Raw genomic sequence first — 125,127 nt, 5'->3', positions numbered from 1 at the left:
GGGATAAGTCCTGTTACCGCAGTGCCATTTTGGATGCTTCTAGGCTCTTCAGGAGGGATAGGCAGGGCAGAAGAGGCAGAGGGATGGCTCTGTATGGAACAGAAGGGTTAGACTATATGGAGCTCACAGTTGGTGATGGTACAGTAGAGAGCCTCTGGATTACAATCAAGTGGCAAACAAATAATGTGGGAGTCAGCTATAGACCTACAGCCAGGATGATGATGCCTTTGAGGAACTAAGGGACTAAGGAACACCTCCAAGCCAACTGCCCCTGTCCTTATTGGGGACTTCAATTTGCCAGAAATTAACTGGAAGCATCACAGCTGGTACAATAGAGGCCAGAAGATTCCTAAAAAACCTGGATGTGCTTTAAAATCCCATGGCGTTGCCTTGTGTGTGAGTTGCTCCTTTGAGTTCAGTCTATTACCAATGTCATCAAGTAGCACCTGCAAATTTGGGAACTAAATGCATCATTAAAAACCCCTTGAAACTAAAGAAACCATAAATTTTAACCTCTCTGGCACAGAGACTATTATTTCAGAAAATGTAATGACTAACAGGTCTCTTAATTTTTACTTGAGGTTATAACAGTAGTTCAGTGTATAGAATCCTTACATCATTCTGCATGCAACAGGAGACCAGTACAAATATTCCAGTGAGGTGGTAAAACCCTATTGAGTTTTTCCAGCCACCCTGACATCCTGAAGGCAGAACTCAAAGGTAACTGTGACCTGAGCTCTCTATTCAGCCTTTTATTGACTTAATGGCTCACAGGAAAAATTACAATGCTGCTGAAACTGGGTTGGTTCAAAGGAAGAGTATGGGAAAGCCCTGCAGTGATCTGCACTGTTTATGCAATGAGTTTTTATATATGTCATTCCTGGAAAATGTGAAAAATTCTCAGAGTATAAATAGCTTTTCCCCCAAAAGGGTTTTGAAATGCCATGTCATGCTTTAGATTAACAATGAGGTAAATTACTTTGTTAAAATGACTGAGTTTATTTTCTTAGGGATGAGATGGAATGTTATCAGTAATGTAATTCAAGTAAGGACAAGAAACATAGTCATAGGTCTCCACACCAGTCAAATTAATTTCCTCTGCCTTTTGTTCCGGTTCATACAAACATTCAAATCCACCATCAAAGCAGCAAGTTCATTTCTAAAACAACCTATTGGCTCAGCAGCTAATTCTAAGTGGTAGCTAAATTCAGTGCAAACCTGTAGGAGTGCTTAATTTCCCTGAGTATTTACCTGCAGGTCTTAAAAAAGACCCTGGCCTGTACAGTTTATAAAAATTCGCTGTCCTGCAATGTGAATTTTAATATTGAAAGCTGGATTAAAAAAATCATCAGGATGTCCCTTATTTTCTGAAGTGTAAAAGGAAAGCACTTGTTTCTGCAATAAGATTATCAGAATTAAATACTATGATGTCAGACTAAGTAGCATTACTTTAGCTCCTGTATGGTTGAGTGATTTTACTATAATAGTTTCTCATAATAATGCTTTTTATCTGTAATACATAGGGGATAGAGAGACTGACAAAGCTATAATCTTTCTTTCAGAAGCATGGAGTTAAATGAAGAGGGTTCAAGTGAAAATATAATTTGGAAAGGAAGATAAAGACAGCCCTATATAAGACTGTGTCATAATTTCAAGTGGAAGATGTTAACTCTTAAAATAATGCCATGTATTACGAAGATAAGTCAACTTCAAATCTGTACTTCAGGGTCTGGAATTTGTTTGTTTGTGGCAAAAGGCTGTGTATGCTTATGTGTACACAGCTACTCTTGCCACTGCTGTTTGCTGTTTATGTAGGGCTGTGTGTGCTGAGCATTCAGTGCATTTATGAAGACCAGGGCTCTGCCGCAAAAAACCCTTTCCATCTACTAGAATGAACAAATGTGTTCTCCTGGTTTCACAGCTGTCTGCACGTAAAATCAAAGCTCCTCTATGTGTATTGAGGCAAACTAAGCCTGGAACAGCTTCAGTGTGGATGGCAGCTTCTACTGGCCTTCTTCCATTGCTCTCCCAAAACTCCTGAGGCTGTCTTTCCATGATCTTTTAAGAGTGTATGGTCATTGGTGAATAGAAGGCAAATATGCTGGTGCTCCTGAACTATCCTCTGGCCCACCATCACAACCACTTAATGCCTTCACAATTTTAATGCTGCAAAAGAGATTTTAGACTGCCCTAAGCAATCACCAGGTGTGCTCACACCTACGATTTTTGCATTACACCACCCAAAGTTAAAGCATTTCATTGCATCCAGAGAAGGACAGTGGAGCTGGTGGAGGGTCTGGAGCGCAGGTCTGATGAGGAGCAGCTGAGGGAGCTGGGGATGTTCAGCCTGGAGAAAAGGAGGCTTGGGGTGACCTTATTGATCCCTGCTACAGGGAAGGAGGCTGTAGCCAGGTGGGGGTTGGCTTCTTCTCCTAGGAAAATGACAGGATAAGAGGACACAGTCTTAAGCTGCACCAGGGGAGCTTTAGGTTGGACATTAGGATGAGTTTCTTCACAGAAACGGTGATTAGATATTGGAATGGGCTGCCCAGCGAGATGGTGGAGTCACATCCCTGGAGGTGTTTAAGGAAAGAATGGACATGGCACTCAGTGCCATGGTCTAATTGACATGGTAGTGTTTGGTCATAGGTTGGACTCGATCTCGGAGGTCTTTTCCAACCTAATGGATTCCATGATCCCATGAAGTTATCACCAGTTTTAATGTGCTCACTTGTAGGATTTTTGCATCACGCCATTCAGATGCGTCAAAGTGCAGAGCTACAGCATTCCACCTTTGCTGGGTTTGCATGTGACTGTGCACTGTGAGGAACAACATGGAATCGTTCGGGTTCTTAAAGACCTGAGAGTCCAACCATTAACCCAGCTCTGCCAAGCCCACCACTAGACCATGTGGCAAGCTACTAAACCATTGTGAAGCACCACATCTGCACATTTATTGAACACTTGCAGGGATGGTGACTCAGGCAGTGGCCTCCGGCTCCTCAGGGCACAGCAGTGCCCTCGGCCCCAGTGTGCGTGGTGTAACCTCCATTTTCAGCCTGCCTTGTGCGGGATTTGAGGACGGTGGTGCCTGGGTTGCTCTGAGGGATGGTTGCACAGAGAGAGTATGACAAAACAGCCCGACACTCAAGGGCAGTGTTATGGCGGCACGGCAGGTGGGCTGCGGCCCCTAACGCAGAGATTTGCCTAAAACATCCCCTCACGCCTCATCCCCGAGCGCTGCGGCCCCTTTAAGGAGTCACACGGCTCTGGGGCGGCGCTGTAGTCCCTTGACCGGGGTGGCAACGCTGGCCGGCGCGGCTAACGGCAGACCGGGGGACTACAACTCCCAGCAGCCATCGCGGGGACGGATGAGCTCATCCGCCGCGCCCAGGCGGGCGTCGCGATGCACGCTGGGAACTATAGTCCAATGCCTGTACAGTTGGTAGGCTACGGCGAGGCGCGGAACTACACCTCCCAGCGTGCCAAGCGCGGCCGGTTCCCGTCAGCGCCGAGGGGGAGCCCCCCAACGTAAAGGGGGATCACTTTCCCCTTGTGTCCGCCATATTGGACGGTAACTCTGCCCAGCGGCGCCGGGGCCGAGCGAGTCCCCGTGGCCGTGACAGCCCCACTTCGCCCGCGCCGCCCGGGAAGCTCCGGCCCCGCCCGGCCTCGCCAGCCCCGGGCGCTTGGCGCGACCCCGCGCCCCTTCCCCCCATCTCCTCCTCCTCCCCGGCGCTCCCTCCTCCCGTGCCCGGGTGTCAGCACCATGAGTCCAGCCGACGCCAAGCGCGGAGCGAAGCGCCGGAAGAACAAGCGGGGCGGCGGCCTCGGCAGCACCGGCGGGCCGGGACCCAGCGGCGGCACCGGCGGGCTGGGCAAGGCCGGGGGTGCGGCGGCAGCGGCCCCCGCCCCGCCGGGCGCGGTGGGCGCCCTGCTGACAGCTCCGGGCGGCGGCAGCGGAGCCCCGGGCGGCGCCGGGGCCGCGGCGGGACACGGCGAGGTGAGCGGGGCCGGGGCGGGCGCGGTGACATCGCACACCCGCGCTGGCAGCCCGGGGGCTGCGCCGCGGCATCCCCCCGTGCCCCCGGCCCGCTCGGGCCCCGGCGGGGGTCTCGGGGCTGGGCCCCGGGGCTGCGGGGAGGGGGCGGTGGGGCTGGGCAGCGTCCTCAGCTCCCCACCCTTTGTGGGGGAAGGGCCGCGCCGGCTGCGCGGGGCCGTGTCGTCCTGGGGCTTGTCCTGAAATCAGCTTCAGCGTCCCCATCCGCGGGGTCTCACCTTAATGGAGGAGCTGCAAGAAAGAGGCGGGCAGGCCTTGAGAAAGCAAAGAGACACCTCCATTACGCCCTTTTTGCAGTAGCCAACTTCGTTATTAAGCATAGGAGGTTCATTGTAGCTTGGACTGTGGTTGGCACGCTGGTGCCTTGGAATAATCCAGATATGTTACATTATTTCATATTATGGTGAAATTTATTGGGAGCAGATTATGTAGTTTAACTGATTTTTTTTTTTTTCCAAGAAAAAATACTCAAGGATTAAGCCCTTATAAAGATGTCCTTTTGGTTCAAGTAGCAAAAGAGCAAAGACGTTCATTTCTCTTCCTTTCTCTTGTGAAGGTTACCTCAAGTTTTCTGTTATCAACACAGAGCTTGTGTTCAGGTATCATATTTACAGCAGCATTTCCTGCTGACAGCATCTTCAGACTTCCATGTGCATGTCATACCACCTGCTCGGTTTCCTCTTGCTCTCATAAACTTGTTGAGCACATGGAAAGGAAATGAAAGAATTGGCTTTTGTGATGTAGCAAGTCTGAAATACCACGCTATTATAAATGGATTTATTTTGTTCTCCATGTAGTTTTGTGCCCATGTATTTTGCTGGGTCAACAATCAATCTGGTGATTGTAGGTTGACTTTTTTGCCCCCTCTCTTTAAAGCTTGGGTTCATGCGCTTTCATACTTGGCTCCCGTACTTTACATTAACTGTTTCTGTATGTCTGTCCTGATCTGACACTTAACTTCATGCATCATTTCCTTTTGGGACAGTAGCCTATATGTGACTTAGATATCCAGAAGAATGATGGGCCTAATGGCAAAGAAGTGTGCAGGTTTTTATTTCCAACTTTGCAAGTCATCACTCAACACTAACTAAACCTGTACCAAGAAGATGCATCTTGTTTTGTTTTATATCTTAGATCGCAAGCCTTTACAGGCACAGGTTCGTAGATATTGTTAAACATCATCATGCCAAGGGAATTAAAAGCAGCAGCGAAGTGATGCTCAGAATGGGATAGTGATGTGGCTCCACTGCCCCCAGTATTTTGATATTTGTGGCTTGTGTTTATGTGTAGTCTAAAACTTTGGTTCTCATCAGACTGTATGGGATCTTTCTGAAATTTATCTTAAAAGCCAAAATCATTGCTAATCTACCTACTTCATGTTCCTTATTTCTTTCAGACCAGGTAGTTCCAAATAACATTTCTCAGTGTCTCTGAAAGTATATCATGTCTAGAAAATTAAGTACTGTGTTTCAGCACTAAATTTTTGGGAGAATACATCTGTCTATTATATTTGCTTACACGTTATTCATACTTCTGTAAGTGTACACAGCATGTAACTTAATGCATTTGTGACTTTGTCTTAATTGGTCTTTTTCTGCCTTGGTCTTTTTCTGCCTCTAACACCTGCACGCGAGATGTCAAATGTTTCCATTTCCCTTTGTAGTGTGATACAAGTGGTTCTGAAGACTGATAGGCAAGTGGGGAGTTAAGTCAGTTAAACAAACAGATTAGTTAGTTAAACTAGAATACACCTGAACAGAGACCTTGATCAATCAAACAGTAAGCATATTAGAATGAATTTTTGAGGATAGGTAAATCCCTGTGCTCAATTTCTTGGAAGGTAAATCCTTATACTCCATTATGCTTCTTTAAAGTTGGTGTTGCTTACTCCATACTGGTTTCAATGACTTCTTTCTTGACGCTTTCAATAGCTTTCCAATGGTTGTGACATGAAAATTGCCAGTACTTAAAAATTTGCTGATAATCTTGTTGCAAAGCTGAAATCTTAAAGCATCGTTGCAAGACTCTTGCTGATGTGAAAATAGAATCACCATAATGGTATGTAAAAATCTGATAGTTTGAGGTACATGGTCAAAACAAGACTTGGTCTTTTGAGTGAAAGAATAGCAGATGTTTTTTCATTATGAATTTGAGAAAGAAAACTGTATTTTACAGGACAGATCACTTCTAAATTAGGTGAAATGTTTGTTTTGGCTGGATGGAGAGTAAGCAACACACTAATAGTTGTAAAGTAGTAACCAGACTTGCTTTACTTTCATCTTACCCAGAATAATGTGAAGTTCCCTTTGGTGGGTAAGAGAAATCATCAATCCATTCTCTGCTGAACAAACTTAAATATTTAATCTTTGAAAAGATGTGAAGTATAATCACCAGCCCCCTACGAATTTAGTGTTTGCTGCACAACATAGTGTGTTCTACTTGTTCTCATGCTCTCATTGCTCTCATGTAGTTTCCAGCTTTTGTCACTTACTGGGTTTTAGGGCAGCTATTCTGGGTGGGGTGGGCACATCCTTCTAATTGTGTTCTGTTAGGTGATTCTTCCAAAACTTGTCTAAAAGACAGAATGAAACAGGATGTTAAATGAATAATCCTGTCTGTGGTCCACATTTGTGTGTGTCAATAATTATTCAGAATAATGTATGCTTTGAACCTGCTTTATAAAACAGGTTGACTGTAGTTTAAAAATGAATGTATTTATGGTTCAGACTAAAAGCTCATGTGCCAGTATTGAAATTCTAGCTAACCCTGTTAGAGCTAACAAATAAATTTGAATTGAGGTTTTTATACATCTTATCATGAGGTTTTTTTAAGACTGTAGGCTAAATTCTGCATTAGAGTACATGCTAAGTCTTGTTCTGGGATGCAAGTGGGCAACTCCTAACGGGATCTTCCTGGAAGGTATGTTATTCCATGCACATGCTTTATAGTGTCTGAATTTGTCCTCTGAAGCACTGTCAGATGTTTTGGAGTGCTAGTGAAGTTAAGGGTGCTTTGGCAGTGTATCAGTGCAAGGGAGTCTGAGTTTTGAAAACCTCTGTGTCAACTTTAGTTGGAACTGGAAACCAAGACATTTAGTTGTCCAGTGCTGCTGCAGGACTTCTCTAGGATTTTTTCTTTTCAACATGTGTATTTATAGAAATAGATCTTGCTCTCTGTTCTGTTTTGGTTTTGTTTTAATTCAGTAATGCATTGTATCAGGCTTTCTTAATTTATTCCTATAAATTTTTGACGGACACTTGGATTATTGATGTTGTGAGAGGCATTTGATTATCTCTAGCAACCACTGCATAATTCATACATATATATAGCAAAATTGGCTATTCATTAGTATGTTCAGGTATTTTGGAGTGAAGAGTGCTATGTCAGTAGCTGGTCAACTACAGAAATACTTTTTGTTACAGGCCTGACCAATCTTGTGTTATTAAAAGGAATAATTTAGTAGCCATTTTACAATTCTCTCACTTGAATTTTTCAAAGTATTTTATGTCAAATGTAGTAATGTATTGAATCTTACATTTGAGAGCTGTTTTAGAATTTCATAAAATACTTCAGCAGACTATTTTTTTTATTGTGGTGTACTGCTTTTTAAACAGAGATTCTATACATGGCAGAATGTACGTTGCCAATTTCTTCAGCAGCTTTGTAGCTCATTGTGTTTTAGTGATATCTGTGTTTGATTTGTGATTTCAGATTTTCCCTGTTCTCTCTTCCCCTTCTATGATTCAAACACTCAGAAGAGGAGCTTTGTCAGGAGCTCAGAAGTTCAGCAAATAGCTAGCTTTTGTGCTTGTATGTAGGGCCTCCTCCTCTCCAAAAGCAAACTTCTTTTGGCCAATTTTTGTCAAAGCTCAGGTAAACTAGATAAACTCCAATTAATAAAACAGTATTATAACCTGTGCTCCTCAGGCTGAGGCAGCCAGTGCTTATAAATACTGACTTGAAGAAAAACAAGCCTTTGTGACAGTCAGGTAGTAAATTTCTTCTCTGATTAAAGATAGATCACTGTTTTTTTTGGTTGGTTTTTTTTTGGTAATAGACATGCAGTGCCTGCCCTGAAGAGCTTATGCTCTGCTTCTTATAATAAAATGAGACAGAATGGGATAAAACTATTAGGATTTGCTTTAGATGGTATGGTTGAGTTAACTGGCTAATTTAGAAAGCAGAATCTAAGCAGAACATTTCAAACTTTAAAACAAGCTTAGTGGTTGCATAACATTCACATTATTAGCTCTTTCATAGCGTCTTCCCATGCTCAGTTCAGGCATTTTTCAGCTAACAGACCTGAAAGCAGAGGCACACGTACCAGTGATTGGGTCAGATCTCATAATGCTGCTCCTGGGAAGTGTGTGCCTGTGTGTACTCATGACCTTGATATATATCCAGTCCCTGAGCATTCCATTTCTCCCTCACCTCCTGCACCTGCAAAACCATGGTCAAGTGATAATGACAATAATTGGTTGTGAATTGTTAAATGAAACATACCAAAAGTGTGTCTGAAAAAATGGCATCTGGTTCAGCAGTGTCTAATCCGTATCAGCTAAGGATCCTCCTTTGGCTTTGTTGGGAGATATTTGATTCCAGGTGAGAAGGCAGAGGATTTTTTTTCCCTTGCTGTATTGGTTGCAAAATGTGAGAGATTGAGAGAGAGAGAGAATTTTTTTACTCTAAACAGTGACTCCCTTCCTTTCCTCCCTTTTGTTTCCTGACTCTGGAAGCAAGACCTTGTTGATTTAATTTGGAACTAGATTAGTTTGAAAAGTTAATTCTGAAATAGGTGTATATTGATGAGAATATTCAGGGTTCTTGTCCTGCAAGTTTTTTGACCCTGAAGAGTACCTGAAGTTTTATGTAAGCATTTAATATTACATTATTTTCTTGGTTATGGCATTTATCCTGTTGTAGCGGTATCTCATCTTGGGGGGAGTCTTTGGATCCTTGCTCCTTTACAGTGAGAGATCCAGTCAGCCTCTCTTCTGAGCCTCTCTTCTGCCTGGCAAGGAGAGCTGAGTGGATGTGGAAATTCAGTTTGGTGGTGCTTGGTGCCTATGAGAGTAATGTTCAGACCTTGATATGTGTATTAGCAAGGGTGGTCCTGAACAAATCCAGACCTACTGAAGACATATTGTGGAGAAGTGATTGGGAGAAATTACTGGGAAATAAACTTGCTTTCCTTAGGATGTACAGGACTTCATGGATGTGCTAGGCAGTGTTCTGGGTTTGTATGGATCTGAGTAATCAAAGAAGGTTTAATATTTATTGGGGTTTCTTCATTGATGGGAAAGAAGGTCATATATCCCCTTTTATTAAGGTAATGGAAACAGTCCCTACATTTTCCTTTTTTGTGTTTTTTTTTTTTTTTAATTTAATAGTGACTAAGGTAGCTTGGACTGGTCTGTTTTGAGAAAGAATATTCCATATGTGGAATTTTCCTAGGATAATTAAACATAATGAAATATTTGAGTTAAATGTCTTGAATACTGCAGTTCAGTTCCTTCTTTGCTGCAAATGAAGAGTTCGACAGGGAAATGACATTTATTATGTTAATCTTAATGGTATTACGGGAACTGCCCAAATGGAGGCTTTTCTGAGAATGCAGTAGAATAAATATGACGGGGTTTTTTTTGACCCAACAATTACTTCATTTTGTGTTGTAAAAATTCAAGGCAGCCTATGACATTACTGACCTTCACCTCCTCACCTGTGAGGAGACACACCAGAAATACTATCAAAGATATGTCTGAGGTAAATATTTTTTACTAAACATTCTCTTGTTATTTGCTTTTTATAATAGAAGATGTATGGCTCTTTAGTGATGCAGAAGTTAGTCCAGGCACTGTTGTGCAAAGTGGATTTTAGGGGGAATATTAGTGGAGCTGCCTGTGAGCCTCTTCCAAGCTGTTGAACTGAAGTTGTTCATGTTGGACAGGTGAAAAACTTCCTTGGGGTGAGAACTTGAACCATGTTCTTAAATAACCAACTCCCCTTCTTTTGCAAAAGCCACAAAGGTAGTTCTCTCCATCTCAAAATTCCTAGTAATGATAGAACCTGCTCAGGCACCTGAGAGGCGGGTTCCTGTTCTGCATCACTCTGTAAAGGGGCTGTCTCTCTCCACTCTTTATTAAAGGGAGCCTGGAGACATTTTGGTACAAGCTGAGTGCTGAAGTTGGATAAGGTGAAAAACCTATGTAGGAGGCCATGCTTAGCCTCTACCTGCCTACTCAGTTATGGTTTCTTCCTCTGAAAAAAACAAAAAAAGTTGGAGCTCAAATAGGTTATCATACATAACCCCTTGGGTCATATCTTAAAGAGTAACTTTGCTCATTTATAAGGAGGAAATAAAAGATTTACTTTATTGTACAATTTTCAGAAGAAAATCTGTGTGCTTCCATGAAACATTCCTATATATAGTCTCTCCTCAGGCCTAGAGGAACAAGCCACAATAGGTTGTAGGTGCCTCTGTATTGTAACTTACTGTGGAAGGTCACAAAGTCCTCATGCACAGCAGTCCTTTACATTAGTCCTTCTTTCACACACTAATCTGTTGAACTGGCTTGTAGTAGCTTTGACAGGTATTTACTTGTGAAGGATGCTCAAAAACATGAGACCACAATCATCCAGGTAAATAATTAAGTTTTTACAAGGTCACAAATGTAATTATTTTGAAGTCCAGCACTGTGGACTGCCTGGATCTTGAACAAACTTGTCACTTACAGCATCTGGACTTCAGGGCTTCTCTTATGGGCTCATCTCCTCCTCTTAGAATGTGCCTGTGGGAGGTAAATTGCTTGTGGTCCAGGAGGAGCCACAATAGGCAGTGAGGACTAATTTCTGGGAGGGTTCATGGATGACAGTTGCTCGTAGGAAAAAGCTGCTGGCTTTTTTTTTTTTTTTTTTTTTTCCTTTAACTGCTTTGGCAGCAGTTCAGTGGCCTGTGTTGAGCTGCAGACAGATGGAGGATGTGATCAGCTGTTGGGGCAGTGTTTGCTGCTCTAAATAGCTGTTTCTTCTCTTCTCCAGGGAAAGGTAGCAGGCTGGGTAGAAGTGTCTGGCTTGCAGCACAGGGAGCTTCACTGCTCTAGATGTAAATTTTCAGATGCCCACCTTTATTCTTCTAGGTATTAATTATGTCTATAATATCAAAAGTGATTGTTTAGTCATGGCTTGCATTGCAATATTAGCTTTGCTCACTTTGATTCCTTGTCAGTTGTTGCTCTTTTTGGAAATAGTAGCTTCTCTACTTAAAGCAAGACCAAACTGTCTAGAGAACTGGGCAATGTTTGGTTTATGTCACAAACCTGTACATGTGCTGTAGACATGAGCTATTAACATATGCATGCATCACTAGAATATAAAACTCTAGTGATTGATACCTGCTTATTAAATAATATATGATTGATAAGTTAGCTGTAGTAATTAAATCCAGTAGTTGTAATTTAAAAATGTAAAGGGCTCCATGGACTCATAACTATTTATAATTTTATTAATTAGGAATAAAAACATTGGCAACTGAAGCCCACTCAAAGGGTTTTACTACTTAGACTTGCGTGGACAACAGTGAATTAATTGAGATATAGTTTTGTGTAGTTACCTTTTTATTTCCTCCTGAGCCTGCTTTTATCAAAAATTGGCTATCTAAGCTAATAGATGATCTGGATTTAGGGTAGTAACCTGTCCCTCAGGTGGGCTTGGCACAGCTGTGTGCTGGCAGGGCTGGCTGCTGCCAGAGCTAGTGCAGGATAGCTCAGTGTTAGTGTCACCAGCAATCATATAGGAGCTCTAAACATGGATATTTCCCAACTAGACTGGCATCTGAACAAGACCCTGAAGCAGCACCTTTTTTGTAGATAAACACTGCTTTCTCAGGGACTGGTCTTTTTTGCTCTGCTTTTATTCTCCTCATGTGTCAGAAGAAACAGGTGGCAATTACAGGTTTGGTAAGTTAACAGAAGTCTGTGGGTAGTGAATGAGGGTGGGGTCTTTGGAAGCATAGATTAAGACTAAAATGTGTGGTTTTTTTCCTCTTGGGTGAAGTAGGAGATGAATTAATGTGAATGAGGGGAGAAAACTGTAAAAGAGCAAGCATTGTTGATGGTACATGAAATATGCTTGGCCTTCTGAAATGAACAAGTGAGTTCAAGAAAGACTGTTGAATGCACTAACTAAGCATGGCGTGATGTAGACTTGTGTTTTGAATTTGACTGAGAAGTTTTGGTCATGTGCCTCAGGTTTTGAATGTCTGTCATGATACCAGGATTGTAAAGTGAGGGAAGGAAAAGAACGCTGTCAACTGAATCATTTTCCTGAAAGCAGTCTGTTAATTAATGCAAGCCATTACTCTAAAGTCTGTGTATTAGGGGATATCTTATCATGTGTAGTGTTGAAATACGTTGGAAACCATATTAAATGTAGTGTACATGTAGTGTTGTGAAGTGCTGTAAGACTCTACTTTGACTCCTGTTCTGCTTTCAGCTTTGTGCTGTCAAACTGCATCAATGATGGCTCCTTAGAAGCAAAAGATGTGGCTTTAGGCAGGGGTGCTAGACTTGAATACACTCTGCCACCCACTTCTTTCTTTGAGGCTTTTTTTTCAAAGAGAGAGACCTAGTACAAACAGCTGTATGTTGATGCGGTTGAAGTCAGTGCACTAACTGTGGGCACTGCAAACTTCATGATTTCTTCTGTATTGTGGGGCTAAAATAATTAAGGTTTTAAACTAGGATTTTTTTTTTAAATGCCAAAGCTTATTTTCTGGTTTTTGGGTGGGGTGTTTTTGAGTTTGTTTGTTTCTTTCCCTGTGTGCAGAAATAGAAACTTTAGCTCTCAGAGCAGAAGAAAGGAAAGTGATGATACCATTGAATTGTACACAGAATTGTTGCTGTTGGATGGGACCTCTGGTGGGGTCATCTGGTCCAACCTGCCTGCTTGAGTAGGGTCTTCCTGGAGCACCTTTCACCAGATGGTTTCCAGACAGTTCTTGAATATCTTCAGTCAGGAAGAATCCACAGCTTCTCTGTGCAGCCTGTTCCAGGGCTCAGTCACCTGCATAGTGAGCAAGTTCTTTTCCATGTTCAGGTGGAACTTCCTGTGCATCAGTTTTCACCTCTTGCCTCTCGTGCTATTGCCTGGCACCACTGAGTAGAACCTGGTTCCATGTGCTTGACACCCTCCTCTCAGATGCTTAGAGACATTGATAAGATGTACTCTTTGTCTTCTTTTCTTCTCGAGGCTGAGCAGGTAGTTCAGCTATTTCTACTGTTAGGTGATTTTTTCCATTGAGATTGGTAGTTTAATTTAAAAATGCCTTGAGTGAAACATGTTGTCGTAGGCAGACTTTTGTTAGTTTATAAATATTAATGGAAGTTAAGGAACCTCTTTCTATAACTATATTAAATTCAACAGTTGACTGTTTCAAATGTGTTGTAGGGAATATTTCACTGAGATAGATATGACACTCTGAATTTGGATCACACTAATGGTGATGCAAGTCCAGAGACACTTTCTTGGACAGATGCATGAGTGAGAATGTGTGTGTGCATGTACTGAGGCTTTTTGAAACATGGTGGTCTTGAATATGGGTTAAAGAGGTTGCTATGTAAGTGTAGGAATGAAGTAAAGACTTTGTATGTGTGCGTGGAAATAATTTTTGAGCAGGAGAACACACATATATGTGGGCTACCAATGGACAAAGACTTACCTGAGTAAATGTTTAAAGGTTCTTTGCCACACTATGTCTCATAGTGAAACCAATCATTGGGAACAGAAGAGTTCACCTTAAAAAGCAGTTCTGAGCCACAGTACGGTTCTACCAGCCTGTTTAATTGGTGTGGAGTTAATGACCAAAAGATTTCTTAATTGCCATAATGCTTCCAGGCTGCTTATCTTCAATAAACTGCTGCCACAACAGATGGTGGTTTAGCTGAGGTTCACTAGAAGTTTTTCACAATTTTGTTTTAATGGCCTTAACTTATCTATGTGGCTGTAACTAATGTGTAGTTGAAACCCAGATCTTCACTGGAATAGGCTTCAGATGAATTATGGTTTTAGTTTGTCATCCAGCAAGAGATAGAACTCTACTGTCAAAGAAACTTTGCAGTTTTATCTGTGTGATCATCTTTATTTTATCTTCATATTTTTTCCTGGCTACTCCCAAGATTTGTCTCCACTATACTGTCATTCTCCACTCCTTTTCAGGGAGTCTGCAGGGAATTGTACTGGTGTCTGCTGTGATTTGAGACAGCTTGCAACAGCAGCCTGAAGCTGACTAGGCTGGAATATTTAGCATCATAATAGTCTGAACCACAAGAATAAAAGTGGACAAAGTTAAAGTTCCATAATTTTTAGATTAAAAGAAAGCTTTTAAAAAATATTCTTATGCATTCAAAGGAAAAAAAAAAATACAATTACTTTTCTGTCTGGAAAACAGGCTGCCAAGCTTCTACAGTATACACTAGTTAAGAGATTTGAAACCTTATGTAGGAGGGTATGGAACTTTGTACTGAGAAACATTGCATAGTAACTAAGTTAAATATTAATTATTATTTCATGTTTTCAGAAGTGCTATCATTGGTGACCTAGCTTACTGCTTTTCAGAATTATGCGGAAATTATGACAATCATTCATTGAATATTATTTAGACTGCTTGTTGTATGTTTTTTGTAAACTTCATGGCTGCATCTTAAAAAATGAAGAGGAACTTTCTTCTGTCAATATTCAAATTAGTTCTGAGCTTATGTTTTCATTTTTATTCTGGTGAAAAATCTAGTGATTGTGTAAGGTTTCAGGGATTGTTTTGATCCCTAAAAATTTGTTAAAACCTTGCTAGAAATGGCCTGCGGTAATTTATTCTTTAAGTAGAACCTTGCCTTTGTGGCTTTTAACTAAGGTCACAGAAATGAGGCTTTGTCTAAGTGTGAAGCCAGTTTTGAAAGAAGCTCTGAAGTCAGTGGGTTGCACTTGATAGTGTTACCTGTTGGTGAGATTGGCTCATCCTCTCAGTCAGGTGTTACTGATGATTTGACAGCTGCAAAAGTCCAGGGTAGTCTGTGTGTTCTCTGCTAAAGCCTAGAGGATCCTAACTGGTATTAGACCTCCCTTGCACTGAAAACACTAAAAAAAAAAAAAAAAAATCAAAGAAATTTACTCCCAACCCTGTTTGTATTTGTGATAATCCTGAGAAAGTCAACATGGAAAAAGCTGATGATCAGGATGACATCTTAACTTGGTGAAATAGCATATAAATAGTGTACAATGTTACAAAACAGAGGATACAGAATCACATTGCCAATTAAGTTGGGAAAGACCTCTGAGATCCTGGAGTCCAGCCTTGTCTGATCACCACCATGTCAACTAAACCATAGCAGTGAGGGCCATGTCCAGTCATTTCTTGAATGCCTTCAGGGATGGTGACTCCACCACTTCCACGGGTAGTCCATTCCAGTGTTTAACAACTGTTTTCACAAAGAAATTCCTTCTAATGTCCAACCTAAACCTCCTCTGGCACAGCTTGAGGCCATTTCCACTTGTCCTGTTGCTGGTTGCCTGGGAGAAGAGACTCAGCTGGCTACAGCCTCTTGTCAGGGAATTACAGAAAACAGTAACGTCACCCCTGAGCCTCCTTTTCTCCAGGCTAAACACCCCCAGCACCCTCAGCCACTCTTCATGGGACTTACCCTCTAGACCCCTCACCAGCTCCACATCCCTCTTCTGGACCTCAGTGACTTACTTCCTTGCAGTGAACTGCTGAGAACTGAGCATCAGGACTCAAGGTGAGGCCTCCTCAACAGTGCTGAGGGTGACAGTCACTGTCCTGGTCCTGCTGGCCACACCACTGCTGAGCCAGGCCAGGTGCCATTGGCCTTCTTGGCCACCTGGGCACACCTGGCTCATGTTCAGCCACTGTCAACCAGCACCCCCAGGTCCTTTTCCACGGGGCCCTTCCCAGCCACTCTGCCCCAGCCTGTGGCACTGCAGGGGTTGTTGTGACCCAGGGGCAGGACCTGGCACTTGGCCCTGTTGAACCTCAGACCCTTGGCCCCACTGATCCAGCCTGTCCAGATTCCTCTATGGAGCCTTCCTGCCCTCCAGCAGATCAACGCTCCCACTCCAACCCTCAGTATATGAGGTATTGCTCTAATATTAAAAAATAATTCCCAAATAATTGTATTTTTACATTTAAATTGTTTTTCCAAGTTAGGGATGAATTTGTCTGATGGAAAACTTTTTTTCTATGGTTTCTTTGTTACTCATATATTTCTTTCTTTTTTATAACAGGAAGTTAGTCTTCACTGTTTTATTTTGCTTGCATTGTCTTGTCTCTGACACTTCTGCCACAAATATATTATTTGTATAGTGTGCTTGAGTAGTTTAACTTTTTGAAGTTATAGGCTAAGTTTTATTAGTGTTGATATTAACTCATGATCAGTAAAAAATAGCTGATGCAATGTACTGCCTTTATTAATGCTTTGAAGACTTTATTTATGACTAGAAATTGCCCTTGTTTTAATTTTTTCAGGACAATGGATATTGTGTAGGATGGTGTTTGTGACATGAGAGAGTTTGCATAGCTATGGCAGTAATCTATTAATGAATGTTGCTACATGATCAGAAAAGTGGTGGGTCCGATGATTATTTCTTTTATAGGTGTCTCTGCTTAGTGGACTTTACTGGAGTTTAGTGGAGCACAAATCCCTGTTGTTAAAGCATGAGAGGATCACTGGAAGATGTCTTTCTGGCACCTGTTGTGCCTGCCCTTCCAATATGCTGTTGGGATTCTTTTCCTCTTAAGCAAAATTTGACTGACGCTATTGAACAGGAAGGATCTTGGTAGCTCCTCTTTATGGAAAACCAGTCCTTGTGGTCAGACCTCCTGAGCTAGTTGGCCTGGATAGTTGGAAATTATACTGGGTAGGCTTACAGCTCCACTGTACTGCCATAAATAGGGGTGGGAGAGGCAGAAAGGATGTCTGTGTCCCACTGCTACTATGTGGATTTATCCTTCTAATTATGCTTTTTTTTTTTTTTTTTTCCATTTTCCTAATCATTCTTTCATTTGAGCATTTGTGAGAGAGAGCATGTGTGTGGGTAACGGGTGAGCAGGCAGGTAGTCTGACCAACAGAGTGTATCAGGAGCTGTGTAGCTTCCAGGGGAGTTGAACTTTTTGGTCCTATTTTTTCCCTCTGTGAATCATATCAGGTAGACTCCACTAATTCTTGAGCTTTTAATCTTCTTTTAAAATATTAAAAAATATTAGTCTTTGTAATTATATACCTTAATACATATTAAAAGGTGGATTATTTGTCTGAAGAATACAATTAATTTTTTTAAGATTGTTTTATGTTGTGGTTTTTAATTTCTTTTTTGTCATTGTTGTTTTGGGGTTTTTAATTGCACTCTAGGAAGTAGACAAAAATCCAAGCAGCCGTCTTTGTAAACCAGCTCCTTAAATCTGACACCAAAGCTGATTGTAATATTCCAGAATCTCTTATCAGTGCTCTAAAGTCTTAACTTCAAGGTTTTTTCTATGCTTATTTTTATCTCATTCATCTGTCTTCTGGCCAGTGGAGACAGTACTGATTCTGCTTTTGTTACTTGTTTGTTTAACCTGCTCTTAAAATGACCTATTTGATGGAGACTCCACAACCTCACCAAGCAGCCTATTTTTACTCTTAACTACTTTGCTGTTAATTTTCTATTGCATAGAATCCTCCCTTGCTGCAATTCAAACATTTTGTTGCTTATTCTGTTTGCTGTGGGTAGAGAGACCTGACTCTTCCTCTCTCCTCAGTATTCTGATGTGTAAGGTTGGTGTCCCCAGTTCTCTCAGCCTTTTCTGGCAGGTAATATTGTCTGTGTCTGGTGGTACTTCTGTTGTGGCTTTTCTCCAGCTGTTCCTGTCTGGCTCCATGACCTGTGTTCACGATGAGTTGCAGTTGTTCGTCTGAGACTTATTGGAGCAGTATTAGGTGAAAGGATTATGTCCTGTGTCACATAACCTATGCATCCCAAGGTAGCATTGTTCTTTCCATCAGTCTGACCTTGTTGACTCCTCTTTTGCATATAGTCACTTAGAACTATTTGGAAATTCATGGTAATTGTCAAGATCTTGCTATTTAATTTGGTCATGAGAAAGTTTCAATACTTAAGGCTGTCAAAGACATTAATCAAGTAAATCATGACATTTATTCTTCCTCCCCTGTGTAAATCTTTCATTGAAGAAAATTTTACTGGTTGACCAAAGTGGCTGTTCCTTCTCTTCATATCATCTAAGTGCTTAAAAAGATTGTTTGGGCATATTTAACTTTTCTGGGAACTGAAGACAGTCCCAGCTGTTTCTACCTTCCTCAGCTGTTTCTACCTTCACTATCCTTTTTTTTCCTCCCTCAGTTTTTGGTGTTTTTAAAATTTTTTTTTGGGTGGAGGGTTGGGGTTTCTTTAAGAGGAGTGAGGTAGTTTCTTTCTTTTAAAGAAAGGGTTTAAATAGTTCACCTTTTTCTAAGCTTCTGATTATCTAAGACATCCTCCATGAGTTTTCAAATATAGGAGTATTGATTTTTGAGGTGGCTCAAAGGATTTCCTGAGGAAGTTTCTTGAATGTTAGCAGATCTAGCCTACTTGGAAAAAATTCTAAGTATGACTCTTTCTAATAGTCAGTTGATTCTGGGTGGATATTTTTACTCAGTTACTTGTGCTAATTGTACTGGTCACCTGTTTGTAGTTGATCTCTTTGGTGATAATTGTTCTTCATCAGTCTCTTTTCTCTCCTCATTCACTAATGGAGAAATTCTAGTAGTAGTAGTAGTAGTAGTAGTATACTGATAGAATGATTTCTTAGTAGCCTCAAGCTGTTTAGTAAGAATTCTTTCATTTTGTGCCGTTAGCCTTACATATTTGTCTCTCTTATTCTCTTGCCATTCTTATGCTTGTTACTCCCTTCATGTGTGCTTTTTCTGAGTCATTATTCTCTTGCTATGTTTTCTATTCTCTTGCTGTGCTTGGTTTTCTTGAATTTGTTTGTTTCTATTGTGTCATTGGAGAATTAAGTCTTCCTTCCCATAGACTTGTCATCTGTGAGCTCTTAGTGATGTAAAATCTGTCTCTTGCTATTCTTCCTTCCTTTCCCTCTTCAGTAACCATTGAATTGATGGTTCACTTCCAGTGAAACTTATTGTTTACTGTCAGCTACTTTTTTCTTGCTGCTACAGCTAAAGGAAGTGTCTCCAGTTGCTTTGTGTTTTAAAAATTTACATTCCTTGAGCCATTCCCAGTAGATGCCTAGATTCTTATTATCTCCTTGTAACAAAAAGTCTTAGGGGTTTTTTTTCCCCCTTTCAGAAAGGATAACATCTGTTTGTTGGCCTTTTCTGATGGTCTCTGGTAAGCTTGCAGCTTGATAACACTCATTTGCTTTCCTCTTTTTATTATTTGCAGACTTGCAGGATACCTCTCTCTGCATTTGTGATGCTTGTGTCCTTTGGGTATAAGGCATAACACTCCTCGGCATTTGTTTGGTTTGGGTTTTTGTTTGCATGTTTAGGTTTTTGTTGTGTTTTTTTGTGAACTGACTGGATCCTTTTTCTGTTAGTATTCCAGAGGGAAAGGGACTCTTATGGAGTAGATCACTGTGTTAGTCGCATTCAGAGAATTCTAATTCTTATGCTTTACACATTAGTGACTGATTGGTTACTTGGATTTATGAACTTCTATGAGTAATTGCTTGTACTTACTTCTAGGCTTTTGCCTTGGTATATCATCTTTGAGCTCTTGATGTTTTGCTCATCATCCTAGTGAAAAATAGTCTTCCCTCAAGCTGACAACCAGGAAAGGCTTTTTTTGCATGTGAATTCCTTGTAATGTACATTCTCACCTACTGGCAGGCAGACCCTCATCACATGGTCAGAGAAGCCAGAGCTGTCCTTAGATAGCATTCTCAAATTCATGGGGTTGTCTGCAAGGAGAATTTGTTCCTGACAGTGTTGGGATGTGGAGAGCTGATTGGGAGCTTCTTGTTTGTTCTCAATTGTTGTTAGTAGTATCCATGAAGAGTAGTCAGTGTGGTGAATGACCATTGAACAGCTTTTATTTTCTTGGGTCTGAAAGAGGTAAAGAACATCTGGAGCAATATGCATCCAAGTATACAGCTTGTTCTTTATGGAGTTTTTTCTGATACAGCTGTTTACTTGGCTTTGTCTTTTGCAGTCTCCTCTTGAACTGCCTTAAAGACTTTGCAGTCACAGATGTCTTGGCTGGGCTGCCTCCTGCTTCTCCTTAATGCCTCACTCCCCCCAAAACAAACCCCACAATCCAAATCTCAAAACCTCTTTCTAAGAATCTGTCATGTAGAAAGAACTATGCGCACTGTATGTTTTCCTTGTAATCTTCCTCAGTGTAGGAAATACAGGCAAATGTTCCTAGAAATCCAGTCCAAGACATAAATTTGTCTCACTGTCCCATCATAATCTTTTCATCCTTGGGTCAGGGAACATTCCAGATGAAAGTTTTGGAGATGCCACTTTCTTTTTTTGTTCCTTGTATGCATGTTGGAATCATTGTTATCTTCCTGCCATTTACACCTCTGCATTTTGGTGAGGGGTAGCTGAATAGACTCCTTGGACACTGATCTCTGATTCTTGAGTTGTAGCAGTAAATTTGGGTCAAAAAACTTCAAGTTTTACACATTTCCTCATTTGATTCAGTGTCTGCTCCCTCCCATGGTGGTGCTTGAAGCAAACCATGTGTTGTGTTTCAGCAGGGTATTTCATGTGGCCATAAGAAACTAGTAAGTGGTGTGAGGTGATATGTGTGTGTATGGTGAGCATTGAGAGCTCAGTGGTTTGAGGATAATGAAGTGCAAGGACTGAGGTAATCTTGTGTGGCTATTAGCTTAACTTGGGGTTTCATTAACTTTGTAATGATTTGTTAGAAACACAGCCTTTGAATGCAGGTCTGTTGTTAAAGCTCATTGGCTGCATCTCCTGTAATTTTGCTGATTGTTCTTAACTATTAAAACCAGACTCTGCTTCTTACTGATGCTGATTTTTGCAGAATTGAAATGACTTAGAAATAGATAACTATTTCTCTGGCTTGTACTGTCAGTGTCATCGTAGTACAGCATATGTAATTTGTCTCACATTTCTTTTTTTCTGTTGAGGGAAAAACATGGCTAGTTCTAGAATCATTCTGAAAATGGCCTCTCCCATGTCCAGAATGTGGCTTTACTTAATGCTTTATGAGATTTTTCTCTCAGGAGGATGTATGTTAAACAGTTAACAAGTGAGATAATTTTCTTGTAACATAATTCCTGGAGTGGGGCATCTGCAGTTGTAGCATTGAAGTTACATAGTCAGGTAGTTAATTCCTAGATGTTGTCTTACACATCTCTTAACTTGCCTTTGGATGAGTGCTTTCTACTGTTCATAAGGCACATCTTGGGGTTGGGTTGGTTTTGTGTAATCCTATTAATTTTATGTATTTCTGTTCAGTATTGAGGTTGAAACAACAGATTAAAGCTCTAGCAACTCTGACTAGGAAAATAATTTATATGCATGGGTGTTACCTGTCAGGGCTAGTTGAGAGAATTTTGGGGTGTTTTAACTACCTGCTCAGAACACTTTGCTCATTGTACTTGGGAAAATGAATGCTTGAATCATGTTCATTATTAGCTGTTGGTACCATTTTTTACCACGTGGCTGCAAAATCACTGGGAAAATGTTGAACATATTCCTAGAACAGAAAAGGCAGAATCCTGGTAGGAGGTGGATTGGCTGTGTTCTGCTGTGTCATATTTAGCTATGAATAAGGGAAGTATTGCATGTGGGAAGGGGTATGTGCTTCTAAAGAATTTGTGATGTGTGTAATTAAAACAAAATTTCCCTCCCTTCCTTCTTCCACTGGAAAGCCTGGGTTCTTGGTAGCTGCACACACAAGTATTACAGATACAAATGTGTTTTCACTCAAGTCGAAGCTTGTCTGCACTTAAGTTAATTCTGTTATTTTGTATACTTGCTGCCATTTCACTTTCAGCTACGGGATGGCATTTAATGCTGTGCTGAAACTTATGAAGTACAATTAATTCCTGCACATCCACCAGTGAAAGACCTGATTTCGTTCCCCTATGATTTTATTTTGGTTTCAGGTTTTTAAGTTTGCTTTACCTTGCAAATTGTCCATACCTTTACACAAAATACTAATTTTTTTTTTTGCTTTTTATTTTTAATGCAGTTTTAAAAGATATGTAAGAGCTTTGTAAAAACTCTTGTAGACAAATATCCCTTCCTGTCCTCTGCTGAAAAATACACCCAGAAGACAAAGGCAGCTCTTGTATTACAATTGAGTTGCAGATGTATTTGGGAAGCTGCAAAGCTTTTTCATGTGAATGGTGATAAAAATGTGAAGGGATTGGGGCAGCTGTTTCGATTCTGTCTATCTGTAGAAATATGTAAAATGCCTTTCACTAGCTGATTCAACTTCATTTGAAATAGATCTTCACTGTCCATATCTTCAGTTCTGCTTCATAGCCTTTGTGCTGTGACTGATAGTCCTGTCCTTCAGTTGGAGTATATTCCAGGACACTTGACTCTGCTTCCCTGTCCTTGGTTTAATTGTTGTTTTCTGCCCATCCCCAGTACCCTTGCAGAGCGCTGAATTGCTTTGCTAAGCTAAACGAGGCAGGCCTCTTGCTGACGACCCAGTTTGGCTGTCACCATGTCTGTTCCAGTTAGGCATTTCTTGAGGGTGGTTGACCAAATGAGGTCTCCTCCAGAGGGCTGTGAAGCAGCACTAACACTTCCTTCCTCTTGAAAACAGTGTGATGCATCTTGGAATCATGTTTCCTTTTCACAGTGGTAGTGATGAGCATCAGCCATTGGTATAACAAAATCCCCTTTTACTTCCCAATCCTGATAGAGAGTTAATCTGAGAAAGGCTCTTACAGAACGAGACACTTTTCAGTGTCAGTGCACCCTTAAGACGTGCAATTTTTTGATTTGGAGATGGGAATTGAAAAATTGTGGCAGTTGGAAATATAAACTATGAATAATGAGTTGAATATAATGAAAGACAAGAAATTACAGAATCATCAGTACGAATAACTAAATATGCATGCGCACAATTATACTTCTTAAAAAAGAACCAATTTCTAGCAATGTATTCTTAATTTACATGCAGTAACTCAGATCAGTGCAAAGCAAAATACAAGGAAGATAAGGATATTAATTCTACTGGCTTTCATCTGAATAAATGGTCTTATTTGGCCAAGTAATTGGTTGCACAAGTATAGATGTGCTGTATTGTCTTGGTTTCACACAGTTTAAGAACTGATAGCCTCATGTGTATTGTAGTTGGTTGAATTTTGTTCTGTTTAAAAACATTTTCTTTGAGAAAAATGAAGACATAAAGAAGATGAACACAAGGTTATGTTATGGTTTGCAGCTTTCTGACTGGTATTTAAATTTTACTTCAAAATGTGGGGCTTTGTGATTCTTACTATCTTCATCATTTCTTTGCTGAAGTGTCATTATTTACTACACTAAATAGGTTGTAATATTTCTCTACTAAGTTATGTTTTAATTTACTCCCTTAAGCTTAAATGTAGATTTTTTAAAAATTACTTTAACGACCAAAATAATTTTAATTTACTGTGAAACTGACTTTTTCCTCTCTTTACGATGCTATGAGGAAATGGCTCATCAGCTGCAGCTGCCATTTGTACAAATAGTGATGCTGCAGTTTGCAAAGTAAAGCTTGACAGTTGGGCAAAAGTGTAAGTTTAGGTTTCTCTTCCCCCTCCTGCTCCCCAAGGACAAAATCCTTAATTTCTTGCAGTACAATATGTATTTCTGTATGGTAGATGTTATATATTTTTCAAGTATATGTTTGTAAATGTAAGCATGGTAGAAATTGTGATTCTAATACTTCTCAAATTTTTGTAAGATAAGACAGATGGTTTTAGGTTCAGAGGAAGATAAAATGACAAGCTGGGATTTGCAAGCGTAGGTACTTTTCATGGCATCAGGGATCTGTTGCTCCCTGCTATAGTGATCCTTCTCTGCTGGAAGCAATTAACCATTAACCACCAGAGACTGCAGTCAGATGTGGTGTTATTAACCCTTGCTTGGACACATATGTCTTCTTGAGAAGGGACGTGGACAGGGCCATGGCAAGAACTGGGCACTTCTGTCTTCAGGGTGGGACAGCACTGCACCTACTGTTCACTGCTTTTTTTGAAAAAGTAAGGGAGACTTCAGCTTGTTAGATTTCAAATGCAATAGAAATATTTTTGCCCCCAGATGACATGGATCTTTCAGCTTTTTGTCATGGAAAACCTTCAGTAATGGATTTGCTAGTGGGTTGTAGGGAATTGTGGCAATGCTGTTTTTCTTTTTATGTTGTGTTGAAAGAAAACATGAAATTATATTGATAAAGCTTCTAGGGGATATAGCAATTTAGAGAGGGATAATCAGAACTCTGAGCCTGACAAAACCCAGTACTTGTTCATATGCTGCAAACAGTATTCATGGAAGCTTTGCCAAATTTCATGTGACTTAGGTAGAATGACCTCTAGGATGGCTGTGCTGATGGCCTCTGTCTGGGTGCACAATATTCTGTGAATTAAAAAAAAAAAAAGACTCTATCCTGCTCCTTCAATCTCTTCACAGTGATGTCAAGTGGGAAGTTATTGGGTATCCAGCAGGGATTTCTTCCAGAATTATCAGTTCTGTGAGTATTTTGTAGGAAGGATGATGTAATTGTCTGTGTCCCTGTCTTCCAAGGACCTGTTCTCTAACCCTTTCCAATTTCTTGGAATATAAGGAGAAAATGGCTCATCAGATAAAAGCATCTGAATACATAACAGAAGAAAAGTGATGATGAAGAGCACTACTTGATGTTTGATTCTGAGCCTAGATGAATTTGCTAGATGATTTGCTACTTGCAGTTTTTTTAAATAGGGATTATATCAGATCATATCTTATGGAAAAAAAAAAAAAAAACCTACAGTAATTATTTCAGGAATGTCTTTGGCCTTTGTCAAGACAAATTTCATGATATCATGTTCCAGGCAGCACTTAGATATATTTCTTAATTACAGCTTATGTTGGTTTGGTTTTAGCAGTGGAGTTAAACTCAAGAATATCTACAGAACACAGCAGGGACTTCTGGTAGAGTCTGTACACTCCATTTTACAAAACAACTATTTATTTCTTAATTTTTTTTGCCTTAAGGTATTATTTGATAGTGATCAGTTGTCACATGAGACTTTTAAAATAAAAAAGCAGGGGAGGTGAATTCTATGGCAGTGGTTGAGGCAGGGATGAATATACCCATCTGTGAGTTTCATGGAATAAATAGTTAAAGTTGGCATCATTCAAATTAATGGTCAAGGAGGTCATTTGACTTTGTTCAATAAAGTGGAATAGATAAGAAAAACTTATTGAGTACAACCTTGCTTTAACTTCCATTTAAAAAATTATGTGAATGTAGATTTTTCTGTCTTATAACAGGATACAGATCAGAGTTTCATCTTTTTCATTTTGGATTGTGAATTCTTCCCAGTTCCTGTAGAGATCATGGCTTTTTTGTGTGTGCTAGCATTTTCATGTTGTGGCACTCTAACCTGTGAACTCCTTATTTCCTAAGAGGTGCTCATTTCCTGAAGGATGTAGTTTAGGTTGATTCAGCTAAAAGAAAACTAAGTGTGCTATGGAAGAATGCGTGGGAGGAATGGCACAGAATATAGATGTTGCTTCCTTAGAACTCATTACAGAGTAACAGTATTGGTGTTCTTTTCAAAGTACTACTTCAAAGTTGTCTTTTTAAGGTACTGCTGAGGAAAAATACTTTCACTGGGGAGTTTCATGCAGCTTTCTTTGCAGTGTAGATCATGTAATTTCAGATGGCTGTATTTCTGAGTGTAGGTTTTTGTCAGTCCAGGTTTGATGGGTTTGTGAATTTTAAATAGCTGTTTAAACTTCAGTCTGTTCTGATTACTGTGCTACAGTAGAATTGTTTTATTTTGGCACTGAGGATCCAAAGGAGAAATAAATGAAGCAGATAAATAATCAGTTCGGTGTAAATCTACCAGAGGTGGTGATTTTACTTTATTTTCAGCAGACTTAAGTCTTACAGAACTGAAGTAGAGGGAAAACTGATTTTCTTTCAATTCTCCATTGTCCAGTGCTGTCCGATTTCCTTCCTCCCTGCTCTGTTTTTGAAGGTTTTGTGTATATCTGGGAAACAAAAACAAAACAAAGACTTAATTATGTACACTTTTTGCACAGCCATTTACAAGTCATTCATGTACTTGATCCACCAGAAGCTGACAGTGAACACATGTTGAACACATGATGAACACACTTGGAAACTGTGGAGGAAAAGATGCCTTTTACTTTCTCATACACTATTATGCCTCATTTTGAAAAACACCTCTGTGTACAGGTGATTTATTATCCTTCCACCCCCACCCCTGTGATAAGCTTGTAAATACTTACGTCTTTAAAAAATGCTTTGGGAAAAAGTCTTGTTCACCAAGTATCTTAGACTTGAGTTTTAGCAGGAAGTAGTAAGCACTTTGTCATCTTGGATATCTTGTCATCTTGTCATTTAGGATATCTCCCCAAATGGGTGAGGTGGGGATGATTTATTAAAGAAATATGGATATTGATCTAGCACCGATATCCAACTGTGACGGACAAAAACTCTCTAACAGTTTAAAGTTAGAAAGTGTATGTTTATTGCGACGCCGGGCAGCGTGTGGGATAGCTCCCAAATGCACACCGCCCCTTTCAAATGATTACAGAGTCCTTTTATCCACACAAGAATTGAATATCCAAAATACAAATACATATTCATCATTTTGGTACATCCCATTCTTCGCTTCGTATGCTAATCATTTCAAAAGCTATTAAGCATGTGTAGTTTGTTCCTTGAAATGGGTCGGTGGTCCCTTTCATGGGGAGGGGTCCCAAAATGAGAAAGTAAATGAAGTCTTCCTCATTCTGACCTTTCTACCTTTTCAATGCAAATATGACAAATGAACCTTGGTAGAACTCCCATTTCTTGTCTTCAATTGGTTTCAGAACAGAGGAGGCCCACAATTGTCTTAGGGACAGCCTCCCCACACACCCTGACCTCACTCTTAACTCATAACTGTTGCTAAACCAGAAAGTATTGGTCCTTTCAAACAAGTCCTGGATATGCCTGCTACTTATACTTCTGTAATTACTTCCCATGGATTGAAGTTCTATAAAAACAATGACTTCAACTGGAAGAAGTGTAATTTGAAGTAATTTCAGTTCCTGTTGAAAATTCCATTGACATTTTGACTTAGTTTCAAAGGTCTTAAAGGATATCACTGTTGGAAAAGAAGCAATTCAGATTTGGGATCTTGGGGATGTGGGGAGAGGAATAATTTTGGGGATTTGAACCTTTCATGGTATACTTGCTTCATAACCTACATGCAGAGTAATGGAGCTTTCTAGATTAAGCCTCCCCACCCTCAGATTGTCAGCTTGCTTGACATCAACAATTTACTTTAGGACTAGTTTTTACTGAACTATGAAAGTAGTGTTATGTTTACTTAAAACCCAGTGATAAGTTTTAATAATATGACTTGTTGAAGAAGAAAAGGCTTCAGAGAACCTGTCTTGCAGGTTAGTCAGATACTGTAATGGTGTGATTTTACTTAATAAGGAAAACACTGGAAGTCAGTGTTATTACATAAAACAGATTAAAATTACAGTAGAAGTGTCACTAAAATTATTGAAATCTCATAATGTTGACTTTGTGTTTTCCTCATTATTCCTATAAGAAGACTATTAATTATATTAGTTATATATTAGTTAGTTATATTGGCTAATGAGGATTTAACCTGGGGTCTTACAAAGTTTATTTTGGCAGTAGTATGGTTCAAAAGGGAGAGAAACAGTTTTGCTCATAAGCACTTTCTGTGAAAATGCTTGGATAGGGAGTACCTAATTTTGGTTTAATATGATGTGTGTCCATTGCCAAATATATCTTTATCCTAATATATTGTCCCTAATATGAAGGAATATCACACTTCACCTTTTGGAGAGCTAAACTGAGAGACTTCAACAACAGCCTTGTTAGCTCCTTGCAAATATTTGGGTTTGCAGTTGAGCATAACTGCTCTGCATGTTTGTGTCTCTTGCTTGTCTTTACAAACAAAGCAAGTGTGAATTCTCAAGTTAGATGAACAATCTTTTCTTAGACCCAGCATTGTCTCTCTTTCTTCTTCCTTCTGCATAGGTCATTTCCTCTGTTGAGCCCTTGACTGTGTAATTCCTTCTGGCTAAGCATGGTGGAGGGAGCATGGAGCATGGTAGAAAGGGCTGGTGTGTTCTACAGTCACAGGATTTCCAAGCTGCCCCATCCAAATGCATGTACACAACATGGTACATGAACCATTAACATGCTGGTTTTCAGAGCTGGTTGATGTATCTCATGTGGTGTTCTGCAGCAAATCTGCTTTTTAATGATTTCTGTTATGTACTATAGCTATTGAACATAGATGTGCTGTGCACTAGATACCAGTATAAAGAAGGGTTGAGTCAGCATGCTGGCTGTATTGATGTGCAGAGCTTTTGCCCTCTGGAGCTCTGACAAGCTTCTCGTGAACGCTTTACTCTTGACTGTTCAGCTTCTGCAACTTCTGTTTCTCCTGCTTCTAAATTATTTCAGCTGGTTTATCTGTATTTGAGAGTAATATCATGATTTTTAAAAAACCTGAATATCAGAGAGTCACAATAGTCTTGTGACTCTTCTTGGAATGCTTGTTCTTAGCTTTCACTTTTTTGTATCCCCATAATTGACATAAAGATTTAAAGGTTCTCTGAAATAATGTCTAGTCCAGTAGCTTTTCAAAGGAGTACCAAGGGCTGACTTGTGATATCACTGACTTGTTTATGTGTATTTTTTTTCTTCATTAAAGCATTTCCAATCTCAAGAGTGTGGAGTGCACTAGAATAATGCAGGCTAGGCTGGAAAAGGATAATTTAGGTGTTTGTGAATATTGATGCCAAGGACAGAATGCTTGGTAAAATGAATTGATAATCTGCAGTTACTCAGTTGGCCAGATCAAGTGTTGGCTGCCTTAGTAGGGATATTTGAACTTAAATTGTCACCTTGTCTTTGCTTGTGCTGTTTTTTATTTGGTACTTCAGCACCCTTAGTAAAATGAAGGATCTTTTTGCATAGGAAGTCTTCACAACTTTCCCTGTTGGTGACTGTTGCAGATAATCAGTAACCGCTTTATCTGGAAGTGTCTCTTGTAATCCTGAGACTCCCTGGCAAGCAAGTCTGTGTTAGGATGTACAACTGCATTCTGTTCAGTGTCACTAGAGATATGTGATTATGGCATGAAAAATTTAGATATTTGTCCATTTCTTAAGCAGAACACTCCAGCTTCTAGATCAGGAAGGGATACTATTTAGTTTGTTCATTCTTTAACTTTATAGTTAATAAAACTAACTGGTGGTCTTTATTTATTCCTCCCTCATTAAGACATGTTTCACTGCTGCTTCACACTAAACCGTAGCTATGTTTGGAGTAGGAACCTCCAAACTTTTCCCTTCTGCCCATCAAACATTTACCTATTTTCAAGCTACTGATTCAAAGTCTTTGAAATTAAATTTTATATAACTCATGGCAAAAGACATTTTTTTCCCCTCAAAACCAATAATAATAGACTCTGATATCTACTTGAATGTTGCTATGCTAATGAACCTGGAAATGTGTTGCATATTACTGATTATTTTCTGGCCACTATTGGGCATGCTGATTTTGCATTCTCCTTGCTCCAGTGCTAGGAAGAAAATTCTTACCTATAATCTATTAAAAAATAGCATTTTAGTATGCTTTTTTTAGAAGTTATGCTCGCCTACTGCAAAACCTCTTGTACTTTTGGGGGTTATTTAAAAATGAAAAGAAGACCTTTCCTTCTATTAGAAAAGTTTCCTGTTCACCTCCACTTGGGTGTCAGACTTTGGTGACTGTGGACAGGGACCCTCAGTGAGCTTGGGCCAGCCCAGCTGGAAGGCAGCAGGCCCCAGCATGCTGTGATAGAGGGCACTTCTGCATTTCTTGGCTGTGTTGTTATTGACCATAAATATTTGAATGTGGTCATCCTCTCCAAGAGCATTCTTGAGTGTAATTCTGGGTAATAATTCATCTGATTCCAGGACCTCCCTGGACTGTTTATTTCAATATTAGACCACCCTTAACAACAAGTACTTTGATGAAAAAAAAAGATGGAATACACTATTTTTTTTCTAGAGTATGTTCTGCTTTATTTAACATATACTTTGATGTGCTTCAGTTTTGCAGTAGTTGATAACTTGCAGGGCTTATGGCATTTTGGTGCGTCCAGAGTATGGAACAACCTTTTCTGTGAGAAACCAGGCAGTACTTTGCTTAGTGTCTTGGTTGTGTGTTTTCTATGCCTTTAAAAATGCTCATTGGTTTCTTAAAGCGGATGAAAAATAATCAGTATGTTGAAATAAACGATATCTCATAGGCAAGAGTGATGACACTGCCAAGTAGAACTCTTCCAGTTTGCTGTTCCTCTAAAAAACTGGGTTGTACCAGATGTTAACTGGGTATAATGTGGACTTAAAAGAGGATTAAGGAAGGGATAAGTGTTGATAGTTCATTTGCTGTGTTTTACATCATCATATCTCTTCAGTGCTGTAATACATGTTTTGCAGAGACTGCAGTCACTCCTGCCTGTGCTCAGAAGAGTTTAAAGTAAACCCCAAAGCCTTGCTGTGCTACAGATCTGGCCAGTGTGGTGTCCTGTGTCAGATTTTGTTTGTTATCTACTGTTGAATGTCTCTCTGATAACGTTTCTCATCATTCTTTCCTCTCATCCACCAGGCATTTGACTTTTATAATGGCTTATCGTTAAATCAGTTTCGGTTCGGGGGAAGGATCCTGAATTTTCACTTACTGAAATCAGATCGTTTGCTATCTACTGAACTAAAGGCATAAATAAATCATTCTTCATATCTGCAAGTCACTTAGGGCTCTGGTAAGCGCCACTCAGCTGCCAGCAGCAGTTCTGTCACCAGTTTAGCTGTGGCTGGGAGAGGAGAGAAGCTGCGACTTTGCGACTGCGAAGTGTGCCCAAGTCAGAGCTTCTCTGGGGCTGTGGGGTGGCAGGGCTTGAGCAGAGAGTGGGACTTGAGAGTGCTGCCACCAAAGGGTGCTTGGTGACAGCAGTGGCAGGTGAACAGAGCTGCTCCAAGTGCCTGGGGCAAGGCTGAGCACAGGAAAGCCAAAACCGTGGCAAATGGGATTTGCCTTTAAAATGCAGGCAGGAGAACAAGTGGCATGGACAAGACATCTGGATGGGTTTTGGGAGGGGTAGCAGGCTGGTTTCTTTAGTGTTAGTCAGATACTGACAGATGTTTCAGCAAACTTAATTTTTCACTTCCCTATATAAAAATAAAGTAATTGATTCAAGTGGTCTGGAATACAATTATTATATTAGGACCTTGTAGAATTAAGTGTAGCTGTAATTGTCACTTGGAAACATCATTTTTTTTCTGATCTGTCTTTCCTAATGCACCTGAGAAAATCAGTGCAATTTATCCTTGCTGCTTTTCTCTGGGAGAAATTTGATTCATTTTTTTTTGTTTTGTTTTGTTTTTGAGCATCACATTTCTTTTGAACAGTTTAGGGTTCAGTGATGGTGAATTGAATCTAAATTTCCTTCCTGTGCTTTTCCTGAGTTCTCCTGAGATCTTGCATCACTCTCGCTTTCATGATGTTTGTGTGTCTTCACAAGGCTTCAGATGTGAGACAGATGGGGGTGTGTTGTCTAGTAATGTGTCACTCAGCCTCCTGGAGGTCTGATTTCAATAGTGACAGGCTATTAGAGCAAATTGTGGCTGTCTCTGAGTGCTTATTTTCTAATTGCTCAACTGGTTCTTCAAGGTCATTCCGCTGTAATCAGGCAGTATTGTTTAAACTGTGATTCCCTCTCTCTTTGTGCTTTCTGGTATGAACTGTGCTGTGCCAAGATGTTGCATGCCTTATTCTCCAGGAAAATCAACTTTTTGGAGAAGGTGGGTTAGTGTGACAGTAACTTTCAAGAAACACCAAGATATCTTTCCTTATATTTTTTCCATTGTAAATAAAATACATAGTAAGAACAGAAATACTTGACACACACACTTTTCATTATGGTGAAGAGTGCTTGTAGAGATTCAGATGTTCCTCATCATCCATGTCAGCCGTCCTTATGGCATTTACCTTCACAAAATAGCTTTTTAAAACACAAAACATTAAAATCATTTAAAAGGATACTCAGGAATGAAAAAAATAAGGCTTTTTTAATTAAATAAAAAAAGGATAATCCAGAAGTGGCAGCGTCTAACTTGTCACTTCTACTTGAATTCTCTGCACACAGAATTATATCTGTCAACATATGGCACAGTAACTAGATCTTGTATGGTCCTTCTGCCATTCTCCAGTCTCTTTAGTTACATGAAGAATTTTGTGCTGTTAGCTGACTTTGTCATCTCAGATACTTTCTTGTTACAGACTTTGGATAACTGCAATTTGTCTTTTGAAAGCTTAATAAATAAATAATAAAAGCAATAATTTGCTCCTCTAGTACTAGCAAAGCACAAAGCAAGCATTAACATACTGAAATTATTAGTGCAACTCTGAGGTCCTTGAGTTTCCTTAGGACTCTTGGCTGAATGTCATCTACTCTTGGTGGTTTGCTAATTTTTCACTTGTCCATTTTCTCTGTACTGGTTTTGTCTTTTATTTTTTTTCCCCTAGCAGTGCTTTGCTTTGAAACAGATCCTCTAATGCATATTCCATAAAGGCCTTTCACTGGGAGAATATCTTCATGTTCCTCCCTAATGAACATGCAAAAAATAATTCTGGTGGTTTTGCCCTGACTTTAGGTTATTTAAGCTTTTTTTCTTAATGCTTCAAATTGTTTACTTGCTGTACCCTTACCAATCCTGACAGGCTCTTTGCTTCTTATGGGCCTGAAGAAAGGATTTAGTTGTAGTTTTTATACTATTTTTTTCTTCCCTAAATTATTTGAGACTGTTTCGTATTTTTTTTTTTTCTGTTTTTAGCTTGCTATTGTTTCAGCCTCATTTGGACAACTTTTACAAGATTCTTCTAATATTTTCTCTAATATGTAATTTAGCCATCTCCTTCCTTGCCTGTCATGTCATTATTCATCCCACTTAAGTCTTCCTTTTTTTGTGATTTTTATGTTTCCTCTAGGCCTCACATACAATGTCTTATATCTCATTGTCTACAGACACTTAGTTTTTGATGATTCTCTTTGTTTTCTCCTATTTGTCTAATTCCTCTTTTTAAATTCCTTGGTGTTTGTTCCTCCTGCAGATATTTAGGTCACTATTAAATTCTGGGGGAGGGTTACACTAATATTTTTAAGCAAATTCTGCACAGTGCTTAGGATCAAGAGATGTCTTTTCTGACAGTTCGTTCCATGAAGCTGTTATTCCTGATATTCAGTATTTGTCTTGGTTTCCGGTGACATTTAGTGGATAACAAAACCTCCTATTGGTTTTGTCTTTACTTTCATAACATTTCTGAGTACCTTAGCTTGGTCACTCAATGCCTGCATGTTTCAATGTGATGGCTCATGTATTTCTCATTATCACTGTCTTGAATGTAAAGAAGGTAAATGTACTCCTTTAATGAATAAGTAATGTCTTTGGATAAATTTCTCTTTTTATTTTCTCCAAAAAAGTGTTTTTAGCTGCAGATAATTGTTTCATTCTAAACTTTCATACTGATTTATTTATTTTTGAATGTACATGAATGCCAATAACCAGTGTACCTCCAGACTGGAGGATATCTTTTCTTGATGAAGACTTCTTTTTATCAAACAACCCTTATTTTTTCCACTTTTTGGAAAGTGCCTGAATAAGAATAGGGAACTTGTTCCACATTAACAGTTTTGTTCCCATAGTTTTAGACCTGAGATGCTTGACTTGCATATGAGGGCTTTTTTCTTAAATATCTACTCTGGAAAGATAGCATAGTGTATGGAAGTGAAGTTGTGTGATTTATTATTGGTATTTTCTCTAGCAGTGATTTGACAATCCCCCACTTTGCCTTAGAAAAAATTCAGCTGAAGGTGGTGGCTTTGCAAAAATCTCCCTGTCTGCAGACGGAGCAGTTGGGAGTGTTGTGAGATGTATGAGACTGAAAGCATGCTCCTTTGCATTGAGGACAGCTCCAGTTAGAGTTTATGGTTTGGGCACTGGGCAGAAATGTTTTCTGTCAGTACAACACACAAGATCTGGGGGTTCTTGGTCAGACAGACTGGTTTTATTGTGGTCTTTAGAGTAGTCTTAGAAACACTAATATCCAACAGCAATAGGTGGGAAACTGGAGGGCAAAAAAGTGTTTAGAAAAAGCATGTGAAAGGTGGAACAGAGACATGAGATTACTGATACCTGAAATTCAAAAGCTCAACCAGTGCTCAAGAAGAAGGAGATACTAAAATAATTGACTGACTTTATTTCTCCTTTCCCATTTTTTAAAAATTAAATGCCTTTTCTTCAAGTTGGTATGATCTAGAACTCTTCATTGTCACTGACTTGAATTCATACATTGTCTTGACTTTACTCTTGATTTAGTGTCCTCAAATAGTGCTGTGGGAGAACACTTGGGGCTTGTAAAAGGCTCTTCATTGCTGTCTGGTGTAGTCTCTGTAGCACTTGTGTAGAAGAGATCTCAGAGGTTTCTGTGTGAATTATAACCTTGGGCAGGAGGGAAGCTGCTGCAGTGGAGTGGCTGAGTGCCACTGGGAGCCTTACTGTGGAATACTCTTCTGGTTAACATTGCATATTTTTTAAGCAGTACAGTATTCAACTTTCAAAAGGCAAGAATCTTAGTTAATTGTTTTCATTTACAGTAGAAGTTCAAAAGCTAAATGCAAATGATCAAATACTGAAGGAAAAATGTAGTTTTGTTTATGACTTTTCTGTTTTCCTGTATCAGTTCTTTCAGCTCAGAGTTGCTACTGGAACAACTATAGTGCAAAAGTTGAAAATCCAAACTTTTGCATCTGTAGAACTTTTTTACAAAAGAAAAGGAGATTTCTGTCTCTGCAGTTGAATGATGATTCAGATTTCAAAAGCTGTTGTATCAGTCTTCAGATCCTGATAATTTTGTTTAATTTTTATAAAGCTCTTTTAGCAATAAACTCAACTATTGTAACCAATCTGTTGTTATTTTCCCAGGTTTCATTAAATGGTACACAGTTTACAGACAGTTCTGTTGGATCAGAATTCACGGGTGTTTCTCAGGTATGTGCAGTCAAATTTTGTGGGTATGTATAAAAGAAGAATTATTTACTGATGGGAGAAGATATTAAGCTGTATTAAATGTACTAAATTATACTCTTCAAAAAGAATGCTGTATGAGATTTGGGTGTTGCTAATTGATTATCTCCTATTTAAGGCTTTAAAAAGCAGTGGAATCTTTTTTTAAAAGTAAAATTTTATTGTTATAGTATGCTTGAAATTGGTCCTGGATGTTAAAAAAATCTATGCAGTTTTATGGTAATAAAGTTATTCTTGGAAATAAATCTAAATACATAGCAGAGATGCAGTTATTTCTGTTCCAACTTGTCCTACTTCCAGCTTTCATTTATGAATGTTATATCTGAACATGTTTCAGAGACAAAATGAACCTGGGTGTTTTCTTGCAGAGATGCATCCCACATTTTTTGAAGCTTGACTAGTGGAAAAATATCCTGCTTTTCACAAAATGTGCACTTTGCTCTGATGACATTGAAGAGACATACAAATGTGATCTAATTGCAAGCTCTCCTAATCTAGCAAGAGTTTACTGCTCATGTTGAACATGAACAGTTACTGCATTCATCATGCTTTAAATAAACAAGAAACTGCAATTAATAGCTTCGTTTTAGTAGGATGGAGTCACAACAGGTATCAAAGATGCTTGTGGTCTAGATTTTGTTGAAGTTTCAGTTTTGATTCTTGATTTGCCTTGTGCTCTAGGAACCAAGGGCTTTAATTTGAGATTCACATCTGTCGTAAATATGGGCCCAGTGGGGAGATTGTTAGGGTTCCACTGAGTCTGGCCATAACAAAGATTGTTGTTCCTGCTGTGTTTGCCATGGCTTTTTAGTGATTGTGGTGCAGCTTTGAGGAAGTTACACACACACATCTTAACTTCTAGAAGTCCCTGTAGAGTGGCTGAGATGCGTTTGCCATGACCTTTATCGTTGCAAAAGAGTAAGTGTCAGGTTGTCTTAGCTTCTGAACTTTTACATTTTTGTCCTCTTCTTTTCCTGCTTGTTGGAAGATGTCCTGCAAATGATGTTCATAAGGATTTGTCTGCAAAATAAATAAGAAGATTTCATCATTTTGACAGGGACTCGCCTAATCTGGCTTCAAAAAATTTTATTTAAGAAGGAAGCTTTCAGGGCTAAGGGATAAGCAGCCATGGCCTCCTGCATGCAGGGGTTTTAGGCATGAATGAGATCTTCAGTTGAGTGCAGGCAGCCAAGGGGAATGTCTAACTAGGGAAATCTGTTGGTGCTTGTAGAGCCTATAAAGGAGTTGGTCAGTCCTGGCCTTGCAGCTGGCAGAGGGAGTCTTCCTGCATGAGAAGATTTTCTAAAAACTTGCATTAGACTCCTGGAGAGATTGTGTTCTTTTTCCTGCCTTAGTGCTTAGGTGCAAATTCTAGAAGTGGCAGCAGTGAGCAAAGGTTAGCTGTTCTTAATAAATCTATTAAATTTCTCATGAACTTCTGAAAGATAGGAAGATATTTGTGGAGATGAATTCAGTCTGTCTTTTGGGTTTTTATGTATACAATTCTTAGTTTTCCTTTCTATATTGCTGAGTCTGTCAGTTTTACAAATGTGAAGAACTCAAAAATCAGTGTTTTTAATGCTGTGCTGTTTTTCTTTAGATGTCAGCACTAAAGAATTGATTTGTTGTTGCTGTGAAGACAAGAAGAGAGTGAATTGTGGTTTAGCTTGACCTGGTCCTTTGCCGTAAAGAACTGTTCACCTGTGCAGTTCAGCCTTACAAGATCTTTAAAGCTCTATTTTTTGTTAGTATTGAGATTGGAGCAGTATCAAGAACAGTGCTTGAATTACTTGAAATTTGCTTTTTCTTTGAGAAAGAATTAAACTATTTTGATGCTTACATAGAAGGTGTTGTTAATTAAGGCAGAGTTAGCAGTTGTAATAAAATTGGGCAAATCTGTGATTCTGCCGTTACATGATATTTTGTTCCAATCATCTCATCTCATAAAACTGGGTTCTCTTTGTCTTGTGTTGCCTAAGTTGTTTTTGACTATTAGGCTTGGTGAAGAATCAGCATTGCATGGCTGAACTATAGTTTCATGCACAATAGCATCTTGTAAAAGAATTCAGGTTTTGAAGTACCTCTGTCCTTTTAAGTTGCCAAGTCTACTTGATTCAATAGCTGATAGTGGATTTTAGGACCCTACTGACTTTTTTTGTTGAAACTGATTTCAACTTTTCTTTTGTAATAGGCTCAGCTGAAAATGACTTTGTTTTGGGTAGTATTATGAAATGAAGTGTCACAGAGCTTCAAAGAGGAGATATTTTTCTTTTTATCTGTAAATGGTGACAGTAAAAGTAAATATCCCTTTTTAATTTTACTTGCTAGATTATTACATCCAGGCCAAAATATTTTAGAGGGGAAGGCTGTAGACCATGCTCCTTGCAGACTTGTTTGTCACATGGATATTGAGACTGCTGTGTTTGTTGGGACACTCCAAGTATTCACTTTTATAATGACTAGTAAAATATGTGTGTTGTTTTTGGGGGTTTCGTTGCTTTTTTCAAATATCAGAATATCTTTTCTGATATGTATTCTGTGAATAACCAGTATCTATCAAAACATTTGTTTGTAGACACCATTTACCTTTGGCTTGGGCCAAAGGGCACCATATACAACTGGCGAGCATTGTCTTCTTTGTAGAAGTGAACGAAAAGATACTTCGCTTTCAGAGAGCGGAATAAAAAATTCTAGCAAAACAGCACTTTCCACATCTCCAAAAGCAAACAATATGCTGCATCTTCCACTGTGGGTGTGTCCAGACTGTCGAAGAACAGTTGAAAAGGAGGAGAGGCACGCTACAATAGAGCAGTCTCTCGTGGTAAGTTCAAGTACCTCATAGACTGAGAAGATGCTTAATTATGGGCTGCATGTCACTTTGTGCTTTGGAACCACTGGAGCTGTAAATGCTTAAAAAGCATTTTAGGTGATTTTGAGTTGGCTTTATTTCAACTGAACAGAGAAGTTGTTCCAAAAGTGAGGAATTCTGGTTCTGAGTTGAGGAATTTTAAGTATAGCAAGGTTTGGATCTGATTTTACTGAGCTTTTTGCTTTTAATTCATTGGATCTCAAGCTTTGCCCTTATCCCTTGTACTTAAATACAATTTCTTCTACTTTTACCAACATGAGCTTACTCATTACACATTTTTCTATTCTGTCTGCTCACAGTGCATTTTCTTCTCTCTATGAAGTAAATTACCTGAATTTTCCTTGTTCTTTCAGTGGACTTCTTGAGTCACTGTACTTGCACTGATACCTTCCTGCAGATTTCTGAGTTTTGCTATCTTTTCTTTCCTGTATTTTTTAATAAAGAAGTACAACTTTGCATAGCATGAATGTAACAGTTTCCTAGTCTTGGTAGCACTACAGGTACCAATTTAATATGTGGTGCTAATATTTCAAGTTGTGAATTCAACCTCACGTAAGAGCTGTGCTTAGTGTTGCAGGAAGATACTAAAAGTTTGTTGACAGGTCCAGCAAAACTCATTAAAAGCAAATTATGTTACACTGCAGAACCAAGTCTTCGTGACTGACCTAGGAAGTCACACACTTGGGATAATTGGAAGTACTGTAGATTCCAGCTGACACCTCCTTGCAGAGAGCTAACAGGCTGTGTGCACACCCATAGGCACATACATTTTTTATTTCAGTAAATCACTGTGGAGAAAGATTGTATAGAGGATGTTGTTAAGCTTGTGCTAAAAGTATAGTTAAGGATGTCTTTTGTGAGGAAAATGTAAGAGTATATCACTCGTATACAACTTGTGTTTACAGATAATGTTGCTATTAACAAGGGTAATAAACCAATCAAAAGAGGTTACATCTAAGGGAATTATAGTGATATGGTGGTAAACACATCCTAGAGAGTTCAAAGCACAGCAAGACCGAGGCACATTACAGTTCAGTTGAGTCAATTTTTTTCCACATTTAAGCCCTGTTTGAGGAACAAACAAAGAAAATTAGTGTCCTAGATGTGCAAGGAAGGCAGGATTTTCTTCCTACATGGTTTTGAGTTACAGATACTGCAGGTGTAAATAAAAATTTACCTTGTTTTTTTTTTTTAGTTTGGCAACTGCTTTTTTTTTTAAGAGGAATTTTTAAAAGCAGATTGCAAATAGATTTTCCAAGATTGGAAGTTTGACTTAAAAACTACATGAATTAAGTGGCTAGTCATATTAGAGAAGCCAACTGGGATAAAAGTGCCAAAATTAGCTAAAAAAAAATTTTTTTTATCAGTGACTGCAAGTCAGAATACAGGTGGTTTGCTGTAGATGTTTCTATGTTCAGGTTGCTGTCATTAGCTTGCTTGGTAGCAACTGCATGCAGGTTTATTCTTACTTATGTCTGCATCCTGATCCAGGATTTGGGTTACAAAAAAACCCACCTTCAGTCACAGTACCAGTGTGAAAGAGGTCTCTGCCTGGTGCCAGGGAAGTCTGGTGGCAGACCTGGGAGGGTGCAGGAGAGAAGCATGGCATGTGCTGGGGCTGGAGCACAGAGAAGGGAGGTTAACTGCAGACAAAAATAGCAGCAGTCCTGGGTGAGTGGTCTGTGTCATCTGCTGGAATTGAACAGCATTGTGCACAGGAGATCACATCCATCTCCAATGGCAGCAGCTTTCTGACATCCATTGCTATGAAATACGATGTCTGGCTGTTACAAACAAGGAGATTTTGATTTTTACTGGAAGGGATTGTTAAACTCTGGAAGCCAAACATGCTGTTACATGGAGACTGAAGAGATAGTGCTGGTTTATGATTAAGTGTGGATGATGCAAGCTTTCCTTTAGCTTAGTTCATTGTTTATGCTGAAGTACATAAAGGTGATAATTATAGCCAGTGTACTCTGGTCATTAGAAATGAAGCTTTGTTTGTATTATTGGTCATCTCTGTTCATCTCTTGCATTTATTAGGCTTTTGAAAGACTAATTCTTTGTGCCTGATTGAGTGTCCTCCCAAAATACATGCGCACTAACAATTGCGCATGCCACTTTAATATTTGTCTACCTAATAACATTTCAGACATTACAAACTGTTTGGGGTTTTTTTTTTTTTTCCCAGAGCCAAGATTTCCTTTTGCACATGCCTCTTGGAAACAGTGGATCACAGCAGGAATCTGTAGGAGGAGGAAGAATAACTGTTGGTGCACAGACAGTGCCTGCTGCAGATCTCAGCAATTCCTCTCCTTCAGACATAGCATGCAACTGTGAGGCCTGTAATGAACGCAGGTAAAAACTGAACTCAACCTCAGCAGCAGGGTGGTTGTAGTCAGACTTTGGCAGTGTTGTAGCTTGTTTGTAGGTGTGTGCTTAAACTCTTGAAGCAGTAATTTCTGCATGTCAGTATTTACCCCGTTTCGTATTTTATTCTAGGCATTTTCAGATATACTTTTTTTTCTGGAATAGTAGGAATCAATACACTTATGTGATGCATACAAACAGAGGGTAATTATTTTTGTCTTCAAATGCAGAGAAAATTCAGCAGAGCCTGAACGTGAACCTCAGCAGCTACAGAATTACTGGTCTGAAGTCAGATACATGGTTCGGTGTATTTATCGTCAAGCTGGGACCCCTCTGGCAGATGACCAAGACCAATCGTTGGTACCAGATAAAGAAGGAATGAAAGAGCTGGTGGATAGGTATATTACTTCAAAGAATATTAATTCTATTTTATTCAGGATTTTTGAATACTCGTTTAAATGCATGGGAAGCTATTAAATTCATGTGCTGTTTGCAATAGGAATATAAATGCATAATTATGAAAGGGTTCCATAATGTTATTCTTCAAAAGACCTTATTCATAAGACAGTGTTAAGTTTGAATTGCCTCATGTGAAAATCTTACCTTGTGGAACTAGCCTGAGTTAGTAGTAGTAGTTAGTGTTTGCATCTTACTGTGATTATAATACCTGGAAGAAATTTTATAAAAATACAGAAAAGTTATATTGGACATTGATCACTAGATGAGGCAGATTCCAATTTCATTCTCATTTTAGAAGTCACAGTTGCAGCTTTTGTAGGTGTTGAAGTGAAAATGGGCTTAATGAGATCCTCAGTGGCAGGTTTTTTGCTTTTAAGAATAGTGTGGCAAACCTTAAAGGGCTCCAGTAGGATCATTTCAGTTACTCTCTAACTCCACGTGTGGTCAAGGAGTTTTTGTTCTCCTTGGTTCCATATGTGCTTAATATACTGAGATCTGAGCAGTCTGACCTGAGCTGTAGTTCTTATGTGCAATTTCTTGTTGAACCTAAATTCTGGTGAGGTGAAGACACATTTGAAAGAGAAATTCCTCTAGCACTGCTCTTAATATGACTGTGCACCTGAACTGGCTTTAGTAGATAATTAAATTAGCATATTGTACTTCGTTTATATAAAAACTGTTTGGTTTTGAACGTGAGTTGTGTACAAGCAGAGCAATATAATGTCCCTCCCTATTAGTCACACTTCATTTATTTAAGTGATCAAAACATGCAATATAGGCTTGGAAATCAAAGATGTTTAAGTGTTGCATAGTGTGTTGGTAATTAAAACTGAATCACAGCTGAAGTGGTTATTGATGTTATGCATCTCCTTAATGGAAAAATTTTGGAAATCAGAACATAATACTGTGTAACTTTCTTATGTACACAGGAGCTTTCATTACTCAGACCTGTTTTTCACTTTCGAGAGAGATTATTAAAATACAAAGACGGAAACAGGATTTCAAAGAAGGAAACCTTAAATGCCAGTTGGATTATTTTTCACTTGAGTTCCTTCTGGTCTATAAAGTGTAAAATAAAAAAAAAGATACAGTTTGGGCAGGCACCAGTGTGTCCAGTCTGTAGTACTAATATCATGCAGAATTTTTTTACCAAGTTAGTCAATGTAGGTACTGAATGCATTAAAAAAAAAAAATCTTCCATATAGGTAGTATGCAGAAGACCATGCTGTGGCTGAGTAACTCTGTTTAAAATGCAGAAATTCCCACTTTCATGCTTGGGTCTTAGCTGTGTTAGACACAGCTGGCAAAAAATGGAGTGTCTGGTTGTCTTTGTTGGAATAAGTAGTGGTGCCAAGTAATGTTCTTATTGTATGTTGGAATACTTGATGGCAGTATGATAGGCGTTTTGTGAGTGGTGAGGGAAAAGCATGGATTAGATAGCTGCAGACTTCTGTTCATCTAACTCTTAAGTACTTACCTCATTCATTTCCTCTTCCCAGCTCCCTGTGCTGTAAAAAACCCAAAGCATTCTGTGCATGCTTAAACTCCATGCACAGAAATTTAGAGTGAAATCAAATTATTTAAAGTGGTTCAAAGCAGTCATCATGTTCAGTTTTCTTCTGTAGGCACTAATCTGTCACATGTTAAGAACAATATGGAGAAATTGTGAAGAAGCTTATCTGAAGAGTCTGAGTGCTTGCAGGGTTGGATGCAAACAGAGTTAAGATTTTGAGCTCACAAGTTGAAGTGAAATTTTAAATCCTAAATAATTTTAATCCTCAGGTGTGCAGGCATCCTACTCCTTAAGGTACACAGGAGCTCAGTCCCATATGTGTTGAAGTAGGGGACTGGACTGTGTTTTCTGAGATTTAAAGTTGTTCTCTAAACCTGAGCCACTGAGGTTATTTTTTATGAGCATAATGGTAACTGGTAAATACTTCTAGGAAAATGAAAACTGTTGATTACATGCTTTCCTTTTTTTTTCTTTTTCTTTCCTGTCACAAATATTCTAAAAATAAAGGCTTTGTGAAAGAGATCCATACCAGCTTTACCAGCGGTTGGAGCAGCAAGCCAGGGAATATGTGCTTGAAATGAAGGTTCGCCTGCTCAGACACTTGTCCCTGGGATCCAAGGTTGCATCGACGTTAGCGACAGAAGGGCCACCCCAGGCACAGCAGTTCATCTCACTCCTACTTGAAGAGTACAGTGCACTCTGTCAGGCAGCCTGTACAATCAGCGCCTTCCTAGTTACTCTGGTAAGACTGAAAAACAGCCTTTGTGCTCCTGCTTGCCAGGGCTAATGAGTTACTTCTGGGTTCTTTCAGGTGTCTTCTGTGGTTGTAAATTGTAAGGTTATTTTTTTGTTTGAGATAGGAAGATTGTGAAAATGAAGTTAAATATTCAGAAGTGTGGAGTAGGTATCTCTTACAGTGTCTTGATGATTTTTTTTTTTTGTTGTTGTTCACAAAGGAAAAGGTGGGATGTTGTTTGTGGCACTTACTCTGAAACAAATCTTTAAGCAGATCTACAAAATATTACAAATCCTAATGTGGAAAATGCTTCTCTGGTAATCTTTAACGGCATCTTAACAACCATGATTAAGTGACACCAACTTCTGTGTGTAGCACTAACTTAAAATGTTTCCATGTTCAACTTTTCATTCACTGTCTAGGATGGCTACTTGAAGAGATTGTGTTGCCTCAGACTTAATCTGTTATGTAATTTATTATTTCTGAAGTTCTATTTAAATGCTTTTTTTGGTCAACTGATTGTGATGTTAGACTTGGGATTACATTTTTGGGTATAAAATAGGCAGCAGCCTTAAAAATTTCTTCTTGAGTAACTGTCTATCGGGTGAGTAATACCATAAACAAATTCTGTAATTCTATTTGTTTAAGGTCTTAGAAGGTTATTAATCCTGTTTTGTTATTAATCCCTTTTCCCTGCCCATCCCTTTTCTTGTGTAAGTTTTGTGCACGTAGGAAAAAAAAAGGTGGCAAAAATGGGGAATTTGGATTTTATTCCCAGTTAGGTGAAAGTGACTATCTGGATGGGTAAAGAGAGGAAAAAAACAGATGGGACAATACACTATGATGACCCCAGGTGAGGATATAAAGTGGAGAGGAAGCAGAGTTTCATTACTGAAGTAGGGCTGTCAATAAAATTAAATTGGCAAAGCAGGAAGATGTTTCTTCTAAGAAACTTGAGCATATCTTAGGGTTTTTTTTTGGTTGTCTATGCTCTGTATTTGGTGTTGTCTCTATTATCTTTCCCAGCTTTATCACTTAGATCCACACGTGAGGTCACTGCTATCTCCTGTTTATCAGCTGCTTTTAACAGTCACCAAGTTTCTAACAAGGTGCTTGAGAGAAAGTTGCTCTTGAGGTTGGTTTGTGTTGCAGCTTATTCAGCTGTAAAGCAAATGGTTTGCAGTGCACCTCAGCTTTCCCAAAGGGGGTCTGCCAATAATGAACCCATTAATGCCAGAATTACACAACTGATCAGAAAATAACCATTGCATACCTTTTTCCTGGCAATTACTGTGAACTAGTAGTTATAAAAACTAGTAGGTATGGGAGATTGAAATAATAGCCATGAGAAAACACAAGATGCTTGAACTCCCTAGTCAACCCCTTTCCTCACAAAATTAAAATAAAATTCTTCTCCTCTTTTAAAGAATGAAGCATAAGAAAACACAAAACATGCCAGATTTTTCTTGTCTTTTTCCTTCTGCAGCCCAGTCAGTACTGAAATCATCTTTCTACTAAGCTGTGACCTTGAGAAACTGAAATGTGAGAATGTAGGATACTGTCTTTTGTCATACATTTCTTAGATTTATTAAATAACCTTTTTATTAAATGGAGTAGTATGTCACAGCTTGCAGTACAGGTAATAGGGTCACTAGCTTTTTCAGTGTGCATGGATGTTTCCTCTCAAGATACCAGTACACTATGGAAGAAGGAATCTTTTCAGCTAAAATACATAACAAGCAGCCAAAATTTCTAAACTTAGTGCTGCCTTCCTTTTAAGGATGAAAGCTTTGCATGTAATGTACCGTAGAAAGGCATATAATGCCTTGAACCTCCACCTGTGAGAAACTGATTTCTCAATGAAATGATGAATTTTTGTCCTTCCTGTCAGAGGAATCCATCTGACTTCAATAGCAGGAACTAAAGCTCTCTGCCCCAGCAATGCAGGCAGTGACAGATCATACTGACAGCAATTTGGAAAGACTGGTCAGTGCAGAAGGGCCCTCAAGTACACAGACTAGAGAAAAAAACTTTCCTGATGTTTCTTTGTGAGAAATACCATAATCTACACAAACTAGTACAGAAGAGTTTATAGATAAGTGTTGATAGTTTTGTTCACAGCATAATATGTAAATTCCTTAAGAAATTAACCTCAGTGAACCTTGAGAAATTATTAGCATTTTATAGAAATTTAAAATGTTTTGAAGGCATAATACTCAAAATGAAAAAATACACGTGCCTTGTGCAACTCAAAAAACCTCACCACCCACCCTTCATAATAATAATACTTTGAACTTGGTTTTTTTTAATGCTGATAGTCTTGTCTTCAGGTCTGGTATAAATATGTTTCGTTGGTTTGTTTTTTTAACCCACTGTTATTAACAAAACTTTAAAAATCCAGAGTATAATGGTGTTTCTGGGTGCTTGGGGTTATAGTACTTAGGGCCCACTTGCTGATCTGAGAGCCAGAATGCTTGCATTTAGTTCTGCTGTGTAGTTGAGTCCTGGTATAGAAAACCTGCATAGTGCTGGCTATAGGTAGGAAAACTTGCTGCCTTGAAAAGTATAATGTACGTTTTGAATTCTTGTGTTTTAATGATAATAGTTTTAAGTTTTAGCTCTTGAAATTACATACAATTATGTGTTAAATAACCTCAAATACAAAAATGTTCTGCTTACCAGAGAAGTAAGCTGTTGGTCTCATCTGTTCTTTAAGCTGTAGTTGAGGAGAGGTGTTAATTTCATTTTATGTCAGTTTTGAATGAAGATTATAGGTTGACATTGTATGTGTGTCTTATACTAGATAAGTTCAAAAAACTGAAAAATAATCATAAATAGACAATTATTTGACAAGAAAACCTGAGAATTACAGGTTCAGATAATAAAATTCATCTTTTGGTGCAGAAATGAACAGGAACTTAGAATAATGTAGACTGATATTTTTTAATTTTTTTTTCTTAAATGCATGACAATTTGGAAGGAATGATCCTATGGTTATTTAAGTCATTAAAAATTGCTTCAGTTCTGAGAGTTTGGGTTTTAAAGCATCATGAGATTTGAGCTGGTTCATACAGCCTGTAGGTTGGAGATTAGGCTTTGAAAAAAATTCTTGCCTTGTACAGAATTTTGTTTTTTTTCCTTAACCCTGGTTTATTTCTGGTTGTTTTATCATTATAGGAAAATGAACATTTGAAGAAATTTCAGGTGACATGGGAATTGCACAACAAGCATCTGTTTGAAAATTTGGTATTTTCTGAGCCACTCCTGCAGAATAGCTTGCCAACGCTGGTGTCACAGCTAAGGTAGGGTTTAACTTTCTTTTGTGGTTTCAAGAAGAGAGGAAAACCCGTGTTTGCAACCACAGCATTAAAAAAAATACTCTGCTACAATTGAATTGGTAAAAATCTTTGTGGATCTCTTTTCAAAAGTGTTGCTGATTGAGCAGGCTACTGTCATAACTTGCTTGTCAGAAGAATTACAACCCTAGTTTGCTTAGTTGTAGTTACCCAGTAAAATGACAACATCCTGTGTAAATACTGATGCTATGACTGAATATTGCTGTTATCAGGCATTGCTGCTGCTTCTACAGCTCTACAAGCAAATTAAAGCCTCATTACCTTCTATTTCCCAGAGCATAGAACTGAATTTGGAGTTTTAAGCCTCTTTTCACTGGAGAAACCCCCTTGCTGCATGCTTGTAGGTCTCATGGCTTTAAAGCTCCTGAGGCATTAAATTGTGTATTTTCTTAGTAGTGGTGCTCTGCTTGTAATTTGTGTACTGCCAAAGTGTTTGGGTTTTCTAGGGAAGAGGTATTAATATAAATTTTCTTTACCCTAACTCTAAACATTTTTAACATACAGTCATGGGTGATTCATGCTGACCTCTCAGTCTTGTTTGTGATGAAGACACATTCTTGATCTGTATACATGTGTTTGAAAGGTATTGTCTTGGGTAATTTTCCATGGTACAAGAGCAGTTTGACTAATTCTGTTTCAACTCTAACCCCTGCCCCAACAGCTGATTTTGTTGCTGTGTTCAACAGCATGTTGATTGTATATTTTTCCAGTGATCTGTGGCTTCTTTTTCTGTGGCTATCCTTCATCATGTCCATGCTTTTTGACAAAGCCTCTCTGTATCTCTTCACTCCAGCAATCCTGACTATATAAAAATATTTATATTGCCTTTATCTGCAGAGCTGAGAATGGTCTTAGTGAACTTTATGGTTATTTCTTAACAAAAGCAATTTTCATTTCCTGTGCTGGTTCATAACTTGGAACACAACTTGTCAGAAGTTGTGTTTCTGCTGTCATTGTGGTGACAGCCTCCTTCAAAGCTTCCAAATACAATGAAATCACAATATCTTCCTGCAGGACTTTCTTTTCCCAGTGCATTTGTGTTTTCTAGGTAGTAGATGTGAAACACCCTTGAACTTATGGTTTTGCCTAGTTTGGTTGACATGAATCATTTTTTGACAGGAAAGGTTCAGCACAAGCTTCCCATTTCTAGGTTATATAGGGTATGTCTTGTTTTTCTTTGATAAACGTAGATTTTGTTTGTGTTCATGGTCTCTCAGGATTTTATTGTTGAGTTCTCTGTGTCTTGAAGTGACAGAATTAGATTTCTCTGGGAAGGATATGCTTCTGCCTTCCATTGGAAATTAGAGGAGAAATGTTGCATTACAGAACCTTCACATGGAAAAGCAGGGATCAGCCTTGTCCTCTGGATATTTGGTGAACAGAGAATCACTTATGTGCAGTAGAGAAAGTATTGCAAGAGTTTCATTACAAAGAGCATTGGCCTCATTATTTTCTCTTCCTGAAGAGAAATGTGAAATGGCATTTTGACATCTCAGCTTCACTTAGATTTTGGATGTTCATACTTTCTTTCATCCTTTCCTTAAATCACTAAATTTTTATGTCTCTGGCTTTTTCAAAACATGTAGTTGGTGTTCTGTGGTTAGTTCCAAGGATGCTTATCAGATGTCAGACTAGAAAAGGTGTTCACATAGGGAGGTTTAAACAGAAGCCTTGTGGGGGTGTAGTTAGCTTAGCTGATACAAGATCAGCTGTGTCAGTATTCCACAGCTGACAGGGGACATCTGCTGGGGTAAACTACCAGGGTCTTCATGTGTTGTATCTTGTTTGGCTACATAGTCAGCATCTGTGGCTTGTTTAGGAGGCAGCTCAGCTGCACAGTCTGCAGACCAGCTGTAAGGGCTGTCCATGGCTTAGCAAGAGTTAATTAGTCAGCAGGGCTTCTAGGTCAGACACAGCATCTGGTAAGGATGTATTTTCATAATGGCTGTTTGAGGAGATCCAGTTCTTTCAAAGGTGAGTGGGTAGTACTTCCTTATGAAGTGTCAATGTGAAGAGTTTCTTAGAGGTTAAATAATATTGATTGGTTTGAGATGCTTCTGATTACATGCAGCCTCTGACATGCCTTCTGAATTCACCACACTGCTTTATTGGGATGTGGTTACCAATGAAGTGACCAATATCTGGGGCTTCTCAGTCCCTTTTGCTATTCCAGCAGGGGATGGGACAGTGGTGAGGATGTTTGCAGAGCTTTGTTTAAATGCCATTGTCCAAAAATATTGTGTTCCTGATCAAAATATGTAGGCATACCAGTTTGTCAACAGGGATGGCTTGGAAGTCTCAGGTTCTTTAAAGTGAGCAAATCTTGTTAAATTTTATGTATGTGTTATCCTTTTTATTGCCTTTGTTTTTGCTGCAGTCAAGGAACATATTTCACCTCTGTTTAGAGGACTGAAATGTTAACTAAATTGTTACTTTATATTTGTCTTCGGGGGGTGAAATTGTATTTAGTAGGATCATGTTACCTTTACTCCATCACAATAAAATATTAAAGTGTAAATGCTGTTGCATTGCTAGTACAAATTTTTTTAAATTAAGCTCTTTTGCTTCTAACTTGAACATATTTTAAAAAGTCTTCTGTGTACAACTACTGTGTGAAAGAATAGTACTAGTCAGGAGCAGTTATGAGAACAAATTGCTAATTTTTATATGGTAGGAATCTGATTTTCACATAATTACGTAATACTAGAAACAGAGGTTCCAAAAAAAGTAGGAAGTTGTGGTCTAGTAACAGGAGTTGACAGTGTTTGCACTGATAGTAATGAAGTGTTGTATCATGAAGGCACTGTATCCCTTGACACTTCTTTTTGTACTCTTCAACCCATAGACATCCCAAGTTTTAATGTGCAGAGTTGTGTGTACACCCTTCTAAAGTGGTTGTGTTACAGGTTCTGTACACAAAACAACAAAACAAATTTGGATTTATTGGCAAATGCACATTATCAGCTGTAATTTGGTGCTTACTGAGTTGTCTGTTTGCTTAGCTCTTCATTATGCTTAATTGCCAAGTTAAAGGGTTAGTTCTTTGCCAGGTGACAGGCAGGACTATGTGGTTCTGAGGTTGGGTTGACATCGTATTGCAATGAAAATCTATAACAAACCTCCCTGAAATGCTGGAACTGGGCTTAAATACCACATTTTGTGATGCTTCAATTTTGGTTTTTTGGTACTGGCTTTGATTGCTACACAACCTCTGTGACTAATTAATTATCACACAGTTTCTCCTTAATTACTGAGTAGAAAAATGTTGTAAAGCTTCAGTTTATTTGTGTCACTTGACAGGTCATTACAATTCAGTGTGGTTTAAACACGTGTTATTGAGTAGAATTTTGTCTTTTATTATTTGTCAAGTCAGTGTGTTGGGAGTTGACATACTGACTTAAGAAGCATTATGCTGTGCAAAGATGTAGCAGTAGGAAGGGAGGTAAGTCTGTCTCCTATTTCTGGGGCTCCTCACAGACACAGTCAGCAGTGACTGGCATACCCATATTTTGAATTCCATGCTGCTCAAGTGATAGTAGATAACTGCTTGTATCTCACTTGCCTCATTCTACAGCACATTTCCCACCTGGAACTCCAACTCGTCTAGTATTCTTTTTAGCACTGGTCATGAGAGTTCTGCTTCACAGGCTTTTGGCTTTATTTTTGTTATGTAGCTGTGCAGTGGATAGTCAACATGTATATTTAGCCCATAGATTTTGGAAGGATAATTATATCAAGCAACAAGATTTGAACGAATAGGTTTGTCATCTGGTTGCTCATTGGAAAGAGGCTCTAGCAATGTGGCACTTCCCACATTCTTGCTATTGTTGGTTACAGAAGATTGGAATAAGCAGAGTTTGGGTATTTTTTGAAAAACTACTGAAAATACTCAATTTTTGGGATACAAGCAGCTGTGTGGGCCTAGGTGTGTCAATAATCACATTTTCACAACATTCTTTTTGACTGGCAGATCTTAAAAGTGTGATTCTTCAGTCAAATGTCTCTTCTGTAACAAGTGCTGTTTGAACTTTTAGGCTTGGAACAACACATGATTCCTGTAGTGAAGATATGTACAGTACCTTGCTACAAAGGTATCATCAGCTGGAACAGGAAATGGGCCAAGTTGCTGAAGCATGGCTTGAATGCCAGAAAAGAATAGATGATTATGTTGATGAACAGGTAAGAGTCATGCAAACAGTCTCAAGACTGATTATGTAGGGAGCAGCCCATGCAGGACTGTGCCTTCAGTGAAGAGTAATTTCATGGGTATTTTTATCCAGGGCTTTGAAGCAACAAAATATAACTTTTTTCATTCATGTTAGTCATTCACAATAGAAAAGCATTCATGTGCAATACTTACTGGTGATTGTACAATGTCATATTCAAATTGTTGAAGCAGATTGTTGTGTACTTGTTTAGAGATGGTCTTTGAACATTTTATAAATATGTTAGCCAATACACAAGCGATAGGAAATAGAAATAATCTGTTCCACAAAACCCCCTAAGCTTTCAAAATAATAAGTGTACTAAATGGAATCTAGAGGAAGAGGTGGCTTTTAAAAATTATGGCATGTTTCACAGTGTGATGATGATTGTTGTACAGTTGTCAAAATGGAAACTGCAGTTTGTCTCAATGCATAAGTATTTGAGACCTCTGAAGCAGTCATTTAATCAAGTATATGATCTGATAGCTTATTCTTCTGAATTTGTGCTAAGTTTCAGAAAATAATCTGAATCAGTGTTATTGTGCTGACTCCTACATTGCTGAGAGTTTAATTTTCTGAAAAATAGCTGTTTATTTTGCAAGTGGTTGTTTATACTTGCCAAAAATTTATCATGTGGCTTTTGTGTCATGCTCAAAAAAATTTTTAAAAACACCTCAGGAAAAGAGTGAAAATCTTCTTAGTTCAATCTTAAGTGTTCTAGAAGAAAAAAATGTCTTGGAAATACAACTGAAGGTAGAGAATGCTATAGAAATTCCCTTCTATTTTGAAGTTTTACAAGCAGTAGGAAGATAGAGAACTAATTTGAGATTCAGTGATACTGTGTTGCTACCCTAGATGACAAACATACTTCAGTCTTATGGTGCTCTGTAAGTGTCCTTCAGAAGTTGTTCCCTGTGTTGAAGATTTACGTGAACTTTTACCATTAATTCCAGTGCCTTAACAATGGAGACAGGATATAACTAATTTTATTTTTGGAGTTCACTCTGTATTTGGGGACTGCATCTGTGAGTTTTGAGTTAAAAAGTTTTCACTTGGTCTGGTTGCTTTTGTGCACCTAAATATTTGATTGCAGCTCAGTAAAATGTCATCATCATTTATGCTATTAGAAGTCATCTTTCCCATGGTGTCAGGGTGTCATGGCTGTCTGATATTGCCTCTCTAGCAAGAAAGGAGCCCAATTCACTGCTATCATTCAGCCATTTTTTTAAAATATTTCTGAAGAGTCACATTCATACGTGGTTTGTGACTGGTTGGTTTTTTACCACTTGATAATCAGCTCTTAACTGACTTTTCTATATTTCTTTTTATCAAGTCCAGCTTGTGCAGCTGCCGCAAGTCCCATCTTGTAGCATTTTTAAAATTTGCTCAGTGAAGCCTGTATCCTATGCAAACAGGCACTCTTCTCCCAGTTGGGAAATTTAATGTGATGACTTATTTCCTAATGACCAAAAGTAGCTGCAACGATGTGGGGGGTGTGTAGAAGAAACAATTGTAAAACTTAAACCCTCAAATTTTAAAGAAGATAGTCATATTTATATTGGTATTTATTCGTAGGAAAAAGCATTTTCGCATTCATGCCTTAAACCCTGTGTTGGTGATAACCTGTGGTTATACTCTCTTGATCAAAAATACATTATTCTGTGTAAACATCATACCTGAATTTGCAGTGATGTTTTTGTCAACAAGTTAGAAATCAGAAAGCCCAGCTTCTATAGAAACTGTGGATCTTACTAGTGAATCCATGTTCATTAGTTGCTTGCTTCTTGGCTCAACAAAATTGTGAGGTTTTCTTGTGAGGTGGCGTTTGAAAAGTTGAAAAGGAAAAGAGATTTAAGAATAGTTCTCACTTATGTGTTGTGGAACTATACCCAAAGCAGCCCATCAGCAAAGATAATTGATGGACCCTACACTGTAGTATGTTCTGTTACTTGTTGGTAAAAAAGATAATAGCTCTTGCAAGCAATACAAATACTAATTGTTTAAGACTGTGTAAGATAGCTGTGTCATGCACAGGCATAACTTAATACATGTGTGTATGCTGTGATAAAGTTTAGAATAAGGAATCATCTGTATCAGTGCCTGAATTAATAATATGCTAAATCTGAGGAAAATCTTTGGAATATCTTGAGTACAGGAAAGTTTTAAGTGTATGTAGCCTGTACATCCAGATCCTGATTTCCTTACCATACTTACACTACATTTACCTAGGAGGTCCTGGGTTGTTTCAACAGATAATGGCTAGACAGTAATATGTGCTTCATGCCAAAGGATTTCCTTTTTTTAGTTTCCTTTTTTTTATTATTAATTTATTTTTTAATCTGAAATGCTTTTGCCCAGGCAGAGCTTCTTGCTTGTCTCTCCGTATTAATGTGTGACTCTTACTCTTTTTACAGTCCTGGTCAACTCAGTAGACAAAATAGCATGGGCATAAATTGGCTTTTGTCTTTATGGTGGCTGTGTAGGTAATGAAGCAGTCAGTATTTTTGTGTGCTGAGAGTTTGTGATAGGAAGAATTATTTTTGTTATTTCTAGTGAAATAGTCTAGGAAAATAGATTCACACATGAAATTTGGGAAGCTCAATTTACATTTTGTGCAGACTTTAAAGTTTGGAAGAAACAAGCATCCTTTGAAATATGTATGGATATCAGAGTTTTCACTGATGATTTAATGTTATGTTTCTGTTCTGACCAGACTGCTGACTTTGTTTCATGATTAAATCCATTTCAGAATGGAAAAATACTTGTTCACCTCTCTGTCTTGCTTGTCTGATGGAGCTCAAATACTTTTTAGCCTTAAATAAATAGGGAGGAAGGAAGAGGTTGATAGTGGCCCTCTCTTCTCCATAGGGCATTTGTAATAGCATATTCAGTCCAGATGCACAAGACTGAAGTGTAAATTTTTTCTTCTGATGGCATTTGAATTTATCTCCCACTTCCTAGCAGAGTTCTTGGGCATGATTCATGTGGTTTGTATTGCAGCTGCTTTGCTCTGGTGAAATAAATATTCACTGGGGAAAAGAAAGGAAGGAGAGAAGTGGGTTTCTATTATTTATGGAATCAATAACTTAAGATACTTGTAGACACTGAGCATTGGCAAGGCTGCAACGGTGGAAGTAGGAAAACTTGAGTGTCAGCTCCTGTTCCCATTAATGCTCAGGTACCAGGACTTATCCTATGCTGTTTGCTCTGACAGTTTCTTGGCAGGCTTGAGTAGGCAGCTCCCAGTTAATGCACTGGCTGTTTTAAATGTCGTTCTCTGGCATTAAAAGTCTTCTCTTACAAAGTGTAGTGAATGGAGGTGGCTGACTTCGATGGTGAGGGTTCAGGTGTCAGGGCATCCAAACAAGTGAGAGCTGCTGGCCTTAAATATAGCTCAAGGGTTCTCAGGAGCTGATAGTTCATCCAGGATGAAATTTCTCATGTTGCTTCCACAGACTCTGCAGTACCTTTTAGTGTATCTAAGAAATGGTATGAATGATTTAAGAATATTTCATGGGTGTCTTTTTTTCTTACTTTTTTATAAGCACACACAGACATGGTAAACTCATTTTTTTGGTGTTAGCATTATCTCACTGGAGTAAAGGAAATCCAAATCCACACTAGTAATTAAAATGTGATGCTGATAGTTTCAGAAATTAATTAGGCAGGTTTTTCCCACTTAATACTGCTTCAGATCCTCAGCTTAAAATTTCATCTTCCTAAGTTAAATAATGATAATAGTAATAATATACTTAGCTTAGTAGTGGGACTTTAAACTTCTTATCAAGTATGAGTTTCTGGAGGCATGCTTTTGAAGATAAAAAGAATGTTGCTAATTGTGTAAACTACTGATCTTTGGCTCACTAACCTATTCTATGAAGTAATCTCTTATAGTCTATAAGGTGATAGGTAATGATTATTATTATTATTATTTAGGTAAATTTTAAAAAAATATTTGTAAACGATAACCCAGGTAGTTGTTTTTCCACACTGATGAAGTAATGCTGTTAGAATATTGTAAGGTACGACTGGAGAAGTTTTGTTCTTGCATTTTGTTGTGTTAGAGTTCATGAAAGCTTTTGTGTTCCCTCAGAGTCAATTTATTTACTAAATCAGAAAAATATTTGTGTACAAAAAGTTACAGACTCTTATGTTCATTTATGTTGATATGATTTGAGAGACAATCAAATACAAAGTATTTTTCCAGCCTTAGATAAATCAAGGGGCATGAAAAACTTTGATGAATAAATAGTGTTAGTCTAGGTCACTACTTTTGATTCTTTTGACTCTTTGGCTGATTAGTTCTACACATGGTACTTCAGGGTTTGCACTTGAGCCTGCAATTGGGGCCTTGCTTAAAGTCCAGTATCTCTAGATATTAATGGATTGCAGTGAATCTGAGATGTTGAGTATTTAATAGCAATCACTGTTTATTAAAACTATTATGAAACTAATGAAAATAAATATTAACATAAGGAGTAACAGTAAAAAAATCTGAGTGGAAAATAAAGTGAAAAATCATATATAAATAAATATAAAATCTTTTGTTTAAGTGAAAGGAAGTGAAACACATTTCATATTGACTAAGTGTGTAAGTACTTGCAGAGTAGTACAGATAAGCTAGGTTTAATGAAACAGACCAATTGACAACAAAATAGGTTATCTATTGTTAAATCAATGAGTTTTCCTCAAATTCTGTTTTAGATGGCAATGAAAACAAAACAACGCATGCTAAAGGAAGACTGGGAATTTTTTAAACAGAGGCGTTTTATTGAAGAGCAGGTAGGATTTTTTTTCATACCCTTCTAAGTTTTACTAATGCTGCACATATATTTGTAAGATGCAAACATGAGTGTAGTATGTTGTACTACTTCTGTGCCAGGCATGACATTTGATCAGCTAAAATACAGAAAAGTGAGATCCAAGAAGAGCAGGTAAAAGTATGTAATCTCAGTTACTACAAGGTAAAACATAAACACTGTAGTCTTAGGACTGAATGCCAGATGTTTAAAATCTTTGTACCAAAAAAAAGGGAATTTTTGTTGCCTTAGAGTGGAATCCAAAACAGCCAATACATTGAGTGTGGAGCTGTCCTGACGTACATGGTAGGGAATATTGTGCTCAAGAATTTAACAAATGCCTGTGTGTGTGCAGGAGTATGAGCCTCAGTGTCAGGGCAGGTAATTCCACCTGTTGAGACTCTGGAGAAAGCTCCTGCAGTTGTTTTTTGGGGAGAGGGCTGAGCAGAACTGTGTTCCTTTCTTTAAGCTGTAACCAGAGAAGGGCCAATAGAAGTTTCTATCTTATTATAAAACTGCTGTTTAAGACTCAGTACTCTCTTCTGCAGCCTAGAAGTGTTCAAGTGTGCATCATGCTTTCCATAAGAGTACAGTGGGCTTCGGATAGAGTCAACTCTGGATGGAGAACCTCTCCGTTCCTGTACCAGTATGCAGAAAGAAACGCTAGTCATGAGCCAGAGAGAGTATGATAGTACCTTTTAATAAACTTAAACTTAAGCTTAAATTGGCAATGTCTCAAAGCAGTCATCAGTAAGTACTTTTTCCTATAAGGAGCATAAGCCTGTGTTAACCGTGTGTTCAGAACATCTGGTATACAGGTCTACTCAGAGGACTTGAGGAAGAATCCTCTTTTTCCTTGATCCTAATTGGCCTTAAGTGAGCTGTAAGACCATGGCTGCTTAGGTAAGGATCAGGTCTGGGCATCTATAGAAGTGGGAGCTTAGGCACATCCTTGTTTAACCTAAGGCTTGTAGGTGTCTAATGAAATTAGGTGCTTTCAGGATTAGGCCTCTACCAGGTGGAGGTTGTATTTTTTTCACTAACGCAGTCAAGTCCTGTTTTGAGCACCTACTCTTGACTCCATATCAATGTAGCTACCAAATTAGTCCTACATTTTTTTGATTGGCAAGTTAAGGGTCAGTTTGCTTTCCCCATTGGTCAGCAACGTCCTTTTCATATCATGAAACAAGACAAAAACTGCTCAAGTTCAGAATGCATCAGCAGAAGTACAGTGCAAGATGTACGTATGAATGAGTCAAGGAGACTGACTTGTTCATTTTCCTATTTCATAGTAGAGACAGACTTTATTTGAAGAGTATTGATGCCAAATGTTTGTCATTTGTAACTCTGAACTTCCTTTTTGTGATCAAAATACCACCTTTGTGGAGTTATTATGAATTATTCTGCTTTTAAATTATTTTGCCCAAAGAACCCTTTTTGATTATGTAACTTGTCATTATGTGCCATTGAATTTTTAACGGGAAGACCTGCACTACTAAAACATTGCTTTTATCATTTACTTCAGCTCAATAACAAGAAAGCACTATCTGGGGAGAACAACTTCACAGACACAATGAGACACATGCTGTCATCACGTTTGAGCATGCCTGACTGTCCCAACTGTAATTATAGAAGAAGGTGAGCGGATGTTTTTAGTTTGAAATCAGAATAAATCCTTACTTTCCTGTTCAAGGAAAAAGGAAATACATTATTGGAACAAAGAGTGTGGTTACTGTAAATAAATGCTAGTTAAACATGACCATAAAAATCTGTAATTTAATTCTTGAACAGATGTACTTGTGATGACTGCAGCCTTTCACACATTTTAACGTGTGGCATCATGGATTCTCCCATAACGGATGATATCCACATTAACCAGTTACCACTGCAAATTGATTCTGCCCCGGATTATTTATCTGAGATCCGCCCACCCAGTATGTCTTCAGCGAGTTCAGGATCGGGTTCCAGCTCACCTATCACAATTCAGCAACATCCCAGACTCATCCTCACAGATAATGGTTCTGCACCAACTTTGTAAGTTCCTTTTTCTGTTTGAATTTTTTATAGTGAATTGAACTTAAGCAGGCAAATGACATTGGCAGGCTGTCATTATGTAATGCTAGTTTTGCCTCAGAAAATTATTTAATAATGGTACTGTATTCAGCTGGCCACAACTCCAGCTGTATGTTGTGCAAACATACATGTATATATTAAAAAATATGCTGTAAAATTTCTGAAAATACTGTATTACCAGTGTTGCTGGAGGTTTTTGTATTGTGTGCTTTCCTGCTTTGCAATTACAGGAACATCAGATATTAATCTACTTTAGAGCATCATCTTAAAATGTCAGATTTTCCTAAACTGAGCAAGATAACTGGCATTCCTTTCTTTGAAGGATCATAATTACACATGAATCACTTTAGTTCCAAAAAAACCCTTTATTATATGGCTTTTAGGATTGTTGAACCTGTGTTAATATATCTTGCATCAAAAATTGTTGTCCCTATCAGAAGTATCTGACACCCAATTTCTTACACTCCAATCAAAGTCATTGTCAGATTTGACACATTAGTCTAATAGTAATTCCAAACAGTTAAAGCTGCTTGGTGGGCTGACTTTTGTGCTCAGTATGGGTACAGCTAACCAGGAGCGTCCTCTGTTATGTGCTATTCTAAAGAAATATTTTAAAAACCCAACTTGAGTTACTTGCACAGTGGGAACACTGAAATAATGAAATACCTGCTGTAGGCACAGTCAGGGGAATTTGCCATAGTGTTCTGTGCTCATATGCTATGATGAACAAGGACAGTGCAGATATGTGGGATGTTTCTAGTGACTGTCAGTCACTAAGTTCCATTTCCTCTAAGCATTTATCTACTACCACCAATGCTTTAATATTTCATTACAGAGTTGTAGTTTCTGAACCCATTTTGGGAGCACAGCTACATATTCTTAAATGTGTGCTTTGCAATTTCTATAAGCTCTCACTAATTTTGGTGCTGAAATGTCAAAAATTGTTCAGTTTGTCTCTTCAGAAGCTAGTTCAGTTGAATCCAAGTATTATTTACTGTAAGAAGCCTATTTTTAGGGAAATACCACTGCTCCTTGGGGAAGTGCCATTTTATGTCTCATACTATCTGTTGCGTTTTGTTTCTTCATTGCACATTTGGAATATGCCTAATGGTGCCATCATGTAATTAAATTTTGGCTGAGTATTTTATGGAATGCAGCAAGATAAAAGTGCACAGTTTAAGAGCTCTTTTAAGAGCTCTGGATTATTGTAGCAACATTAACTAACTGATCTTTGCAACACTTCCCTGGAGTGAGTAATTAAATGTGCACGTCCTTTTACTATCTATCTGTTAGGCAAAAAAAATCCACTAAGTGTTTTAGAGCAGATTGTGAAAAGCATGCAGATATGGGGTTGTCTACAAACTAACAGCTCTTGAGAAATTTAAGAGCCACTGTGATGTGTTCAGTGTTTCCTTTTTACTGGTGTGACATTTAATGTGGGAAAAATTCAAATTTGATGTTGCGGGTTTTTCCACTTAGCAATTTCTATGAAGGAAGACATTGGCTTAAGGCTTTTTTCATCAAATTAAAGGTCATCAATATCCTGCAATTATCAATTCCATAGGTTCTTGGTCAGAAAACAGTGCTTGAAAAATATTTTACCCAAAACCAGTAGAGAATCTTATTTTTAATCGAGTCTTGTCATTCAGGCATGTGACTGCTACATTGAGTAGGATTATGTGGCAGGTTGCTTGATTTTACTTCCTTGAAAAAGTAAATTCAGTTGAACAACTTGGAAGACCATCTGTTACTCCTAATTGGAACATTTATACAAGGGATGCCCTCAACTTTATTTCATCTTGGTATTCTAGCTGCTTTCACTATAACTGAGCACTGGGATTTATCTAAGCCTCTTTTCCCCCTCAGTGGTAGTGATGATGATGATGTTGCGCCATTATCAGCAAAATTTGCTGATATCTACCCACTGAATAATTACGATGATGCAGAGGTTGTAGCCAACATGAATGGAATCCACAGCGAGCTAAACGGCGGCGGTGAAAACATGGCATTGAAAGATGAGGTACAGCATTTACAGTGTCCTAGTTTGTTCTGGGTTTTGGATGTGCTCACTGGAGAAATGCTTGTCCATATTAATGTCCCCGTGATAATGAGTTAATGTTGTCCAGTCTCCTCAGGTGAGCAGTACTAGCAGCAGTTCCTCAGAAGCAGATGATGAGGAAGCAGATGGGGAGAGCAGTGGTGAACCACCAGGGACTCAAAAGGAGGAAATGTCTCTAGGAAAAAGGGCATTAAGGAAAGATGAAACAAAAATGGATAGTCCACCACCTTCTTACCCCAGTCAGCAGGTACAGTCATCTAAAAGCCTCTTGTAGTAGATTAATTTCTGAAATGTGGCTGCTGAAGGAGAAGACATTTACATCATCAATTATTTTTTTAACTTAAAATATTAAGTTGTCAGTAGGTAAATATGACATCTAAAATAACTAATTATTACATTGTCATGTCAAATAATCTTTTAGTCAAAACCTGAAATATGTTAGTTTTATTAGAAGTTGCTTCAGGAAAAGGGGAAAAAGCTTATTCCTACCTGTATAAATGAGAAACATAAACTAAGAAGCATTTCTGTTTGGAAGATTAACCTGATCTTTGCTAAATATTAGTGTTATGTTATTTGAAATTAATTAGAGTGGGGGGTGGATGTTACGACTACATAGTTAACACATATTTCTTTCATATTCTATTTGAGGATTACCTTTCCCTGTGTAAACCCTATGTGTTTAAATCAATTGCATGTCTTAACATCATGGGTCTTGGGATGTTTGGTGGTTTGTTTGTTTGTTTTTAATGGTTTAAGATTATGAAGCTCTTGACTGTAAGGCTATCAGACCACCTAGAGAACCATGCCTGGACTATCTGCTCTGCAAGTAGCAGTGTGTGGTTTAACGACTGAGCACCAAAACACAGTATCCATTGGATTTGTCTTTGTAACTACAAGGATTTAAATCTGAGTTACCATGCAGCTACAACACAGACTCACTGCTTTGAGAGCAACTGTCACTTTTATTTCTTCTTATTGCATGAGAAAGCCCATATTGGAGCACCTTTGAGAGTTTGGGTAACAGTGGTCTCCCAGCAGATGTTATCTTTGGTTAGGATGTTTTAAGACATTCCACTGGAAGTATTTTCTCATGTGTTAAGGGTATTAAACTAATTTTCTTTCAGCGAGTACATTGAGGTTTTTTTTTTCTATGTATCGCTGACCTATGCCATAAAAATTACATGGGGTGAGACCTCTGTCAGACTAGTTTGAAACTGGTGAAGACATTCAGTATTCGTTGTGGAAAATCAAATTAGATTATATAAGTCTGCTTGCCTTAGGGAAGCAAACTAAAATGCAAGATAAAAAAATGGATTTAGCCTTTCTCTTTTTCTTTTCTTTGAGGAATAAGAATATTCTCAGAATTACTCTGAGGAACTCATAATGACTTTCTTTTTTTAGTCTGATCTTCTAATCAGAGCCGAGTAGTGTTGTATTTAAGCGATGGATTTCACTAGTACGTGTCATGTGAATTCAAGATTTTTTGGCATTACCTCTTGGTTCTGTTAACTTACTCAGTACCTCTATTTCTCTTAGATTCCTTTTCTGTACCCAATTTGTCAGAATTGGCTTTTGAGTCTCTTCAGTTTGTTTGAAATATTTTTTCCATTTTCATTTGTTAGTTGATTAGTGTTGATTTCTGGATAGTACAATATTTTTATTATAAAGGTGGTGGGTTTTTTGTTTTCTTTATACATGAAATTAATTCAGTTGTATTTGGTTTATGAAATCTCTGTTATTTGTTAAAATATACCTGATGTTAAAGGCTGTAATGCCTTTAAGTGATAATGATGATTACTTGTTTCTGAGAAGGGATATTTAAGAAGAGCATCACCTGTCAGTTCTTCTCTAGAAAGCTAGTCTTAATGTTACATTTTTGGAAAAATGTGAACTGCCACATTGTTGGGAAAAGGAGAAATTGGGAAGTATTCTTGTTATTGTTTCTGGTAAAATTATCTACCAGTGAAATGTCAGGTGACAATGGCTGGAAAAAGTAATCAACTGAAAGGGAAGTGGAGCTGCTCTTTCTTGGGCTGCTTTTCTTCTAAAGTCTTGAGTTCTATTGAGACAACAGAGGCTGATGATACCTTGAGGTCAGTCCAAGTTTCTGAAGTGTGTATTTTTCATGGTTGGTGAGATTGTAAAATTTTTATGAGAAATGTCTCGTAAAAATTTTTACGAGAAATGTCTCTCACACATTTACAGAGTAGTTGAGTTTGGAAGGGGCTTGTGCATATAATCCAGACCAGCCTTCCTGGTCAAAGCAAGATCATCTATAGAGAGTTGGTCAGCACAATGTCCAGTTGGGTTTTGAGTACCATCATGAGTGGAGGTTCTAGAACTGCTGTAGGTGATATGTTCCAGTGTTCAGCCACTCTCACAAATGAGTGGTTTGAATGGAATTTCCTGTATTTCAGTCTGTGTCCATTTCCTCTGATCCTTTCATGGGATACCTGCCACTGAGAGGAACCTGGCACTGTCCTTTCTGTTCATCCCTTCCCCACCCAGTCAGGGAACATACACTGGTAAGATCCCACTGATCCCATCTTTGTGGTCCTTCACTGGTCTCCCAGCAGTGTGTCCATGTCTCTCATACTGGGAGCCTAGAACTGAGACTGGCACTGGGCTCACCAGTGCTGAGCAGAGTGGAGAGATTGCCTCCCTTGACATACTATTTGTGCTCTGCCTAGTGCAGCTGAGGACTGCTTCCAATTTTATCAGCTAATCAACTCTTACCACTACTTCTACACCTATTTTTTTCCATATGCTTGGAAAATTGTGAAGAATACTAATTGAGTTAGGTTTTTTCTTTTTATACTGGGGTGATTGCCTAGTAATGATTGAATGCTGTCAAAGTTTGTATCAGTATTTTGCTTGTTGTCACTGATAGTGGACATTAAATCTCTGTATGGTACGAAAACTCTCTATTTTTAGGATATTCTTTTAAGTAAGAAAAAGATTCTTCACTAGTGCTTTTGCTTCACTATGAGACTTTTCCTACTGGTACTAGAAAAAAATTCTGCGGATGCTCTGAAAATATTAATTGATGTATGCAAAATGAAATAATACTACTGATTACTAAATTTTTTTTGTCTGTTGAGTAGATTGAATTTTTAATGGGTTTTGTTGGGGTTTCTTTATAGGCTGACCAAGGTCCAAATGCTTGTGAATGTCACGTTTGCAAACAAGAAGCCTCAGGACTAACAGTCTCTGCACTTGCAACTGGACGCCTGCCTGCTGGGCACCAGTTTATGAATCCTGAAAAACCTGCACATCCTGCACTTCATCTTTATCCTCACATCCATGGACATATACCATTGCATACAATTCCTCATCTGCCTCGTCCACTTATCCATCCCACCTTGTACACTGCTTCTCCCTTCACACACAATAAGGTAAGCCTGACCAAGGACATGGATGCATCCCCATCCCAGGAAAAATTCTGTACAACTGTATAAACCAGGATGACTGAGGATCAGTGAAACAATGAAAAGTTGCTCCAAATTGTGGTTTGGTTATAATATTCCTTTTGCAAGGAGTGGTGAGGGGCAAGGAGTAAGACGAACTCAGAAGTGCTGGAAGGTTCGTTCAGAATGGTTGAGGGTATTTTTTTGTCAGGAAGACTGATAATGTCTTCACTGTGATTAGAAAGCAAGTTGAATCAAATGAGTCTTGCACAGTGATGGATCTTCAGTCAGTGTAAGAGAACTAATTAAATCTTCATTTCATATGTATCAGAAAAATTTAGTATTCCATTTTGGCAATAATATTCTGAGATTTGTAGTTAAAATTTTTGTGAATTCTTCTCTTTTTTGGTTGGGGTTTGTTGGTTTTTTTTCAGAAAACAGAGACATAGGAGTCTTACTTCATATTTGGTAGGGGTTTTTGTCCTTCAAGAGAACTTGCATTACTGCAGGTTCTGCAAAATTCTTTTGACCTTAAACTCGTAAGTAATAAACAGGAGGAAGGTGTGGAACAAGAATTGGGACCAGTTGACAGCTTTTCAGAAATATGAGTCAAACCCAAGCACTCCTATTAATGGGGTTGTTGTTTCACATATATTTAAAGCAGCTGAACTGTGGATGCTGCTGAGAGGGGCAAAAAAACTTTTGTCATTAGGTACATCTTAGTCATCTCCTAGTCTGATCCAAGGTTGCAAGGAGAGTAGAATAGTCCACCAAGATGACTCTTACATGCTCTTTTTGTCCTTCTTAACACTTCCACATTGGGTTTTCCTGTCTTGGATGTCCCTTCCTTACCTCTGTTCCATAGCTGCAATGTGCCAATAACAACCTATTGCTCTTCTTTTGAAACCATGTTAAGTATTTCTTTGCACCTATGTATTAGAATTTTTTTTAATGCAGGTTATTCCAGCCCCTCCCACATTCCCCATTAGGCAGATAATGAAAATCTTTCTTTATAAAAAAGGGAGACTAGGTATATAGTCTGGCCAGGTATATGTTTGGCCATGAGTTTCATGTCTGAAATGCCATTGGACTCAACTGATATTTTTAATATCTGTATCTGTAATATCTATATCTACTTCTGCATAGCTTTTAATTTGCGTCAAATCTAGTATAAAAAGAGAAAAAAACCTGCTTTTCCTTGGCGTTTTTAAAGGTGGCAATATTTGAATATAGTGTTTATGTTGCATGAGGTCTCTGGGAGAAAGGTCATTTTAGAATGTGTATAAACAATTTCAGCCAGAAGAAATGGGGTGAGCCCAAACAACTTGTCTCTGTAAAACAAGAAAAAAAGTGTGTGCTTCCTTTTTTCCCCCCCAGCTGGTTCTTAAAAGGAGAAGGTGTATTCCTGGCTGTTAATTTTAAGTTAGGAACCACTTAATACTTGAAAAGAAAGGAAGAAAACAATTAACTTTTGTCTTATATGTTTTACTTATTTTTCTCTTGCCCTTATTTTCAATGCTGAACTGTTTGTACTCCCTTTATCACAATTGTCTTCTGTGGTGATGATTGTCATGTCAGAGAAGATTAGTTTGTTTAGGCAGCTTGTGCTTTCAAGGGTAGTAATTCCTAGCAAGTTGTAAATTTATACAAATACTGGTTTTAATTGTATATTAACACAACTATTTTTTGAGATTTAGATATTTTGTGTTCATCAGTTAGTTGATTGTAAAAGCAGTGCTTTGTGAGTGTAAAATACATACATGTACATACAACCTGTGTAATGTAGTATATGCATTATAATTATCAACAAATCAGTATTTTTGTCTTTCTGAGAAATACTGTCTATTATGCGTTTGATAATGCTTTTCCCAATTAAAGCACTATGATTTGAATATTGCTGTTGGAGTGACTGTGCAAGCAAACAGAATATTAATGGAGGAAATACTCTTTGTTTTTGTTGTAGGCATTACCACCAGCTCCAGTTCAGAATCATACAAACAAGCACCAAGTATTCAATGCATCTCTCCAAGATCATATTTATCCAAGTTGTTTTGGGAGCACTCCAGATTGGAATAGCTCTAAATTTATAAGTCTTTGGGGTTCAGAAGTGATGAATGACAAGAACTGGAATCCTGCTACATTTTTGCCTGACACAATTCCTGGTGAGGGTTTGTTACTACTTCACACTGACTAGTTAAAAGCCTTATGTTTTATGTTTCTTTTCGGGAATGGTGGATTTTATCACTATGGTTTTATAAGATGGGGTTCTGGCAGATTTGCTGCAACTTCTACTCCAGTTGGACTGAAAATTGGAAAATAAATTCTTATGTACTGGGGAGAAGATGCTAAAGGCAAATAAATAGCATGCTGGTTTTCACTTGTGGTCATTGTAGAGTTATGTTTGTCTTCAGAAGTTTAGTATTGTAAAGGGAAACTTAAATAACTTCTAGACCTCTCCACAAAAGCCTGCTTTACTTCTACAGGGTAGTAAGAGCACTGGTAACGAGGCACTGTGTCCTGCTTCTTATAATGCACACAGATAACCACATTGTCATTCAGAAAGAGGCATAAATCAAGAAAAATATTAATTTAAGCCAGGAAGCTTTTGGAAATCCTAATGGTTAAAGTGAAAAAGAATAAAAGGAAAATGAGAATGAGAGAGAAATCTTTCCATTCACGTCCTAGCAAATACTAAAAAGCCTTTATTTTATTTGACGTATATAAAAAAGGAGGCTTGGGGGTTTTGTGTGTTGGCTTTATTTTTCAGCCTCATCTGCTGCTAAGTTGTTATAGCTACTACAGTGATACTTAAAAAGAAAGGCATTAAAAACATCCAGAAAACTTACCCAGTGGGACAGCTCATCCATTTGCAAATGTAGTTGTGGGTAGCTGTTCCAACAGATGGTTGGTGGCAGACTCATCTAGAAGGTCTATCACAAAGGTGTTTTTGTTAACTGAAATTTCAAATAAATAAATGGTTTATAATTTTGTATTGATAAAAGATGTTGTTTCATCTTACAATTTTGTCATGGCCTAGCTGGATTTCAGATAGTGAAGGTAATATATTTAGCATGTAAAATGTTGTCCAATTAAAAATTTTAAATTATAAATGGATGAAGAGATCTGTAGTATATTTGCTACTTGTTAACACATTTAGTAACATTCTTAGAATTCTGTCTTGAGGGTTTGTGACTTTGCTCTGATACTTCCCAGCACATTTTTTATAGCTGCATTATTTGGGAGGATGGAGGGGGAAAGGAGGATTCCTTTCACTAATCCTAATAAGCCAACATTAACAATATATCCTATGTCTGCATCTGAATTATTGAATCTGTAATTCTAAACCCTATAAGGACTCTTCAGTAATTATGTGATTCTTAATTACTCGGTGTGTTTCAATTGAAGGGAGTGATATATTAGCACCGGCACTCTCAGAAATAAGACCTGAAGCACTTCCTGCTACATCTAGCAATGAAACAACAGCAGTTTCTGACAGCAAAGAGAAAAAAAATGCTGCAAAGAAGAAGTGTCTGTACAATTTCCAGGATGCCTTTATGGAAGCTAATAAAGTTGTCATGGCAACCTCTTCTGCCACTTCTTCTGTCTCCTGCACAGCAACTACAGTGCAGTCAAGCAGCAACCAGTTCAAGGTATCATCCAAGAGACCTTCATCAATAGGTAAGGATTTGTAACTCACATGCAGCTTCAGTAACTGGCTCAAGTACATGTAGCTAACTATAAGGATCTGTATAAGTGTTTAATTTAGTAATATCATGCATCTTGATGATTTTTGTTAATTACTGTTATTATTCTTGAGTTAGTCTCTACTTCTGGATTGAAGAACTTTGTGAAAGACCTTGATATTATGGTTTGAAATTGGTAATAGAAATTAGTTTAAATACTGCTGATATTTATAGAAGCTGAGAATATACAGTACTCTATATGATTTTATGGATAGTTTATGGGGACTTAGTACTTATTTTTAACTGTAGGTGATTTCTTTTTTTCTGCCAATTTAGGTGAAGTGTTCCACAATATTAATAAAGAGGACCATAGACATTCTGCACCAGTTGCACCACGAAATAGTCCTACCAGTTTAGCATCCCTTCCTTCACTGTCTCCTGCTGCACTGTCTCCAGCCTCCACACCACATCTTCCAAACCTAGCTGCTCCTTCTTTCCCCAAAGCTGCTGCAACAGCCCCTGGATTTGTGGATCCTCATTCAGGTCTTTGTCCTACTACAGTTGCACCTCCTACTTCAACCACAGACAGCTCTGTAAGTGCCCCACCAAGTGTCTGCAGGTAAGTTTGTTGTTATTCTTGCCATTCTTTTTTTTTTTTTTCAATAGAAGGGAAATGAAAATACAGATACCTCTTCTCCTTTGACACTGGTTGTAGTGTGAAAGCTGTGTTTGTGTTCAGCAAATGAAACCAAGTGCAGATACTTAGTATGTAACTTGGTGTGAGACTTCTCAAATATGATTTCCGTTGTGAAGTCCAGTTACTGAATTTAGAGGCTTGAAAACAAATGTTTGCTCACTCAGAAATATTGCCTGGGATATACAAGTCAAACTATTTTTTCTTACTCTAATTACTGGTTGGTGATTGCTGCTGCTGAGACATAAACCTATTGTATGACATACCTGTTTTCTGTCATTTTGGCATTACATGGATGGCTGATATCCCAGTTGGAGAACCATTGTTCCTGTTAGAGGCAGGAAGATGTATATATTTGTTTATCATAATTATTATTACTATTATTATTACATAACATTTTGTACCTTGTTCATTATCATTAGGGTTTTATAACCTTTTTTTAATTTAACATAGTGATCCTGATTGTGAGGGCCATCGCTGTGAGAACAGTAACACATATGATCATCAGCAGTATGATGGAGAGGAGAGCCAGGATGAAGATAGCTGTTCAGAGCATAGCTCCAGTACCTCAACTTCCACAAATCAGAAGGAAGGAAAATACTGTGACTGCTGTTACTGTGAGTTCTTCGGCCATGGAGGAGTAAGTTTTTGTATTTTAAATTGCTTTTGTTTGCTTTTTTGTCACTTACTCATCATAGGTTGCCTGTGATTTATCAGACTGCATCTTAGGGGATAGCATTGAAACTCACTCAAGAAGTTGTAAACTAAATTAAAAAGTAATTTTCCTCTTTGAAATGAAGGATTGAAATAAACCTTTTCAGTTCAAAGCATTTAAGAGCAATAAAAATGACTAAAATATTTAGAAAGCAACTGACTTGAATCATAGATGCCATGTTTGACTGAAACTAGAAACAGGGGCACTGAGCCATTTAAATAACTTTAAAAATTCATTCACTCGTCTGTAGTACTGTAGTTACAATGAATGTGATGAGGTGCGGTAAAGGTACACTTTATATAGGATATTAGTTTAAATCTTTACGGCAATTTATGAGCTAATCTGCTATCTGTAAAAATAGCAATCCTCAAAGTATTCACTTTAATATGATTTTTTAAAAAGGAGAAAAAAAAAGAGAAAAGGCTCTAGATTCTTAGCTAAAATATAACACATTAATTTTTTCTTAACTTGTAAATCTGTGTATGGCCTCTTTCAATAATAGGTTCACTGGTACAATTTGAGTCACTGGCATTTTTCCTATTTGAAGTAAATGCTCACTTTATTTGCCATGTATTTGATCAGGTCAGTTTCATCTTAGCTCTTCAAGTGAATTAAAAGCCACTACTCTGTGGCTTAAAGGGGCCAGGGAGGGCATTCCATTTCTTCTTGCATGTTTCCACTATGTCCATGCTTGATTTGTGTTTGATAGTTACCTGAGTACACAGTAAGTTATTCATTTTGCTGAAGTGGCAGAATGTGACAGGATTTTTAAGTTAATAGGCTTTGTTTTGCCTGTTTACTGAGTTGAACTGGTGTAGCTGTGAACAGATGGGCACCAGGTCTGGTACAGGAGCAGAGGGGGTAAGGCATCAGGAGGGGAGAGGCAGTGAGGAGTTGAGAGGCAGGAGCAGTGGCTGGAGTACAGATATGGAACATGATGCAAGGATTCCACTTGCAGCAGTGTTAAGTTATTGATGGGACTCTGCTGGAGGGTGTGCTGGCAGGCTTCAGTGCAGGATAATCAGCCCTTCACAGGTACACCCCAGAGGCCCGTGTAGCCCAACCTTGGAAACAGATTTCATAGGGAATAAAAACAGAGTAAAGGTCTGCTCATTTGAAATTTTCAAATACAGCATACCAATCACAAGAGAATATGGAAATAAAAGTCACAGTATTTTTCCTTGATTTTAAAGGTTATTTCTTTGTCTTCTTACTCATGCCATTCTCCTCAAGATCAGCTGTTCATTCAGTTGGAAAATACAGTTCAGAAGCCAGCGCCAAGTCTGGCAGGTCTGTTGCCTGTTAAGTACACTTTAGGTTCACATACAATGAGTTTGATAGTCAGGTTTGGACCTCCTGTGTTATTTGAAGGGAGAGTATTTTGAAATTTCAAAATCTCCAAAGCATTAAGTCAATGAAATTTTTCCATTCAGTCACTAAACTTTTGTTGCATGTCCTTTAGCCTCCAGCTGCACCAACCAGTAGAAATTATGCAGAGATGCGAGAAAAGCTTCGTTTACGTTTAACGAAAAGGAAAGAGGAGCAGCCGAAGAAACCAGATCAGATCTCTGAAAGGGAAAGCGTTGTTGACCATCGAAAGGTGGAAGACTTGCTACAATTTATAAACAGCTCTGAAACCAAACCTGTCAGCAGTTCTCGTGCAGCCAAGCGAGCCAGGCATAAGCAAAGAAAGGTAAGACATAAAAGTATGTTTATCCCAGACCTCACACTTTTGAATCTGTGCACTCCCCTCAAGTATGCCAGTGTACACTGATTTATCCTAATGCTGTAATTGTGGTTTGTGGTACACTGCCAGTTTGTTTTTACAACTGGCTTACCTGTTCGGGGGCTATCTGAGGAGTTATGTACTAGACTGGGAGGATTCCGGAAAATGCCATTGTCATGTGTTTTGGTGCAAGTCAGCTTTATATTGGGATCTCCCACACTTCAGAAGGTTATTTCTGAGTATCAGAAATGTTATAAATTTTATTGTTTTGTAGCATTGACATTTAAAAGTGATGGAAGTTAGAAAGTCAGTGTTTCTATACTGGGATAATGGTTTTGATAAAGCATGTCTGTAGGAAGCCAGGAAACATAGGTCAGTGCTTTTATGAGAGAGGAGGAATTGCATTTGGTATTTTTAGAATAATTGCACTGAGCACCTTGCTGTCCTGATTGACAGAGGTTAAGTGCTGTGCCACGTGATGATACAAAGGGTTATCCTGAGCTGGAGTGGCAAGCTGCAGAGAGGGGACAGGAAAGAAAAAATTACAGGTTGCTTTCAAATGAAAATTGGCAAAAACGATTTCTAAAAAACTCCAATGTGTAATAGTGAAATTATTTTTTTGAAACAGTATTTTCTGAGGATAATATAGAGGAAATATGAAAAAGGAATAACAGAGGAAATACCCTGTTTTTTTTAAAGTTGGAACAGGCAGGAAACCTTTTCCTAGAGCAAGTCAAGTATCAACCATAGGTATAAAGTTCAAGGCACAATGTAATTGGTTGCTGAATGTTTTTGATTTCTGGTAAGCGTGTTATGTGATCACACTGTAAATATTTTCTTGTTTGTGGATTTTCTTCTGGCACTACTTCTGCATTCTTTAAATGCTTCCATGGGTTTGGAAGACCTAATGTTCACAAGTTAAATTCTTTATGTTCATGTTGTAGCACTATTCAGTATCTTGAGGGTTTAGTGGATTATTTATAAATAAAATTAACTTTGTAAAATTTGCAATGCAAAATTCACTTTGCTCTTACAGTGCAGTTTGAGCATAAGAAGTGGAAAATTCCTATAGGGTCATTCTCATGAGCCATTCTCATTTTTTGAATGACTTCTGTAACTGTGAAAAAGTAATGCCATACAGGCACCTCTAAACGTGCAAGAAAATAAATGGTTATGATTGTTCTCATTGTATGACTTTGTTTCATTTTGCTAATGATGCAAGATCAATGCTGCACAGCAAAGTTTTAGGCATTGGCAGTAACGGCTGGCAAAATCCCTTATGTCTTTGTTTTGGTTAATGAACTAATGGCTGACAATGGAAAACTGCCATCCTTAGGATTTTTGACAACTTCTAATGTAGCTATTATTTGCTTAGTGTTCTGGTGCAGAATGCTTTTAATTATTTTCTTCCTAACATTGCTGATCTCTGAAACAGAGCAACTCTGCTACCATATCAAGAGAACAGGTGAATGATAGAACCTAATGCAAGCTTGAATTACCTTAGAAACACACACAGTCTTTGAGAAGGAAGCTGAATTTTTTGTGGCTATGGAAAACTTTAATGTGAAGTTAGGCTTAGCAGTAGGGAAGAAAATATCAACAGCTGATCTTTTGTTATTAACTATGGTCAAATGAGTTACAGAAACATAGAAAATATGAATAGAGAAAGGATTGTAATATATTTAAAAGGGCAGCCTTTGTATACTTAGTTGCTTGCTCTGCAGAATTACAGATTTAAGTATGTTCATATGTTCACATCCTAGGATTTATAAAGAAAAGTAGTAATAATCCCTAAAACTCTTAATTTCCAAAATATTTGTCACTTTCAATAAACCTATTACTTTGCAGCTCGAAGAAAAAGCTCGACTTGAAGCTGAAGCCAGGGAGAGGGAGCATCACCAGTTGCTTGAGGAGCAGAGGCGGCGTGAGGAAGAAGAAGAAGAGAGACTGAAACAGGAATTACAGCGGCTCCAAGAGCTTCAGCAGTTACGAGCTGTAAAGAAAAAGAAGAAAGAGAGAACAAGTAAGGACTGTCCGAAGGCAGATCTGCTCCCTAGGAACTGCCAGGCAGTGAAGGAACCTGTCCCAAACACACCTGAAGACATTCAGAATGGTACCCTTGAGCAATCAGAAAAGATGGAAACCTCAGCTGGTTCACTGTCAAGACATGTGAATCACACAGAACAGAGGCCAGTTCTAGACACGGGCTGTGAACTGTCCAATCCTGTAAACACTAGAGACTCGAAGCTGCTTTATCAGAAAGAGGGCAGTGTAAAGCAGCATGAGCCCCTCTCTTTTCTGCTTGATATTATGCATCAACATAAAGAAGGAAACAGCAAACAGAAACTAAAACAGATGAACAAACAGTGTGTTGAACAAGTTAAAAAGCCTGTTGAATCCCCCAAAGCAGCTGAGATTCAGACTAAAACCAGAAACCAAATAGAATCCAAAGCAAAAGCAGCAGAGCTCCCAACACTTGCAGAACCTAAAAAGGATGAGAAGAAATTAAACAATAACAACAAAAAACAGTTGAACCATGTAAAGGAAGAGAAAGCACCTGTAACAAGTGAATCCCCATCACCAAGTGAACAGCAGCAAAATAATAAGCTTATACTTGCAGATTCTCCTCAACCAAAAGGCAAGAACAAGAAAAACAAGAAGAAAAAAGGAGACAAAGTCAACAATTCCATTGGTAAGTGCGTAAGAAAGTTGAAGAACTTGGGTTATGTTCTGTTCTTACCATTTCATTCCAGAAGTCTGACATATTTATCTTCAGGCATTCCTGCCAATGTAAATCAGAGAAACTGAAAAACTGGTGTCAGGAAAAGTCAAGTCATCGGAATTTCAACACTTAAGAGATGGATAGCATTTTAGTCAAGTGGAGGATGCTTTTAAAAACAAATGAATAAGCATATGCTGTAGGTTTTGTAGGGGGTTTTGTTTAGGCTTTTGAGGAGACTGGCTTTCTTTTCTTGCTTAAAATAAATATATTGTTTAATTAAATAGTATGTTGAAATCTATTTTGAATTTCTTTAAAAACAAGGTTGTTTCTCATACCGCATTAGGAGTATAGTCTGAAGTTGGTCTTACTCTTTAGGCAAGGGAAATAAGGGGATTCTTCAGTCCAAGAATGGTCATTCATGTATAAGTATGCATTTTTTTTCAGTGGAAATAATTCCTTTCTTACATTAATTACATCATCAGGTAAACAAATGAATACAGAAACTAATTTACTATTTTTTATTTGCCAGAGTGAAAAATTGTAGTGGTATGTTAATTACTTGATTAAGTTGATTGTGTTCTCCATATTAACTCATTCTAGTCAACAGAATTATTTTTATTTCTCAGAAGTAATACAACTGTAGAAGATTAAGTGAAGCAAGTTGCACTTTAATAATTTTATTTCCAACTTAATTTTTTTATTTGCCTGAACACATCCAACAGCTAATACCAGAGCTGAAAATCACACAGAGTTCTGGCCCATTGGCTTTGTCAGCACCATAGTCAAATTGCTGTTCTCAGGCGCACCTCTTTGTTCTTGCACATCCTGGGTCCCTACTGGGACTACCAGTTGGGATGGCAACTTTGTGGTGTGGACATCTGTCTGCTCGGAGCACCTGGTCATTCCCCTGGGATCACCTGGCAGCTGAGTGGTAACATTGCATAAATTCAATATATGTTAGTTCTTGCTGCTGTTCTGACTGGTAAGCACAGCAAGACAGGAGACCTTCATGCCTTGGCATTCTCTGCCAGTGTTTCAGAATACTTACTTTTGTTAAGCTTTGTTAATAAAAATGTAAAGCTAATTCCTGGTTGCAGGAAGTGCTAGGGTTTTTTTTTTTTTAGTTATTTCATGGTTGGATTGGGTCAGCCCACTATCTCTGCTTTTAAATCTGATGCCTAATGTTTCCATTCTATGTCAGTCAAGCAGCAATACAGTATGGAACAATTTTCTCTGACATCTTAGTACATACTTTGTTGTGGTGTGTTTGGGTTTTGGCTCTTTTAATTTATCAAGAAGAATGTACTCCAATGATTGGAGCAAGACAAAACTCCAGAACTGGGATCAGAAAGAGAAGACTGCAGACATTTGAAAGAGAAAATATGGAAGAGGGCGTTTACTGTAGGAGAATGCAGGTACCTTCCTGCATCTTGTCCTCCTTCCTGCCCCCACCATTTTTTTTTCTCCTGCTTAAGTCAAGTATACTTATAATTTCCAAATGCTAATGTTTAAATGTGAAAAAATACAGGGACATGTTTCTGAATTTGTCAATAAAAAATTGTGCTGTTCTCTGTAGACTTGGGACTGGATTTTTACTTTAAGTAGTTCTAACTTCACAGCTACAAGAAAGATACTGTAATACACCATTTTTCATGTAGTTATAATTTTTTTAAGATACAGGGTTGATGTACCCAATTAGCAAAGATACAAAGATTGAACTGAGAAAAAAAACCAAGAACATGAAAGGAGGGAAACAAAGCTTAGCGGGTTTTAACTGAGTTTTCAAATGAAGTGTTAAAGCAGTAAATATGCTTTTGGTGAGATCTCTGTTTCTTAAAGAAATGTCTTCTGGCAGAGTATTTTTACTTCTTGTTACAAACAGGCTAAAGAAAGCTAGGAGTGTTGAGGAAGCCCTGTGTTTGTAGGGCTTTCTGCTTCCTCAGAAGTAAGTTGAATAGCAAATACATGCAACTTTTAAAACTACCACGAGTGTCTTTACCATGAGTTGTCTGTCTTCATAATCTCAAGGATTCTGTAGTCAGGTGTGTTCATGGTGGTTTTGGTTACTTGCTTTGTCCCACCTGTTTTTTGACATGTATTGTAAAGCTGCTTCAGAAATGAGACTGGAGTGTATATGCAGTGAGAAAGAAACTTCCAGAGGAAAGTGTTCTACAAAAATGTGTGGATTCCAATGCATTTCTTTTTAAAGTCCAAAAGAGAACCATATGCTGAGATAGTACATTATACCAACAGCCTCTATGGTGACTTCTTTGCTATATTGATGTGTTAAATATTTGTTTGTGTTTTATTTTAATGAAGTCTAATGGTTGCCAGTGTGACTTAAACTCTTGCAGACACAGCCTGATCATCATGTCCCAGAGGGGGTACAGCAACTCTAAAACCCAGAAGTTTCCAAGTATTTTTCTTTATAAATACTGTTTTTAAAATGTTTCTAGAGTAGTAAGACCAAAAATTTAAGGCATTAAACAGCTATGTGATTCATCAAGCCCTCTGTATGATTTGGTTGCTCTTATGTGCATTCCAGGTACCTTTTGGAGCCCATGCAATAAATACATTTACTGTTAAATCAACTCTTCTTTTTTACCAGTCTAACTCCTTCAAGTCTGGGCAGAGATACTATTATAGGGGTTTTAAGAAGTGTCTATTTAATTATAGGTGTGTATTAATTCAGCGTAAATATGAATAATGAATAGTCTATGAGGTTCAGTCAGTTCTCCAAAGACATCTTTAATGCAGCTTCTTCCTCTCTTCTTCCCCCTTCCCCATGGAATCTAACATAGTGCCATCATTTTTTCTTTGTAGATGATGTGTTTCTACCCAAAGACATTGATCTAGACAGCGTGGAAATGGATGAAACAGAACGAGAAGTGGAGTATTTTAAAAGGTAAAGTGCTGTAATCCCTGTGCATAATGCTGTTGTTGCTACTTTCCATGTGGCATGGTTGCAAAGCAAGCAATAACACCACCACACCAACCCCCAAGTTAATAACTAACTCCTGTCAGAAAAGCCTGTGTTGTAACACAGCAAATCCTGTTACAGCTGACATTCTGAATGCTGTAACAGTCACCAGAGCTGTGATCTGTGGGCACAGCTCATGGCTGAATGGCACAATTTCAGAAACAAGTGCCAGAATTATCTATGTGATAATAGGTTCTCATCAAGACCTTCAGAATATTGTCAATTACCATTAGTTATAAGCAAAGTTTGTGTGAATATTTCCTTTATTAGCCACACAAGCCAAATACTGATTAGTATTTTCATTTTTTTAAAAAGTGATTAAGTTTCCAAAGAGATACTTCAGAGAGGTTTGTTTTGTTTTCTTCCTTGTTTACAGGTGTTAGTTGGGAATTTTATACTGTACATTAAGCAGAGATGAATAGCTGTGGGCTAAGTGTCTTATGCCAGACTTTAAGAGGAGATGCTTATCCTAGAATCATAGATTGGTTTGCATTGGAAGGAGCATTAAAGACCATCTAGTCCCAACCCCCCTGGCATGGGCAGGGACACCTTCCACTAGAACAAGTTGGTCAAAACCTCATTCGTCTGACCTAGTACAGTGACAGTAAAAGAATAATATATGCCTATGCTTGTGAAAGTCTTTTCTTCTGTACTTTTTGGTTGATTTTTGGGATTTGTGCACCATATTGAGATTTGGACTTGATAATTCCTTGTCGGAATATTCCAACTCAGAATATTCTGTGATATTAGTTACCTGTAAATTCCTCAAATATGAGGAGACAGTTCATGTTTAAATAGTGTAGCATGTGTTCTTCCATAATACTGAAATGTCTTTGAATTTGTTCTCCAGTGGTGGCTGGTTGTGCTGGTTCCCCATGAATACATCTAGTGAGCCTTTCATTATGGTAGTAGCCAAATCTGTAATGTCACAACTCAGTTTCCTGCAATTAAAAGATTTAGGACTCAACAGTATTATTTCCCAAAGCAACACAAGCCATTTGTTACAAGAAAAGACTTTCAGTATGGATTTCTTTTCTAAATTCATATAATTTTCATAGACTACATGCTTGGGATGTAATGTGTGTCTGGGTCTTGCAAAGAACTGAGTACTATTGCTGCTTATTATTGTTACAAAATGCATATATCTGATTATTTCTGGAGTTACAATGTGCAAGACAAGGAAATTGTCACAGGTACATAGTCTTAAAAATTATTTTTGAGTGGTGCCAATTAAAGGATTTTTTTTTAAAATCAAAATGCAGGTTTTATAGAGAAGCTCTGTTCATCAGTTGTTTACTCTCAGTAGAATGAATGAACCAGTGTATTACATTTGTATAAGTGCAGTTGAATTTTGGGGATAAATTTGTCAAATGTGATTCCAGCTGAAGAGTTAGTGCTTTAAAGCGTGCTGTTTTGTAAGCCATTCACTAATTGATGGACTCTGCTCCTTTACTGTCATCTGTTAGGAAGTGTCTAGATTTTATGGATACCTGTTTAGAAAAATAAGTTCTGATAAGTTCTGTTTTAGGGGAGAAAAACAGCTACTTAATGCCATTAAGGCACCTTTAATACCTAGGTTCTCTACCGTTTGGTAATGCCCAGAATAACACTTGGAAGGCTAGTAGCATGGCATGTTCTAGTAACCCTACATGGCAATGAGCTGCACAGGCTGACTGAATGCATGTTTTTCACTTGTAGTTCATTCATCGTCTTCTCTTCTTGTTTTGTAGTGGTATAATAGATGGATGCCTTAATTACACCCTGACATCATGATTAATATTGCACACTGCTTCTAACCAGCACAGAAAGAAAATACTAAGTCTGATTGTAATCTTCCACTGTACCTGCTTAATTGTGCTCCTTCAGTCTGCCGCCTTTTTTTGACTTTCAGTTGTTACAGAAGCAGTGTAACCTTCCAGAGAGAGGTTTGCACTGCTTTGATGCAGTCATGCAGCCTTTAGCCTCACCAAGCTGCACCTTGCCTCAATAAAGTTCTTCAGCTCAGATTAACAGTCCCTGAAAGGCCTGCATGTGGCAACTTTTTCCAGAGTTATTCCATAAACTGTGGTCAGTGAAAGCAAATAAGAATATTTTTGTTCTAGGGGTTTTTTTTCCAGGCACATGGGCTGGAAAATCTGCTGTATTAGAGACCTTCTTTCCCCAGGTCTTTGTCTCCAATGTAGCTTTGCTGTATTAAGAAGAGAAGCACAGTGTCCCATGCCATTGGTGATGCTGCTTTACACACCATCTACCACTATTTCTTACCCTTTCAAAATTGTTGATGAATACAGCAATGCCATTTCTGTTTCTAGTTGACATTTAACATGGTTCTGTGCTGCTGAATGTGCAGCAATCTTTGTTACCTCCTTCACTTAATTCTAGTAATGCAGTAGTGTTAAAAGTAACTGGTTTATGATGTATTTGGGTGATGGACAAATGATTTTTTTTTTCTTTATGTATGGTTTTTTAAGAGATTTTGTCTTTCTGAATGAGAGCTTCTCTCCAAAAGAGGGATAACACATGTGGATTGATTTTAAGTATACTGATTTCACTTTATTGCTTTTTTTCTTTTCAGATTTTGCTTGGATTCTGCCAGACAGACAAGGCAGAGACTTTCCATCAACTGGTCCAATTTTAGCTTAAAAAAAACCACCTTTGCTGCACATTGAAATGACACAATACAGGGAGGGAACCCTGCAGGAATCAATGAACGACGACTCCACTTACCTGTCCTGCTGTGCTGAGAGCTTATCTGGTCTTGAGCCAGTGCTGCCTTGCCTTGTCCCCAGTGCTGTGTGGATCTGCACTGAACCCTTTGGCCTGATAATTCTTGCGGACTGAAAAATTGCCACTTTCTACCTGAATTTGTTAGCTTGTGTGCTTGTAGTCTGTGAGTGAGACTTACTTGATTGTAGCTGTATGCCGTTGGAGTTGGAACAATAGCTCTTTTCCATCTCCTTCTGAATGCCTTGGCCTCAGAGACTTTAAATTGCTTAGGCTTGGGTGGAGGCCAAAATACTAGGTTGCATCATCTGCAGTGGCTCCTGTCACTTCTGCATCTAGCTATGTTTTGTCATTCTGACTCCTGACAAAGGAATGGACCTAGTCAGTTGTGCTTTCATCTGCTCCAGAATTCTCCTGACATGACTTCATGAAAAGAGGCTCTTATGGGACAAGTATTCCCTCAGTTCTTTCACAATCTACTGTTTAAGAGTGTACAAGTTACGCTATTTGTGTTTTGATTTTTTTCTTCCTGACTTGTAGCCAGCTTGTGTAAGAATATTTGCAGAATGAGAAAATTTAAAAAAGAACAGTACTCACACTATCAAATCTGTTATAGAGTGTATAATTGTATTAACACTGAAGCCTAACTGGCTACTTTTTTAACATATTGTTAAGTAATATTAAAATCATGTCTTTCTTTTTGAAAGATGGAATACATTAGTATGGCAGATGACTTGTGTCTTGCTTTTTTCTCTGTGGGTGGGGAAGGGGGAGAAAGAAACATCCAAAAAATTTTGTAAACTGAATTTCAACTGTGTCAAAGTTGGTCAGTGAAGGTTTATCAACTTTTCTATATTCTCTGTTTGCCAGCTCATATGATAGGAAAAACTGTCTGCTAGAGCAAGAAAGATGCCTCCTGATTGCTGGAACTAAGGTTTTGTGAATTACTGTAATGTTTCTATTTCAGTGGATCATTTGTGAGCAAGAAGGTAATACAGAAATTTCCAGTTCAATAGCAGTGCAGTAGTGAAGTAGGTAGGTTTGATGCTGCTGTCAGGTAAATGGTTCACAATATAGTGATGGTTTGCAGTTCCATAGTATGCCCAGTGAGAAAGAAGATGGGTGATTTAGGAGCTTGAACTGTGTAAAGATAGCACACTTGCAGAAGTTCTCTGATACTCTGTTCAGAATAGAGACAGCAGAAGCTTTTTTACTTCTAGATAACCATACCCAAATTGTAAGGCTTTTTTTTTTTTTTGTTAAGAAAACGGATCTTCTATTCAGCATATATTTAATGTCCTTTCCTAGAGCTGTTGCACAGTTTTCTTTCTTCTGCTTGTTAACACATATTTTTCTGTGATCCACCCCCTGGGCTTGGAACTGAATTACAAGACAATGTCATTACACTCAGCTTGGGACTTGGGAAGGTTTGACAGGCGATTGCTTTCATGTCCCCTGTGAGGCATGGATGTGGCAGGATTGGGTTGGCTGCAGACCACTGAAACATCTACAACTTCACATCCCTCTTTTTTGTTCTAGAGCTCCTATCCCAGTGTGTGCTCCTGGTACAGATTATAGTTGCTCAGCTTATACCCGGCCATTGTAGGTAAAGGAACCCTTAGTCTCCTGTTGCAGAAGAGATTTTTTCTTCAAAATATAGTTCAGGGACATAAAAGGGACATCATCTATTATTCTTCTTCAGAAAAAAAAGTTGAGGAAGGGATTAAGATCTTCAATTCACAGTTTTTTGTCAGTGCAGTGTTTGTCAATGGATTTGTTTGCTTGTGCTGGAGGAATAGCAGCTCAAACCTAAAAGGTAATATCCATGCCACTCAGCACCATCTGTCCCTGCAAAACTAAAAAACTGTGTGCTCTTGAAAACACCTGCATCAGTTTTTGCTAAAGAATGAACTTTGTTTCTTGGGAATTTGGAGGCTTGCATCTGTTGCAGCCTGAGTTAGATCTTAGCTTTATTTCTATATATAAAACGTTACTGAAAGACTTCTCATGTGGAGCAGTGGCTGGGGAAGAAATTGCTGTTAAAACAGCAGAAGCTGGAAGCATGTGTGAAACCCAGCTTCTCAGACTTTTTCAGTTCTAAACCATAACACAAGATGGCAGTGCATGTCATCACTTTGGCAAGGATCTCAACAGAGACCTCGATTGGAAAATCTGTTTGATGTCACATGGGTGGATATTGTTGCAGATCATACCTTCTCTAGAGTTGGAATGCTTTGAAAGTACTGAGATTTTTAATGGTGCTAGAAAGCTCATAGCATTTGTTTTCACTAGGAATTAGATAATAAAGTTGGTTTATTCTCTACTAACAAAGCAGTTTAAAGAGTGACACATGAATGACTGCTTTTCTTTTTTTTGAGACCCTGGGTGAAGACAGAAGAAGTTGTGCTTTTTGCATTTGAGGAATGTATGTATGTATGTGTAATATCCTTCAAAGATACTTGCCATGTGCTCCATCGTGGTGTATTGGTACACATGATGTGTTCCCATCTCTAAGCAGAAAGCACCAAGAATGAGTCTTCTTGGATTTGATGTTGTTCACCTTGAGGAGAAGTTAAGGCAAATCACACTTCTTTATAATAATTTCATAATTAAGTGAAGATAAGCATGGTTTCGTCTGGGAGATCTGAGGGGAGGTTGTAGCCAGGCGGGGGTTGGTCTCTTCTCCCAGGTAACCAGTGACACGGTAAGAGGTGATGGCCAGGGGAGGTTTAGGTTCAATGCTAGGAAATATTTATTCACTGAAAGGGTGGTCAGGCATTGGAACAGGCTGTGAAGGAGGTGGTAGAATTACCATTCCTGGAAGTATTCAAAAATTGGGTAGATGTGGCACTTGGGAACATGGTTTAGTGGTAAGGTGGCAGTGACTGGATCAGGGTTGGACTTGATCTCTGAGGTCTTTTCCAACTGAAATGATTCCATGAGTCTATGAAAAGTACTGGCTTCAATTCTATTACTTTGTGGCCTTGGGCAAATGCGTTAGTTACTGTTACTCCATTAAGTGGTTTTATTAAGGATTTGCTGAATTATAAGCTTGTTTCTTAATGCCTAAATTAAGTAAGTAGCTATGTGAAGTCTGTTAAGGTACAACTTATTGGAAGCATAAATCATCCTCATTGGTATTTGTGTAGTTCAGATAAAATACTTTTCAAGCTAACTGAGTAGAGGAGACCTCTGTAAATAATACATCACGACTGAGTAAGTTAAGAGTTCTCATGAGAGTTGAAAGGGGAAATAATTCCAAATTTGAGAGTGGCCTACTTTGATAGCTGTAGTATAGCCTATGCCCCTATTCCTTACTCACTTTAACTTGTATGAAAGATGGAATCTATATTCTGGAGGTAGCTGGTGACATATCTATTTTGTGCCTCTCTGCTGATACCAGTGCTGCTGCTGAATCTGAGGGTGTGATGATGTGAGTTACTTCCTTAATGGAAGAGGGCATAACTGCACAAAATATGCATGTCTTGATCTGTGTTGATTTTGGAGGCTCTAAGACAGCTCTTAAACAGGGATGTCTTATTTCTGATTGGCATTCGCTACTGCTGCTTCCTGAGGTCATGTAACTGAGAGTTCAAAAATCTTCAGCATGTCTTTTTGGTGTGCCATCAGTGTTACCTAAAACTGTGTAGCTGAGGTTCTGCATGCTGGCAGCAAAGATCTCACCATAGGCTGAAAAGAAGATTCATGTGTTAAAAATTAATTCATATAAGTGACTGTTAAGTGTGTAGGTGTTTGTTGTGCTCAGTGCTGTTCAAAAAGGCTTTGCAAGTTGCCTTCAGTTTCAGAGAAAGATTAGCTTACCTTCACTTTAGTATTTTGTATCATAATGGAGAAATAGAATGGTTACTGGAGTAAATGTTTACGTTAATATTCACAATTTCACACATCACCCAGTACAAATGAAGGTGTGCCACCTGCAATTGCAGAAGCTATTCTAAAAAAAAAAGATCTGCTTGCTTTGTTGTAATGTACATCTGAGCAAGATTAGGTGTGTGGTATCTTTGTTGTCTTTGGCTCTTTCTATTTAAACCTCCAGGAAATCTGAAGACTCAAACCTTTGACAGGGGAATTCGCTGAAGTGAAGTCACAGAAGTGTTGATTTGAGATTCTCCTTTTTTCTTCCTGCCCACCAGAAAAGACTTCTAAGAAGAATTCCAGAATTCCAGATTTTCAATGCCTTCCTAATGGCCAACAACATGTCTCTCAGCTGTTACCCTATTTGTCATTTTGTTAATCATAAAAATATTGTATTTTGTATTGTTGCTACAAGTACCTGATGTAAGTTGACTGTCATTAGAAGGAAGATGTTTTTCTCTTCTGTTTTCTCCAATGAACAAAGAAGTAGCAATGCCAACCCTTTTTTTTTTTTTGTTGCGGGGGGGATAGGGGGCTCATTTCTGTTCTTCACAGGTCTGTATCTTTAGTTTCAGCTTTGCTGCTGCCTTTAGGAGACTTGGGCCTCTCCTAGCTCAGTGCTTAGAGATCTGAAAGAAACTCATTGATGCGCTCTGGATCTACATATACCCATGTCAAAAAACATGCCAGGTAAACCTGTGTTTTCCTGTAACTGTGTTTGAGTTTTTTACTGGTTTGCTTGTAGAGATGATAAGTATAAATGGGATTTTTAAATGGATAGTGTCAATTTCTATTTCTCTAAAAAAACCAAAACACAAATATTGATTGTGTCCTCTCTGATAGGTTCTTCTTGAGGATGTTTTAAAACCTTCTACTAGTTTGAATGTCTCATTTTAGAATGGCTTGAAGTGGGTTTTCACACTTGAATCACAGGTCCATAGCCTTTAACACTGCTCTTTTATGAGAAATATGCAGTACTTTTTGTGTTGTCAATGGCTCCTTGGGCAGAGTTGCCAGGGGAGCAGAGGGTGTGTAGTCTGGATGTTTCTTTAACCTACCTTTTCCTTCCAGTATGTCTGTGCTGCAGAAGTACAGCAGTCCACAAATCTGCGTAGAGGGATCTAGTGGACACTTCTTTTCTAGAAGTTGCCCGAAGACAATCCCTCTGCCAGTGAGGAGAGCTCAGGAATCTCATATCAACTCTTAACCTCCCTTTCCTTGACCATTTTTTTCTGGAAGCTGAACAGAAAAGTAAAATTGAGATCTCAGACACCCTTAGGCTAACAATTTCAGACTCATTAACTGGCAAGGAACATGTGACATTGTAATGTAAGTAAATCATATTTACATCCAGTTTGCTGTCAATGAAGTGAGGAGGCAGTGGGCAGGTGAAATCAATATCTGTGAAGAAAGAGACGCAGCATTAAATGGAAGAATAAATAAAAATCTATACTGATGTACTCACAAATAATGATCACGGCTACTGCATAAACTAGCATGCATTCCACACCAAGTATGTCACTCAGCCAGCTTACACAAGTTTGATTTTTTCTGAGGGAAAAATGTCTGGGTTTATTTTCCCATTCTGGTTTCCCTTAAACAGCCTGTTCACTCAAGTTGCTGCAATGGCTTGTGCTGGTTTAGGGGGAGCAGAGGAGTTGCATGCAGGCAACATGATGTTGTCCAAGGTTGTTTTGCTTATAGCTGAAATACAAGATTCGAATCCAGAGGTTTAGAGTAGAAAAGCTGCAATGCCAAGTTCATTAGACCAGATGAGTGTATTGCTGCCTGCTGTTGCTTCAACAGACTTCATGCTTCAATCCACTCATCTGTGTCAGCTCTTGGGAGACTGATTCGACTGGAAACCTATAAACAGCAAAGCCCTCTTCTTCTAAAAGGGAAAAAACAAGAATCAAATCACTTGAAGTCAAATATTTGACCATACATACCTTGTCTCATACAGTCTGTCTTCAAGACATGATACAAGTTTTTGTTCAACTATTGCTTGACCACTAAATAAATTCCACAGTATTGCTAAAGGCAGTTAAATTGATGTTTTCATGGTTTTTTGGATGGTTTGTTTTTTATTAAGTTGAGGGCAAATTAGATATAACCAGCTTGCAAGAGAGGTCCTCTTGGGGCAGTCTTAACAGAATAACAGGGAAAGTGATGTTTTAAGTAACATTACATCAGCCTCTTCACTTAACATATCTTGTTTGTATCAGGCTATGAGCTCTTTGCTTTTGTGAGTGAAATTTCAAGGCTGGAAGCAGAGCCAGAGTTGTGTAGACTTGCTGACTGGAAGGTGTGATGGGTAGAAGTATTGAAAATGGGAGGGGAAGTGCGCCCTGGTATCCTAGTACCTAACATAGCAACAGTACTGTCACCTTTATCCTTTAATGCAAGGTCACCTCTGAGATTTCTTAATTGGATGTACTCTTACTTTCTGTAACGGTTGCAGATAAAGTCCTTGTGTTCTAGTTAGCAAGTAAAAAAAACTTCTCCTTTTGAAGACAGCAATGAAAGTGCATTTTGCTGGCATTTAACTTATACAGGCCTTCTACCTTTTCCTTTTTCTGCCATCAGTCTGTCTTAAAAGCTTTAAAAGATGATGTCTCTTTCCTTCTTAGACTGAGTTCTTGTTTGAAAAGTCCATTTGAAGAATTAATGAACCTTTTCAGTAATGTAATTGTGGTGCATGTCACTTGCCCAAGCCATTTTGTGGTTTAAAGTGAAATTCTTTATTTTATTCATTCTCTCCAGCTGCCTGTGACTCTTTTTGTCATTTACATTGGTCATACTTGCATATTTCCCCAGGTGGGGAAGCTTTCTGAAGGCAGTCTTGCAGAAAATCTTACCCTTTCTGTATCATGAGTTATGCTCCGTGAGTCAAAAGGCATGAAATTGTGTATTGACTGGGAGAGGGGAAAAGGTTATTAAAATAATAATAGTAATAAAAATTTTGGGGCTGCCTGCAGTATTGAAGTGTAATTCTGCGAGGAACTGGCTTAATAAACTGAACAGGTAAGAATAGAATTGCGAGGTAAAGGGCTTAAGTCTGTTGCCTGATGTTCCTTATTCTGAGTGCTTCATGTTAAACAGAAGCTAAGTAATTCATTGAATAGCCTGTCAGAGAAAGCTCTGAGTACATCACTCAGCTTCTCCATACTGTCTTTTGGTGCTTTTTTGGTGGTACAGAACCATAACAGGTAGTTGAGAACTGGGGGAAGAGTTATGTAAATGCATGTCTAATGTCATGAGAGGTTTCAGATGTTTATTAAATTTGCTGCAGAGCTACAACTGGGGATGTAATGCTAGATAAGGGGGTAAGTGGAAATGCAAGAGTTAAGCAGGTCAGTGTACTGATTGGTGGAGCAAGAGTGTCAGTCATCTTGCCACATCGGGACTGTTAATCTCTTCCAAGATATTTCTTCATCTCAGTTCACATAGAGACCAACAATTGTGATCATTACTGTAATCATTCTTCTGAAATCCATTTTTAGCCCATCTGACCAATTGGTCAATCCACACTGGTCACAGCTGAGTTACTGGCGACAGTTGGTGTGTTCTCGTGTGGTCTGAACTTTGTGTCTTTTTTTTTGTCACTGTTAACCAGTATAGCCTGATTTTTTTTTTCTTTTTTTTTTTTTTCTCTTTCCTCATGCAGATGCCTTTTTGGGCACTAATCTACACTTGTGCAACAGGAATGTCATCACTGCATGCCTTGGAACATTTTAGGCGTAGGAGTCAAGGGCTTGAAAGGATTAGGTACTGGCAATAAATTTTGGCAGTGCCTTGGTCTAGGACATGCTAATCTGTGTGATGCATGCAGATAGAATAAATGGAAGAGAAGCCTTAAAAATTGAAGTCATTTCCATACAAAGGTATGTTTGTCCTTGGGTTGGAATCCTTTAAATGATGTGGTATAGAGAGAGAGGAGGTCTGGCACGACCTGCTGCCAGTTCCCTTTTCTCTATTCAGCAATATATGAGCATGACATGCTCTGATTATGTGGGTGAAATATTTACTAAAACTAGTTAGAACTCAAATACAGTTGAAGATTGCAGTCTCCAGGCTGGCTGGCTGACTTTGTTTATTGCACAGTTTCTTAAAAAAAAAAAAAAAAAAAAAAAAACAAAAAACCAAAAAACAGCACCTCATATGTGTTTAGATGGGGAGATTATCATCTCTGGTTTGGATTTGGTTTTGATGTCAATTGACACTTCATAATGTTTGGCTGTTGGTGACTTAAGCAACCTTGAATGTTGCTGTAATACAGAATCACCCAAACAAAAGTCGCCCAGTAAGGAAACAGTGCAGCTGGTTGAGAAATTGTGGAAGTGATAGTGTTTTGAAATGACTGTGAGGGGAAAAAAAACACCACCACAAAACCCAATTTTTTGGGGTATAGCCTGGAATGCATTCTGTCTGTTAGATTGCAGGAGATAATGCAGCATAAGTATGAAAAACAAGCACGTTACTTCAGTTACATGTGTAAATATTGATGCCCTGTTTTAATGTAATGATCTAAAATAGTTTTGGTATTAAAGGTACCATTATTTTAACTGCGTAAGGCTTAGGCATTGCGTAGAGATGACCTACTTCCTCTTCAATATTATTTTTTCTGTTGTGGTAGTGTGTCATAGGCTAAATGTCGTAAGATGTGCCATTTCAAGGCTATGCTGAGCAAGTATTGTGCTCTGCACAACTTCAGATGCTGTATCTTGTATGATAACTGAAATTAGGTAGCTGAGGGTAAATGAAGAAGGAAAAAAATTGCTATTTTGAAGTAGCTTTAAAAAAATATTTCATTTTCTTCATTATAAGGTTTTTAGCAATTCCTTTTTTCATTTCAACTTGATTTGTAAAGCATGTAGAAAATATTGTTGTAAATTTTTATACCAGGTTTTGTGTCTTTGACTCTTTGGGAATGTGTTACTTTTGGTGAAGGACTCTAATCACTTTCTTAAATGTTTTTTGCCCTAACCAGCTGACAGTATTTCTGGTTTATTGTGGTCTATGCAATCCAGTAGCTCCATCACTGCACTGAGAATTGGTGTTTCCTAGGAGGATTATTGATGCAGATCAAAACTGTGGTAAAGATGTCTCCAGGCTGACACTGGTGTCCCACGTTGATGTGCTCACCTGCAGGTCAGGCAGGAAAGATGTGGTGCAACTACAGCTTGACTCCACTTGACAGAAGAAGCATCAGCACAGAGATGAAACAGCTTTGCCTCAGAGCTACCTCAGCTCAATGCATCTCTGAAATGAAGTTGGAAACTGAACGCTGGCATTCAAAGACTTAGGTCTTTGGCTGAATTACTAGCCTGTCTTATGTCATGAAGATTTAGACAATAATTGTCACTGGGTAAGAGAGAGGAGAAGCACTGTGAAGCATTATATTCTTGCTTTGTGGTGATTTTTGTACTATGTGTTCTCATCTGTTTACTCTCACCACCTCCCAGATCATCACATTGATCCTTCTTGCTCCTACAGACCTTGTGGCTGAGGTTCCCTGGAAATATCTGAAGAGTGATTGGGTTGTGTAAGCAGTAATGTTCTCCTCAGGCTTTTTGACAGCAAAACTTCAGAGTTAATCCTATGGGGCTTAATTAGTTCAATTAAAATGTTATTTCACACATGCTTCAAGTGCCAGCATCGTGCTGTAGTGTTCCTTCCCATGTGTGAGCAGTGACATCACTGAAAAGGGATGGAGTGCCCTGTGCTGCAGTCAGACCATGCTGTCAGTAACCTTGCTGGGGTCAGAACAAAGTGAAACTCCTCATTGTTCCCTAAACAGCATTTGGTGAGAGGAAAGAGGAGGGGTCTGGTGCTTCTCTCTTATCTCATTCCTTCCTGCCACAGTAACAGTATGTCCTCTGCTGGGGGAGGCAGTTGCTGGGATGGATAGGAGCTGTGGATTTCCTGGTCTGTACTAATCTTTTGACAGATTCTCATAAATCAAGAAGCATGTATCTCACAGCTGCAGTCAAATTGCAGTCCAAACCCTCAGTTTTCTATGGATTGGTCTCACCTCTAGCTCCTGGCTTAAGTAAATCAGTCTTTTGTTTTACCATATCAGGGTATTGGGTTAATCTGGTTGCTGTTTTCCATCATACACACATTTCCCACATTTCTTTCTGGGAATAGAAACTGTGAAGTGACCCTAAAACTGAGTATCACTTTTGTACTTCTAAAATAATGATAGTTGTTATTAAATACTTCTTTTGTACTCCTGAAAGGTGTTTGGTCTTTAGATCATGGAACAGGCTGATGGGGGGAATTTTCATCTGAAAGGCATCATGTAGAAATTTAGAAGAAACATTTAGTAAGTGAAGTGATGGGAACATTAAATGCTAATTAATGGTGTAGGTTGCATTTTGAGATCACTATTGCATGGGCTGGCTACCTGGTGCAGTATCACCATCCAATACATGAGGAAGTGAATCATCTGGCTTACACTTTTTATGCCTAAAAAACTCTAAATGTGAAAGACCTTAGGTGTTCAGCTATGGTATAAATGATCTGCAGCAGTCATTGTGGACTTTACAGAATTGGAATGCTTTCTACCTGCTAGAAATTAACTTCCAGGAAAGCACATGACTAACTTGGTTCACTTTACTTTTGCTAATAGAAAGAAACTGAGACCTTTCATCAGCAAGAGCAAGTTTTGCATTGAATGAGGATCCTTGTCTGGTAGCAGATGTACTTATTTGCATGGCAGTGAGCTAACTTCCTATTATCAGCTCAGAATGGGCTCAGCTAATTCAGCCAGTACATGCCATTTCTTGCTGAGAAGTGTAGAGGGAGCTGAAATAATCTGTGCAAACACAGACAAAGGATAACAGGTATATGTGAAGAGCTTGGCCGAGTATGTTTAAACTCTTGGTCTGGTGGGATAACTTCTGGTAGAATGAAAAGCTGCCTCTTAAAGCTGTTTAATGAGAATTCACTATGAAATTTGACACTGTCTGGAAAAAGAAATTACCAATTTTCTCATGTCTTGGCCTTCAGGTGAGAAAATAATCTTCCTTATACCCAAAAAGAAAGAACACTGGATGCTGGATTTTTCTAAGGAGTGTGTGGTACTTTTGGATCACTGAAGAGTTGCCATTATCTATGCAGAAGATTATCAGTCATAATAACACTTGCTGTGTTTTCAGCTAAAAGTGGACTTTGACAGGATTCTAAAAGATGTAACTGTTTTTAGTAGTGATGAGACCCAAAGTTTAACTTGAAAGTTTCAATTGCCTTTTCAGGGTAATGTTCACCTAGGTGCAATTTGGTTTGCCCTTTTCTGTGTAACCAAGGCAGAAGCTTGGTTACATTGGATACAGAGCTTTCAAAACATACTACATCTGAATTTCACTGCTTGGAAACAAAAATAATTTGTGTGGTTCTTGTTCTTTTGAAGTGTGGAAGTTATAGCCTGCTTTTCTTCTAGGAATAGTCACTGAAACACACCTGCTCCCTTTTACGATGGCATTCTGGTAGTTCCTTGTTGGAAAAGCCACCCAGGAAAGAAAATACTCTGCCTGTAAGTGAGAGTGATGTAGCCAGTACAGAAGTTTGTGCTTTGTAGTCAAGTGGTCTTCCTGTTTTACATTCACTGTAGTCTTCCACTGCTGTTTTCCATTGCCAGCACTAGATGCTTAGAGATCAGCATCTGGAATATCTTAAATATTGTCCAAATTGTAAATAATTTCCAGTTTTTTGTCCCTGGCATGTCATGAGTGGTGTTTCAGTGGACATACCTCAAAGCAAAGATGAGGTTTTTGAGCAGAATTTAGCTGCACTCTGCTGGGAGAACAAAAAAAGGTGAATTTTCATGTACCAATAAAAGTACAAATTTATTTTGATACTATTCTTGTCTAAATAAATGTGAGAACCAATGGATCCTCGAAGAGAGTTCTGACTCATTCAAGCCATTAGCCTGGGGTGCTGCTAGCCAGGAACTGATCAAAAAAAAAAAAAAAAAGATCAGTTTTACAAGTCTGGCTTAAATTTTGTTTGCACCTGTGTTGGTTAAGAAAAGGAACGTTTAGCAGAGTAAAGACTGATAGCTCTAGAGAAAGGTCCTGGTGCAGCATCCTGCTCCTGCTGGCAGTGCTTTCAGAAGACACGAGGTGGCAGTCAGGGAAGGTCTGTACCCAGTTGAGGGCTGGCCACCAGTAATGAGGAAACAGTCATTTTGCAGAGGTTTTTGGCTTCCCTTTCAGATTTTGATTCTGCATGACTCGGTGTAGTTTGACACTTCCAGGAGGCAGACTGAGGCCACACTGGTTGCAAGATGCCCCTGCTGCCACCCTGCTTGCTGTGCTGGTACATCAGCCCGACAGATGTGAAGTGTGGGCTGCAAACTTCACAGGGATTGTGGTTTCTAGTGAGCCCTGAAATCTGGCAGGGTAGTGAAGTCTAGCACACGTGTTACAGCCTGGCCTTGCTTCCAGATACTCTCTAGCACCTTTGCAATGCTGTTTCAAGGGCCCAGCTTGCTGGTGCACTCCCAAAGCTGCTGCAGCATCTGGCAATAGGTGATCATGGAGTTGATGGTTCAGTTTTACTGGGCTAGAGGGTTAATGACTTTCTCACTTGAATACTTAAAGGCTGCAGAGCCTGCAAGGGGAGTTTTGGTTCTGAAGACTGCATGTGAGCATATCTGTTGCCAGACTGGAAGAGATTCCGTCTCTTTAGTCAGAGGCCAAACCCAGGAAAGCTGCGTAGCAGGAGTACAAAAAATAATTCAGGGCAGAAGGTACTTGGGAAGTTCACCAGTCCAGCCTCCTGCTCTAAGCAGGATCAGCTTTGAGATGGGATTGGGTTACTTTGGTCTTTATCTGGTTTGACCTTGAAAACCTTTTAGAACAGGGAATGAAACATCTCTGGGCAATCTGTTCATTGATTTATTGATTTTAGTAAATTGGCAATCTAGTTGTTGTTATTGTTCATTTACTTTCTAGACTTTAGACTCATCTTTCATGTCTCTGTTTTACCAATGGAGAAACAAAGCTTATTTATGGCTTCTAAGCAAGTTCTGGGGAGAGAGTGGGAATTAACCTATGCATTTCAAGAGTTTCAAAGTGAAACAAAACAAAACAGCATTGCCATTGTGAAGCACCTGGCATCAGCCTAGACATCGTGTTCCCGTGGCAGATTTTTCCACGATGTGACGATAATGGTGTAGGCATTGTAATGATAGTGTTTGTTTGTGGTGGAATATTGTATTAACCTGGCATGTGATGTGGTATGTTTGCTAACACTGTTTCAGGCTGGTTTGTTGATGGAGAGCCTTGCTTCATTTTGGCTGCATCATAGTTGTGTCAGGTCTTTCCCTTTATAACCTACTCACTCAGTGTAAGCTACATTAAGGAAATAATAAATAAATGGCAATGGGCTTTCCCTAGCTGAAATTAGCTGTTGACCTTAGAGTACCATAAACTAGATCTGCAAAAAGCCCCTGCCGGTTTTCCAGGTGGGCTTGAGGAAGCCTCTGAGTGGCTTTTTATGAGTTAATGTCCGGAGGAGGAGTGGTGGAGATGGTGTGAATGTTGTGTGTTTTACTACTAGAGCTGGTGATTGCTTGAATGGGTGGACTTCCTGATTCAGAGGTAAAGAATGAATGGTCTCTCCTCACAGTTTCAAATTTATTATAAAAGGTACTTTAGCAGCTCGTTGGTGTCTGCAGCCCCATACAAGGGCTGCCTAGACAATTGTTTCCACTGCTTGAGAAAAAGTCCATCTGACGCACCAATGGGAAGTTGACACTTTCAGTTCATTAACGTGAACATCTCTGAGTGCATGTACTCAGTTGAGAATGTTTCAGCTTCTAAGAAGGGTGTGAAAAAGGCTTGAACTTCAAAAGCTTTATTGTCCAAAGGCACAGACTGTTACTGCTCGGCTCCCTCCTGCTGTAGCACTGGGACTAATTCTATAGCTGGTATTTGATTGTTGCAGAAGTCTTGCCTTAGTGCTTGATCTGGCTTTATTTTAAAATGATAATTAAAACGGTGGTGTTCTGTGTTTGCAAGGTAACAATTAATTTGGAACATGTAAAAGAACTTGCCTGGCTGATAGTTGAGCGAAGGGACCTTTAGAGAGACCTGATAATATACTGATGCTTTACTTAAATTCATAATAGTTTCCTGGTTTGTTCTCTTCACAGAGCTAATATACCTGTCTGTATTTTTCCTTCAAATTGGCTGTTACTGTGCTCCACTGGAAGGTGCCCCTGTAGGGGCTTTTCCCCCTCTGTTTTGTTCTAATGGTTGCTCTGGCATACTCTAAGCACTTGGGGACCTTTTAATATTAGAGTATAATAGGATTGCATTTCAGCCACCAAGTCTCTGATGTTAACCCCTCGGTAATGGGGGAAGCAATGATCTTATCAGCTTTTCTGATATGGTTTAGAGGGCAGCACTATGGCCCCATCTTATTCTCACCTGAGATATTGCTGTCTGAAAACATAATTCTAGAGATATCAGCATCTGACAGGGTAGTGTATATGGATAAGAACTGTTAGTGAAATTAAAATCACTATTTTGGATATGCATTGTTATGTCTTCTGTCTTGAAATACAGCAGCTTTTTAGCTTTGGCACAGTTGTGGTTAAGACAGACTGAAATGACACTTCTACCTTGTTTCTTCTTTGGATAGCAGAAGAGTTAATTGTAATCCCTGGGAATTTTAATCACAACTAATTCAGGTTAGAAGGGACATCCCCAGGTCATCTAGTCCAGACTCCTGCTACCTTTTATGATGCTTCGTTTGCTGAAGTGGCCCCTAATGCACTTGCATAGACTCTGCCCCTACCTTCAAGGAGATCTGGGAGCAGACTTTCCCAGCCAAGTAGATATTTTATACCTTGGTGGGGGATTTTGTGTTCTTTCCCCTTGGATCAATGTTTTCCTTACTGCTGAAATACTTCTTGTTGCATTCTGCACACTTTCCATGTTTCAATATAAGCTTTTATTTTCCTGCCTTCCTATGTGCTCAGGCATTGTCTCAACACTGCAAGAAGGCTGTCCCCAGTCCCACCTGCTGTACACTTCCTATCAGAGTTTGAGCTCAGTCAGGAATTCCCCCTTGGGTGGAGCTGGCCGCCTGCCACGTTTGCTTGACTTCCTGCACATCAGAACGGTCTGTTCTGCTTTAAGTGGTTGTTCTTGGAGATCAGCTGGCCTCCTGGGTCCCTTTGCCTTAGCTCCAGTGGGATCCTGCCTGCCTATTCCCTGCACAGACATAGATCTGCTGTTCCGAAGTGCAAAATCTCTATTCTGCTACCCACCTACCTCACTTCTTTCAGGATCTTTAAATCACCCTCAGGACTGCTGCAGCCAAGGCTGTAATCAACTTTCATAGCTTCAATTAGCTTATCTACATTAGTGAGTAGCAGATTGAGCAGGGGGTGCCTCTCCTAATTGACTTGTCTGTAATTTTATGAAGAAGATGCCCTCTGGATAGCTCTCTGAGATTACTTACACCCATCCTTGTTGCCCTCCCAGGCAGATACTGGCATAGTGAAACCCCCCAGAGAGAATCATAGAATCATTAAAGTAGGAAAAGACCTCCAAGATCAGAGTCCAACCTCTGACTGAGCACCACCATCAATTAAGCCCCAGCACTGAGTGCCACATCCAGTCATTTCTTGAATGCTTTCACAAATGGTGACTCCACCACCTCCCTGGGCAGCCTGTTCCAATGCTGAACCACCCTTCAGTGAAGAAATTCTTCCTGATGCCCAGCCTGAGCCTCCCTGGCACCCCTTAAGGTTCTGTCCCCTTGTCCTGTTTCTGAGAAAAACAGGACCTGCAGTCAAAAGGCTTCCCCTTCCAGCTGATGGCAGCTGATTTTATCAGCTTTCTCCTGGTTTTGATGGCCTGTAGCAGACTGATTGTGCTATTCTGCTTTGTTGGTCTCCTCTCTCATCCTGACCCTTAAGCTTTTGATCAGACTGTCACCTATTGCTTTGCAGAGCTCTGCACATTTACATCCCTTCTTTGCAAAGAATATGGCCCCATGGTTTCTTTTTTACCTTCTGGAGATCCCTCCATCCCTCCAAGCAATTGCAATCATGTGAACTATCCCTCCATATCTCAGCTCCTAAAAATATCACCACTTTGTGCCTGCACACAGACTTCCAGTTTCTTCTGTTTCACAGAACTTTTTGTGTACAGGCCCTTCAGAGATAGCCCACAGCTGGAGAGTGAGAAAGGGAGAGTCTTGGCAAGAGAGTAGGGATGCTGGCTACTATTTGTTCCTTAATTTTCCTTTTCTGTGAAACAGGTTCTGGTGTCACAAATGTTAATCTTTTTGTGAAGCAAAGAAGCTGCTCCACTTGTGTAAGACATGTCAGGAATGTAATTCCTGGGTACTGTGAATCCTGAGAAAAAACCTTTCATAACCCCTTTCTGGGATGAGTGAGTGAGGCACACAGTAGGAGGTACAGGCATTTCTAATCTGACTCTTTTGTACTCAACTTCTGTGGCATAGGTTTGTGTACCTGAAGAATGATGCTGGTCTGCCTCTTAGTGGTTGATCACTCTTTATGATTGTTTTCAAATATTCTGAGTTCCAGATTATTTACTTTAATACATTCTTTCCCCTACTTAATGCACTTGCACAAATGCATGTTCTGTCTCTGTAGTAACTTCTATTCAGCCTTCTTCAAGCAGAGTTTGCTTTTCTTCATCATTTTTCCATACAGTGGACTATGAATGTCCCACAGTGGATTTGAGATTTAGTCTCCAGTGAGGAAGAAAGGAAGGAAGCTCTTTCTTCCTCTCTCCAATGTAAGGGAGCAGAATCAGATGGCATGGGCCCTGTACTTCCTCCTCCTCTTCTCAGAAGCTGGAAGATTGCAGTTCCCTCCTCCCACATCCTCATCTCTACTTAGATGAGTGCAGCTATTGATAATTAGAAGTAATTTTTTTTTCATATCCAGGGTTCTTCAGGTGAATTCCATCCAGGCTGTGATAGCTCCAAAACTATCTGAAGAGGAACTATCCTAGAACAATTGCTTGGAGCTCAGTGCACACTTCCCCTGAGCACTTCTCCATAGCTGTGGAAGTTACAATGTGCTCATTGGCTGAGGTGTCTCAGGAACTTCTCTTTGAGGGGATTTTACTGTGTACAGTTTGAGAGACTCTTTCTTAGAGCTGTGCTGTGTCCTCAGCTATACAGCTGCTGTGAGCAGATTGCTCAGCTTTATTCTCTCCTTTACTGTACTTGCCTATATCCACCAGACTGTGTCTTGCAAGGCTTGATAGTGGTGAAAACATTGCAATAAGAGGGATCAGAGTCTGGTGGTAGCTGTAAAAGCTTGGGAAGGAGTGCCTTGCTGTGTCATGTTATTGCATGCAGCCTGTCACTAGGCACACATGAAGATAGAAACAGCCTTTTATTAGTGGAATCCTTTTCAACAAGCAGTTTTTCACATGCTTTGACAGAACAAGAACATCTTACTGTAATTTCCTCAGTTTACCACTTATCTAAGGGCATGTATTTTCTGATGGAATCATAATTATGGCTTTTTTCTTGTTTCTGTTGTTTAATATTTCCAGACTAGTGTTTTGGGGTCATTTTCTGATCTGTGGTGTAAAGAATGCTCTGTCCTTATCTGTTTGTCCCATGTTCTATATGGGCACTGAGGCTTTACATGCAAACCATTGTTTCCTTTCCTCTTCTTTCAGTAATGTTTTTCATCTATTTTGTTAAACTTCTGATTCCTTAAAACATGACCTGATAAGTCACAGTGTACATTAACAGTGACAATATTGTGGTAACAGGGTGTTTGGTCCAAAGTAACTTTAAATACCCAGGTCTATCAAAGCAAGCTTTGGCTCCATTCATTCTTATGCATGTTCCACACCCACTGCTAAGTTAAGCTTTATCCCCTCCACTGCCAAGCCAGCTTCACCCTGTGAGCTACACTGCATTCTCTGATCCCCTGGAGCATTAGCTGTATATCTCATAGCTTGTACCTCCACTCCTGTCTGGCACTTGGGGTGCATTTGTTGTGTATCTCTGATCCCACCTGACGCATTGGTCCCTGCAGAGGAGCACAGAGGTAGAGCCCTGCTTCTCAGTGTGCTGCTGCTTTGTTCTGTCTCTTATCACCCCTCCTCAGGGGCCAAGGAAGCACAGCTGCCAGAGAACATACCAGTGCCATGGCAAGAAGACCTGAGCCATAGTGAGAGGCCAAAGGAATAAAGAGGCAGCCCAAACCCAGATGGCTTCTCTGCTGCACAATATACCTGTGCTTCAGCCTTGGTTCAGCTCTTCCTCAGTTGAGGCAAATGCAGAGCTTCTGTATTTCAGGAGATGAAAGATAGGATGTACCAGCCAAGAGGAAGGATTTTTCCTAGGATTTCTTATTTCTCAGTGTGCAGAATGTCTGGTGTACCAATATCTCCTTCACTGCAGCAGTCTTGCTCTCAGCTAAGCCCACTTACACTTCCAGTGAAGCAAGAATCTCCTGGTTTGGATATGGTTATGAAAATGCAGCCATAGCATGGGTGTGAAAGAGCTGAACTGATGCTTTGCTGAAGAGTAATTTCTTAACTTGGAAAGTGCTTGTACTTGGAACCCTAATAACCTTTCAGTGTAGTTCATGCTAGTAAACAAACACCAAAAAAGACGTGGTCCGATAAGATTGTTTTGTTCTTAGATTGCAATTTTCATATACACATTGATGCTGAGGGCATGCATGACATTTGTAAGGTGAACAGGAGAGTAAATAGAGTTAAATGACTAGCTGAAGGCAGTAATCAGTCAGAGCATGGAGCATCCCTATCTTATCAATGTATTCCTCTTTGTGTTCCAGCCAGAGGCCCACCTGAACACAGACTAAATAATTTTGTAGCAATAGTGAAGCACAGAGGTTGCTCGTGTATCAAGTTAGTGATATCTGTGTTAATATGGCCTAATCATTATTCCTAAGGAGGATTTTCCTGTTATGAAAAGAAAAGGTGATTTTCCTTCTCTCGCCCCTATAGCTTTATTGTTTCACTTGCAGCAAAAGATTTTTTAAAAAGCAGAGGTTACCTTACTACCATTAATACAGTTATGAATATAAGTTGAAAACAAAACTTCATGCGATTCAAATGCAAAACGTGAGCCTATTTGGAACTGCAGTCACTCAACTGAAAGACTATAATGTTCAAAACAGATGTTTAAGAAATGTGTTAGTTATGCTGAGAAATGTTCTATGCTTCATTTCTTACAGCATACACCTGTCACCTGCTACAAGTGACTTTCTGACTTAATATTTTGACTTCATTTTTTAGGTGAGCTTTTCTTGTTTAATATTTGGAAAATTATGGAGGGAAAGCTTTTTCATAATTTCCAGCAAGCCACTGTTGTGCCTTGGTCAGAGATCTTTGAACTGATATCTCTCAATTTTTAAGGTTGAATTCTGCTCCAATGCTTAGTAGAACAAACATAATTTGAAGATTGTTAGGTGCCTGTGATTTCCAGAAGCCCAGGTATCATAAAGCTAGAGTTCAGCCTAATGAATGCAGTATTGTGTGTTTTTTCATTGATAGATAATGAATTTGAACTACGAGGCATGGCAGAGGCAAAGGTCAGGTCATTGTCATTTAAGAGCCATTAGTCTCCTATAAATGCTTTCCCTCTTCTAGCTGGTCTTTTTTTGAAATGTTGTCCGTTTTAAGTGTTAAAACCAAATGAAGCAGATGAGCCATACTCCTGTGTTACATTTTCAAGGTATGTGTCTCTCAGTGGCAGCTTTTGAGCTGTAGCAGATACAGAATATCCCTGCTACATCCAGGGTTGAGGCCTATCTCTGCTCTTGACCATTTGATTTCCAAACCCTTATGGTGACGGCTCATATAGCTAATGCACAAATGGTATCCCACTAACGATTTCCACACTCCATTTGTCTTCCCTGCTATGCAGAAGACCTGCTTAAAATAACAACATCCCTCAACCACAGTCTGGTTGTAGTGGCATAACCCTGCAGTCGCTCAAACCACCTTGGTAATTCCAGCACACCGTTCATGCACTGCTTGCTCATCTCAACAGGGACATTCCCAAGCATGGCTCTGAAGCTGACAGTCAATGTCTGTCTTTGTTCCTGTCTAGAAGGATTTTCATCCTTGTATGTGGCCCTAGCTCCATGAAGCTGCAGCTGAAGTTCCCATTGGCTTCAGTAGGGTTTGGCATTCCCCAGTCATTCTTTCCTTTGTGCCTATATTCACTCAGCATGTGTTCAGCTCTGGTTTCATGCTCAGCTCTCCTCTCTAGCTGTTCCTCCTCCATTCTTGTCTCCTTAAAAGATGATAAAGGCACAGAAATAGCACTTCATGCAGTCTTCACAGGGGTTATTTTGTGGTTTCCTGGAGAGTCCAAGCTTGCGTCTTGCTTGCTCGTCAGTTTTTTGGGTCTTTTTGGTTTTCTTTTTCTTCTCCTCTCTTTTGAAACTTGTATGCTGAAGGTTCAGCCTCACAGGAAACCATCTTTAACCAAACCACAGCAGCAGAATTATCACACACCCCCTCCCCAAAACCATCTCATAGATCACATAGGTGGCACAGTTTGACAGCCCTAAGAATTTCAGTGCTTTGCAGTGGGAATGCACATGCTGGGTAGGAAATCCCAAAATGTTCCACTGTCTCTGCCTCAAAAAGGGCCAGTGCTCTTTAGGCTCATATCAATTCCTCTTAAAGTGTTGAGGTAGGTGTTTTTTCTGGGGTGAGAAGAGGTATTGCTTCTACCTTCATCAGAGTGAACTCCAAAAGGGCAGGAGTTCTTGTTCAGGCTGTGTGTGTGCTGAAGAGGTCATGTGTCGATCATGCTGGGATTTGATTAAAGTGAAAAAAACTTCATCTGCCATCTGGAACCTTTCTGAAGTTGCCATTTGTTGTTTACTGTAATCATCTTTTTCCCATGCCTAGTGGCTCTTTATTTTTATTAGGATGTCAGCTCATCTAACATCAGTGCAGAATTGGGGATTCCTTCCACTTCCAGTAGTGCTGCCCTGCTTTGGGAGTGTGCCAGGTATCCATAGTTATGTTCTCTATTCATCTTGGTCCTCCACAAGTCTTTATGGTTGGATGGGGTTTTTTTCTGCTGTCAGGCATCCTTTTAACATGCTTCTTCTCATTTTAGGTAATGCTGTTATATTGGCTAGTAATGTACTGAGCACTAACAAAAGATCACTGAAAATATCCTTCTCAGTAATGGTGATTTTCATATTTGATCAAGCTATTTTATTTTAAAAACTATTTTTAACAAAAAGACATGCATCATTGATGCTAATGGTAACTCTCCATGGGACCAGGAGTAACAAAATTTTATCTTTTCCCTGTCCCATAGAAAACACAAGTTGTGTTATATTCACTCTTTAGGCTACTGAAGGATGATAACCACTCATGAGTTCCCTTTCATGGTATAAGGAACCATTTGAACAAAACCCAAAAGAGATACCATACTAAGTTAGCACCAAGTCAGAACTGGAACTAGGAGTTACATAAAACATGTCTACCCTGACTTGTCCAGAAGTTAACAAGCATCTTTGTTTTTTCCCCCTCTCTTGCATTCAGGAATATTTGCCACAGAAATTGCAACATCCTCATGGAACAGGAAGATAACTTTTTCTGATAAAACAATGAGGTTTTAAGAAATTGGCATTGTGTGACACTCCGTTCAGCTTATCCGTTGAAAGTCTTTCTTCCTGTGCTGTCACATTTGATTAATTTGGTTTTCTCAGAATTTTCAACTTTATCTGAATTTTCCGACTTTCCTCTGATTTATCCAACATTCACAGTTAATTTTCTGAACAGATTACACTCTCTCCTTTACTCTCAAGATCTGTAGAGAGTTAGTGGAAGGCCACATTCTGTTTCTTGCATTGCCCACATAACAAATCACTTTTTACCTGTTTTTAATTAGTATTTATTTCCTATAATAAATAATACCTTTTCTGTAATTTCTTAAGGCCTGATCACTATGACACTGCATTTTTTCCTGTATGCTGAATAAATTACGTTTCCATGAAGGGGTTTATTTCGTCTTCTCTAGTGTCTATTCTGTTGTTTCTCTATACCTTCTTGGAAGCATAACTTTTCTCCTCTCATTCCAGGAGACGGAAAAGAAGTTGTGTGGGTGTTGCAGAACTGCTTTTCCTGCTGGTGCTTATCACAGGCACAATCTCAGGTGGAGAGGTGGTTTGATTTGCCTTCCCAGGGCAGTAATGAGCAGTGATAAGCTGTGAGCACATGGACAAACCTTGCTGACCTGGAGGACACCTTTCAGCCCTCGCTGTTTCAGGGCTGGAGCACGTTTGGAGATAGGTGTTCTCTACACACAGTGACTGCAACCTCCCTTCTCTCTTGTGTCACCATGGCAGCAGGTGGGAGCTCATATCTGTGTCATGTGTGCTCTGGGGTCCCCACCAGAGTTATCAGTGTCTTCTACAAGCTCCAAAATCTCATTTTCTCTTCTGCTGGTAAGGAAAAGGACCAAAACAATTTGATTTAACACTCATGGAGCAAAGAAACTTAATAGCTGTAATGCATGTAAGGAGAGAAAACACATTCTTTCCTATTTTTTTCTCCCTAACCCTTCCCTTTGACTTTTTGCAGAGTTAAAGGTTGTTACCATGTGCATTTCTGTCTTGGACTAGCGGCTCATGCCAGAATGAAAAAGGAAACCGTGTGAAAGTATGAGAATCCCAAGGCAGGAGACGGAAGAGATTTGTGTGGGAGAAGTGTGATTTGATGTAGTGAATGTAGCAGCCATGATCTGTCATTTGTTCATGCTTCAGCACTGCCCTACATCTCTAAAGCCTTCACACCTCTGTCTCTAGAGCTCAGAAAGATGGTCTGAATATGATCTCAGAGGGGTGATCTGATGCCCGTTCATGGTTTGTACTTTTTCTGTATGTGGTCCTGCATTTTTCAACAAGCACTCTCTGGTCACAGAAAGTGGACAAGCAGCACCAGAAATCTGTTCAGGAGAGGTAACAAAATCCACATGGCTGTGTGATGGGGCAGACTGGCCACATGACTGCAAGACAATGGCAGCTCTGATTGCAGGTACGTAATTCAGTTTCTGGATGGGGAGACTGGGGGGAAAACCCAGAAGAATTTTATGATCTGCTTAAAAGGAAAAAAAACCTTTTGGCCCTCTGGCTGCACACTGAACCAGAAAAAAACTGTACATGTAAGAGTTCAAGTAACAAGCCATAAAAGAGGCCATTCTGAGATGAAAGATTTTTTTCTTTTTATGACGTGAAGTACCAGTGATGAAAAGTGCCAGAGGATGTCGCAGTCAATGACTTAAGGATGGAATTTCCACATTGCTTGTGAGTCCCCTTGGTTATACAGAGTGACGCCAGCCCTTTGGGGTTACACGAATGCTGATGGTTTTGTAACAGCCTTTAACATGCAGGGATTTTATTTTGGACACCAGGACTCCTACCTTGGGAACAGATTTGCGTGACGTTCCTTTGCAGGAAATATGGGAAATTCTGTCCTGTTCCTGTATAACCAAAGGAGACTGGTGAGAGGAGGACGCTTGGTTAATTCTCTGGATGAATGAAACTGCCCCTGCAATGTTATGTTGCCTTGGTGTGTTTAGAGATGCTCTTTGGAACACTTCCAGAGGAGCACTTTATTTTCCAGGAATGAAGAGCTGTATATGGCCCTCTGTGTTCCTAGTAATGCTGCTGAGATTTTGTTCCTGGTTTCTCTGAGCAGACATGAGCAGAGCTGCTCAGCAGTAGATAACAGAGTAATAACACAAGCAGATGGTATTTCTGCATGAGGTTCCTGTGGCTGGTAGTTTGCTTTTTAAAGGTGAACACCTCAATACTCCCTCCTGCTCTTCTGACTCTCTGTGCAGATGTGTTTAAAGTTGTTTAAATGGGACCCCCCCAACAACAAAATAACAAAAAAAAAACCACCCCAACCCTTAGGTTTCCTCAGCCCCAATTTCAGTATTTCAGTTCCTAGTGTTCTTGGTGGTTTCTCCAGGTCAGTGCTGAAATACATCACCTGAGGCAATTCTTCTAATCTCTAGAAGGACTTTTTAACCTATTTATTAGAGATATATTATATGTCAATTTAAGTAACATGGAGGCATTGTGATATTGAAGTGACTAATGGGATTCTAGTGCTGCACATTCATTCCTGGGATGGTTTGAAAACCCATGGTCAAATAAAAGTTAAGCTGGATGGGGTGAGAGCTCCTCATTTCAGCAAGTTTTTGTGACATGGAAAGCTTGAAAACACAATGTTCTAGGAAAGTTTGTAGCTGTGGCAGTAAACACTTCTTCTATCTGTCCTCCCAGCTTTCACCATAAATATGTGTGTTCTGTGCGCATGCATGTGCATGGCTGCTTGCAAACCTTGTTTGAATAAATTAAAGTGTTTGTTGTGATTTCCCAGGCAGCTGGCTGTCCTCAGGCTGTTGTTAACAAGGGAGCTTCTTGGCTTCCTGTGCGGTGTCCTGGCTGTCACAGCGGGCTGTGATGAAATCAGGGAATTTCAGCAAGCCGGAGAAGGAAGTGAACGTTCTGTGCGCCTGCATGTCACGGTCAAAAGTACCCCGGTAAAACTGGTGGGGTGAAGTGAGGGCATGTTTAGAGAACTGCAGGAGACAGTTCCTTTTCTCAAGCAAATAGATGCAAAATCCCTGGATTTTCAACAGTAAAAATCTCCAGTGGTGGAGTTTTGTGAACCCAACACAGCTGTGGTGTCTGTGTGCCTTTTGGTTAAGGTTCACTGTGAAGCAAATGCCATGTTATGCAGCTAGCAGGTGGTTAACCAGAGGGAATTTCACTTTGCTGCAGAGCTGGGAAACCACAATACGTGTGTCTTCCTCCAGGTTATTCAGTGTGCATTCACAGAAAAAATCCTGGGGGTGGAGGATGTGAGGAGCGTACTAAAAATTTCAGGTTTAGGTTACTCTAGTCCATTCAGAGACTCTGTACAGCTCTGTTAAATGGGTGGAGAGGGATGTTGTGCCACAGATCTTTTGAACTCTTCTGTCTTTTTTTATAGATATCAAGATATGTAATTGGCAAGAGAAGCTGAGTGGCCCCTCCCTGAGAGTGTTCAAGGCTAGGTGGGGCTTTGAGCAACCTGATGTAGTAGATGATGTCCCTGCCTGTGGATTGGAACTGTATGGTCTTTAAGATCTCTTGCAATGCAAACCACTCAAGGATGATCAGACTGTAGTCAAGGTGTTCTTGTTGTAAAGGGCACTAATTCCAAGCACCTTCACCAAAGGATATGTTTATAGTAAAGCTATTACAATTAATTCCTAAAAAAAATCCCTTTTAAATGCAGTGGGACAAAACTGGAGGTTTTTGGACTCCTTGCTTTGTGCTAATAGTGCCAGAAACCACTCTGCTGAATGGCAAAACACTAACCAAAATGTTTTTTCTGCTGGATAAACTATCTGAAGGTGGCTCTTGCAATAAAGAAAATCTAACTGGTAATTTTTCAGTTCTTGCGTTGTTTCTAATAAATATTAGAATTTTTTACTGAATTTAAAGGAAGCAGGAAAACCAACTATTTCTGCTTGCTTTGTACCATAGGGATGTCTATCCTTTCAGTTGAATTGGACCTTTTGGTGTGTTTTACAGAAATAAGCTGGGTAAAGCAACCTCTGGATCCAGAAGAGCATTACACAATGTTGGACACTTTGTCATTTCAGAGTGTCCTTCAGGTAGTTGGGCTGTAGTGGTGTTACATGAGTACCAGCAGATGATTACAGTCATCAAAATTAATTACAAATCTGGTTTCTTATCTCTCGTGTGTCAGTTTCCCAGATAAAGCTAGAGTGAACAGGACTAAAATAAATTATAAAAACCCCCAGGCCAAGATGGAATTTCTGTAGGAATCTCCCAGAACAAGACGAGATACAGAGCTTTATTCCCTTTCTTTGTGTGCCAAAATATGAAAGCTGGTAAAGAATTTAGGAGCATCCTCTGACAGAGGGCAGTAACAAATAATAAACTGATGAGTGTGTATTTCTTTTTCTATTTTTATTTCCCTGAGGATTCCCTGTTGGCTTTTGTCAGTTAGTGATTTAAGGACTTCCTGAGCCAGATCCTGTCATCCACACTTGTGCTTAAAAGCAAATAATCCTTTCTTCCTTCAATCCATCTGATCATTTTTGAATCCATTTATCCTTTTGCCATCCAAAACATCCCATGGCAGTGACTTCCCAAGTCTGATTATACCTTTTGTTATGAAATGACCTTTTGGGTTGGGTGTGTTTGGGGATTTATTTTCACTTGATACTGAATCCCTGCCTTATGAAAAGCAGTATGTACTCATCTTCCATTTACCACGTTGCTCACTCCTGATTTGATAAACTTCACCCATCAGTCATTTTTCTTCTAACTTAAGAAGTTAGAGTTTATTTAATCTTTCCTTGTGTTAAAACCTTTCTGTATCTATTTGGTTCCCTTCTGATTTATTTTGTATGTTGTCTTTATGTAATTTATTAGAAGGCAACCCAAGCTGTGCAGTGATGATGAGATATGGATTTATAAGTTAGCACAATGTCTTTGGTTTCTCTCTCCAATTCCCAGCTGCCTTTTGTCTTTGTCATGGCACCTGATCCTTGCCCTGGTTTCTTCAGGGAGCTTAAAACGAACCTGGATACAGCCAAGGACTTAATGTTTTCTGAATGACTCACAAAAGATACTCTGCCTATAAGCACCAGCTCAGACTGTGTTTGGGTGGTGTGCCAATCCATATCAGTTAAGACAGGACCTGTGATTTTTACAGAAGCTGACTTGCCAGAGAGGGAGAGGATGGGTTTATATTGTTGTTATTATATTGATCCTCTCCAAGTTCCATGCTTGTTTTCCCTCTCTCCCCTCCCAAATGACACAACTCTTAAGAAACAGAAAGGAAAATCTCTAAAATTGTTCTTCCTTCTTTTCTGATTCCAAAGGAAAACACCCGAGCTCTGCTTCAGAATATCAATAATTCCCAGTATTACAAAAACAAATCACTTTCTTCTTCTGATTATAAGAAAAGGAGCTGAAACAAAACAGGAAGCTGATCCTGACAGTCCAATCTGTTTTGCATGCATGGAATTTGATTTCAAAAGCCTTCCTAAAATTACACTTAAGGGATGGAAAGTGCTGGGACTTTTGCAGCAACTGAGGATTTTCATCACTGGCTTTATTAGCTTGAACTAACTTTGGGTTTGAATGAATGTAGAAAGCAAAAGAAGCTTTAAAGGTCAATGATATGTGCTGGTATTATCGATCCTATGAAAACTTTGGGCACCAGGTCACTTTTCAAAGTGGAAAAGTCCACATATATGCTAAGAAATATAGCTGTTCTGGAAGGTGATATAAGAAAATTACTGCAGTACTATTGTTGAAGCTTTTAATGAATTTGTAAAATAAACTTAAGATTTTCTGAAGCACTAATCTTACTCTGAAATAGTTATTCTTTTTGGAAAAATTGGAAGGAAAATTTAAGTAATTTTTCAGCCTTACCACAAGTAAAGCAAATTCTGCTGTCTCAGAGAGATGGCACAGGCTGCATTTCTTATGTGGAAAAGAATAAAATACTATTTCAGACCAAACTGAAGTGGAGGAATAACTGTTTTCACAGAAACACAGAGTCAAGTAGGTTGGAAAAGACCTCTAAGATGAAGTCCAGTCTGTGACCTAACACCAGACCATAGCACTGAGTGCCATGTCCATTCTTTCCTTTAACACCTCCAGGGATGTGACTCCATCACCTCCCTGGGCAGCCCATTCCAATGTCTAATCACCCTTTCTATGAAGAAATTCTTCCTAATGTCCAACCTAAAGCTCCCCTGGTGCAGCTTTAAGGCTGTGTCCTTATCCTGTTGTTTACCTGGGAGAAGAGGCCAACACCCTGTCACCCCCACCTGGCTACCACCTCCTTTCAGGCAGTTGTAAGAGAGTGATAAGGCCCCCATGACCTCCTTTTCTCCAGGCTGAAAGCCCCCAACTCCCTCAGCTGCTCCTCATCAGCCTTGTGTTCCAGACACTTCACCAGCTCCATTGCCCATTCCTGGACTCAAGTCTGGACTTCTATCCAAGATATTAGCTGGTCTAATGAAAGATACCATCTTTCTATAACCCTTGTCCTGAAATAATGTCAAAGATGCCATCAGACTTTAGCTGTGTCTTTAACTTCATTTCTGGTGGACTTTCTTACCTACCAGCACCTCTGCTGTGTCTCTGTGTGAAGTCGTATTTGAGCTGTAACACAGAGCCAGCACTACATATTCATTGTTTTCTTCTGTTCCATTTGATTTCTATTCTTTTCTTTGAAGATTTTGCCTGACATTCATCTCATTGCTATCAGAAAAAAGGCCCTTGGTTTTCTGCCTTTTGTTTTGACCCCCAGCCGCTTTTATTTATTTTTCTCAGCCCTTGCAAGTGTTCTATCAGAACAGACAGCCCTGTGGCAGATGTCTCCTGGTTTTGGGTATGTGATACCTCTGCTTTTGTAGCTGGAGCACCTGGCAGCAGCCAGAGGCACCTCCCCTTAGCTGGGATGTGGCTGTAGCAGTGTATCTGCAGCACCCTGGCTGTTCCCTGCTCCCACAGCCACCTGCCCTTGGCAGGGATACATTGTAGGGAAGCAGGAGGTAAAGCCAGACCTGCTGTTCTCACCAGCCCTGCCAAAGACAGGATTGCTTTCTCAGCCTTTCTTCCACATCAGCCCTTCCACTCATCTTTTTGCCCACAAATTCACTGCCTTTCTCTGCTGTCTTTTGTTTGCAGCAATGCTGGACACTCTTTTAGCAGCACCAAACTGGACAGCCTGGGGTTACTGGGAAGCTCCAAAGATGGCCCATATTCTGCTGCTGCAGACCTGCCTGCATCCTGCTACGTGCTGGATTTCACCCACACTGTGGGTGGTGAAACCCCATTGCTGCTCTGCTGGAGCTGCTGAGCAGTCCCTGGCAGTGGAGGCTTCTTGGATGTTAAGTCACTCCAGTCTCAGCTGTGTTTTAAGGCAGCAGTAGGAACTTTAAGCACTATGAGACTCTTTTTTAAAGCCTGCTGCTGTGAGGCTGACATTTAGAAAGTGGTGCCTGAGAAATTTGATCCAGTCATTAAAAATCCAGGAACTTTGTTCACTGGGACCAGGGATTTTATTTTGTTAGAAATAGAAGGGTGGCACAGGGAGTGTACTTTTTTTTTTTCTTTTCTCTTTCTAGTTTCCAGTTGTTGTACATTAGTCACTGGTGCTGATTAAAGCCCAGCCCAGATTAAATATATTGAGGTGACTTCATTACCACTGTGTCAAGGAGCAGGAAGGTATAAACTGATCTAATGACACAATTACTGAGTCCAACAATGGAAGCCCATAATTCAGTCATCCCTAATGTGGTGATGCTCAGTGGAAAGGCTTGTGCAGGAGCCAAGAAAAAAGGAACAAAAGGCTAAGCCTAGCAGGGTGGAGAAGGGAGGAGGTGGGCACAAAGAGGAACTGAGGAGCTGGCAAAGGCGTTGTGGCTTCTTCTAAACCTGCAGTTTCATGAGACCACAACTTGGATATGTGTACCTGAAGGCTTTAGGAAGCTGGAAGAATCATGGCTTTTATAATATCCCTGGTCCTGCTAGTGTAATGGGGATGCAAAATTTTTTTGTCTCTTTTGTGTCCTTGGATTAGAGCATGCATGCAAGTGATGCAGCTCCCAGACATGCACTTCACAGAACGTGGAACCAAGTGATTTCTAAATAAAAATATTTGAGGAATCAATGAAATCAGGATGAGATGTTTGAAAGAAGTGAAAGTACCTGGCCTGGAGATAGCTGGGAGTTTTGAAAAGCTGGTGTTTTTGGAGCAAACTAACTTGACAGAACCAAAAAGCTTTTATTGAAACTCAACCTCAGTTGAACTTTTGATTCTACCAGGGGAGATAAGAGAGAGAAAGAAAGAGGCTGTGTGAACCAGAAGGTCAAGTTTAAGAGGGGGCCCATCTGTGGTCAGGTTAGTCAGTTTCAGGTCTCCTTCCAGACAGTCTGTCTGAGCCCCTGCCAGGATTTCTGTGTGTAGTGGAAAATCTTCATCAGCACAGAATGGAAGAGGCATCCCTGAACAGCCTGTCTCTTAGAGCATTGCCCTGCAGTGGGAAGGGTTCCTGCCCTACCACCAGATGTAGATGCACACATGCTTATGATTAATCAAATATACACTCTCCTGCTACATATATATCCATGGATTTTGGAGATTCTTTGCAGGCAATGTAGCGAGCAGCCCTGGCAGGGGGGCACGGCGCAGTTTCTCTTTGGTTTGTTGCAAAAGTTATGATGTACATTGTGTCTGAGGAGGGGAGGATGACAGGAGGCAGCTGCTCATGTGTGTGTGTTCCTCAATTCCTCATGTTGTCCTCCCAATGGAGGGAGGGATTGCTCCATCCCTGGGAATGTCTGTGCTTGGCCCGGAGATGCTCCCACAGAGCCAGGGCAGGGCTGCCAGCTGCCACAGAGCTGCAGCAGGCTCCACAGGCTGCAAAGGCTCCGTGTAGGAGGGAAGTGACACAGCACAGTGGCAGGAAAATGGGATAGAATGTTTTTCAAGGACCAGCTGGACACTGCATGGAGTTTTCTAATCAGGGTAGCCAGGGAAACAAGTGACATTTATTGTACTGAAAAGACTAGAGGTGGGCTGCATGGTTTCCTTGCCTCCTACAATGATGTAGTCAGACTTCCCTCAATCTTCTGCTCTGCTGTCATATTTTGTACTATTTCGTTGAAGTCCTGTGGCTCTTAGTCCAATTTTTTTTTCCCAGATTTTTCCTGATGTACAGTTTTCAAAGCACAGAGTGGTACTTCAGCTGTGCTTTGTTAGCCCCAAATGGAGCAGAGGGATTTCTTCACATCCAGCTGATAGATTTTTCTCTTTATTCTTTGCATTTTCATGTCTGGTTTATTCACAGCAGCCTGTGGCTCAATCCAGCCTCTGATTCCTTTTGTGGAATTAGCCCATTAGTGATTCCTTGTTACATATTTGTGCAGTTTGTTGTCCTCAAACAATGTAAATTTGTGTCTGTACTCGCTGAATTGCCAGCTTTTTCCAAACCATCTATTTGCCAAAGTCATTCTGATTCCTTTCACCTATGCTCCAGCACCTTATTTGCATTTGGGATCTGCATGTGTGTTTAATACATCTTCTCTGTCCCATCCCCAAACAGTAATGAAAATATCTCATTGTTATGTTCAGGACCAATGTTTGAGGAGCCTTGCTGGCATAATCTCCCATATCAGCTTTTGCACCCCTGAAGACAATGTTTTTCAGAGTTTAGTTACTGAAGTGTCATGTGAAAAAGGCATTGAAACTCTCATTATATTTCATGATATCTACTGTTTTTCTTCTGCTCACCAGAAGTTTTTGTTACACTGAAAAAGGAGGAAACAAACAATCAGCAGTTCAACCATGAATAGCAGTCAACATGAATTTGTCAAGAATAAATCACCTCCTTACTGTCAGGTAGGCGCCTAAAAGTCATCTGCTAGTTCCTTTGAGGGGAGATTGAAGTAAGTTTGTTGTCATTTTTAAGATGTTTATCCTTTCTGGGCTTGTGAAGTTTCATCCATTACTTCCCAAACAAGATTGAGTCTCTCTGGGAATTTAAAAAATTCAACCAGTTTTTTTTAATTATAAACTTTTTGATGATTAGCAGCAGCCTAGTTACTTTAAAAAACCTAATGTATCCTATGAATCCCTAGTTTAAATTCCTGGTCCCTTATTATCACTTGTGCTGTTGTGTTTTCTGCTCTGTAAAAGCTGACTTTGGTATGAACAGCAGGAACTCTGCACTTCTATCAGGTTTCAGTCCTTTTCTCTCAGTCAGAGTCCAAGTCCTTGCTTTTGCTTTCATCTTTTAGTTTAATATCAGGGTCCTAAATGTGGTGTGGCCACTTGTGAGTTTCAGACATACAGTCTAATGTAGTGAAACTGTTCTATCAGGATTTTAACTTGCTGTGCTTTAGGAGACCTTAGCTATAAAATCAGGTCCTGCATTAGACCACCCAGGTTTTCAAGGCTCTCTCACTTTCTATCAGTCTGTTAGCTGAGTTTTCAAAATAAGCCTGTGCATTTGAATTGAGGAATTTCTGTAGTCTGCCAAAATTAAGTGGAAAATTTCTTTCCTTCCTCTTCACCATCCATCCCTGCCAATAATGGACTGTGTCATTTTTCTTATAAACACTTCCAGAAGTGCTTTGTTTTAAAAGCCATGCTAAGTGTGCCGTTTTTCTGATTATTCAGCACTGATTGCTGAGATAAGGGTCTTCGTCTAGTGTTTTAGCTGAGGTTTTAGTGTCTCCTCTGTACCTCCATGGGTTATTTACGTAGATCTTGAATACTTTGGATGTGAGAGTTAATAAATAAATACATCAAATCTGTCTCAAGATTTGGGTCAGAGAGGAGGGGCAGGATAAAAAACAGACTCATTTCTCCCTTTCTTGACCAGTGCCAAACATCTCAAGCTCAGGTTAACCCAGGAGTCTTGGCAAGCAAGTTGAACATGAGCCAGTGGTGTGTCCCTTGTACTGAAGGTGGCAGCTATTGGGCAGAGCACTGCCACCATGTCAAGGGAGGAGATGATCCTTCCCCTCTGCTCAGGCCCAGTGAGACACATCTGCAGTCTGGTTCTGGACTCCCCAGTATGAAACAGACATGGAGAGAGTCCAGCCAAGGACCACCAGGATTGTTCAGGCCTTGGAGCATCCATCAAACAAGGAGAGGTGAGAGCTGAGACTGCCCACCCTGTAGAAGAGAAGACTCAGGGGGATCTTCCAAATGCATATAAATACCTGATGTGGGGGCAGTGTGGAGAACGGATCCAGACTTTACTCAGTGGTATTGAGTGACAAAACAGAGCAAGGGGGCACAAGTTGAAATGCGAAATTTCATTTAAACATAAGGAAAACCTTTTTTACTGTGAGGGTGATTGAACCAGGAGTAGGTTCCATAGAGACTTTGTGGGCTCTTCATCCTTGAGATGGTCAAAACCTGAACTGGCCACAGCCCCAGGCAATCTGCTCCAGCTGGCCCTGCTTTGAGTAAGGGATGTAGAACTACATGATCTTCAGACCTTCTCAAGCTCAGCTGTTCTGTGGATTTTGAAAACTTTCCATTGACTGTGATAGTTGTAAATTTGGCTTAGGCAAACAATTCATGCCTAGACCTGTTGTCTTTGTTCAGAAGTTCCAGTAAGTTTCTTTCTGTGTTTCCTTTAGGTGCTGGCTCCATGCCCTTGTCTTTTTCTCTAAAGTACTCTTGCATGCATGCAAAATTTTCCATTATTGATTTAATGGATGCTTAAAAGATATTCTGCTGTTTATTTCCTAGAAGTCCCTTCCTTTATGGTCAGTCTTGGCTTCCAAATCCATAAGCTTTTATAGCCTTTTTTTGTGTTTTTATTATCCTTTTCCCTCTTTGACCTCTCACTTGCAGAGCTGGAGTGGAAATCCCAAACTCCAGGACACACAAAGTGGTATTTTCCAAACCTGTAGTCCACAGATGTTACTTGGAAGAGATTCTGGCTTTCAAATGTGAAGGACTGCTTACCCTGGAATGTGAATTTGTTACTTGCTTTGACTGTCAGCCTCTTGTGTAGATCAGATTCATCTTGACTCATGAGCCATTGCATCAGGAACTGGAGTAATTGCACCAGGATAAACAGCTGTGTAGCTACAGGTTGTACTGGTTGGGTGCATTGAAGCCCTCAACAGCTTGTTGGTGACTTGCAGGTGGTGTTGCACTACAGGTGCTCCCTGAACTCGTTTGTAGCTGAACTTTCATTATTCAAACCATGCCTTCTTGGAAATAGGTGTTAATGTTGTGTTGATATATATTGAGTAAGGCATGTTGTGAACCACATCCTGTTAGTGGACAACAAGTGATAGGATGGGGCTGGGTGTGCTGGACACTTGCTATTTGTTCTATAGCTGGGATTTTTAGTCAATATAGTTTTCAAATGTGGTAGGGGTCTGTGCTTTGTTATTTTTATAGTGCACTTAAAAAGTTGCATGATCACTGTAATTATTTAAGTATGCTATCTCTGAATGTGGGCACAGCCTTAAACTACAGCAGTGCATCAAGCCCCAGAGTAGCCTCTTCAGCCTGGGTACATCAAATCTGGGGCATCAAATTGGCTGCCAAAAAATGCAAGTGAAAGGAACTTCTGGTCCTGGCAAAAGCTGGCTAAGAGAACTTGGGTATAAAACCAAGTGGGGGTAAACAGTTCAGTAATGTGGAAAACTATGGAAAAAAGAGCCTCAGTGCAGTTTGCAGCTTGTGACAATATTAAGTGTTTGTACAGGTGACCTAAGGCTGAGATGTTTAGTGTATCCAACTCAGGGCTTTTTCCATTAAATTACAGGGCTGTCTCATTGGTATGATGTCAAAACAGTTGCACTCTTTGCACAAAGCTTGTTCTGGTTTGTGTTGGCACCATCTGTAGAAACACTTCAGGGTTGCCCCTGTGTTGCCACTTAAGAAGTGACAAGGAGAACTTAAACAAGTGACAGCTCTTTGCCTTCCTTAAGTAGAAATTTGCATAGAGGAGACTGGAACTTTGAAAGTCAGTCAAACAAGAGCCATTTTAATATTAACACTTCTAAGAACATGAACCCTGGGCTGCTCAAAGATTCTGAAGAACTGCTGAAGAGTTACACATGCCCAACTTCTTATACACATTGGGCCCCTTTTCTGTGGATGCTGGGAACATTATGTGCCCCTGTAGTTACAGAAGCAACCTAAGAGATCAGTTTTGTGAACCCCTGTTACAATTGTTTTCTGTTCTTCCTATTTGTTTTTGCATTATTGCAGCAAAACAGAAATATTTGCAAGTACCTATAGTGCAGGCATTCTTTTGGGGCTTGGCTCAAAAATCATTCAGTTGCCCAGGCTTTGGAAGAGGTTCAGGTATAGATTATGGTGACTGCCTGATCTAGGTTGTTGGCAGCTGCTGGGGATGCAAAGGCACAAGCTGATTGCAGGGAAGAGTAAAGGTAGCACTGGCCTGCCTTTCCAGGCTGTCAGAGTGGCTTTTGCTGCTCAAGTGTTTCCCAACCTTGTTGCTGCCCAGTGTGTGTAACAGGTGACATTGGTGCACGCAGGAGAGTACGGCAGAGGCAGGAGGCAGAGTGTCCTCACACCCTTTTGCAACAACTGCACGTTTCAAGTTCCTCAGCTGTGCTGAGAGGAAGTGGTTATTCAGTCTTGCTGCCATTTCAGGAAGATAAAAGCTCCAGTAAACTTTCCCTGAGAGAGTCACCTGGAAACCACAGAGGTAAAAATTAATATTTGCCCACTGTCTGTCAAAGAAGATACCACCAGGAGGAAACTTAGAACAAGGTGGGTACAACCTGAGTTGAGGAGAAAGGCCAGACCAGTGCAGTCCCCACTCCACAGAAGCTACCCTGGCCAGCACACACTATTTTCCCCTCAGTGGTTATTGTTAGGAGTTGAAGACTGACATTTTGAAGGAGGGGGTGTGGTGCCATGCAACCAGTGTGTGTAGGTGCAACAAAACAAAGCCTAAAAACAATTCACAAAATAAGCTGTCACTCATTCTTTGGGTGACAAGGTAGTTGTGCTCAGCAATTTTTTCCATTGTCCCCAGGAGCTGTCACCATGCCGAGAGTTTAGGGGATTCCATACCTGGCTATCAAAGGGTGGATCTTGTGTAGGAGGGGAAAGGCTGCTGCACCCCACATTGGTTCCTGGTCTCAGCCACAGACTTCATTCTCTAGAACACCCTGGTGTAGTCCATATCTTTGCCTTGGTGTTTCTTTAAAACAAATTATATCTTATTCCCCTTTCCAGACCCTCTCTGCTCAGTGGCAAGTGCTCCAGAGCCATCCTCTCTGTTTCTGGCTTGCACATGACAGAAACCTCCTGGGCCATCAGAGACCCCTCCCCCTTGGGCCAACCAGGCCCCACCTGTGCCCTGTTTATTTTGGAGTGTCTCTCTTGCAAGAAGACTGGCCCTGAGAAGGTGATGATGTTACTGCTCGAGCTGAAATGCCTCTCAGTGACCACTCATCTCTTTAATAGAAAAGGTACTCGAAGAAGCAAGAAAGGCAATTGCCTGGTGCTTTTGGGACCAAGCTTGGTGATTAGAGGCACTCAGCTGGGCTAACCAGTGTCACAGGTCCTGGGTGACATTGAACTGATGGTGAATCACCAAGAACCATTTTTGTGTTTGACTGGGATTGGAATAGGGCAAAAGTGGGCTCTGATAATGGGTAAGTGGACTGCTCAGAAAAGAGAGACTGGAGGATAGAGACACCCCTTATGACAGCAGCCAGGATCAAAGGAAGGGCCCTTTTCCTCCAGAGATGTCTGCTTCCCATCTGCCTGCTGTCCTTGGAGTGACACAAGCTCTGTCCTTCCACCTGGAGAGGTAAGAACAGGCCCTGCAGAAGGTGGAGCAGGTGCTCAGTGCCGAGGTCAGAAGAGGAGCTGAGGATCGCTAAATTAGATATGCATCACTGGTGGGAATGAGGAGTAGGATGCTCTGTTGGACTGTGCTCAGCTGTGTGTGCATGACTCACTTCACATCCCACTGGGTCCCACTTTCTCTTGGTAGGTGATGTTTTTTCCTCAAGAGTCTCTGGACCTTTACATGCCTCCCTGGAGGTCTGAATTTCCCTGAGATGTGGTAGTGATAGAATGAGGGCTGATTCTTTTTTGGGTGTCTGAGCTCCTTTCTTTGCTCATTTTTCCTGTTGTATGAGCTGGGCTCAATTAGTCCAAGATCTGAGCATCTCTCACCTCCCCACCTGTGAGTCCTAAAAGAGATGGAGCCCCTGCCCTGTTGTAGCATGGTCTGAGACCTCCTTCCTGCTTTGCACTGGGCAGGAAAAAAACAGGGTTTTGTGAGCAGGACCAGCCACAGTGGGGCTGCTCCCAGAGCTGGTCTGTGTGCCTGTGGCTCTCCTCCCAGCCCAGGGGGTGGGTGCAGGTGCCTGGCTGGTTGAAATTGCAGCTGGCACAGCCCAGGGAGGGCTGTGGGGGCACAGCTGGAGGGAGATGACAGCTCATGACCTTGCCCTTGGTGCCATCAAGGCCCTGTTCCCATAGCGTAGGGCCTTGTCTCAGCAGAGAAGGTAACTGGGTATCACCCAAGTCCAGACTGCTGTGGAAGTGAGAAACTCACTGTTGCCTTCAGATGTGCCCTTTTGAGCTGTGCAGGGGAATTTTGGGACATGGCTGAAGGAAGCCTGGCTGCAGCAGGAACCAAGAAGCTGAGCAAGGCATAAGGTGTTCCAGTGCTGGCCAGAGACCTGGTGGGGCACACACCAGGCTGCCTGTTGCCCCTCCTGTATAAAGGGCCTGTGTGTGTAACCAAGGTAGCTGCCTATGAGTAAAAAAAAAAGAAGAATTAAAATCCTTTTTAAATGAAGACTGATTTGATGAGTGCAAGATGGGGGAGAGGGGTCCCCCATCTGCTCTTTATTCCCTCCCACTCCTTCAGAAATGAGAGGGTGAAAGCCTCAGGCAAGGTGAGTTCCTGTGACCCTAAGGAGGTGGGGGTCAGCACAAGCAGCCAGCTGCCCTGCCCAGCCATCAGTCAGGTCTCCAGAAGATGTGCTGGAGGGTTGGTCTGGGGAAGGGTGGTGAGGCACTGAGTGTGGTGAAGTACACACTTCTAGAAGGCACCAAAAACACCCATTCAAAATCAGCTGTCTCTTAACCCTCCATCTGATTCAGTGTTCTCCATACCAGAGCCCCATGTGCTATGGAAAGATTTCAAGCTCCTGAGGGAGGCTGTTGGCCCCCTTCACATATTGTGGAGTGTTCCTGCACCAGCAGCTTCTTACCAGCAAGTGTAAAAGGAGGGGTAAAAAGTGGACTAACGAGAAAGGGGAATAACGCACTGAGCAGCAGTGGGAGTGGAGCCACAAGTGCTGTGCCACTTGGGATGGTTGGTGCCTCCAGGAGCTCCTGTGTAAGCAGTTCCTGCAGCACCCTGTAAATCCCCAGCTGACCTTGCTGGAGCCCTGACCCCCAGGACAGGCTGCTCCAGGGAATCCTTCAGTGAGGGTGCTGGACTGTGTTCTGCCCTCAGAGAAGAATTTGAGGCATCAGGTAAGAAGGCAGAAGTGCTTACCCTTATATCCCGTTGCTCTGCTGAGGTCCTGCTGGGCTGACCTAGTGCTTCATAAGCATTTCTTACACTTTAGGTTTTTAGCTGAAACACCCTCTGTGTCCCAGCTGACAGCTACTGGGGCATGGCACTATGAAATATTACTACAGCATACTTTGAATTCACATAGATTTTATAGAAAAAGCATTTGAGACTTCCCTTTTTTAGAATGAGAAGCACTGCTGTTCTGAGTATAATGGTGTGGCATCTTGTTTGGAATTTCCCTTGCTTTCTATATATACACATGTAGCAAAGCCACAGGAAATGGAAGTTAAAAAAAAAAGCATAGAGCATAGGTATCTGCTTCTTGAACAAATTTTATTCTTGTAGTTGGTTTTATTATTAGTGAGCACTTATCTTGAGGCATCATTTAAGGTTTATTTTAGAAGATGTGACATCCTAAATCATTGAAGCCCAAAGCAGACATGGACTTAGAAGTTGCACATTATTTGAGAAACCTTTTAGACTCTGTACTGCCCATGCTATGGGAAAGAACATTATTGTTGATCTTCTCTCCCTTGAGGCTTTTGGGGTAGGGACCAACTTCTGAGGCTTCTTGCATTTGTATTTTCTAAGATGCAGCGAGTCAGTGTTGCCCTACAGCTGCTGTCATGATTGTGTGCCACTTCTGCGTGGCAACCAGCATGGTTATTAGTAAACAGTCTTTACTTTAAAATCCCAAGCAAAGTGCATTATAATTAGGTCCAGAAGAAATGAGAACAAGCTTGCCAGCAGCAGGAGATTATACAGTCTGAAAATCTCATTGCTGGTGAAGTGAGACAGATCTTCAGGAGCTGAGTTGCCCTGGGTCTGGACTCAGGTTGGTTTGCAGAGCAAAACTGAGGAACAGTCATTTGGTGAAGGAGAAATTTTAGGAGAAGGGACTAATCATGAAGGTAATTGGACAAATCCATCTTGGCAGCTTTTAATATGTTAAGACACATTCCTACAAGAAGAGGCAGTTATCCTGCCTGCTCTCAGCCTCTGTGAAACTGCAGTGTCTCTGCCTTCAGTCTGGTACTGGCATGCCATTGCAGTACAGGCAGGGCTTGCCTGAATGAGAGATCTACAGAAGCCTAAACAGGCATCACCTTTGCCTGAAAACAGGGTTCATTTCTCTTGGGTGCCTTTGTTACCAATACAGCAAATGAGGAACTGAGCCCCATCCATATAGTCTTACAGTTTTTCTGTATGATTTCAAGAGTCTCTTGTGTAAGGATGTCTTTCTGCAGTTTTACAGATGATGTGTGTTTCAGTGAACAAGTGTACCGATGGATAATGAAAGTTCACAAAGTTTATGCTACTGAAGCTCCTTTCACTGCATGCAGTTACTTTCTTACTCATTATGCCTTTATTGCTTTCCTTTAGGAAACGAGCTGGGTTGCTGTTGCTATTCAACCAAGCAAGACACTCTGTTTGGACAACCATCCAACAAGAAGAGAACACCAGTGTGAGGCCAGAATGAGCTTTTCTTAATTTAAAGGGTTCAAAAATGCTGGAAACTCACAGCCACTTTCACTTCAATGTTGGGATAATGGAGCTGACAGGTTTTATACATTCTGATCTACAAGCTGAGAAATGTGACTGATGAAGGTAGGGGGTGGTGGCAGTTGCTGGGGATGCCTTGGTGTGTTTGCTTTGCCTGGTGAGGAGGGGGCAGGTAAAGATTGTGTAGTGTTTTATCAAGAGACCTACCAGTGAATTTGGTGTAAAAGTCAAAGCACTGCATAACAGACAGCTTTTCTTAGGAGCAATAGTTTATGGCCCATCATCTGCAACAAACATTTGCAGGTAAGACAGTGCTAGTTTGTCATAGTGTAACATTTCTTGGTTAAGCCAGAACAAGAAACAGTCATGCTTTATACCAGCTGGGGAAAAAAAAACCAAAAACCAAAGTAGAGATAAAGTTAAACAGCTCTGAAGAGACACATTTTCGTACAGAAAACCAGCAGATCTGTCCTAGATTTATGCCACAGGTAGTCAAATGCCAGTCCTCATTTATTGCACTTACTGTTTTATGTGGTAGCTGTAATCTGTGCTTGATCTGTATCTTCACCTGTTTTTGTTTATTGGTCCAGTGTTGTCCTTGCTGGAGGTATATCCATGTTTCCCAGCACTGAAGTGCTCTCCTTTCCCAGGATTAATGTGAAACTAACCTCTGCTTTGACTAGGGATAGTTCACAGAATTTAAATCCACAAGAATAGGCATTATTAATTTTTGTGTACTGCGTATTCTCCTATCTAATTCCTGCATCTATTTCTTATTAGAAATTATTATTTCTTATTGTAGGTCAGTCTATCCAACTATACCCACAGGGATTAAGATAAATGGAAACCTATAGCAGACTTCAGCTTCTGATATATATTAAAGCAGTCATCATCTCAATGCAATTAAAAAAAGGTACTGCCAAGATCTAACTTACTTTACTGTTCTGTTTGTTTTTTTAAGAGTCTTGTGTGAATCAGTACAAAACTCAAGTCCCTGTTTTGTTGTATCAATCACTGGCATTATCATATTGATGAACACTGAAGCTGTAAACCAGGCTTGTCTAATGAGAACAGTCAAAAAAGCAAGATTAGCTTATGCCACAGGAAGTTTAATCATGTTTCTCAGCTTATATTCTCTGGGCTGCATCTGATCTCTAAGACCTTAAAAGGCAATGTGAAAAATGGTCACTAAAACAAAACCCAAAACTTTCTGCATGTTTGTGTTGGGAAGAACAAGCTGGTAGTGAAGGACAAGATTGCAGTCAGTTGTAGATTAGATTAATAGTAACCATTGCTGCATGCAAGGGCCCAGGCATTGCTTTTGGTAATATCCCACCTAAGATAAGAGTGGCATAAACCATCATCTTCCTTTGGGTCTGCAACAGGATCCTGGAAAGGAAATATCCAGAAAAAAATCCACATTTTTTTGACGTGTGGAACGTGGAACAAAGCAAAGCAGAAAGCAGATGTGTTGTTTACACAAAGTTTTCTTTAATTATGAAGTGCCATGGTTGCACTAGGCCTTTACTTCCTATCTCATCCTTGACTCTTGCTCTGACACAGTGAGAAAACAATTTCAGCTTCACCTGGAGCTAAGGCTGCAAAAACCTGTGGCACTCTTATATTTGTACACTTTAATTGCTGATACTCCTCCTCAAAACAGTCCCCTGCTGTCTGTTGAAGCTCTCTCAAGTGCAGAAAGGATAAGAAAAAATTCAAGTTAGCATTGACATAGTCACATGTGTGTGGCAGGGTAGGGGGTTAAATGTGTTCCTGTGCCTCTGAAATGTCAATCTTCCGCTCAGAAGTGAGGAGTGATTTTTTTTTTTCAATGTATTTGAAAATAGTCTGAGAAGCTGGTTATCACTAAAGTAATGAAATAACTCATCTGAAACCCTGACATTTAACTAACCCTTAGTATAGTCACTATTTCACATTTAAATACTTACACCAAAAGAGATTTTTTGGACCCTTTTTGTAGTAAAGCAAATGCACAATCACTTTTATTATAAAAATAATCCTTAGGTCAAATAGGTATACAAACAATAATTACACAAATATACATTTACAAATCTGTAAGATATATACTTATGGCACAGGCAATATAAATATCCCTGTACCTTGTTTCTGTGCAAAAAAGTCAGGCTAGTTTTAGTCAATAACCAGCCTTTTTATGTTTTCTTCACTTCTTCTGATTTCAGTTAAACAGAAGGATTTCCAGATGACATGTCTGAAAGTTGAGCCTCAAGAGTCAAGAAAACACTTTTGTTTTTAATCCAGATAAAGCACAATAAGATTTTTCCTATTTTCTGCCAATATATTCCTTCCTGTTCTTCAGCCTACATTTTTTGGAAGAGGAGGAAAATTTCTAGTTCAGTAATTTTTTTCACAAGCCGTCAGACTGTGGAAGAGAATTAGACCCAAATAAAGTCAAGCTGCACTAGGTTTCAGTTTAGTTTGTAGCAGAATCTCCATTACACTTGCCCTCCTTGTAGGTGTCAAAAATAATTCTTCAGAAAAACACTTTGCTGTCTCTTGAAGCCTTTCACACAGTCCAAGAGAAGGCAAAATCAAGCAAGAGGTAGATATTGTTCATCCTCCTAATTCCCCAGAGCTCTCCATTTGAATTACTCTGTTTTAGGACTGTAGGAGATATATGTATAGAGCAAGTTTTATGTCAATAAAAGTAGTGATTGACTTACACCCTCACATCGTGTGGTCACTGACAACATTCAGCAACGTGCTTGAGGAATTCATCACTGCGTTCATCACTGAAAAACCTCATGCAATGAGGGCATCTGAGTTCACCCTGTGCCCTGCCTTCAGATCCCAGGTTTCCATTGTCCCCAGGAGGAGAAGCTTGTTCAGACTGTGAGTTTGTTCTTCTCGTGCCTGTCTGGCCTGGGCTGTTGCCTCGTAGGTGTTCAACATTCGTCTGAACGTACAAATGATTTTGGTTACCAGCGTGAACTCTGACATGACTACTCGTGTCTCTTGAGTCCTAGAAAGAGAAAGAAGAGCTCTTGAAAAAGATGCAACAAAAATACTTTTTTAAACGGGTGATATTTTTATCACCTTGATCTGAAACAGCACTCAAATATTTATCTGGGGACTTTAATAAATAAATTATTAATCCGTTTTTGCAGTGCCATTAATATTGTTGTAAAGAAGGTTTGTACAAAACACAGAATACAGCCAGTGTGCTAATTTAAAGATGCCAAGAGCCATGGCTGTCCTCTGCCTTCTAAGAATTCACCTTGCCTATGTTGATGCAAAAGTAGAAGAAAAAGGGACAGGAAAGGGGTATTACATCTGAACTGAGAAGCATCTCCACCAGACTGACTATGAACCAGTCTAAGTTTTTGATAGCTGCTGAAACTGTTTTGAGCTGAAACTGTTTTAGAAATACTAAGATATTTTTAAAATCTATTTTAAAGTATATTTTAGTCCAAAATCGTGTTGAATGCTTCAATTAAAGAAGGAGCATGCTGCTTTCTTACCTGTTTTCTTGCTAGCTGGTGTTGCAGACATGCAACTTCTGCCTGAAGTTCTTGTATTTTACTCTGTGCTCGTTCTCTGTCTGATCTCTCAGATGTGAAATCGTCTTTATAAACCAGGACCTGAAAGAGAATTATTATGTTAATATTGTATACATTAGAGCAGGTTAGATTGAAAAGCTGAGACTATGATTCCTTTGTTACTTATTCCCAGCATCTCAGTATTATCTTCTCTATCATATGTGTATTTATTTCAAAGGTGTTCGTATTTCTTTTACAGATCTTTCATAATCTGTATTAAGGCCAGCAGAACTGCATGGGGTTCTTTAAGTAGTGAGTTTCCTTTGAATCTGTGCTGTTAAGTATCTGTATAGCCAATTGTGCACAGACAGGCAAATATCCAAAAAGAAAGTCCTTTTTCCCCTTTGGGCTTCAGTGGTCTGGGAAGAAACTAAGAATTCCCATCTCTAGGAAAAAGAAACTTAGTAACCTGTTGCTCCAGCATTTGTATGCGCTCATTATCTCCTTCACTAGCCTTCTTCATGTCTTCCAGTTCTCTCTTGGTTTTTATGCACTCATTCATTTTTTCTTCCAGTAGTTTGTTTAACCGGAATATCTCCTTGTGCATCAGGTCAGAATTCCTTTGTGCTGGAGTTCCTCCGTGGTGCTGCTCCAGCTGAGACTTCATCTCCTTCAGCTGCAAGTGGAGTCGCTTCACGTACTCATCCCTACTCGCATCGTACTTCTGCCATTTTGCATTTAAATCTTCCACCTGAAAATTTATCCAGGAGAGGCATGAAGAACAGGGAGATACAAACCTCCAAAGCTGTCATAGGCTGTCTATAATTGCAGGATCAAAATTCTCTAGGGGATAATGTAACATGCCTACTCAACCCCTGAGGGTAAGTCACTGTACAGGAGAGCAGGAGATGGTTGTGCAGACTCTTCATGGGCAGCCTTCTCATCTCCCAGTCCAAAGGGACAATATTAAATAATGTGGAAAGGGAGGGGTCTAGTGGGCCTAGTGCTGTTCTTCTGGGGTAGAATACTGATCCATGGAAGGAACATTAAAATTTTCTTCTGCACTGCATTTTTAACAACAAAAATCCAGTATGTTAGAATTTATGTAATAAGTTGTTCTTAGCTAAGGGAACAAAAACTATGTGCTGTGTTGAAAGGACTAAGAAAAACTGTCTTGCTTTGTAATTGCCATGTAATTAGATTAACCAGACCTTATCTATTCAGAATTTACTCTAATACAAAATACCTAAAAAATATTAATCTGTAACAAAATGAAAGTACTCACGTGAGCTACTTTTTGTTTTAACATCCTGTTTTCCTCTTGTAAGTTGCAGATAAGAGCTTGAAGTGAAGTTTCATTGTCTAAAAGCTGTAATTTTCAGATAAAGTTAGGTGTTACTTTAACATAAAAATCTCAGATGCTGTTTGGCTGTGCTGTTAACTGCAAGTAATGTTTTTTTTATCTGATGTGTAATGACATACATCTAGGTTTCTACAGCCTTGGTACTGCTATTAAATCGACCTCATGACAACAGCATTTAAGAACTTACACAAACTCTTTCCAAAACTACTTGTCTGGAGTGGGAGAATACATGACAAAGGCACAGATATGCCTTCATCTTGCTTTGTTATTACTGTCAATTTTGGCCAGTACTAGGAAGAAATTACTGAGGGGAAAAAACCCTGCTTGCTAAGTAATTGACTAAAATGATACCTTTTTTACAGTTGTGACATCTGCTTAAAAAAACCCCAGTGTACGTGAGTAATATAGAACACTTTTGTGCAAAATTCCCTAGAATCAGCTAGTAATGGCATCTGAAATTTCTCCTCTTCAACAGGGAAGTCCCCACTGTACAAGGTTAGCTTCTTATTGCATATATCAAAGTCAATCAAGTTTCCTGTCTCTCAATTACACATTAAATACAATAATGCCAAATACTTCAAGTCCCTTAAAAATCCTTTTTTCTTCTATCTACTGAACCCCTATTTCTTACAAGTAACGTTAATGTAAGTTTTCTTTGGAAACACTTCTGGGATGTTTGACAAAGCAGACATGAGTATGTACAGAGTTTATCACAACAGCACAGATGAGTGGTCATGTGGAAACAGCATTACCACGGTGTAGCAGTAAGAGCATAAGTCAGAATTATTCATTTTTGTGAGAACTGTCTGTAGCACCCTACTCACTGCTCTGACCTGTTACTAGAGGCAGCACTGCTAATGTTATTTCCTTACGGTGTTTTAATGAATTACCTCATTTTAATGAATGTTTAATGAATGTTTAATGTATCACTCTCAGCTATCAGGACTTCTGGAACAACAGAACAATGATCTACCCTTACCCCATGCTGAGAACTTTAACTGAAGCCTCAACAGCCTCAACATTAGCAAAGTACACCAAAATCCAGGTGTTTCTTTGTGCCCTGCAGTAGCATTTCTGACACTGTCCTATTATGAAGCTTTTTTTTTAAACATCCCTCCTGAAAAGAAGCATTGCCCTGCACTCAGAGGCCAGGGGGAATCCCAGAGCAAAAAAAAAAAAAAAAAAAAAAAAAAAAAAAAGTAAGACACCTTGACTCATATTCCACTAACCAACTTTCTGTAGGTCTGTACCACATGTGCAAAGCCAAATCCTGATCCAAGAAGACATGTTACAGAGTTCTTAACATTAATACTACTTTGAAATATCTCTACTTTGTTTTGTGATTTTGATACTTAAACAAGTAATCAGGAGAGATCAGCTTCAAAATCACAGCACCATCTAGTGCTGCACAGAAGCAGGGGTGGTATAAGGCAAGTACTATCTCCTGTGTATTGAGGGAAGAACTGTGATCATGGAATTGCTGAGGCTGGACAAAACCTCTCAAGTTCTTCTCCTCTCAGAAAAAAAAAGCCTCTGATGATGAGATGGTCAAAGTTGAAGTGGTAGACAACTACTTCCATCATAAATTTCAGATATATGCAGAATTATTTACCATTGCCATGGCAGTCTTAACACCCTACCTGAAATTATTTTAAGGGCCATTCCCCAGTTACAACTATCATATTGTAATTAACATCTCAGAAGCTAATAAGACTTTAAAGACACACACAGTAGCTGTATAAATACCTGATTAGATCTTTCTGTAGGTATCTGGTCATCTGAATTCCCCTTCTCTTTTCTTTGCTTCTCTTCTAGACATTTTGCCAGATGTTGACACATTTCTGCTGTGGATGCTAATTTGCGTTGAAGTTGGTGAGTTTCATCAGTGAGTGAACGGCACAAAACATCACTGGTGGCCTGAGCCTTCTCCCTCTCTGCCAAAGTCTTCTGCAGTCGTAAGATTTCTCTCTCCTTTTCATATGAAGGCTGATTAATCATCTGCTGTATCTCTCCATTTTTCTCCTGTAGCTGCTGATTCAACGTCTGCACTTCCTAAACAGAGGGGGGAGGGGAAGTTATTTAAAAGCAAAATAAAGTCAAAAGCCAAAATATATCTTAGACTTCGATACTGCAGTAATTCCTTATTGCTCCTGTGCTTATTGCAAAGTACTTAAAAAGTAGACTAAATCAGTTCTGTATGATCACAAGA

The 125,127-nt window shown here is 39.5% G+C and overlaps 2 protein-coding genes across 3 annotated transcripts in view; one reads left to right on the top strand and one right to left on the bottom strand.

Annotated features, from left to right (window-relative positions):
• The first annotated feature begins 3,578 nt into the window (after positions 1-3,578).
• Positions 3,579-79,250, top strand: FAM193A (family with sequence similarity 193 member A). 2 transcript variants are annotated; one of them, XM_053976047.1, is made up of 23 exons: positions 3,579-4,003; positions 35,339-35,404; positions 38,016-38,261; positions 40,501-40,667; positions 40,910-41,077; positions 43,159-43,393; positions 46,565-46,689; positions 50,778-50,922; positions 55,653-55,730; positions 56,296-56,430; positions 57,273-57,385; positions 57,539-57,781; positions 59,687-59,840; positions 59,947-60,126; positions 63,023-63,274; positions 65,250-65,448; positions 66,692-66,964; positions 67,306-67,588; positions 68,117-68,303; positions 69,841-70,071; positions 71,953-72,796; positions 75,650-75,731; positions 78,382-79,250. In XM_053976047.1, the coding sequence occupies exons 1-23, from the start codon at positions 3,770-3,772 to the stop codon at positions 78,473-78,475; spliced, it is 4,734 nt and encodes a 1,577-aa protein (XP_053832022.1). In that variant the 5' UTR covers positions 3,579-3,769; the 3' UTR covers positions 78,476-79,250. The 2 variants fall into 2 exon arrangements, with proteins under 2 accessions (XP_053832022.1, XP_053832024.1); XM_053976049.1 differs by lacking the exon at positions 38,016-38,261.
• Positions 79,251-119,506: 40,256 nt separating this feature from the next.
• Positions 119,507-125,127, bottom strand: part of TNIP2 (TNFAIP3 interacting protein 2) — an 8,199-nt gene continuing 2,578 nt past the window's right edge. The window contains exons 2-6 of the mRNA XM_053976644.1: positions 124,665-124,970; positions 122,841-122,924; positions 122,025-122,306; positions 121,538-121,657; positions 119,507-121,038 (exon numbers count right to left, since the gene is read on the bottom strand). Of these exons, the coding sequence (XP_053832619.1) occupies positions 120,757-121,038; positions 121,538-121,657; positions 122,025-122,306; positions 122,841-122,924; positions 124,665-124,970 (1,074 nt within the window). The 3' untranslated portion in view covers positions 119,507-120,756. The remainder of the gene's footprint in view (positions 121,039-121,537; positions 121,658-122,024; positions 122,307-122,840; positions 122,925-124,664; positions 124,971-125,127) is intronic.

This window comes from Vidua macroura, chromosome 4 (assembly GCF_024509145.1).
Source record: "Vidua macroura isolate BioBank_ID:100142 chromosome 4, ASM2450914v1, whole genome shotgun sequence".
Taxonomy (NCBI): Eukaryota; Metazoa; Chordata; class Aves; order Passeriformes; family Viduidae; genus Vidua; species Vidua macroura.
Note: the sequence above shows the minus strand (reverse complement) of the source record. Positions and strands in the feature narration are given on the sequence as shown.

Bases quoted from the DNA above. Each gene is read 5' to 3' on its own strand.
- FAM193A (XM_053976047.1), top strand. From the start codon at position 3,770: ATGAGTCCAGCCGACGCCAAGCGCGGAGCGAAGCGCCGGAAGAACAAG. The intron at 4,004-35,338 runs GTGAGCGGGGCC...TTATTTTCCCAG, and splicing joins CCGCGGCGGGACACGGCGAG to GTTTCATTAAATGGTACACA. The intron at 43,394-46,564 runs GTAAGACTGAAA...TTATCATTATAG, and splicing joins GCGCCTTCCTAGTTACTCTG to GAAAATGAACATTTGAAGAA.